Consider the following 102,669-nt stretch of genomic DNA (forward strand, 5'->3'; position numbering starts at 1 on the left):
TGTACTTCATGTACTAGAAACCAGCCCCTGGAAGTCAACTTGTGATAAGAACCAAGGGGAAGGTTTCTATAGTCGTTGGGTCCAAGACTGAGAAGTATATTACTTTTTGGAGTACTTCCTCTTTCCAGAGTGGGGGGAGGCAGTAAAGCTTTTTAAACTCAGAATGTCCCCTTAGTAGCCACATGAACTTGGCAAACCACATAGCCTCTCAGAGCCAGAGTTATTTCAGAGTACTTACCTTATGGGATATAGTAAGTCGAAAAAGAAGGAAGGAAAAAAAGGAGAGGTACTCACATTTAGAAGCTGGCCTGGCATTCAGAGCTAAGCCATGTTATTCCTCTGTTAGACATAAACAATCCCACGGAATACCAACAGGGTTACTCTGAGACTATGACGCAATGAGATAAAACAAGGCGACTTCATAATTTTGTCTAAGCACAAGCAAAACCAAAGTCACTGTACCCCCCACACAATACCAAACACTCCGTCTCTCAGCCCACATGATTAACTCCTTCTTTAACAATTGCAGCTTTATCCTTCTAGGCTCTCCTCCGCATGAGTACATTTATTGAGATACACAGTCATAAAACTTTCCCCATGTTCTGACAACATCCAACCTAGAGGGAACTCCTGCCTTTTTAGACTCTTCCCCAAATCCACTCAACCAAAGTACAAATCCTATGATATCCTTTGCTGACACCCTTTGCTAAGACACTTCCATTTCCCCATGGTGTGTGTTCTCTCTTGTTCTAACAGCTAATAAACCCAACTTGCTTTGTGACTGGTGTTCTGCTAGTCTTTGACAATGGGTTTATGTGTACAATGGCACACACCAGGTGAGCATTAAGTAAATGTTTCATGTTAGTAACAGTGCAACATTACTAAGGATGACTTCAGCCTGTTTGTCTCTCAAACAGAGTCGATCCTCTCAGGTGCATGAAAGATTTCTCTGCTATGAAGCCATTTTGCAGTTAAAAAAAAAAGTAGACATGGAGGGTACTTTGGAAATCATCTCATGGCTTTCAAACTCTAGTGTGTCTAAAGAATCACCTGTGCTTGTTAAAACTGCAAATTGCTAGGTCATACCCTCTCCCAAGGATTGGCATCATTAGATGTGGAAAAGACTCCGGGAATCTGTATTTCTAACTAGCACTAGATCGTTCTTGGATCAAATTTTTAAAAACGCTAGTCTGGTTTACTCTTTTTTTTCTTCTGGTAAGGAAAACACATTTTAGCCATCACCAGCTAAGGTTTACTTAGCACTTATATGTCATTTTCCTTAAACAAGTAGGCAGAAGAATGCTCTGCTTTGTTCTACAAAGTTTTATATGCACATAATGAGAGAATTAAAGCAGAAATTCCAGCACTTAAGTGATAGTGCTGATTAGACAGGAAAAGAGGTGAAGGGGTCAGAAAATGCAGAGTACTAAACTTTAGTCTTGTTTTTTTTTCCAGATCTTTCTCTCTCTCTCCCGGGGATCCTGGCTTCATTCCTTTAGCGACCTCTCTAATCTCCCCTCCCTGTCACCCTGCCCTGTAGCTGCCTTTCTTGCATTCTCATCATCTTCAGCTGGACTGTCCACAGTCTCCTGACTCTCTCCAGCCTTGCCCTCTTCTACACTGCATTCTGCCAACATGCCAGGGTGATCAGAATCAAAACGCATCAAGTCATGTCACAGCACTGAACTGAATGTTTGCGTCCCCAAATTCATATGTTGAAACCCTAATCCCCACTGTGATGTCTGGAGATGGGGTCTTGAGAGGTAACTGGGTCATAAGGGTGGAGACATCATGACAGGATGAGTGTCCTTAGGCACTTCCTCCCTCAGGGTAAGGGCATTATGAGAAGACAGTCTGCAAACAAGGAAGTTGGCTCACCAGACACTGGATCTACTGGCACCCTCATCTTTGACTTCCCAGCCTCCAGAACTGAGAACTGTGAGAAAGAAATGTTTGTTTAAGTTATCCAGTCCACGGTATTTTTGTTCTAGCAGCCTGAGCTAAGGCAGCTACTCACCTGCTTGAAACCCTTCCCTGACTCCCCTTGCCTCCAGAATCAAGTACTGGCTCCTTAGCCTGGCACACCTGGCCTGAGGAACTCTGTCTCCAGACTTCCCAACAGATCACACTGAGTTACTTGTAGTTTCCCAAAAACACAATGTTATTTCACATTGCTCATTTGCACCCCCCCAGTTTTACTGAGATACCATTGAAATATTGCATCATGTAACATGTATGCAACATACAGATTTGATACAGTTATATATTGTGAGATGATTACCACCTTAGTGTTAGGTGCATCACCTCACATAATTAATATTTTGTGTGTGTGGAAACATTTAAAATCTACTCTTTTAGCAACTTTCAAGTCTATAATACAGTATTGTTAACTATAATCACTACGCTGTACATTAGATGCCCAGAACTTATTCATCTTATAGCTGGAGGTTTATGCTATACTTCTCTTGTTGTTTAATGTTCTAATCCTTCTCACTGAGATGCCAGTTCTACACTTTTCACCCAGGGAGATTTTAGAAGGTTTATTTCAGATATCAATTCCTCTGTAAAAATTTTCTTGAAACTTTCTCTAATCTTCCAGGCTGGATTTAATACTGCCAGCTTGGTTCTATCAGGCATCTTGCTCATACCACTATAATGGTAATTGTCACTTATCTAATTATTTTGTTTAGATATCAGTTTCTTGAAATGAATGAGGGGAGCCCCATCCTGGGCAGGGACTATTTTTTGTAATCCTACTAAATGGCAAAATGAACTGGCACATGAAGGCTACTCAATCAATGCCTGGAGGATATGAATGTTATTCCCTAGTCTGAAATCCATTGTTGTGATAGTCCATGGGACCTATTTTGAATGCTCAGCACCACAGGCATACACACTCACATCAAAGTTCAGTATTTGCAACTTTCAATGTGTAGGATGACACAAGCACTCTGCATTTGATCTATTTAATAGGCCTTTATAACAGGGGAGATGAGTAAGCAAATGAGAGAAAACAGGAATGTTGTGTTGTCCCCAAAGCCTTCTGTTCCTTGGTAATTCTGTCTACTTTTTGTGTTTCCTGAGATGAAAAATTAGTACTACAACAGCAGTGGCCAATTCCAGAGTGTCGCTAGTGTCTGAGGTCCAGCCAGCAGTTGACCTTAATGCCCACCTTCCTGCTTCCTAGTAACAAATGTATAGCATTTGTATCATACGCATGCTTGGTAAAATGAGAAGAGGTCATGTGGTTGGGAGCTACACAGACCAAAGTATCTCAAACAGGGAGATTGGGTAAGACACCAAGGATCAGCATTATGCCATCAGCCTCTGGTTCTCTTTCTCAGCTTGTCTTTGATGACTGTTCAATAGCTGACAAGAAGATGGGTAACCAATGACCCACCTCTTCTTAACTCCTATGATGTCCCATTTGGATTAAATTGGCTTTTGTGTGAAAAGTAGTACATTTCTTCTTGTTTAAGCAATAGGTGGTTGTGATTATCATTTTTGCTTTAACAAACCCACAAGAAAATTTGATCCCCTGAAGTCTCTCAGCCCACATGATTAACAGTGAAGTCTCAGGGGAGGAAATAAGACAGTAGCAACATCAGGACCTAACCCCATGGCAGCAAGGCAGGATAACTAGAGAGGGAAGCCATAACGAGGAGCACCCTTTGAGAGTGTAACTCAATATAGCACTTCTTGGCACTTTTTTACGGAATGACTTCACTTTCTTTGCTTGGTGGGTCTTCTATAAGGTTAGATTGGCCAGAAGACACTATAGGTTCAAAGCAAGAAAAGAGAGAAAAAAGAAGAAAAAAACTTAGAATCTGGTGCTGACTTTGGTAACATGCATACTAAAATTAGAGTGATATAGAGAAGATTAACATGGCCCCTGCAAAAGGATGCCATGAGAATCCTTAAAGCATTCCATATTTAAAAAAAATATTTAAAATCTGGACTTATTATAAACTGGGATATACAGGAAATACTGGTGCATATAGGGTATATAGGCTGACCCTGGGGTTATCTTGAATTGTTTCTTCATCTTCAAGGGGAAAAGGTTAGTGGGATCATGTAGGGTATCCCTTCTCCCCTTCCTCTCTGAAGGCTGCTTTCATCTCAGACCTTTTCAGTTCTTTGAGGTTACATTGTACTTTTGAGAGAGGAGGGAAAGGAGGAAGCATAGGTGAGGACTTAGTTTGGTCGTAATCTCTTTGCCCTGCTTCCCCAGCACCATTACTTCTTTCTGTTGATTGTTTTTAATGGTGGAATTAGAGGAACTATACTGTTCTCTTTGCCTGTCCCCCAGGGATGGAAATACAGTTTTCAAGAAGAGAAAGTTGATCAGTGACATCCAGGGTCTCTAATTTTATGTGTTTTTGGTTCAAGTGTTTCAGGATCATTTCCATGCCTGAAGTCCATGATTTTATGCCCAACAATGTAAAATCCATCACTGCAAGAAGCTTTTAGCTGTCCAATTTATGTGTGATATGTTATTACTGGCAAACAGAACTCTGGCTGATGTCTCCAGGAAGCCAACACTAGTGTTGGGAGTTTAAAGGTTGAAGAACTGGGATTTAGGAATAATTAATATCAGATAATTCAAGAATCTGACATTTTCTAGGGAAAGAACTTTTATAAATAGCCTAACCAAGGGCCCCAGTTTGCCTTGGACTGTCCTGGTTCATGCCTCTTGCCCGGGTGTGATCCTTAATGGCACACACTTTCGCTTTCAAAAATGACTCAGGTTAAACAACAAATTAGATGCTTGTTCTGTTCACAAGCCACTTGAATGGTAGATATGGAGCCCTGGAAAGCATGGGCTGGAAGGAGACTATACAAAATGAAGAGCCATTAGCCATTTTTACAGCTAAGAGTGGAGGAGAGAGGAGCAAGAATGGGAAAGAAGACCACACCACCCAGCAGCTGGTGGGAGCTTACAGACTGTTTAGAACAGGGCTATCTAATATTAAATTTGATTTTATTGTACTGCTGTGATCTAAACTCCTTCCACAACCTCTACAATGAGGCTGGCTGCACACACAAATGCTTTATGTGAGAGATGGTTTAGGAGCTCCAGGAAAAGGAGCTATGTCTCCCACCTAAACCGGTGAGACGCATGGGGTGGGTCATATGGGGGAGGACAAGATGATCCATCCAATAACAAGTTGAGAGGGGAGGGTGACTGGGGAAAGCATAAATAACTCATTTCCTTTCCAGAATTCCATGAGATTTTGAGTACATATGTGTCAGAAAAAGTGGGTACACAAATCTCCCACTCCACATGAGATGACATTTCAGCCATTTCATTAGAATCTCAAAGAATGGGATGCTTTAGATGGATTTTGACCTGAAACCATCAGCTTCATTGTAGAGCTTTATAAGAGACAGACCCAAAGACCATATTTAATTACTGCGGGATGCTACTAAGGATGTTGTTTGCTCTGTACCCTCTTTACTAGGACCCACATGAAAACTGTCTTTTAGGTTTTAGTGCTGGGAATGGTTAGACTAGTCTTGAATAACTAATTTATTTGTCTCATGGACTCTATTAGTCATGGAACTGATCTTGTTTCCCCCCTCTGTCTTGGCTGCTGGATTCGAACCTGGCTTTATCTATAGCCAACAAAGGGCATTAGAACATGAGACTCCTTGAGCTCAAATTTCACTCCTGGAAAATAAACATCCCCAAAGAAAACACACATACAGTCCTGGAAAATAAACATCCCCCAAGGAAACACAATACAGTCAAACCAGCTTCTTCAGAAAATGTCAATTCCTTATTTTCCATTTAGTATTACTTTCCAGGTATGGTCATAATTCTTTACTTCCTACTAAAGTGATAGGAAATTGAGTGTCCCTATGTGCATGTGGTTTTGGTAGAAATCCTGAAATTCTTCTATAAAGCACATACCACAGAGACAGTGAATTCTATTTGGACTGCAAATCTGGAGGAATGAGGTATTGACATGGAATTGGCTGCTGTTAGGAGGATAAGGCATGCTTTCTGCCCCTGGACGCCGCCGAGTAAGCATCGTTAAAGTCTCCCCTCCCACCGCCGTCATGTCTAAGTCAGAGTCTCCCAAAGAGCCCGAGCAGCTGCGGAAGCTCTTCATCGGAGGTTTGAGCTTCGAAACGACCGATGAGAGTCTGAGGAGCCATTTTGAGCAATGGGGGACGCTTACAGACTGTGTGGTAATGAGAGACCCCAACACCAAGCGCTCCAGAGGCTTTGGGTTCGTCACGTAGGCCACCGTGGAGGAGGTGGACGCGGCCATGAACGCTGGGCCGCACAAGGTGGACGGAAGAGTCGTGGAACCAAAGAGGGCTGTCTCCCGAGAGGATTCTCAAAGACCCGGTGCCCACTTAACTGTGAAAAAGATTTTTGTCGGTGGCATTAAAGAAGACACTGAAGAACATCATCTAAGAGATTATTTTGAACAGTATGGGAAAATTGAAGTGATTGAGATCATGACTGACCGAGGCAGTGGCAAAAAGAGAGGTTTTGCTTTTGTGACCTTTGACGACCACGACTCTGTAGACAAGATTGTCATTCAAAAATACCATACTGTGAATGGCCACAACTGTGAAGTAAGGAAAGCCCTATCAAAGCAAGAGATGGCTAGTGCTTCATCCAGCCAAAGAGGCCGAAGTGGTTCTGGAAACTTTGGTGGTGGTCGTGGAGGTGGTTTTGGTGGGAATGACAACTTTGGTCGTGGAGGGAACTTCAGTGGTCGAGGTGGCTTCGGTGGCAGTCGAGGTGGTGGTGGATACGGTGGCAGTGGGGATGGCTATAACGGATTTGGTAACGACGGAAGCAACTTTGGAGGTGGCGGAAGCTATAACGATTTTGGCAATTACAACAATCAATCCTCAAATTTTGGACCCATGAAAGGAGGAAATTTTGGAGGCAGAAGCTCTGGCCCCTATGGTGGTGGAGGCCAATACTTTGCCAAACCACGAAACCAAGGTGGCTATGGCGGTTCCAGCAGCAGCAGCAGCTATGGCAGTGGCAGAAGGTTTTAATTACTGCCAGGAAACAAAGCTTAGCAGGAGAGGAGAGCCAGAGAAGTGACAGGGAAGCTACAGGTTACAACAGATTTGTGAACTCAGCCAAGCACAGTGGTGGCAGGGCCTAGCTGCTACAAAGAAGACATGTTTTAGACAATACTCATGTGTATGGGCAAAAAACTCGAGGACTGTATTTGTGACTAATTGTATAACAGGTTATTTTAGTTTCTGTTCTGTGGAAAGTGTAAAGCATTCCAACAAAGGGTTTTAATGTAGATTTTTTTTTTTGCACCCATGCTGTTGATTGCTAAATGTAATAGTCTGATCATGAAAAAAAAAAAAAAAAAAAAAAAAAAAAAGGAGGATAAGGCATGCAAGAGGTGAGGGTGACTAATTTGCTTTTGAAGCTAAGGGAAGGGGTTAGATGCTGAGAAAGGGTTTAGATGCTGAGATGACTTTTCTTATTTATTAATACTTGGACTACATGGAAAAGATAGTGGAGATAGCCTAGGATAACTTTAGGTGTTACAGTAAATACCCACTTATCATTGTAGCTGCAAAATTATCCTTTTAAGACTAACCATAAATGTTGTTAGCCCAATTAAATTGAGCCTTGAGCCTACATGGTTTAGGCTTTAAAAGAATGCTGGCAATGATATCCTCTATTTTATCCCCCTTAGAAGACAGTATTTCCCATCATAAAAACTCTGTTAATATGTTTGGCTAAGTGCCATTATTGCTTATGAAGGTTTAAGAGACAAAAAGAAAAGCAGGACTCCATAGTGCCAGAAACACAAGCTAAATATTTTATTGGATTCTAAAGGACAAAAGTGGAGAACATAAATACTTTAGTAAAAATCCATCACTCGTCTCAAAGAACCAACTTTGGCATTCATGGCACCCCAGTCAAGGTATCTCCTGTACTCCCCGGGCCTCAGGAGGTATTGCCTTCCCCTGTAACTGGGCATCTCATAGAGGACCCAGCAGCCATCCAGCACATTGAGGGAGTGGATTTCATTGAGATGGAAGCGGTCTTGAAGAGAGAGACAATCATCTGTGATCTCTGACATTTGTCCTCTGAAGTCATCTCGCTCATAGATCCTCATTCTGAAAGTGCCAGAGTGCTGGAGAGGCAGAGAGAAAAGCAAAGGTATGTGAACACAAATGGAGAGAACTTAGGGTTCTAGCTCCTACACCAACCAGGCCCCACCAGCCCAGAAGTTCTTGGAGTCTAGGTTTGCTTCCAAAACAATCCCGTTGTAGTGTTAAAGAGCCTCCCCCCCTCCCCCCATCACCCACCAGGGCATCTAATGACTTATGGGTAATGCTAGGGACAGACTCAGCATCCCTTCAGTGTCATCCACCCAGTCTCTGTCCTTGGCAGCCAAAGGTGTGTCTCAAATAAAATCGATCACGTTAAGGCTTGTTATCAGAGAAGGTCCTTCTCCAAAGAGAAAAGGATAAGTCGTTGGAAAGCAAAGTCCCATTTGATCGAGTACTCTGGTTAGAAAGGAGTCAATATATTTAGCTATTTTCTGTAAGGCCAATGTTTTGGTTTTGTGTACACTGTGGAACATGAGATTATCAAGCTCTTGTGAAAAAGAAGATGACACATTTCCTTTGTCTCTCTTTTTATCACTTCAGCTTACTTCAGATTTCAACTTATCTGACCCTTAAGCTTTCTTTCTGGTCTCTTCTCTAGCTGTCTTCGTTTCCCTCAGCACCAAAAATCATGTCCATTAAGCTCTGTTTGGATGACACTATACCCCATGTCTCCCACACTTCAGCACATTCTTCTAAGAACTGTGCAATTACTCTCTAGGAAAAACTGAATCTCAAACTTTTGCTTCGGAGTTGGCCTTTTCTCTCATTTATACCTCTATGGGAGCGAATAGATACTGACCATGAAATTAGAACCAAAACCAGCAGACAGGGGCCTATCTTCTCCAGGAAGATAATTAAATACAAAAATGAGCCAAAGCAAGCAAGTATATTTTTACCAGTTAAGCAGACCCAGATTAATATATCAAAACTATAAGTTTTGATATATTATTTCTGAATCCCTGTTGCTTGGAATGACAACTTTAGGAAGTTACAACTTAAACACAAGGCATCTTCTGTTTTACCTAGGTCCTGCTTTTTCTCAATCAGTCTTTGGCTTTCTAATGTATTCAATTATATTTAAAATTAAAAAAATCTGAGATCATGTGAGTAAAAAAAAAGCAAGCACCACAGAATTCATGGAGAATGGCTTCCCACCAGGGACATCCTTCTAGAATGGACCACAGAATGTCCCCCATCGGGGACATCCTTCTAGAATGGCTCACTCTCATCCTCTGCTCTCTGGTTGGAATGATTTGGTTGAAGAAGGGTATCTGCTAGTGGCTTTCGTGTCCAAAGAGCCCCAGAGAGCAGGACAGAGCCACGCTCACCTGGGGGATGAGGCGGCAGGAGCGGATGGAGTCGCTGAAGCCCAGCCACTGCTGGTAGTCGGGGTAGTCCCCGCGCCGCACGAAGTACTGGTGGCCCTGGTAGTTGGGGCGCTCGTAGAGCATCCAGCAGCCGCTGTCCACGCGGATGGAGTTGCAGCGGCTGAAGTAGGGCTGCAGGTTGGGGCAGTCGCTGCTGCACTCGTAGCAGCGGCCCTGGAAGCCGCGGTCCTCGTAGAAGGTGATCTGCGGGATTGAGGATGTGGGAGCATGAGGCCACCTGCCCCCCGCGCCCAGGAGGCTGCGCCAGGGCGAACACCGAGCCTGGATGCCCCGCACTTACCTTTCCCATGGTGGAGCGAGGGAGCAGGAGGTGTCGCTGGGTGCGTGTGGGACGAGGGGGAGTGCCGCGGGATATATAGCAGCCCTGACTGCTGCCTCCGCAGGAAATCACACAAAAGGGGCCCATTTCGGTGAGTAAGGGGATTTGCAAGCTCCCCGCTCCTCCTCCCCCTGGTCATTGGGGTTAGCTGAATGGTTTACTCTCATTCTTTCTGGTAGGTTCGGGTTGTTCTGATTCACTAAAGCTGTTGTTGCCACCAAAATGAAAAGAGTCTTTACTCTTTTAGTTGAGCAAAAGGATGAGCGAAATTCTATCCCCCGTGCTTTTATTTTGTCGCCTACTCTGCTTCATTGACTCCTCAAAGGCAATTAAACTAAGTAATGGATTCTGCTGTTTGTTTGTTTGTTTGTTTGAACTTTTATTGAAAAGCAGAATTTAAATAATAAAGGATCTTCGGGAAGAGGGAATCAAGTGAAAAAATCTGTGGAAGTGCTTTAAAAAGCGGAAAGCTTCGTTCAAATTCAAGATCCTGTGGCCATCACGGCTGTTGTTTTGGGGTCTCTCTTGAGTAAAATTGATACTTGACTGGAGATTTGTAGGCTCCTGGAGGCTGGGAATTCTCTTTTATTCCTTTCTGCTTCTGGGCCTAGAGCAGAGGGTTGGCCCTAAATGCTTGGCTTTGATCAGAAAGAAGGCAGATAGTTAAGGCCTGCCTCCCCTTCCTCACAACTCCCTGAGAGCCCAAGTTCTTCTTTCTGCTGGTGGCTGCCCAGAGTACTGCTTGCTCTTTTTGTTCCTGTCCTCTTTCCATGTCCTAAGATCTTTCTCTCCTCATCACCATTACAGACTCTTGCTCACTTGATAAGGGTGTGAGTTAGTGTGAAGAGTAATGTAGAAACCCTTGAAATACCAATGGCCTACTTTCTCACACCTTTGAGATGCTGGAGAGCACCCAAGCCAGATTGACAGAGCCTCTTGATCATACGAACTTCACTTCACAGGTGTGGTATGTGGACTCTTGAGGTCCCTGAGACACTTTCAAGAGGTTCATCAGGTCAGAACGTTTTCATAACAATACCAAGATGTTATTGACCCTTTCACTGTTATTCTTTTACAGGTGTATGGTGGAGGTTTTCTAGAGGCTATATGACACTAATCTGTAAAAATGTAAAACAATTCCGATCTTTTTGTTATTTGTTTTTGATTTGGAAAATATAGTTATTATTCATAAGAATATGTTATTTTTGTTAATGTGTAATAGATTTACCATCTAAGGCCTTGAGTCAGAGGCCTGTACTCTCAGACTTCTCAGTTGTGTAGCCAGCTTCCAATGTTAGACCATCAGGGACCTGGACTGGGTCAGGTAGGGGGGTGAGTGGTGCTTTCAGGATTTGCACGACTGTTCGGTGGAGGAATAAGCAATTGCAAGTGACACTAACTGTGACCACCTACCTTACCTGTCCTATGCCTTGCTTTCACAGTGCTTCCTCTAAAGTTATTTTTCTTCCCAGGACTTATAAACACCATGAAATTGTTGAATAGGCACCATTTGTGGAGAACACATTCAAGGATCAACACCTACACACATACACATGCACTTCTGCAGTTTCCATTACTATTTGTGTAATCTTGGGAAAATCACCTAACTTCCCTAGGCTTTGGTTTCCCCATTTATAAAATAGGAATGGTGATGAAAATCAAATGCAATAATGAACTCAAAAATACATGATAAACTATAAATACCAGTGGTTAAAATATCATATCATTCATATTTTAATAAATGCTAAGGATGATAATATTAATAGAATTCTTGGTACATCAAACAAAAATAAATATGAATGTGTTTCTGTGTTTCAGCATCACAGTGTCTACATTTTTTGCTTATTTTATGGAGACCAAATGTGATCAGTGGATAATATCAGTGGATAAAATGTGAAATGGTTTGGAATTTAGCAACAATCTTGTTTGGTAATTTTGATTTCAACAATCAAATGATGACTACCATTTGAGTGTGATCCTGAAGCAAGGTGCCATGGAGAGGAATAACATAGATAAGGGCAGTAGAGTCAGAGCAGATAGAGTCCTTGAAGTTCACCCACTGCTGGTGGCAGATGCCACAGCCCAGAGCAGCACGCAGCTCTTGTTGTCCACTTGCATGTGCCAAGTTGCCACAGCTAAAGCAGGACTGCAGGTTGGAGTGGCCACTGCTTCTTGCATAGGAGGTAATCTGCAATGGAACACGTTTACAGTAAGGGAAATCTCCCCAAGATCACATTACCATGAGTTCATTGACAAAATCCTGTTCTACACCCTCCCCCACTGGTGGACTGCAGATGCAGCAGCCAGGGTCATCATCAGCCATAACAGAGGCTCAGGTATATGTGCTTACATGCGTATGTGTGAACATTTCTGATCCATCAGGCAATTTAGGCCTGATTTGGCTAATAGTAGAATTTTGCCTTTTTTCTCATTTCTATATCACTAGTGCAGTCTTTTTAATGTGTTTGACTTTTATTCTTCATTACATTAAAGCTGTTAAAGTGCTTTGGAGGTCTTTGAAGCTGTGTGGAAGAGGAAAGTTGATATATAAAGGACAAGTCAGAAGAAGTATCCTTGCTCTAATTATTTGACTAAACTTTTTAATCTTTAAGTAGAGAAATAATAAGAATAGACACAATTCACGCTAAAAACTATGGGGACATTTGCATTAAATCACAGCAGGCTGGGAGGGCCAATGAGGGAGGATTTGGTCGCATTCTGCCTTCTAAGTTTAAGATGTCTGTGAGGATCTGGGCCTAGGGAAGGGAGCCATTCCTTGATACTGGAGCACCTTCCCTTCTCCGAAGTTTACCAAATCCTGGTTCAGTCTCAGCAGCCTACATCCCTCTTCTAGGACAGCTCCTCTTCAGACCAGCTTTACTTGGCTCTCTCTTCTCTGAGCACCTACCTCCACTTCATCACCACCCAACTTAGCACAGCAGCTCTGTCTTTCTCATATAATTTCTTCTTTTCCTGCTTTCTTCTTTTCCTTGTTTTCAGCAAGGTTATGAGTTCAAGAATAGGACCATGTCACACCTCTTTATCCCCCATCATGATTTATTATTAATTAGTTAGATGGATAAAGAGAGCCCCACAAACATGAAGAGCATGAAAAAATAATAATTCTAATTCTATTTTGGAAAATGATGACTCTCCCACGTGAAGTCACCCATGTGGATGTTCAGAGACATAGAAGCCTCTTTCTCCCACTCACTCAGCTACCACTTTCTCTGATTCCAATGCCCTCTGCTTCTGCCTGTCCTGGGTTACCTGGGAGGACTTGAAGGGAGGTAAAAATGGCCCAGAACCCCAGGCTGGTGTGGGCTGACAACAACAAGGCCCTCCAAGAGCACCACCAGGGCTATGCTATTAAAGTCTTAGAACTTCCCTCCAGCAGCTGAGGGAGAGAGACAGGGGAGTGGGCCTGAGAAAGAGAATGAAAATGAAAGAAAAAGTAGTAAGCAATATTTTGTGAAGGAAAATAATAAAGAATATTCTTAGCTATTTCCTTGTAATTTTTTTCTTATACTTTTTTAAAAAAAGATTTATCTATCATCTGTCTATCTATCATCTATCTATCTGAGAGAGTTGGAGTGGGGCAGATGGAGAGGGAGAGAAGCAGACTTCCCGCTGAGTGTGGAGCCCACTGTGTGTGGGTGTGGGGGGGCTTGTACTTTAGAAGGTGGATGGATCAATAGAATGAGTCTTTGGATCCCGGATGACGTAAGACATGCTTTGTTATGTCTCTTTGTATTACCAGCCAGTAGCCCATTCGATTTATGTGGGAGGTTAAGGGATTGAAGCCAATGCATCTCTTATCAGAAATATTTGAATACTGAGTTTAACTGTAAAGTTATGTATTAGTTGTTTGTTTTTTTTAATAACTGCAAAACTCCCTTTTGGAAGAACTGGTCTTATTTAAATCAAAACAAAAAGTTAGAAAGCTGTTTAGGGTCCCCTAGGAGCTCGTGGTCAAATGAACCTGTAGATCAAAATATTTGAATGGATCTACTATAACCCCTGCTTTCTCCTAAAAACAAAATCATTTATTTAGGAGCCATTATAGTCGCGTGAGGCTGTTAGGAGCCTGAGTGGAAAGAGTTCATTACCCTTCTCCCCTCCCCCACACAAATGTTTTTGTTTACAAATTGGCTTTTCCGGACTCTCTGGTAACCACTCCCAAGTGAAATCTCTTGAGTTCATCAGCACATCATTGACTTGACTCTACTGAAGGAAGCCATGTCTACTTTTATTTAAGCAGTTAGGACTGAAACTGCAGCAAATCTTACAGTACTCATTTGGCTCATGATGATGAAAATAATAATAGGTAATAGGAAGTAGCTTACTGTATAAAGAGTGTCTGGTATGTTCCAGACATTGTATGAGGAATCTTGTACAAAGTACATCATGTAGCCAACACAGCACAATTATTATGGGAACTTCCCCAAATATTTGTGAAATCTAGAGCAACAGCATAAATAGAGCCTTCTCTATCTCTCCCCTCTTCTCTTTTCACTCCCTCACATGTCCACACTCTATCCACATGCTCTTTGCCCCCCTTCCCTTCCACAAACAGCTGCTTTTGACTACCAGTGTTTTTGGGAGGATAGACCTGGTAAAGACTCTCTTTTAGGTCTTGGAATCAAGGGTCTAGATAGAGGGAATTCTGGAGTTTTAGGTAAAAGGAGTGTGGTCTAGAAGTGTGAGCTTGTTCCCAGGGTTCCACAGATTCTTGTCCTGTGGGGAAGATTGCAGCTAAAGGAGGCTAGAATAAGACCCTCTGAAGCACCCAGTTCAGGCCAAGATCCCTGACAGACCAAGTCTAATTATAGTACTGGTCACTATGGAGAAACAAATCCAAAAAGGTAGACATAGCTAGTAAGTGAAGGAACTGGGATTTGAACTCAGGTGTGTCAGCCTCCAAGGCCTAAACTAATTGCTTCTACATATAACAATGGCTTATCTTAGATGTTCCTTTCTAGGTGTGCCTATCTTATATCTTTCCTAAATTGCATGCTTCTCAATGTCATACTTTTAATTTACAAAAGGCATCGCATCCAACTAGCTTGCAGTGTCCCTACCAACCCTGAGAATCTTTGTCTTTAACAGGAGTTCTGGTAAATTGAAGTGGACTCTTCAATTGACTGTTGCTGCCAAGCTCAAGAAATCAGCATTAACTGACTATAACAGGCTCTGTAATCCCTTATTCACTTATTTGGACTTCTTATTCACTTCTAAGACAGTGGTAATGAGTGACTGTCAAAGGGACATTAAAGAAATTCACCTTTCTTTGACTTAAAGAAATTTTCTAGAAAACAGCTAATTTATCCTGACCCTTTTTCCTTATAAAGTCCATATATACAGCCCAATTAGACACAACGAATAGAGTGATGACTACTACTTACCGAGCTTCTGCTTTATGCTAGCCTCTTTATAGGAGGGAGCTCATTTATTCCTCATAAGATCATACAAGTGGGAAAACTGAAGCTCAGGGAGGATAAGTAACTTGCTCAAGATCAGCCAGCCATGGGTGGTCAAACCAGGACCAAGTCTATAGAGCTCGAAGCCTGCATTGGTAGCCACTGAGATACTCCACTTCGAAACCTGATAAAGTCCTAAAGTATCAGAGCCGGAACGAAATGTGGAGCTCATCTTATCCAGACCCTTCATTTTATAGAGAGGGAAAGTTTTGGGGTACTGAGCTTCGTGCCATCAAATGCTGTTTTCTAAGCCTCTAAGTTCACCAGATTAAAACAAAACCAAATCCTAAATTAACAAAGTTATTTTCGGAGAGACATGTCACCTGGTTTTTCATTTTTTTGTAAAAACAGAGATCATACATCTTTAGTCACCCAACCAGAGGACAACACATGATGATTTAGCTAGGCCAGCAACAAAACCTCAACTCTTCTATGTATTTGGAATTGATAAGAGCCACAACATTTTGATAATATGTGTATCTTTATATTTATAATTTATCTTTGTAAATTCCTTTACAAGAAGGAATTTTATTTTAAAAGAATCTTCACTACTTAAGGTTCTGTACAGAACATTATTTTTTAAACACTTTTTTTTCTTTCTTTTTAAGTAATCCTGATACCCAACATGGGGCTTGAACTCACAACCCTGAGATCAAGAGTCACAAGCTCTATGGACTGAGCCAGCCAGGCACCCCAGAGCATTAGTTTTTAAAAGATCTTTGTTGATATATATTCACATATCATACAGTTGATCCATTTAAAGTATACACTTAATGGTTTTAGTATGTTTATAGATACGTACAACCATTCCTACGGTCAATTTTAGAACATGCTCATCAATGCAATGAGAAATCCTGTACTTGTAAATTGCATTCCCTTATCCACCATCCTCCGAGCCCTAAGCAACCACTAATCTACTTACTATCTTTGTAGATTTACCTACTCTGGGTATTTTATATAAATGGAAGCTTATAACATATATGCTTTTGTGACTGGTTTCTTTCACTTTGCATAATGTTTTCAAGGTTCATCCATGTTTTAGAATGTATCAGTATTTCATTCCTTTTAATGGCCAAATACTAATGGAATGCTAATGGAATTCCATAATATGGATATATCACATTTTATTTATTTATTTTATTTTTTTATATCACATTTTATTGATCCAATTATCCATCGATAAACTGGGTTGTTTTCACTGTTTAGCCGTTGTGATTGGTGCTGCTATAAATGCTATGTATAAGTTTGTGTTTGAACACTCCTTTCAATTCTTTTGAAGGTATACCTAGAAGTAGAATTGCTGAGTCATATGATAACTCTGTGTTTCACTAAGGAACTGCCAAACTATTTTCCATAGCAGCTGCACCATTTTACATTTCTACCAGCAACTTATGTGAGTTCTAATCTCTTTACATCCTTACCAATATTTGTTATTTTCTGGGGATTTCCCTCCCTAAAACTATTATAACTATCCTAGTGGGTATTAAGTGGTATCTCATTGTGGTTTCAATTTGGATTTCCCTAAGGACTAATGATGTTGAACATCTTTTCATTTGTTTATTGACCATTTGTATATCTTCTTCAGAAAGATACATATTCAAGTCTTTTGCCCATCTTTTAATTGTGTTTTCTTTGTGTTATTGAGTGGTAAGAGTTGATATATATCTCCAGAATATATATGTGTGTATATATATGTGTGTGTGTGTGTGTGTGTGTGTGTGTGTGTGTATATATATATATATATTCAACATATATATTCTGGATACTCAATTCTTACCAGATAAACGGTTTATAAATATTTCTTCCCATTCTGTAGACTGTCTTTTCACTTTCTTTTTAAGAAAATTATTATTTTTTTGTTTTCTCCCAAGATTTCAATTCAAGTTAGTTAACATATAGCATAGTATTGATTTTAGGAGTAGAATTTAGTGATTCATCACTTAGATATAACACCCAGTGCTCACATCAAGGGCCCTTCTTAATGCTTATCATCCATTTAGCGCATCCCCTCACTCTCCTCCCATCCGGCAACCCTCAGTTTGTTCTCTATAGTTAAGAGTTTCTTATGGTTTGCCGCTCTCTCTGTTTTAACTTATTTTATTTTTCCTTCCCTCCCCTTATGTTCATGTTTTGTTTCCTAAATTCCACACATCAGTGAAATCATGTGGTATTTGTCTTTCCCTGACTTATTTTGCTTAGCATAATACACTTTTGCTCCATCTATATCATTGCTAATGGCAGATTTCACTCTTTTTGATGGCTGAGTAATAGTCCATTGTATATATACATACCATATCTTCTTTATCCATTTATTGGTTGATGGAAATTTGAGCTTTTTCCATAATTTGGCTATTGTTAATAATGATACTATAAACTTTGGGGTGCATATGCCCCTTCAAATCAGTATTTTTGTATCCTTTGGATAAATATTTAGTAGTGCACTTGCTGGATCATAGGGTAGTTTGACTTTTAATTTTTGAGGAACCTCCATACTGTTTTCTAGAATGGCTGCACCAGTTTGCATTCCCACCAATAGTATAAAAGAGTTCCCCCTCCTCTGCAAGTTCGCCAACATCTGTAGTTTTCTGAGTTGTTGATTTTTAGCCATTCTGATAGGTGAGGTGGTATCTTATTGTGGTTTTGATTTGTATTTCCCTGATGAGAGATGTTGAGCATTTTTTCATGTGTTAGTCATTAGTATGTCTTCTTTAGGGAAATGTCTGTTCACATTTTCTGTCCATTTTTTTTTCTGCCCATTTCTTAACTGGATTATTTATTTTTGGGTGTTGAGTTTGATAAGTTCTTTATGGTTTTGAATATTAACCCTTAACCAGATATGTCATTTGCAAATATCTTCTCTCATTCTGTAGGTTGTCTTTAAGTTTTGTTGATTGTTTCCTTTGCTATGCAGAAGCTTTTTATCTCAGGAAGTCCCAACAGTTCATTTTTGCTTTTGTTTCCCTTGCCTCCAGAGACATGTCTATTAAGAAGTTGCTATATTCACTTTCTCGATAGTGTCCTTTGATGCCTAAGAGGTTTTAATTTTGACTAAGCCTGATTTACTTTGTTGTTCTTGTTTATGCTTTTGGTATCATATTTAAAATGTCATTGCCTAATAAAAGATTATAAAGATGTATGCTTGTGTTTCTTCCAAGTTTTACAGCTCGAGTTTTTACATTTAAGTCTTTGAGTTTTTGGAGTTAGCTTTTACATATGGTGTGAAATAGGGAGCTAACTTCCTCCTTTTGCATGCAGTTGTCTAATAGTTTCAGCACCATTTGTTAAAAAGCTATTCTTTCCCCCCGTTAAATCATCTTCACATCCTTGTCAAAAATCAGACACATGGTTAATTTCTGGATTCTCCAGTCTATTTCATTCATCTCCATGTCTACCCAATGCCAGTACCTCACAGTCTTGATTACTGTTGTTTTGTGAGAAGTTCTAAAATTGAGAAGTACTCCTACTTTGTTCTTCTTTCTCAAGATTGTTTTGGCTATTCTGGGTCCCATGCAATTCTATGTGAATTTTAAAATCAGTTTGATAAAGAAGTTAACTGGGAGAGGGCACTATTTTTGCTTATATAAATTTGAAAAGAGAATTAGCATTCTGGGAGAACAGAATACTACAGAATCCACTTGACTTTCCACTTTAATACTTCACTCTGTGTAATTGAGTCTTTTTTAAAAAATTAAATTCAATTAATTAACATATAGAGTATTATTAGTTTCAGAGGCAGAGTTCAGTGATTCATCAGACTTATATAATACCCAGTGCTCGTTACATCACATAGGTAATTGAGTCTTAGAAATAGAAATTCATACTGGAATCCAAAATTAAGCTGACTGTATTGTACTCTTGATTTTGAGCAAACACTGGGGACATGAATTTTCTACATTTACATTTGTGTAATAATTTAAAAATAACAAAATGTGTTCACAATCTTTCCCTGTCTTTTCATCATAATCATCCTGGGATTTAGTGAAGCAGGAATCTCTCATCCACGTCTAGTCTTCAATAAAGTGATTTAGACACAGAAAGAATAAAAAATGACTTGCTTAAGGAGATAAACCAGTAAGTAGGGTAACCAAGCATCCTGGTTTACCTGAGACTGAGGGGTTTTCCAGGATGTAAGATTTGTGATGCTAAAACTGGAAAAGTCTCTAAAAAACTAGTCTGAGTTGGTCACATTACCAGTAACTAGTAGAATTAGGATAACAACCCAGGCCTTTAACACTTACTTTAACACTTCTCTTCCCAGCTGAACTCATTAAGCATGCTTGACCTTCTCTACCTTGGGAATTCTGCCTAAAAGCCCTCTCTTCACTCAGCTTTTCTTGACTAATCTGAAATTCCAGCTGCCCTAACCTTTCCAGCAAGCCCTTGTCTTTGGTATGCCAGCCTCAACTTGTTCTATGTTTTTTTTACTTTATGTGGGTCTAAGAGTTTTTTCTTCCATTTGTCTTTCCTCTCTTTCTCAGACTGCGAGTTGTAGAAGAAGACATGGTGCTTCTCCCTCCTTCTCATGAGTGGGGGCTTCATAAATCCTGTTGCCTGACCAACGGGAAGTAAGTAGACATTCCAAACACCTGACCTTCAGGGTCAGGTATGTTGCCAAGGATCACCATTTATTAGAGTTCAGTGATTATGTAAGATAAATAAGAGTCACTTGGTGCCAGAAACACAATTTGCATATTTATTGCATTTTGATGTGGATCATAACAAGAAACACATAACCTAGTACAAATCGATGACCCGTCTCAGAGAGCCCACTCGGGCATCCATGGCTCCCCAGTCGTGGTAGCGCCTGTAGTCCCCCGGCCTCAGCAGGTACTGGCGCCCCCGGTAGTTGGGCATCTCGTAGAGGACCCAGCAGCCCTCCAGCACATGCAGGGAGTGGAGCTCATTGAGCCGGAAGCGATCGTGGATGCAGGAGCAGTCCTCAGTGAGCTCAGAAACAAGGCCCCCGTAGTCATCTCTCTCGTACAGCCTTATCCTGTGAGAGCTGGTCTGCTGGGACCATAAACAAAAGAAGAAAAATCAATCATGTGCATCTCTGATCTCAGTAAAAGTGAGTCAGCCTGCATCTTCATGCAGCATAGTTTTCAAACCATCCTGCCGGATACAGGTCCTCTCCTCACATTGTTGGTCTGACAAATTAGGAAGAATATCAAAACTGACTTGATCTTGTGGAAGAATCAAACATTGAAATAAAGGGAACAAAAGGGATTCCTTCGTAGGAAACCATTGGTTACAATCATATTTAGTCTGTAAGAGAGGATTTTAACTCTTTTCCATTATGGCTGCATATAACTGAGTTATATGCATATAACAGGCTTGTTTCTAACTCACTCTTCACACGTAATTTACAATTCGTATTTACTCTGAGTCCACATCTGACATTTTGCCAAGTAACTGGAACCATTTGAGATTCTTGCCTCAAAGAAATTCCTATTTTATTCGTGTGTCTTTTTGGGTCTGCAAATTTCTCTAGCCTACTTTTGGTTTCACTTCTTGAATCTGCTTGTCACACCACGTAATTTGGTGTCACCAGCAAGCAGAAACACAAACTCGACGTGTTTAAAAAACATTAAGCAGCACTTTGATGGGGACCACATCCCATGAAATCCTAATTAACGATCTGTCTCTGACCCTCATAAGAGACTAGTTGATAATGACTCCCGGGAAACAGGGAGCCCCTTAGGAGCTGAGACATATTGTTCTAGTTTCTAGATCCTTCTGTCATAGAGACTGTATGGAAAACAATCACTAATACAGTCAGAACACATCATGCCTATGTTCTCCCGTAGTCTCTTCAGTCTTCCTATCATTAAAAAATAATGACCTGGATAGGCTTTTATTTATTTATTTTTTCCTTTTCTGAACATGGTGATTTTTATTTAGAGAGCAGGGATCAGCTAGGTGCTACCAAATTTAACTTTAGAGGCTGTGTTGTAATTTCTTATGCCTAAGAACAATCTTGTCCTAAGTAGGAAAAAAAAAAAAAAAGGTCACAGTGAGTCATAAGCCTGTTCACAATTTTTTTTTTTTTTTTTTTTTTAGATGCTCCAGAGTCAGGCAGTGCTATCCTTACTGTGAACACTCATCCCGAGTGGAAACAAAGGGACTCTTAGGAAAAGGAATTTATGGCCACGGATCAGTGATGCTTTCACATCGGGCTGGTGGAAGCAAGACTCACGTAGGGGATGGCCTGGCAGGAGCGGACGGCGTCGCTGAGGCCCAGCCACTGCTGGTAGTCGGGGTAGTCCCCGCGCCGCAGGAAGTACTGGTGGCCCTGGTAGTTGGGGCGCTCGTAGAGCATCCAGCAGCCGCTGTCCACGCGGATGGAGTTGCAGCGGCTGAAGTAGGGCTGCAGGTTGGGGCAGTCGCTGCTGCACTCGTAGCAGCGGCCCTGGAAGCCCCGGTCCTCGTAGAAGGTGATCTACGGTGGGAAACAAGGGGGGGTGGCCAGAAGTCAGCAGGGAAGCACCCCCAAACACAGTAGACACTCCGCTGACGTGGCCTGGCACCTCGGGGGGCTCACCTTCCCCATGGTTGTTGGCCTCGGATGATCAGCGCCCAGTGTGATGGGGACAAGTGGGGCAGCCGGTATATGTAGCAGGAGGGCTGCTGCGTTGGCAAGAACAACACAAAAGGGGCCTGGGGGTAGTGCGTGAGGGGATTTCTATGTTCTCTCTCTTTTTTTTCATTTGGGATCATGGGGCAGGGGGCTCTCATTCTCTCTGGCATTTTAGAGTTCTCCTCACTAGCTCCAGTGAAAGGAATTGAGGTCAGCAGAGCCATTATGACCTTGGAGACAAAGGGCGCACTTCTCATCCTATGCAGCTCTCTAGAAATACATTACATGCCCAGCATTTTGTGTGTTTGCCTATGGAAACTGCTGAGATGGGGTTGGTGGTTCCATCTGGGGTGACTCGTGACAATCCTATGAGTTCCAGAAGGACTTGAAGGGGTAAAGGTGACCAGAAAAATCCTCTGATTGAAAGGCAATTACAATTTCTAAATTACTTCCTTGATATGATATGGTTTTGATAAGAGTATTTTGCATATGTTTATGTAGGGGGAAAATATTAGAATGGTGTATGTATATACCAAAACATCAGTGATGGTTATCAATAAATGGTAAGCTTATAGATTCTGGTTTTATGTTTTTATTTCTCCTTTTTGCTGTTTTTGATTGCCTTAATTTTTACCATAAATATATGTGACACTCATGAAAAGAAAAATAAACTCCATTTGTAAACGTGTAACTCTTTGAGTTGCTGGGGGAAAGCAGCAAATTTTGAAAATAAGTATAATTTGTTCTGAGATTAAATGCTTCTCCTTGGACTAAAAATAAAGAGATTTCCCAAGGCTCTGTGAGACGCTCTGAGAGCAGGAAAACGTACAGGATCCTTCCATTCCTCTCTCTCCCACCATTTTCTAGGGTTGCTTTTCTTCTCAAAACTAGCAGCAACTTTGCCTGAGTTTTCCCTTTCTGGAGCATCACTGTTTCAAGTAACTTCCTAAGTAGCCTTTTCCGTTGCTGCCACCCTACTGATTTAGAAGCACTCCTCAGCTATGCAGGGGTGCGGGAGGCCTTCAGTCCCTAGCATCTTGGTCATCTGTGGGTGTGCAGAAAGACGGAGTCAAACACCTTTGTGGTTTGTGACCCATGGAGGGCTCTGAAAAGGTATCCAACCGCAGCTGGCTCTGAGTGTCCACAATATGATTTGTGAAGGTCCTTGGGCAGCAAGTAAAGCAGACATGCAGGTGTCAAGAGGACAGACAGCAGTGGCCACAAAGAAAAAAATGTTCCCTCCCAACTGGCAGAGCTAGACAAAAGGAAATCGGGCAAAGCTCTAGCACACTAGATGGAGTACCCAGGGATCACAAGTCACTGATGCATCCTCTGCCTCTCTCCTAGTGCTGCAGGCCTACTGGTAAACCTCAGTTACAACCATAAATGAACCCATGTGGAAAAGGCAGCATCGGTCTCCCCAACCACAGCACCACATCGGGATGCCATTTCCAAGAAAAGCCAACAAACCAAACACTTGTTTTTGCACATGTTCAAGACAACTGTTCTGCAGAAAGGTGGCACATCAAACCCTTAAGAGTCACATTCATTGGGTCAAATTGTTACCACGTGTATTTATAAGCCAAACCACATGCCTACTCAGCATTTTGGAAAGTGTGGAAAGACTAGAACATTTTCTTTTTCCTAGTAGTTATGATATTTACTGAAAGAAAACCCACACTCATTTTTCCTTTAATGCTTTATTGAAATGATTTTAAATGTTTTCACGTGAGAACCTTGTAAGGACAATGAATGACAGGTTTATTTTATTTCAGATCGAAACTTGGGGAAACTGCCTCCTACTCCTCCACTCTGCAATATTCAGTGCTAAACATTTGTGAAATGTGCTGCAAAGCCAGTCTGCTCTGACATAGAAATACTACATATTCTCAAAATTCTCCAACCTGCGGTATTCCAGTTACAAGGAAGTAGCATAAGATATACGCTTTTTAAAAAACCACAATATAGCCATACAATAAGATTCTAAGAGGAGAAAGCCCAACATCCACAGTAACACTTCAATAAAATTTGCACCAAAAGCTAACTATAAAGAAAAACGTGCTGGCAAGAATTGCAGTGTTAGGATGATGTTTCTTTTCCTCTCCCAGAGACTTTATTATGAACTTCCAGGTGCAATTCCAAGTCTCTAAGTGACCTGCAAGATTTAAAAAAAAGATTTTGGTGCACAGACATTAGCTTCAATCTACAGGAAGTTAAGTTCAAATATCAAATACTAAGTTACTGACAAAGAGGTATTAAAATACATGAGGGGGGGCAGCCCCGGTGGCTCTGCGGTTTAGTGCCGCCTTCAGCCCAGGGCCTGATCCTAGAGACCCAGGATCGAGTCCCACGTCAGGCTCCCTACATGGGGCCTGCTTCTCCCTCTGCCTGTGTCTCTGTGCCCCTCTCTCTGTCTCTCATGAATAAATAAATAAGACCTTTAAAAAATAAAATAAAATAAAATACATGTAGGTACAAAGGAACTTCCACGGAATTGTTCTGAGAGGTTTGGAAATGGTTATATTTCTCAACTAAATACAGTATATGATCCCACACTGAATCCTGTACAGAAAGAAAAAAAATGTTTAGAAAAGGACATTTTGGGTCAATTGTCAAAATTGGTATATAGATGGTACATCAGGTAAAAGTATCAATATTAGATTTTATGAAGTTGATCATTATACTCAGGTTATTGGAGGAATGACTTTACTCTCAGGAAACACACTGAAGTATATAGGGGTATAGCAATACGGTGGTTATCACTCAGATGGGTCAGAAAAAAATTTGTATCTATTTACAGGGAGAAAGAGAGAACAAAAAGAGAGATGGAAGCAGGAAGAATACTGATGCTAATAGAGCAAAATGCTAGCATTTGGTGAGTCTGAGTAAAAGGTATATGAGGGCTCTTTGTGCTATTCTTACAATGTTCTCCTAAGCTCAAAATTATTTCCAAATAGAAACATAAATAATAAAAGCTACACTTCTTTTAACTAACCTTACCCAAAGCAAATAATTTCCTTTTGCCCCTGGGCAGTTGTGTATTGGGCTTATATCGTATTATTTTAAAATGTTATATATTGCTTTGAATTTAAACTTGAGTTGCCCTCCCTCCATTGCTGATGGAGCGGTGTTGACGTCTCCAGCTATGATAGTGGAGCTAGGGATTTCTCTTTGAGGCTCTATCCATTCTTACCTCATGTAGTTTGATGCACTGTTGTCCGGAGCACACGTGTTAAAGATTGTATATCTTTTCAGAGAATTGACCCCTTTATCATTACGTAATGCCTTTCTATATGCCTGATAATTTTCCTTACTTTGAAGTCAGCTCTGTCAGAAATTAGTATAGCTTTTTCTTGCTGTTGATTAGTGCTGGCATGATTTATTTTGTCCATTTACCTTTAATCTATATATGTCTTTATATTTGAAGTGGGTGTCTTGTAGATAGCATATAATCAGGTCTTGTTTTTTTTATTCACTCTAACAATTTTTCTTTTCTTCTTCATAATTTCATGATGACATTTTTCATACAGAAAAGATGAAATATTTAAACAATGAAGATACAATATGCCCACCACCTGGATTCTGTAGTTAACAGTTTGGATTTCTTTTTCTCTGCTTACATTTGCCCATCTGCTCCTGCATGCTGTCTACTTTATCCATTAGAGCTCTTAGCATATGAAATCATATTTGTTTCAAATTCCTGGTCTGAGAGTGCCAACATTCCTGCCATACCCAATGTAATGCTTGCTCTGTCTCTTTAAATTATGTGTTATGCATTTTAGTATACCTTGTAGTTCTTTGTTGATAGCGAGGCATGAGGTTCTGGGTAAAAGGAACGCCCTAAATAGGTCTTTAGTGACGTGGTTGAGGGGGTTGTGGGAGGAAGGGAGGATTTCTAGAGTCCTAGGATTAGATCTGTCTTTGGTGAACCTGTGCCTCTGGACTTTGAACCTCATAAGTTGTTTCTCAGTTTCCTCTCCTCCAGCTGGGACAGGATGAGAGCTGACTGGAGTGGGTATTTCCCTTCTTCTAGGTCAGTCAGGCTCTGATAAAACATCAACAGGTTAGGTTGTAGTTAACTAGTTGCTCTCTTGTATTTAAGAATGATTCTCCACTCCCCACTCCCCACTCCTACCACCGCTGTTCCCCAATATTTGCTTTGAGAACCCAGCAGAGCTCCTGCAGGTAAATCTCACAAAATTGTAGGTACCCTGCTATGACTGGGTACCCCTGGGGTTTTAATTTTTTTAATTTTTAATTTTATTTTTTTATGATAGTCACAGAGAGAGAGAGAGAGAGAGGCAGAGACACAGGCAGAGGGAGAAGCAGGCTCCATGTACCGGGAGCCTGACGTGGGATTCGATCCCAGGTCTCCAGGATCGCGCCCTGGGCCAAAGGCAGGCGCCAAACCGCTGTGCCACCCAGGGATCCCCTTCCCTGGGGTTTTTAACTCTGAGTTGTCTGCCCTGAGGTTCCTGTGATTTGCCAGTTGCAGTAAAGGTTTCCTACTCCAGCACTGTATCTGCGGCAGCTTCCACGTGTGAGCCTTTGCTCTGGTAAGCCCTAACTCCCTATATTCGCCCGTGGTCTCTCCAACCTTGGGGGCAGAGATTAGTTTGCCCTCTGACCTTCTCTGTCCTACAGATCCAAGAGGAGTTGTTGATTTCTTAGCCAGTTCAGCTTTTTACTTGTTAGGACGAGTAGCAGTTTGTAAATTCCTTGCTCATGGAACCAGAAACCAGAATCCCTCAAAGTGCCCCCTCTCTGTGTCTTGTTCTGATCCACAGTGTTATGACTGTCAGGAGCGGTAGGAACAAGAGCATTTGTATTATTGCTAGCCATGGTCTTGGCTGTTCCACATATGTTAACTCATTTAGCCCTTGTAACAATCTTCTGAGATAGGTTCTGTTATAATCCTTTCTTTAGAGATGAGACATGGAAGCACAGAGAGATTCACTTAACGAATCATGCCAGTTATTAAATGAGAGAACCAAGAGTCGACTCTGGGCTGTGTGACTCCAGAGTCCACACTCTTAATCACTATGGTTATCTGTTTTCTCGCTCTTTGGTTACATCCTGTCCATTCCAAATCCATTTCCTGGTAATGTGCTCAATATCGCCACTTTCCTAGGATATGGTGTTGCTCATATTCATTTAGACTAATAAGTGGGTTACTAATATCAATACAGTATAAAAGAAATCTTTAGAATGATTATCCAAAATACCTGGATTGTTTAAAAAATTTCTCCCTTTCTTTTACTTTATGAAGCAATTCTGTGGCTAGAAATAAATAGAAAATTCTGAATGAGGCATTGTTTTATCTTGAGGTAGAAAAAGTTGTTCACCAGCTAAAAGACATGATATAATATCCATAAAACATATGGATAAAGAAAAGACTAAGAAGCTGAAATATATAAAATGAAACACTTCAAGTAATAAACTGTGAAAATATGTTTTCCACATATTTCTAACAGGATTTGTTTATTTATTTTAGAGAGAGAGAGCAAGCGAGTGTGTGCAAGTGAGGGGAGGCCAGAGGGAGGGAATCTTCAAGCAGACTCCGTGCTGAGCATGGAGCTCCATCTCCTAACCTATGAGATCATGACCTGAGGCGAAAGCAAGAGGTGGATGTTTAACTGACTGGGCCACCCAGGCACCCCTTTCCATATGTTTAATAAAAATATTTCTTTCATTAATTTCTAACCAGTCAGACACACGTATATGCATTGATATGTACAACAAATATTTAAATATTACAAGAAATAGTAACAATGGTTATTTCTGAGGAATGGGACAGGGGTATGGGGAAGGGGGAATTCTTTTGTTTTTCCATTTGTATTTTCTGTATTGTTTGAAATTTTTACTATAATCATGTATTACTATCACAAAGTTTAAGCTAATTTTAAAAGTACACTACTCAGAAGTTGGAAAAGATGCCCAAAGTACACAGATGAAAAAGAATGAACAAAGATCATGGATGTGTTTTCCGCTGTTTGATTTTCAAGAAGAGGATGATATGGAAAGGATTCATCTCAAGATCCAGTCCTACTGCAAAATGGGCATTTATTCTTTGGACACTCCTGGGTTTAAGGCATTAGTTAGCCTGTAGAAATGGCTGGTCCCTAGATATGAACCACTGTCAGTAAAGACAGAGCATAGTGGTTGAGAGCACTCAGGAGTACGTAGTTATTGTCAATTCACTAATCAACGATAATTACTGAATAGTCCTGCTTACAAAACACTTTATATACATGTGGGAAATAGGAAATAAAAGGTCTGCTTCCATCAAGAAGCCAGCAATCTTCAATGGTTATGGAAGAAAATATACAGGAAATGAAATTATTTTCAAAACACCGTATCAATAAGTCATCTTGAGGGAGAGATTTTTAGCACATAGGATACATAGGAGTCTCAGGGGGTCTAAGAACTCCTGTTTCAGAGATCTGGTTTCTTCATAATTAAGTTTCAAGTCTCCGTATCAGTGTGTGTGTGTGTGTGTGTGTGTGTGTGTGTGTGTTTGCCTGTGTGTTATTTCTGGAGTTCCTTTTTCCCCCTGTTGTTTTGTTTTACTTTCTAAAACTTGCTATCTCCAAAATCGTATTAAAACAACAACAACACTTCATCTTACTTCAAACAGTTCTTCAGTAACACAGGTATGATTCTAGAAAAGCTATGCCTTCAAATATCATTATAGCAAATATTTTTAAAAGAAAACTCAGGATAGTCAAGATTTTCCAATAGTGAGGTTGTCATGTTACTAGAATAACACTTATTAATACCCTGATGTGACCAAAGAATTCAGGCAGTTCCTAAAGCATTTGCTATGATAAGGTTACATTTCTCACTGGTCGATAGCTTGCCTCTAAAACCTGAGTGCATCCTGGGCCCTCCGTGGTCCAGTCTATTCAGAGATTCACATTAAAACAATGCCCAGTACAGCAACCAAACTACATAATAAACATTTTAATTTTCACTCGTGTTTCTTGGAGCAAGCCCAATTGATAACCCAGTGGACCAAGTTTCAAGATTCCCTTTTCCCTTTCCTACCTTACAAACTTGTAGCTGGCCCACACCCTCTTGTTCAGCAAAGTCCTAAAATATCCCAGACAGCCAGCTGTACCACTTTTCTGATTCTCTGCCCTCTTAGCTTTTATTATGTTGAGTAACTTGGTCTTATGATGTTTTTAAAATTTCCTTTTCACTTTGCACATTAGAGAGCCCAGGACTGGAAGGGTAAAGAGGTCTCCTGCCTTTCTCCTTATCTCCAGCCTTGTGCATCTCTGACCTTTCTCCAAATTCTGCAGCATAAATGTCCCAGGAACCAGATGGGCAGGGCAGGAGCAGCAGAAATGCAAAGCAGGCAAAGACAAAATCTCATTACTGAGAGAGGGACCAAGAAGAGAAACCTTTAGGACAGAGACATTAATATAAATGTCCTCGACACACTTACTTGAATCAAAGAATAATAGCTGATTAACTTGTGAATAGTATTTCTCAAGTGCTAAAAGATAATAATGGTTAGTATTTGTTTGGGGTTGACTCTGTACCATGCACTAATCTAATCACTTAAAATGCATAATCCAAGTTATTTATCCCAACAACCTGGAGAGTAGATACCCTTATTTTTCCTACCTTGTAGAGGAGGAAACTAAGGCATAGAGAGGTTATGTAGCCTCCCCGAAGTCACACAGCTAGTAAGTGGTGGCTTTATTTAGACTCAGACCCACAGCATCTAACTCCGAAGGCTAGACTTTTACAATATAAGTAAAGTACGCCCCAAAACTTGTTATGAGTTTGGTCCAATTTACATTTTTAGACCTACTTTGTTCTTTGGCTGGGTGTCCAAAGATACATTTTTTGATGATTTCCACGCTGTGGCATTTGCTTCGCTGCTGGTGGTAGTTTTATTTGTCACTCCCCTTCTTAACTTGACACCTAGAGACACATGTGGTTAACCGAATCCACATAAAAAATTTTAAAATAAGTGAGTCCACCCACAGTTTTAGATTCTTCCTTTCTAGAGTGCTTTGCTCCCATCACTAAAGAATCTGAGAAATAAGACTTTCCTGATTTCTATAATGAAGGGAAATTAAGTCATGGATCCCTCTGACTTGTTTTTTCTTTATTCAACTGGACAGAGAAGTCTTATTACCATAATGACTTTGGTCTTGCTTTGTGGGTTTATTTCTTAGTTTTACTTAAATTTCCATAAGCAGGTGCAATTAAAGAGGCTTACTCTGTTTGCGGGCGTATTCTGCTGCTTTGGGTGCTGTTAACATGGCGAAGGGATGCAAGGAGAGGCGGAAAGGTGAGGCTCGGGGAACCTGAAAGGAAAACAGTCCTATTTTTATTTTCTAATTTAAAAAAATATTGTATTTATTTATTCATGAGAAACACAGAGACATAGGCAGAGGGAGAAGTAGGCTCCCCGCAGGGAGCTGATGCTGGACTCGATCCGAGGACCCCAAGATCACTCCCTGAGCCAAAGGCAGATGCTCAACCACAGAGCCACCCAGGCGTCCCAGCAGTCCTGTTTTTAAAAGCTGCGCACACTTTGTGCTGTTAGCACCTGCTAGTTTTAGCACCTGGTCTCTAGAACCAGCCCATGGTCGTCGGACAGCACCAACCATCCGTGGGTGACTCCTGTTTCGCATGGCACACCTGTTCATATACTGCCCTTTGCTCCCACTCCCGGTCGCCTTTGCCCAGGATGCCCTTTCACACACTGATGCTCTTCACATTGTTGCCTTTGACCTGGGATAACCATTTGCGCCTTTTCTGCCTAGAGACTCCTACTTTCCCTTAGAGATGTAGCACATATCACCTTTTCTGAGATACTTGCTCCTTGCTTCCCCACCCCCACTCTCCTATGCTGGCACCCTGCACCCCACCTTATCTCAAGGCAGAATTGCTGACTCTACTTGTCTGGGAGCTCAAAGCATGTGCTCATGTAGGACAATCCCAGTGTGGGGTAGTTAGTTATAACCCACTGTCTGCTGCAATACACTGGAAACTTCTACAAGGTTAGAACTGTCTCTTCATTCATTCCTTCCTTTGACAAGTTTTCAGTGAGCACCTACTATGGGCCAGGCCCTGTGTCAGGAGCTATGGTTACTAAGAAAGACAAGGCTCCTGCCCTTCTGGAGCTGAGGAGGTAGGTGCAAACGATAGACGATTAAACATCCAGGGTAATCATACGTTGTGATAAGTTTAATATATAAAACAAGATGATGTGCTAGCAAGTGACTGGACAGCCACCACTTCAGACAGATGGTCAGAGAAAGCCTCTAGAAAGAAGCAGTGCTTCAGCTGAGATTTCCAGAATGATCGACCACCAGCTAGGGGAAGAACAGGAGAGGAGTGCTCCAGGCAAAAGGAACAAGAAAGTATTCTTAGAATAACCTGCATTTCCAGACACAGAAAGGAAGCCAGTGTGGCTACAGTATAGTGAGAAAGGGGAAATTATAGATGGGGCTGAGGAAGGAGGCAGGAGCCAGATCATCTGGGTCCTTGTTGGCCATGGTAAGCCATTGAAATATTTTTAAGCTGTAGTGTGACAAGGTCTGATATAGGTTTTAAAAAGATAAAAAAAAAATAAAAATAAAAAAAATTAAAAAGATGACTCTGGCTGCTGTGTGGAGAATGGGTTGGATTGTGGAAGCAGGGAGCCCAGTTAGCTAATTTGACTTTTTCTCTCCAGTTCCCTAGGGAGTGCCTAGCACGTAGTATACCCTCAAGTATCATTGACCAGTAGAACAACTACCATTCTAGTCCAGCAATAGTGGTTAAAAGCATGGACTTCAGTCAAACAGGCTGTATGAAAGTGCACAAGGTGTGTGACCTTGGGCATGTCACCTAATTCCTCTGTGCGTGTTTCTTCATATGATAATAATAATCATGGCAATGACCTTATAGGGTTGTGGTAGGAAATAAAAATTTAGTATATGTAAAGTGCTTAGAATAGTGCTTGGCACATAGTACAATATATTGACTTTTAAATTAATGATAATAATAATTATTATTATTTATATGTGTCATCACCATCTCCCTCCCTGACTCATCTCTCTATTGTGTAGCATAATCCATGGCAACAACTTGGCCACCATTTTCCTTACAAGATCCTGCCTGGAAACAGCTAATCAAAGAATTAATTAAAAAAACAACTCATTAGAGCCAGGAGGCCTGAAATAATTAATATCCTTCTGCAAGATCAATAATTTTCTGCTTTCTCACTGAGGTTCAGGCTTTATATTTATAGAACTTATTTCTAAGGAGCAAGATATGGTTATACAATTCTCTTTATGTATACATTTCAACAAATATGCTGTTTCATCAATAGGACACCCTTACATGATGTATACCAAAAGACAAGAACGATATCCATTTTTAAATAATAAAATACCAATTTTTAGATTACGAGGTGGGTAGAAAATTTTCCACCCTATCATCCAAATTGATAATGATCAAGTTCCCGCATAATTGGTATTCCTTCAAAATAAATAGAAATCTGTATTTCCACAATTTGAGTTTAAGATAATTGTGTGGTTTATATATAGGTGGGATGTTTTTGTTTTAAAGAAAGATACTATAGCTATGTATTATTTTGCAATTTTCAAGAAGAATGACTGACCAGAGAGCCAGGAAAAGCCTGTGTCCCTGACAACCCTGCGGAACTGTGCTACCGGCCCTGGTCTGCCCACCTCTGGCTCCTTCACGTGAGAAGTAGATGTGTTTTCATGATTACTATAGGTTTCTGGTTGTATTTTACAGAAAACATGAGTTAAACAATAAATGAGGTTATGTTCTCTTTGTTGACCGAGTAGTTTATAGCTATCTGGGCGGGGGCCCTTCTAAATTTGATCTCAGCTTTCTATTTAAATGCCAAAAGTATTTATAGAGGGGAGCGCCTGGGTGGCTCAGTGGTTGAGCGTCTGCCTTTGGATCAGGTCATGATCCTGAGGTCCTGGGATCAAGTCCTGCATCAGGTTCCCTGCAGGGAGCCTGCTTCTCCCTCTGCCTATGTCTCTACATCTTTTTGTGTCTTTCATGAATAAATAAAATCTTAAAAATATATGTATATAGAGTTTATTTCCTATCTACATTGTAAAGAAATTAACATAAGCATAAAGGATGGTCTCCCACTTCAAGAAGTAGATAATCTATTCAGAAACATGGCCCTAATATGCAGAATTTGAGGAAAGGAGGCTTTGTATTAGTTTGGGGGCAATTATGGCTATGGGAGCAGCCCTTCAGAATAATGTATACGAAGTCCAAGAAAAAGAGAACTGGCTTACATGTCGTTCTCCATGCATTTGAAGATTCAAGACTGATGCTTTTCATGCTCTAGTTCCTTATCCACTGGGGAAGATAGAACCTGATAATTTTAAATGTCACTTCCAACTCAGATATTCATAAGTCCCGATAATCTGATGGCTCATGAAAGCAGTTCCTACAGCTTCTTGTGTAGTTCATATGAGAAATTATTTTCAAAGTAAGATGAAATTCAAGTCCTAAACCTAGAGTTGATCCTACAATCTTTTTTTTTTTACTTTAAAGCTATTTACTAAGGTCATCGTTGTATCAGTATAGAAGTATTATTACAATTATTTCTTGATTCATATTCTTTTGAGGTGCCAAATTGTGTCCAAAGCACATTTAACAAAAATTTCTTCTAACTGGAAGTGGGAAGAGAGAGAGAGGAAGATGGAGGTTTGTCATATAGGAATGTGCACAAGAAAGGCCCTGGATACATCAAGGGATGAAGAGTATAGATTTTTTAAAATTTGAGACAGAGAGAGCGAATGAGTATGAGCGGGGTGGGTAGCAGAGGGAGAGGGAGAATCAGGCTCTCTGCTGAGCAGACAGCCAGATGCAAGGCTCAATCCCAGGACCTGGGATCATGACCTGAACCTAAAGCAGACACCTAACCAACTGAGCCACCCAGGCGCCCCAAGGGATGCAGAGTATAGACAGTAATCTTCATCTGCCTTTCAGCCTTGAGGACTAATTTACTAAAATGTCATTTGGTTTCACTGAGACAGAAGGTGCAGAATTTCTGATTCTAAATGTCAAAACAATTGAACGTATGCTCACGACAATCATATTTCTCCAAAGTAAAATTAGGGCACATCGTCTGGAAAGACAGTTGTACTGTCCAAGATGCTTTTCAAATGTGGTTGGGATCATGCAACATCATATTTTCTAAATGTTTTAATGTTTGTGAAGAGAAAGGGCAAATTTCAAATAGGAAGAGTACTGGAAAATCTAGGACTTGACTGATTATATTTCTAAAAATTGAGGCTCTGTGTAAATTAAAAGAAAGAAAGAAAAATGACCCAACCAAAAAAAAAAAAAATGGACGGAAGATTTTTAGCAGGCACTTCACAGAAGAAGAACATAGAAATAGTTATTCATTGGTAATCAGAGGAATATGAATTTAAACCACTTAACAGCCACTTAACAGACTGACAAACTTAAAAAGCCTGAAAATAGCAAGTTTTGGTGGCAACCAGATAACCTCACTGCAGGTAGAAGTGTACATTGGTACGACCATCTCATAAAACAGTTTGGCTTTATGGAGAGCTGGAGATGCACATACCGATGAGGTGACGGGGTCACACCTAGACATAGGCCATACAGAAATCCTGTTACTGTACACAAAGAGAGATGTAAGAGAAATCATCCAAATGTCTAAAATAGAAGAATATGTAAATAAATTGTGGCTACTCCTACAGCGGAATATTATGGGCAGTAAACAGTGTGTAATATCAGAGATGAATTTCTGCAACATAATGTTGAATGAAAAAAGAAAGCCATAGAATAAAACATCTGCTTCACTTGTAAAGACTGCTTTTTATATTACTTCTATCAAGTTCAAAGAACATGCAAAACTAAACAGTATGTTGATGAGACATGCATATGTGGTAAAATTAGAAAGAAAGATAAGAAAATGGTAAACACTTGATTCTATATAGTGGAAACAGAGTAACACGAAGGGTAGGGCCTGGAGAGGATGCAAGGGGAGCTCCCAAACTCTTGATACCGTTCCATTTCATCCACTTGGTGGATTTGTTGTTTGATTGGCTTTTAAACTTATATTGTAAGTATTCATTTGGACATAATGGATATTGAAAGCATGGTTTTCCACCTCTCATCATAAAGACCTGCCAATATCGAACTTTTGTGTAAACCCAATGGATCCTTCTTCTTATCACGAAAATGCTTTTTCATTTCTGGGTCAGCATCTTTCAAGAAGAGAAAACACTCGGCAGATTATTGTGGTAAGTGCCTGGAGGCTAGGGCTGCAGAAGGATGTGAGGGGAAGACGAGCCTGCTGCAGGGAGGCCAGGCTGCTGTCAGTGGACTTCTGTGGATGAGAGGCAGGAGTGTGGGCGGGTTTGGAAATAATAACACTAATGTTGAAGGTCCCCCACCCCATACCAGCATCATGCACCTGATGTGTATGGCCTCCCTGAAATGCTCAGAAGGACCTAGCATACTTTGGTAAGTGTAATCATGCATATTTACATGTGGGGAAATAGGGAATCAGGGAAGTTAAATAACTTCTCCAACGCCACACAGCTAGCAAGTGGCAGAGCTGGAACTGGACACCAGTCTGTTTGCCCCTGAAGAGCGTGCTTTGGACGTGAGGTGGAGTTAAATAATGGTTGGTCAGACTTTGGGGTGTGGCTGCAGGAAGAGAGAGGGTAAGTAGAGGTTCTGGTGTTCTCTAGTCACCTCTCCTTGTCTTTCTCTTCTCTTTGTTTGTCTTTCCTTCTTCTTTCTCTGACAAATGGAACTGAAGAATATTTTTATTGCCTGCTTGCTTTGTTGAAAGCAGATTTATGCTTCTTTTTCTTCAGTTTAAAATTGAGCAGGCTATTTTATATTTATCTGAAGCTGGTTGTTAGTAACAGTCATTTGTGTGAGACCCTTAGTTGATTTTTTTTCCCCTATAGGTCCAACATCCTCAGCAGAAAAATGGCTCCCTGTCATCAAATAAGAGCTCCCTATCAGCAGTAGAACTTGAGGATAATAGACTTGGTGAACACTGAGCCCATGATGCCTTTCAGTCACCAGGTGGCAGCAAATACTCCTGAAGAAAGCCATTAAGCCAATGCACAGCCCATATAAAATTGTGCAGCCAATTTTAGTGGTAAGAACTTCTACATAATCTGATTAGTATTCTACAGGGCTTTACGCTCTTGCTTGGACAGGATCTTAGCTGTTGCTTAGGAGATATTTTATCCAGAGGAATCAAAGTTTATTCATATACATGCAGCAATTAGAGAAGAATCTTTGTTAATAACTTCTTTTGAACAACCCCATCTCCCAGTTAAAACAATTTTTTGAAATTATGTTAAACCTCGAAAGACTGTTTTAAAATAGCTCTTACAATTTAATATTCGAAATGCTACATTTCCATTGAGAGGTTCTATCAATTTCTGATTTAAGATGTGAAGGAGGTCCCAGAGTTGAGCTGATATATAGCCACAATAGAGAGGCCTGGGCTGGTATTCTTGAGGTAGAGGGGAGCCTGTGAGGTCCACAAAGGTAGATGAGCCTTGCATTCTCGTATTTGTAGCTCGAATGGTATCATACTCTTTGTGATCATTTGGTGTCTAAAATAGGCAAAGTTTATATTATGTTGATAATATATATGATGCTTGATGAACTATTTAATTATGTAGAGCAGTGGTTCTCAACCAGCTGTGATTTTGCTTCTTAAGGGACATTTGGCAAAGTGGAGAGACATTTTTGGTTGTCACATTGGGGGGAAGCTATTGGCATCTAAAGGGCCAGCAATGCTGCTAAATATCCCACAATGGACAGGACAGCCCCCAGCTCCACCCCTACACAAACAACAAAGAATTATCGGAAATGAAGTGTTGAAAAACCTTGATTTATAGAAATATAGAATAGATCATATACCCAAATCCCAAGTACCAGAACCTTAACTATAGCTATTGTGTTGAGGTTACCATGTGCCAACCACTAAGGGCTCTACTGGTACTAATTCATGTCATTTCCCACAGCAGTCCCTTTTTCTGGTTCCAATTTTTTTTTAAGATTTTATTTATTTATTCACGAGAGGCACACACACACAGAGAGGCAGAGACACAGGCAGAGGGAGAAGCAGGCCCCATGCAAGAAGCCCAATGCAGGACCCAATCCCGGGACTCCAGGATCACACCCTGGGCCAACAAAGGCAGGCGCCAAACCACTGAGCACCCAGGGATCCTCTGGTTCCAATTTTTATGATGAAATCGAGGGTGATGGAACTTAGAAGGATTCTTCTGCTTGCAGTTGGCTCTAACCCAGGCAATCTGGCTTCAGAATCCTCATACTGAACCCCTACCCAAGCTGCCTTCCAGTTACAAACCTATAAATGAGCTGAGAGTCATATCCTATAACAATATACAAATGCAGGTGTTTGAAGGAATGCCCCTTCCATGTTAGTATTTTCTATGGCCTTTTTGAGCTGGTCATTATGTATTCTATGTACTCATCTGGGCTTTTTAGTTTGAGTCACTGACTGTGAGAACAAGACTGTGCATAACCAAACAGGGAATGTGCTGAATAAAATCTATTTACTGAATAAGTGAAAGACAGGATGGATAGGCAGCAATTGGCCTGCCCACCTCTAAATAGCATGGCTTCCTATTCCAGCCCTTTAAAATGAAGCTAGCTAGTTGCTTACAAAGGCCAGAGTTACTTGGACACCTGTGTTTGCAAACTTTCTTGATTGATAACCGAACCAAGACTGGAAGGGTTCATAGGGCCATCCCCTCCAGGATGTGATTTTCCATATTTGCCCTTTGACCATGTGAGTCAAGGTCAACCAGTCAGTGCATGATGCCTGCCCTAGCCATCCCCAGGCACCAGAAGATGTGGAAAAATACAATGGCTGAGCCCTAGGGGGCTGGGCTGGATAGTTATGTGTATATGTTAGGAGGGTTGGGGAAAGGGGCAGCCTTCCAGAGGGCAGCCTGGAAGGGGGAAAACTGCAGAAAAAAACAGCAGAAATGAAGCACTATGATTTGCTTGGCTCTTTAAGGAACCAAAAGAGCTGGGATATCTTTAAAAGCACAGAATAGCTTGGTCTCTGAGGAGTACTGGACCTGGGGTAGCTTATATGTCAACCAAGGTAGAATGTCAGCTCCAACATAAGATACAAGACCTACGAGAAAAGTAATCTTGTCTGACTTGTTCACCATCAAATCCTTTGCACCTATAACTATATTGAATGAATGAATGAATGAATGAATGAGGTTTAAACTAGGGTGATCAGAAGAAAGGTGCTGATGTCCTCTGTGACCAAGGGGCTTTGAGCTTCAGGACTAGAGCCAGCTGACATATGGATTAAAAGTGACTAGGCACTCGGATTCAAAGTTTCAACACTTTTTAGTAAATGCTTGACTCTTCAGCTGGACCTGGTGGGCTCTTGATTTTATGAGACCCCACTGTTTGCTGTATGGTCTACAGGTAAAAGAACAAGAGAGGCAGGCATTTCTGTGGCCATAGCCCTGCCTCTGCCCTGGCCTTCCTGCCAAGTTGTGGTGGGAATCAAAAGTGACAGTGTGAGCAGAAGGTTGGGTTATTAGGGTATGGACTCTCTGTTTCCTCTCTGCCTCCCTCCCACTGCACACCCCTCCAGCTCTATCCCCTTTTCCCTTTTCTAGAGGTATCTAAAGTCAAATAGATCACTAGTTCACCTCTAAATACTATCTTATATTTAATGTTTACTAAATGTTCATATGTCTGTAAGTAGCAAAAACTGAACTGGCTATAAGTTTAATTCAGAATATTAAAAAATTTTTTTAGATCAGTATACGAAAACTCAAAGAAGGAAAGGGATCTAGGGCTCCGTAGAAGTGGTGTCAGAAGTGGTGTCACTGGACTTCTGATAGTTGTTGCTTCTACTGTTGTAATGTAAAGGACTCTCATGGGAAGGAGAAGAGTGGTGGCAGCAAACTACAGAATTTATCAGGAGATAGAACCTTGCAGAGCTTGTCCTAGTTCTAAATGTCCTGGTACATCGTGCAAGAGGAGCACTTGGACTTGCCAAACCTATATTACAAAATGTGGAAGTGAGAAATTCTGCTCACCAGAAACAGAGGCAGAATCTAGACTCTAAGCCTGGTGCTCTATTTGCTGCCTCTACTCAGCCTTGTGCAAAATACGTTTGTGATTACGAACAGCCCTCACATAAGCAAATCATTTTACAAAGATTTATTATCCAACTAAGATATAGCTACATCTGGTTTTGTACATTTTGATGAAAAAAAAAACCCTGTTGTTTCATGCAGTTGAAAATATTAAAAACACATTATAAATATATAAAATAAATTCTCTCTAAAAATCTCTTTTATTAGATAGTTTCAGATCACTCCTACCTTAGTAGCCCCAGAATTGGTAGAAGAATCAGCTCCGTATATTTTAAAGACTTCCTCAATTGGGATACTGTTCTGTTAAAAAAACAACAGCACCAATAAATGCATTATCATATCATGGCTTTTCTTATATTACAAAGCAAAGAAATCATAGCTCTGGTGTGTCTAGTATCATGCTTGGATACCATGGGCACTAAACAAATAACTTCTGAATAAATGGATAAATCAGAATCTCAGTATTATTATGTATGTCTTTCATTCTTGTGTGTTTGTTTTTGCCTCTTTTTTTTTTCTTTAAGATTTTATTTATTTATTTATGAGAGACACAGAAAGAGGTAGACACAGGCAGAGGGGGAAGCAGGCTCCATGCGGGGAACCCAATGCAGGACTTGATCCTGGGACTCCAGGATCACGCCCTGGGCTAAAGGCAGATGCTCAACTGCTGAGCCACCCAGGCATCCCTCAAGGACTTTTCAATATCTTTAAAACTGAAACATTTAATATTAGTAAATCCTAAGCATTTAGAAAGATCAGTTGAAAAATAAAATAAATATGCATTAATATCAAAATGCACATAATAAATATGAAATCTCCATATATGCAAATAGTGTTCTTTTTCCTTACCATTAAGATTCCAGCATAAGATGATAAAATCATTGCTTCTCTTTCTTTCTGGTTTGGATATACAGGTCTGTCATGAAATGGCATTTTCCTAAGGGAGATAATGAATAAATAACAATAGAAGGCTTATTTTTTTCTTTTTGACACCTAGTAAGCTTATAATAATAATCCATAATTAATCTCCAATGGCCATGTGTTATGCACTTATTTACAAAATTGAGGTGGTTAATCTGCCATCAGTATAGTACACACTTTGAATTTGCAATTTTGCAACAATGGTGATGAATTTGCCTTCCATGTTTTCACCACTGCCAAACACTGGCCACTATGGTGGACAATTATGGTTTTGCCAATCTGTATCCTCTTCCCCTTCTGTGGCAGAACTCTCCCCTTCTTGCTGGGGTAACTGCGTCACCCACTGTAAGCCTATCTGCTTCTAGGAAGCCAAGGACACCCCTAGATTCCAAGGGTAGAAAACACACTGTGGACTAAGCTAGTCAGAGTATTCCAATCCCCCACCCTCCATCTCTGGACAAATCAGGGGCTGAGGCATGATTGAGACACAATTCTGTGATATTTTTCTTAAACCTATTTTCCTGCGGACTGAATATTGTGACAAAATGGACTGAATGAAGAATAACGTTCACCGTTGAGTGGCTTAGTCTGTTAAGGATCAGACTCTCGATTTCAGCTCAGGTCATGATCTCAGGCTCCTGTGATCGAGTCCTGAGATGGAGCCCTGCCTTGGGCTCTGTGTTGAGTGTGGAGCTTGCTTGGGATTCTCTCCCTCTCGCTCCCTCTGCTCCTCCCCACCACTCAGGCTCTCTTTTTCTCTCTCAGAAAAAAAAGAAAGAAGGAAGGAAGGAAGGAAGGAAGGAAGGAAGGAAGGAAGGAAGGAAGGAAAAAGAAAGAAAGAAAGAAAGAAAGAAAGAAAGAAAGAAAGAAAGAAAGAAAAAGAAAGAAAGAGAAAAGAAGGAAGGAAAGAAGGAAAGAAGAAGAATGTCTACCCAGAGGAAAGAGTCCAGAAGTAAATCTTGATGACATAATTTGAGTTTTAAATTAATCCATGCCTAATGTAGACTCCTGGACTTTTCAAATAGAGTCAATAAATTCCTACTCTCCTCCCCTTTTGAGGGGGAGTACTTAAGTCTGTTCAAGCTAGATTTTCTGTTTATTACAACTAAACCTTAATTGATATAGCTATCCGGGACAAGGTATGTGTTCTAAGGCAATGGAACAGAAAAAATAACTGGCCTCTTGAGTAAGCTATTAAGTCCTGGCCTCATTAGTTCCTTATTCTTACCAACTGAGTGAGTCTGCCTGGCACACATGGAAATGCCAATAATCCTGAAGGATTCAAACAGCTGTAGTTCAAATAGCTCAGCTCAGGTATATGTCTAGTTAAATGCTTAAGAGATTGTGTTTGATAGTCCTTAGAAAACAACCATAGCCCTTACCCATAGAATTGACCATTTTTAAAAAAGATTTGTTTATTTGAGAGAGAGAGTGAGAGAGAGAACACAGAGAGAGAGGGAAAGGGAGAGGGAGAGGGAGAGGGAGAGGGAGAGGGAGAGGGAGAGGGAGAGGGAGAGGGAGAGGGAGAGGGAGAGGGAGAGGGAGAGGGAGACTTCCTGCTGAGCGGGGAGCCCAACTTAGGGTTGGATCCCAAGATTCTGAGATCATGAACTAAGCCAACGGCAGATGTTTAACTGACTGAGCCACTCAGGTGCCCCAAGAATTGACCATTTTAAAAATCACAGCACATGCATTATAAAGCACAGTTATATTTCTAAGATACAACATTATGTGTGAGAAAGATCGTCTGACAGAAATCAGTCAGCAGAGATACAAAATATGTAAACATGCATATGTTGACAACTATGGGGTCTCTTTAGGTATCTAGCAGGCAAGGGATACTCACCCTGCAGCATTTTCGAACAGAGTGCCTCGTGGTGGAAGATGCCAGAGAGAAGCTTTCTCTATCACTACTCATAGTCATACATTTAAAAAAAAAAAAAGAAGGAAAAAAAGAAACTATTTCAACTCACACTTTCTCCCACTCCAGCCAAGTTAAGTCTTCTGAGTGATCCAGCCATTGCAAAGCAACATTGATGGCCAAGTCATAGTGTGCCTGGAAGCGGGAAGCACAGACAGCAAAGGGATGGGCTTAGACATTGGCTGGAGCACCCCCTGGGCCCAATGACTATGGCATTGCTAAGCCTATTCTACTATTTTATGATGTCCACAAGGGGCAGGGGGACCATCTACTATGTCCAGTAACCTGAAGCTCAGACAGAGATCTGAGATTTATTTAGAGATCTTCAGTGATCACATTTACTTCTCACTAGGGCCATTTTTAAATTTTTGATTCATGGTGACAGGAAAAGAAAGGTTAAATTCTTGGAAGGAAACTAGGAATCAGGGAATCTAGGTTCAAATCTAGATATTGCCAACAACTCACAATATATCCTTGAGTAAGCCACTGATGTCCTCAGAGCTTCAGTACCCCCAAGTTTTAAAATAGTAAAAGGAGAAGGTGGGGGAAGAGGGCCACAGAGAACGGTTTTGAATTCTGTGAGCAGAACATCAGAAATGTGCTCTCAGGAAGATCTTGGGAGGCTTCCAAGAGGAGGCCCTGGTGGATCTTGGGCTTGAAGGATGAGAAATTCTCTAGGTGGAGAAGGACATCCTGGGTGGCAGGGCCAGTATGAACAAAGGACTGGAGGTAGACCCGATAAGAGTCTTGTATACAGTAAAAGTTGAGGACCAATTCGAATGTTCACTTCTATCCTATTGATCATGTTTCTGGTAATATCTAAGCATATTCACCTTGTCCCTATCAAAATATTCCTTCTCTCCTCTCTATCCCCACCTCCGGAAAAGGGAAGGTTGGTTTTTGTCTTGGCGGTATTAGATGGGTTTTAAGGTTCTAACATTGTCTAAATAATGTACAGTTGACCCTTGAACGCCCAGGGGTTAGAAGCACCAATGCCTGCAGTCTCAAATCCTCTATAACTTTTGACTCCCCCCAAACTTAACTACTAATAGTCTGCTGTTCACTGGAAGACTTGCTGATAGCATACACAGTTAACACATATTTTATATATTACATATATATACTATATATATTATAGATTACATTCTTATAATAAAGTAAGCTAGAAAAAAGAAAATGTTATTAAGAAAATCGTAAGAGAAAAAATATTTACAGTACTGTAGTATATTTATAAAAAAAAAAAAAGATTCCGTGTATAAGTGGACCCATGTTGTTCATGTTGTTCGAGGGTCAACTGTACTTATTTCTTTCATCAACTAAGCCAAACTAGAAAACACAACAACAACAAAAAACAAAAACAAAAAAAAGAACAATGATCAGTGGTTGAAACCTAATCCAAATGTTGGTGCTTGGACCAGCAGCCTTGGCATCTCCAGTTGCTTATCACAAATGCAAATTCCCAGCCCCACCCAAACCTCCCAAATAAAAAGGGCCTTGCATTAAGATCTCATTAAAGCTGGAGAAGCACTTATTTAATCGATTTATTTTCTCCATTGAACATGTGCATAGAGAAGTACTTTTAGAACGCCAAGGCTGAACTGCTTATTCAGCTCCAGGGAAGTCAGGCAGGGAGTGGAGAGGGGTGAGGGGTGGGGTGGGGGGAAGGGTGGGGGGAGGGGCAGGGAAGGGGAGGAGCAGAGAGAGAGCCTTTTTTCCTTCTTAGTGCAAGAGGAGGAAACAGGTAAGCATAAAAAAGCTGAGGGTTGACTAATTTATTTGAATTAGATCTTTACATAATTTCTTAATTTCTGTGAAGGGAAGTTTCATACACATCAGGAATCTGAGTTCCAGCATAAATAATGATGAAGGATTTTAGGATTATTCAATCCTTTGGTTTTCTCCATGAATGTAAATGGTAAAAAACAAAACATTATTATATTCGAGAACTACATACTTCATTTTGTCAAAAAGTTTTCACCATCATGTATATAACATTTAACCTTGCACTCATTTGCTTTTTTGTCTTTCAAGGAGAGAAAAAGCAAAAGTCCCATGACTTTTACGTTCTCATTCTTTTTGCTTTCTGTGTAATGAGTTGAAAAGACCATGTGGAGGGACCTAGGATGAGAAGAGGAGGAAGAGGACATTTGGGGAGCATCACGATTAGCCTTGTTCACGATCTACATTAGATCCTTGTTCTGTCCCCTGAACACAAATAACACAAATGTGACTTGCATTGGCATGCCTTTCTTTACCATATCATCTAGAAAGGTGAGTTGCCTTCTTCCTTTTGGGTCAAATTCATTTTCCCGAAGTCTGATGCCAATATAATCTCCCCTTAAAAGCAAGAGAGCAGCATTGAGCCATTGGGAATGAGAGGGGAGCTCTGTCTGCAGAAGAACATTCTTCCCAACCCTCCCTCCTCCACCAAAAGACAAAGCCACTGGTGGCTTTGGTAGCTCAACTAATACTCATTTTTATTTAAGTAGCAATTCTGCAATGATATAGATTTAAAGCTTCTAACCACTGTGAACTTCAATCACATTTATCTAAAAATAAAACTCATGTAGTTGGAACAGAATTGATGGGAAAGTGGAGAGGGGCCTGACAACTTCCCACACGCAGAGGAGATCTTACGAAACCAAAAGGATGGAGACCTGCTGTTTAAAACAAAGATTCCCTTGCTGCCTGCGTTAAACTCAGAACGTCCAAAGTTGAAAAGTTCCAGCCCTGTGATATTCTGTATGGATGTATTCCCTTGCCCTAAGGCCTTCTTCCCTATTAGAAGGCAAAGGAGGAATTATGCATAAAACCCAGGAATTCCTGTGGGAACCTTTCCCAGCTGCCCTGGGAGAAGAGAAAGGGGGCTACCCCCCAGGGGAAGTCAGGAGAAAGGAAGGATAAAGGGTTCTGGGTCCCCAGGGTCCATCTGTAGATCCACACTTGGACATGAAGTCAGTTCCATTTTCAAGGTCCGTACGTGCACTTGCGGCAAGTTCCTGCCAGGGCAGTGGGGGCCGGGAGGGGTAAGTTTGTGTCTGGTTTCCAAAAGTTTTCTGAGTCTATTAAGCTAAAATTAATAAAAAATTCTCAAGTTTTGCTCTCTAATTCCAAGGTACTCTATCTAGAGTAGCCTAAATCTTATTCTTTGGATATAAAATTAAATCAGTTTTGAAATTCCAGTTCTACATGGAGAATTGACATTTCTGATAACAATTTTTTTTTTACTATGTTGGCCTCCAAGCACATACATGTAAGTAAATATGTATAAAGTCATACATATTTTCTTCCAATATTTTTTAAGGACTTGTTAAAAAACAATTACTACAATAGGCGGGAGAAAGGACATCTGATGAAGACTGTGAGGTCTTTGATAAAAAGGATGTTATTGTCATACCTATAATGTATATGAACTAGAATGGCCTTTTCCCCCCTTTTGATGTGGTCTGTGTTTTTCACCAACCTCTTAATAAAGTCATAGAAAAGCTACCGGGGGAGAAAAGCTACCGGGGGAGAAAAATTTTTTTCCAGGGGAAAGCTTGACTTTTTTTTTTTTTTTTTTTAAGTTCAGATGTCAAGAAAAAGGAGATGAATTATTTAGTCAATAAGACTGACAATAATAGAGGCAGAAGCTGCAATTAAAATGCCGGACCCTTGGGTACATATTGCAGAAATCTCTTCTATATCTTTCACCAGCAGGGCCCTTTTAAAGGTGCATCCTGAGCGGTACAGGCAATCTGGGCTGGGGGCTCAGCTGTTGGGCTCTAGAATGGGGGTGCCTCTGACACACATGATCCTGGCAGAAACGTCCTCTCAGGAGAGTCTGCATCCTCCTTTGCACCACATGTGAGGCCTCTCAGGCAGGAGGCAGAGACTAGCTCATCTGGCTTTCTGCTTTACTGCAGGAATAGATTCTTCCTCAGATTTTTAACGCCCTCCCCCCACCCCACCTGCCAATATCCAGACCACCTATGACCTGCAACCCACCAGAAGCCTAGTGTAATAAACAAAAGTTTATTCTCAATCATACTTACAGGAGCTTTTTCATTTCCTTCTTTAGGAGCTTTCTTTCCATGATTCAAAGCTTGTCCAGCTGGGCAGGTAGCTGTAGCTTACACTGTACCTGATATCCTTGGGGAAGACCCAGCCTCTCTGAGCCTACAGGCTACAGCAGCAAATCAGAGAGAATTGGAATTGGGATGCTATCACTCCAAATACCAGTCATGGAGTCCTAGGCTCTGGAAGGGATCCGGGAGTGTGCAGAGCTTAGACCTCTTATCCAGCAAGTTCCAGGTCAGAATTAAACTGGCTGGGGATGAGGAATGGGAGGGCAGTGCATTCATTGTACCTTGAGTTTGTCTGATAACCTTTTATTTTTTCCAAGTTTCCCAATATTCATCACTTACTTATCCTTGCAATAAGCTAGCAAGTAAAACAGCCCTGGCTCAGGTAATAGTAGATGAGATTATTTGCAAAGAAGCATCAAAAGTGTTGTGATCTGAATCTGTGGGTTCTGTGCACATTCAACATAGTGACTCTCAGTGAATCCACCTTGGTACAATGGCTCATAATGGAATTTTCTATAGAATCCATTACGGCTTTCTATGGCCAAGGGTCCTGGAAAGAACATATCACCATGGCAAATATGAAGCCATAGCCTCAGTTCTTACCCCCACACTGAGCCAGAAATTCAAGTTTAGATAAGGAGGTCAAAAAGGGTTTGAAGTCACAGAAATGCGGTGCCCAGAGAGAGGTAGAAGCAGGATATCAACTATGTCTGCGATGTTTTATTCTTAAACAAGATCAAGCAAATTGTGATGGTTCATTTTTATGTGTCAACTTGGTTAGACCGCTGCGCCAAAATATTTGGTCAAAAATTGTGCTAGGTGTTTCTGAGAAGGTGTTTTTTGGATGAGATTAGCATTTAAATCAGTGAACTTTGAGTAGAGCAGATTACTGTCCGTTATGTGAGTGGCCTTCATTCAATCAGTTGAAGGCTTGAATAGAAGAAAGATCGACTTTTCCCAAGGACCAAGGAATTCTGCTGGAGAACCCTCTCATGGGTCTCCAGCCTGCCAGCCTACTACCCCTTCAGATTTTGGACCGGCCAAGCCACTACAGTCACGTGAGCCAATTCTTTAAATCTCTCTCTGTTCATTTATACACATATATACATATATTTTCGGTTTCTCTGGAGAACCCTGACTAATAGACAAATGTATATTTTAAAAAGTTAACATTTGTTGAATCTGGGAAGATAAATTCACAGATGTTCATTATCTTAACTTCTGTACTTTTGAAATTGTGCATGTGTTTTTAAATCATTACTTTAAGTATGGTTGGAATAAATAGAACTTTGGAAACTTTTGGGAAAAAATTGCAGTCTATATTTGATTCAGCTCACCAACAAGAAGCAGAGAGAAAATAGGATATCATTAATTTAAATGAATTCTTCACCAGACCAATTTAATTATTTTGGACTATTCTTGCTGCCACTGCATCTGCTTCTGTCTTGGACGAGATGTGGAAAAGATGAAGACGAAAGGTGGGGGGCAAAGTCTGAGCATTCCATAGGGAATGAATGAACTCCATAGATAGTAATATAGTTCTCTACGGGAGAGTCAATTGGGAGAGAATACTGCAAGCCAGAGAGGGGACCTTGTGGCCTAGAAGGAAAAGCACTGAGCCGGTGAGGCCAGATGCCGGGATGTGGTGTCCACTCCACCACTGATTGGTGTGGTGGTGGCCAAGCCTCTTGACTCTTCTGCACCCCAGTTTCGGGTCTTATCTAAAAAATGATGAACCTGGCTGACGTCGCCAAGAACACCTTTTGCCCTAGCACTTGAAACTTGATAAAGGCTAGCACTTGTACTTCACTGAGTCAGAAGAGCACTTATTGGTAGAACATTTGCTTTATCTCAATTCCTTGACAAGGGGGTGGGTGGGCTCCCTTAGCTTTGATACCTTTTGAAAAGCAAAAGACGTAGCATTGGCTTTAACCCATTCTTGTTTGTAATTCTGAGCCAACTCTTTGATTTTCAGACTTACAGATTATAAAATATACGTCTCTTGGATGCTGTGACAGCTTCCTCTTAGACTGCCCTCCCCAACCGCCATTCAATGTGGCATAATATACAAAGGTTAAAATCTTAAAAGTATGAGCATGTCCCAACCCCAGGAGGTCCAAAGACCCAGTAAGCCTATCAGTTAGCTGTGTCACCTTGGATAAGTGAATCTGTCTCTCTGTGTTTTTGTGTCTCCTCTTCTGTAAAACAATCAGTGGAATGAGTCGAGGTGTCCCTTCTAGCTGTAGAGTTCGTGACTTACATGCTTTGAGGAGCTGGGCCTGGTTGAAAGGGGGCCGTTTGCATAGACTACGTAGTTTCAATTTGAATTCAGCCACTCTTCTGTCTATAGAGCTTTCACAAAAAAACAAGACTCTGGCTGGAAATACACACAAAAGAGTTAATAGAAAGAGGTCAGCTGTCTCAGGCATTAGCTGTTTCATAGAAATGAACCCCACAGAAGTCTCAGCTTTACTCTGTAAGAACATCATGCCCTGAATATCTGCACGCTCCATGCAGATCCCCTCTGCACCCCTACATCTATGATACAAAACTCTCAGATTGTGTTCTATTAGGTGTCCAGCCCTTAACAAATTCCCCTTTCAGAATCTCTCACCAACCAGAGACCGATTCCGGTGCTTTTGTCCTCTCCCTGCTTCTGGAGGTGTGTGCCGGAGCACCGAACATCATGGGCTTGGGCTGGTGCTCACAGACATCAGGAAAACACATGCTTCTTTTTTGGTTGCTAGGAAACAGTGACTGAATGAAAATCATTTGTTTTTACCCAGCCTCCTACCCTCTGCCAGCCTGCAGGGGAAAGAATGTCATATTTAGGACCGGGTTGTGATCCTGACCTGGAGTTCACGTATCTTTTTACCTGAGTAGGCTTTGGTTTCCCCCCTAAATGATTAATTGGAAAGCTGAGAGGATGCAAGAAGTCCTCCCCCAGGGTTTTTTATAGCACTTGGCTGCAGATTCAGGAGTCATCTGACTGAGCAGGGATTGCTGGAGAAGCCGGGGAACCTGTGGCCCCTCTCACACTTAGTGTGCCCTGGAAGCACTTTGGATGATTCCACCTACAGACACAGAGTGGTGGGAGTCCTGAAGGACCACTGCCTGGTACAAGGGATCATCACCGGGACGCTTGAGTGACTCAGCACTTGAGCATCTACCTTCAGCCCAGGGCGTGATCCTGGAGTTACAGGATCAAGTCCCACATCGGGCTCCCAGTATGAAGCCTGCTTTTCCCTCTGCCTGTGACTCTGCCTCTCATTAATAAATAAATAAAAGTAAAAAAAAAAAAATCACCATTTCCCCCCTGCTTAAGTGTCTTCGTACTCATACACTTGCCTCCTCATCCTGAGTACTTCCCTGCTTACAGCCGGCTCACGGTTCCCCACTCTCTTAGAGACCAGAGCTCGCTGTGGCCTGTACGTGCATCTCCTCCACACCTGTGGGCAGAGCAGAGTTTATTCTGGTCCATGTGCACCTGGGTGTCAGTATCACTTCCACTCCTCTCCACTGACCAAGGCTCTTGGTTACCTGGTATCTCAAGTGTTCGAGGAGTGACAGTAAAAACTCTAGATTTGGATTTTTATAGCCTGGTTGTTCACTCCACGTTGAATTGATAGGATACCCAGATGTTTCCAGGCTTTGTGACCTTAAAATTTATATCATTTGAATTTGATGCAGTTTAAAAAAAAATGCAAGAATGTGAATACAAAATTAAATGTTTTTTAGAACCATTAATCACAAAGAGCTGACAAATGCCACCTATCAAAAGCATAAAAACAAATCATGGTATTATCTTTATTATTAACTGAAACAACCTAAAATTATATTCTCTTCCATAATTTTTGATGACTTCTTAAAATGACAAAGATTTTGTGATATTACTTTCTATGGAGAGACTAGAAAGATAATTCAGTCTTTCCTCTAGTGTGGTTGTTAACAATTATTTTTATTACGAATGAAATATTAGAATAAACTAAACATTGTTTTTCAGCTTACTGGCTCCCTGTTAGTGATGCCTACTTTATAGTGTCACCACAATTTCCTGCTCCCCAAGATGCTCCTTGCCCAAGGGCAACCCAGGAGAACTTTAGCCTTGACCTTGCTCAGCCTGTTCACCTTTGCCTCCCTTCCCTGTCTCCCTCCCACCCCAGCTGAAATGCTACAGCTGATCCAACTCAGCCAAGACATTAACTCCAGTGTTCTCCTCCCCAGCTCCAATCCCTGGAGACCCAGAGAGAGTTCAGGTCCTAAATGGACCAATGGAGGCTGCTGGATGTAATGCCAACAGTGTACCTGCCCTGCCCCAATGCCAGGGCAGCCACCCGGGCATGGAGGGTGATGCCTAGGCTGCCTCTTCCTTCTTCTCCCAGTGAGAACACATCTAGCTTTTGAAGAACCCAAGAAAGTGATGACCCCTTTACCTTGGCTGCTTTGGCTTTGGGAGAAACCTACCGCTTCTTATACTTCCTATTGCCAAGATGTTAAATCAAAACAAAACAATACAACATCCAAAAGCACTTTTATACCACAGCTAGAAATTGTCAGTTCTCACAGCATATCCTGGAGGCAGATATGCAAATAATATCCTTGTTTTATACATAAGGAAGCCAAGGGAAGAAAAGGAGGTAATTTGCCAGAGAAAAAAATCCACTTTATCAGGTCTGACTCCCCAGACAATGCATCTTTGCCAGACTTCTTTTTTTTTTCTTAGTAGGCACCATGCCCAACATGGAGCCCAATATAAGGCCTGAACCTACAATCCCGAGATCAAGACCTGAGCTGAGATTAAGAGTTGGACGTTCAACTGACTGAGTTACCCCCCTTTACAAGACTTTCAGATGTATTCTTTAAAGTTAATAAGATGTTTATAATATTCAAGATATCTGTATATAACATACTGACTTGACACTGCAGAACATTTCCACAGAGTGTAGATATGAATTTTTCATCTTCATCAAAACTTATGTTTAAATTACTGAAAAGTAACACTACTACATAGTAAGACAATGAGGTGACAACTGTGTGATTTTGGTTAAGTTACTCAATTTCTGCACTTTATTTCCCTTTTCTGTAAAGTGTAATGAAAATCTATATCAAAAAAAATCTATCTCATAAGCTTCCAAACATTAGATATGACATTTATATATATATATATATCTTTGGCCTGGAGCATCATAGTCTTTTACAGGATAGTTGTTATTACCAGTACAGTTTTTGCATCTTATTCAATTGTATTTATTCATCCTTCCTTCTTTAAAAGTGTTATCTGTGGGTTTATATTGAATCTCTTTATTTCTATGGTAAGTTTCTTAAATGTAAACAGTATGTTTTCTATCTTTGCGTTCTTAAACAAGATGCATAATTATGCATTGCAGGTATCATGCATTCACTAAAAATTATCTGACATGGGGAGATTTTTTTATGTGCTAAATGTAATGTGGACTCTGAACACATTTAGCAGATCAAATCTCTGCTCTCATTTGTAGGCATGCTCTTGCCCTTAATGGTTGAACAATGGGGGGAAGATGGTGTTGGCAGGGGTTGACCAGATGGCAGTGTTTTTAGCATTTGCATTTGGTAGGGGGAAAAGCCTTTGTGTGTATATAAATAGTATATGGTAAGCCAGCCTATGTGAGCACAGAACTTTTATATGAAAAAAAGAGATGAGATTTAGTAATCTTCCCTGTGAACATAAGAGACTGACTTTATTCACCTTAGGATTTAGACATGTCTGAGCATATCTGGGCAAGTCAGGAAGATCATGGGTTACAGAGTTGTACCAAGATTCCGTTTGCATCAGTGGTTCTCAAAATCAGCTGTACTTTAGAATCACCAAGGAGCTTTTAAAACTCCCCAGATCAATTAACTCAGAATCTCTGTGGGTAAGGACTCAGGCATCCATATTCTTCAAATTTCTCCAGGGATTCCAGAGGCTGACATGTGAAGTTGGAGGAATAGTCAAGGTAATTCTCTGTTATTGCAGTTATACTAACTTTTAGTTTGAGGGAAAGTAATCTCCACTTCCCCAGAGAGGCATGAGGCAGAGATGGACCACTTTTCCCCTTGGGCCAAGGTCACACTAAATATGATGCCCAGCACTATGACAGTCAACTTATTACCAGTCTGAAGCTACCAAGTGGATGAAGGCGGAGCCAAAGAACTTCAATTATATGTTTTTATTTCTTAAAGTTCTTATTTTTAAAATGATTCTTATTTTTAAAGCCAGCTATAGTTAGAGATTAAGAGTAATTTTAGCAGAAGACATCCTAAGTGATATACTTTCCTAAATCCAGCCCCTAATGCTAGGATCCTCAATGGAAGGGACTGCACTGGAAGAGTGAATGAAAATAATAAGCATATATGTGTATATGCATATACATGTATATATGTATATATATGTATATATATATGCTTAGATTTAGATTTTATTTATTTATTCATGAAAGACACACACACACACAGAGGCAGAGACAGGCAGAGGGAGAAGCAGGCTCCCCATAGGGAGCCTGATGTGGGACTGAGTCCCAGGACTCCAGGATCACGTCCTGAGCCAAAAGCAGATGCTCAACCACTGAGCCACCCGGGCGTCCCAAAAAGCATATTTCCTCTGTGATCACCATGGGACATTGGGAGCACCGGTTGACATCAGCGATGATACCATAAGCTTCTACCACAATGGGAGCAATATCAGCAGCCATGACGGCAAAACTCGGAGGTGGCCTTAATTTCAGACATCAGCGCTTGGCCATTAGACATCAGTAGCTTTGATGCAGATGTTTGTAGGGATGGAACTTTTCTTCTATCCTTTTAAGTTACATGCCTGAGGCCTGTGATTTAAACTGACAGGCAGATAAACAGGAGAAAAGGCATAGCAATGTTTATTGATGTTAATATCGTTACGTGCATGGAGGCTTCACAGGAAAGTGAAAACTCAGAATGATTAGGCTCAGGGCCTTATTTTCAACAAAGAGCAATAAATTGTGAAGAAGTGACCAAAGGAAAGCATGTTTGGGCTTCCAGGGATAATAAATTGTGGGAAAGTGAGTAGGAAATATAGAGGGGAAAATAATTGTGAATAATGATTATTTAGTAAGGTTTATTTGTGTAGATGCATCTTGGTGTTATCTCTGAGAAGAAGGACACCTTCAAAAGAGAAATTTATGCCCTGCTTTTAGGCAGATGGAGGGGAGTGAGTTCTTCCTGTATCTGATTTATTTCAATTGCCTTCAAATCAAAATAACCCTTATGCTAAAGTGGTAGGTTTTGGGGGTGCTATATTCTGATTCCTTTCACCTTAACAGCCACTTTTGAGCATAGCAGTGATATTCTTTGGTGGGCACCAGCTGCCATCTTTCCTTGGGGCAGTGCTACCATTTTAGATTTAGCAACAAAGGACATTATGTAGGACATTTGTATGTAACAGAAACAATCTTTACTAACTTTATTTTTTTTTAATTTTTATTTATTTATGATAGTCACAGAGAGAGAGAGAGAAAGAGAGAGGCAGAGACATAGGCAGAGGGAGAAGCAGGCTCCATGCACCAAGAGCCCGACGTGGGATTCGATCCCGGGTCTCCAGGATCGCGCCCTGGGCCAAAGGCAGGCGCTAAACCACTGCGCCACCCAGGGATCCCTCTTTACTAACTTTAAACACATATCTTATTTTTTATATCATCATGGATCCATATCTTTTTCTCCTATCTCAGCTTGTGAACATCATATTTATTATATTACATTATAATTCAAATATTTTTGGTATTAAATTTCAACATTTAAAATATACTCCTCTTTTTAAAAACCTATTTTGACATTTTTCTTATTATACTGCAAGCCTCCAAAGATGTTCTACTCTGTGACTGCCCTCATGAAGGATATGAAACCCATTAGGACAAGGACCCTGCCTTCAAGAAACAGTGAAGAAGTGATAGGTAATATTGTCATCTTAATTTGTTTCCAAGCCATGTTTTGGAAGCATGGTAGGGGTTGAGCTTATTAAGAGCTCCTATTTCTCAACAAACTTAAGGAGACAAATTATTCTGAAATACTGCTTTTGCAATAGTCTTTCTTTTCTTTTCTTTTTTTTTTTTTCAGTCTTTCTTAAAACAACAAACAACTTAGAAATTAATCTACTAATCTGGTAAGAAGGAATAGATGATCATGCTTTCTTATCTAAGAACACGTTTTACTTTAAAAATAAAAGTAGAATCCTACTTTCATGAACTTGGTGTAAGCATTGGGGGGAAAAAAGTCAATCCATTATGGTAAACTGAACCATTTCCCACCTTCCTTAGATATTTGTAACATTAAACAAGAGGATTTGTACAACTTCCCCCAAATAAAATCAGAAAATAATACAGAAGCTGCTTCTATCAAAGAGCACATCTCACCTCGTCCTCTCTTCTGTCCCTTGATCCTTATATTTCCGCAGTAGTTGGGCATCACTGATCTCGTGCATAGTTGGAGACAGAGCCCTGCAAATGGAGCACACTTCCTTCATTGACTCCATGGAAGTTAATGAAATTCATCTCAGAGTCATGGAGTCAGAGAGAAGACCTTTTGATTTTCTTTCTTACCTCAGACCCCCAGTTACCTGCCAGTTCCCTCTCTCCTTCCTGCTCAGGACCTCATTTTTAACTGTCAGGAGATTTCAGAAATGTGGTAGGACTTCTGGGGTGGACTTGGTTTTTAAACATAACCCGGGTTTCCTCAGCCCCATCAGGCTGGGGCAGAGATTGTAATAGACCTTCAGTTGTAATAATGAACAGTGTTAATAGACTGGATCTTTACCAGAGTTGAGGAAACCCCAGTTTCTCACAAATCCATCCCCCAAAGCTCAGAAAGTCCCATGGGGTTCTCCTGGCACTCTGTGGAGTTCTATTCAGCCACTTCTGTAGTCGGTCTCCTGCTTCTCCAGTCACTGCCAACATTTTAACCTTCACCTCCCTCAATCTGTGTGGCTTGAGACTCAAGTCACTCTCAGCTTCTTAGGATTGAATCATAATGTCAACTGCCTTCTGTGGGTCAGACTCATCCTGCAGTCGCTTCTCTCAGGCATGGAGAAACCACCCCACACATGCGAGGGTTCATTCTTCTTCACGGCTTATCATGCATTACTGTCTGATACTCCTGGTGACTCAGACTGTGATGATTTTGATTTTGTTGGTTAATTGGTGTTTTCAATAGTCTTCTGTAAGACTTTGTTATAAATTCCTGTGTTTGAGAGCAATCTGAGAACCCCCTGGGATTATATGTGTATACACTTACAAATGACCCCTCTCCTTCTTTTAGATGGTTCTGCAGAATCCTTGAACTGAGCTTGAGTATTTTTTCTTGGTCCATCATATGAATTCCTGCTGTGAATGTCTTGTATTCATGAAACAATTAGATCCCAGGATCCTGGGCAAATATGCTCAGGAAATCCTAGGTTTGTGTGAATTCGCCACAAGTACATAATTTAGATGGTGTCTCTGAGATCCTGTTTTTATAAAGAAGGTCTATATAGGGAGGTAAATAAAACTTGAGGAGGATAGTCAAAGTGGTTAACTCAATTATTTTTTAAAAACTTTTTATTTAAATTCAATTTGGTTAACATATAGTGTATTATTAGTTTCAGGGGTAGAATTTAGTGATTCATCAGTTGCATATAACACCCCATGCTCATTCCATCATGTCCCATCACCCAGTTACCCTGTCCCTCCACCTACCTCCCCTGCAACAGCCCTGTTTGTTCCCTAGAGGTGAGAGTCTTTTATGGTTTGACTTCCTCTCTGCTTTTACCTTATCTTATTTTCCTTCCCTTCTCCTATGTTCATTTGTTTTGTTTTTTAAATTCCACATATGAGTGAAATCATACGGTATTTATCTTTCTCTGATTGATTTATTTCACTTAGCATAATACCCTCTAGTTCCATACACATTGTTGCAAATGGCAAGATTTCATTCTTTATGATGGATGAGTAATATTCCATATATATATATGTATGTGTGTGTACATATATATATGTGTGTGTATATATATATGTATATATATACATAACATATCTTTATCCATTCATTTGTGATAGACATTTGGGCTCCTCCCATATTTTGGCTATTATGGACACTGGGGCACATGTGCTATAAATATTGGGGTACATGTGCCCCTTCGAATCAGTATTTTTTTATCCTTTGGATAAATACCTAGTAGTACAATTAGGGTACTCTATTGTAGCTCTATTTTTAACTTCTTTTTAAAAAATTTTTATTTATTTATGATAGTTACACACACAGAGAGAGAGAGAGAGAGAGGGGCGCAGAGACATAGGCAGAGGGAGAAGCAGGCTCCATGCAGCGGGAGCCCGACGTGGGATTCGATCCTGGGTCTCGAGGATCGCGCCCTGGGCCAAAGGCAGGCGCTAAACCACTGCACCACCCAGGGATCTCTATTTTTAACTTCTTAAGGAAACTCCATGCTGTTTTCCAGAGTGGTTGCACCAGTTAACTTAATTATGCTTACATTTCTTTTTAAAAGCAGTTAGTTAAAATGATTCAAGCAATGCTCAAATACACTCTTGCTAAAAGCTCTAATGGTATCGAGGAATACTGAGTCACATGTTACAGGCTCCCTCCATTTCCCCAGCAGTTTTTTTCTCTAGTTGTAAGCTCTCTGAACATTTCAGTATGTGTCACTGAGGACATTATCCTGTCTTTACATACATAGGTAAGTATAGAAATAGTGGCGGCATTTGTTTCTTTTAGCGCAATGGGATTATAGTGATATTCTATGTAGTTTCCCTAACCCCTTAAACACCCCTTAGAAAGCTCTCCTTACTGGGATGCATAAATCTACCTCATTACTTTTAATTGCTGTGGGTGTCCCATAATTTTACATCATAATATATTCAACTGTTCCTTTAAAAAGAGACATTTAGGTTGTTTCTAATTGCTTGCTACAGTAAGCAATTCTGCAGCAGCATTTTTACCTAAATAAAAATATATTTAAATTTGTGAATTCATGTGTCCTTAAGATAGATTGTTTGCAGTGGATTTGCCGAATCCAGGGATAAGTACATTTTAATATTGACAGAAATCATTAGAATGGCTATCTCCATTTCCCCTTCCTCTGACACCGAATGTAGAGTCTGACTATCAGATGATTCTTTGGGTGCACTTGGAAGATCACCAGGATTTTGCCTGAACAGCCAAGCAGCGATTTTGGCAAATATTTCAGAGTACTTTGGACTCTTGGGCTATTGAAAGCAGTCTTTCAACTTCTCAGTTGCAGATTCTGATCCAGAAGAAGAAACAAGCTTTGTGCACTTGTGGTTTCTGAGGGAAGCATTTCCTTTCATGCCTGTGAGGTTTCTTTCATAATGATTCTTTGATTAATAATACTTGCAAGGCATGCTTGCTAGCCTCAGCAGTAGTCTGTGTTCTGCCCATAGTGTGGTTACAGCAGTTAGTAGGTCAGGTGTAAATCTGACCTGGACTGTTAGGGGGAAAAGCCTTTCCCTCCTCGTTAAAGATGCAGGCAGGGGAAACTGAAGCCTTTTTTTTTTTTTTTTTTTTATCTTAAAAAATCATTCCCTTTAGCTTTCCCAGAACCTAGGTAGGAGGAGAGACCTGACCTGGACTGTTAGGGGGAAAAGCCTTTCCCTCCTCATTAAAATGCAAGCAGGGGAAACTGAAGCCATTTTTTTTATCTTAAAAAAATCATTCCCTTTAGCTTTCCCAGAACCTAGGTAGGAGGAGAGACCTGACCAACTCCTAGTTTACCTCCAGTGAGTAGTGTCCTTACTGTTGTATGTTTGAGGAATAAGCTGCTATTCTGCGACTGCTAAGTCCCTCTAAGTCTGCTGTCCTCTCTTGTCCCTGGAATAACCCCACTCTCAACTCCGCAAGACCTGCCATCTTTCCTGAGTTGGGGAATTAAAATGTCATAGTCTTTATGACATTCGATGGCACTTTATAAAAATGCATTTTCCATAGTGGGGAAAAAGCTGTAGAAAATGAACTTGCAAAGTGGAGTGGTAATGAGGAAGGAGGATGGGTATAAAAATATGTGGAGTTTAGAGACATATTAGACTCAGAAGTAGGAGGGGGAGGCAGCAGACATAACAACAGTTTAACTGAATTATCCAGAGCATTTGTCGAGCACTTGCTAGTTGTAGTATATGCTTATTTCTAAACCCCATGACAACCCTATGAAGGCATGCCATTTCCTCATTTTAAGATGTGACACTGAAGCTCCAAGCGGCTATATGACATGCCCAGAGCTTCATGACTAATAAGTAATTGTGCAAGATTCAACCTACATTTGTCTTATTTCAAAATCCTGGTGGGTCTCACCATAATTCAGTTTGCACCAGTTTATTGTGATAAACAACAAATACCTTTTTTTAGTATAACTCACATATTCCATCTGGGTGTACTTTACTAAAAAATTATTCAGCATTTATCCGAAATTCAAATTTAACTGGGCAGCCTGTATTTTCAGGGGCTAAATCTGGCAACCCTAGGCTCCCTAACCTATTAAGAGCCAAGAGCAAGGGTGAGGGATAGGAAGGGATGGAAATCTCTCTTCCTTCTCTCCATTTTTCCTTCCCTCCCCTTTCTCTGTCCTCCTCATATTTCTTCCCCTATTTTCTTCAAGATCACATGACCCATACCTCATGATATTTTGCCTTCCCTCTGGAGTTTGATTATAGTTTCTAGAAAGAATGTGGCTGTTTTCACTGACTTGTGTCTTAAGTCAGCTGGCCGAGTGAGGACTATACTGAAGCCTCTCTCACTTCCATTCTGCCGTCTCTGTTTTAGATAACGTAGAAGAGATGTCCCTTAGGATTAAAGTTGTCACAGGTTAGCTTGATACAAAAACTATTCCGAAGAGAAGATATCCAAGAAACAGGGATAATTATGCCCAACCATGATTAGATCTAGAATTTGTGCTTTCCAGCATCGTAAATCAACCAATCTCTACAGCCATGTGACAAGCACTGTTTGTGGCTCTGCAGGATTCAGACATAACATCTATCTTTGAAAAGAGAATCAAGGCACTAAGAGAGAAACATATGGAAATGGTGCTTTTACAAAGCGTGATGACATCAGTGGGTACCCAGCTGTATGCCACTGGCACCCCATCAAGACTGGGACATTTTAAATTGGTGGCTCTGGGTGTACAGAAGTGGTGATGTCAGGCTCATGTGGTCAAGCCAGGAGTGTATACAAATGTCAAACAAAGTTGTTAATGAAGCTTTTGTGTTTAGCTCTGACCTCAGCATTAAAGAAAACTTTGTGATTACCTGGCCAGGTTTGCTTCTGGCTGGTCTGAGCCTGGTAGCAGCCAAGACTCAGGAGGGTGCAGGAACTCTGTGTCTACTCTCTGTACTTTAGGGGTGATTGGGAGTGTTGGCCGCAGCTCCTTCCAACTGGTTGTCCTACCACCCTGCCAGGACTTCGGGCCAAACTTAGAAAACCTGTGAAACCTGAAGATGGTCTTGGGCATCATCTTTCTCTGGTGTCACACCTCTTTTCTGTGACCCAGAGTAGCTGTAACATCTCTATTTCTTGCCTTCCAGGCAATGAGCTGAGCGTGAGCTTGTCATAGAGGGCAATGGCATTTTTCCATTTATAGGGAACTTCTGGAAGCCTCAGCATCCTGTCAATGCACAGGGAGGCTTCATTATGGTAGCATTTTGGATACCATGATACTATGATTGGCAACCTTCATGTCATCCTTAAGGGTAGAACTCAGAGTCACTTCTGCTGATACTAAACAGTACAATCTAGGCCCTCGTGCCTGGAATGTAACTGTGTTTTCCACAAAGATGTGTTTTATATTCATCTCAGTATTCCTGCTGAAGTTAGCAATAAACCTTCCACTGATATAAATGATATTAGAGTCTGGAATAACATCAGCTTAGATGTGCTTCAAGAATTCCAAAAGGGGTTAGAAGAAATTCAGCATTCTGGTTTGGAAATGTGCCGTCATACAGCTCTGAGTTTACCTCTTTATTCTGGGGGGTCTGTACCTCTCTGTTGCCTGAAAAACTATCAGTAGAGACTATCTTTTCTGAGTTGATACATGTGGACTGCTAAATGCTCTTTGGCATATGAGGCTATTGTTGAAACGACATGAAAAATGATTTGCCAGTCTTGTGGCAATTGATTAATAATAGCAAGGTATTTGGAGTGTTCTGTTTTTACTATCTTTTTTTTCTTTTTTAAAACAAATTGTAGGGATCCCTGGGTGGCCCAGCGGTTTGGCGCCTGCCTTTGGCCCAGGGCGCGATCCTGGAGACCCGGGATCGAATCCCACGTCGGGCTCCCGGTGCATGGAGCCTGCTTCTCCCTCTGCCTGTGTTTCTGCCTCTCTCTCTATCTCTCTGTGACTATCATAAATAAATACAAAAAAAAAATTTTAAAACAAATTGTATTTATCAATTTTAGAGAGAAAAAGCGAGCAGGAGGAGAGGCAGAGGGAAAAGGAGAGGCAGAGGATCTCAAACAGATTGCACGCTGAGCACAGAGCCTGACACGGAGCTTGATTCCACGACCCTGAGATCACAACTTGAGCTGAAACCAAGAGTCGGATGCTTAACTGACCGGGCCACGTAGGCGCCCCTGTTTTTAGAATCTTATTTTCTAATTATAGAATTAATGCACATTTGTTGGAACATTATAGAGATTTCAGAAAAGTATATCAAAGAAAACTTTCTGCTCTTTAAAACCTTCTTTCTTTGGAAGGATAAGGACATTGTCTGAATGTCTTCTATGCCTGTATATTCAACCTACTAATGTTACAGAACAGATAAAGCACAAAATGAAATATGTAAGAACCAGAAAGATAAAGAGTTTTATTATTTTTTTAATGGGGTAAGTTTTTTTTTTTTTTTTAATGGGGTAAGTTTTGACCAACAAAATGCTTTTATTTTATCATTTAATTAGGGGAAAATACATTTGACCCTTGACATCTCTGAAAAGATGAAGTTTATATCTTAAGATTGGCAATGAGATAACTTTAATTCCTAATCTCCAAAAAGGATTATTTTCTTCAAAATAAAAACCTCAACACTGGTAACAAATAACCTCAGCCCAGATCAATCTTTATCCTTTGAGGGCACCTGCATGGCTCAGTTAGTTAAGTATCTGACTCTTGATTTCAGCTTAGGTCATGATCTCAGAGTCGTGAGATCACGCCCTGCTTTGAGCTCTGCACTGGGCCTAGAGCCTGCTTAAGATTCTCTTTCTCTGCCTCTCTCTGCCCCCTCCCTATGCCCTCTCTCCCTCTTAAAAAAAAAACAAAAAACAAAAAAACTATCCTTTGGAGGTGAGAGTTTAGGAAATGAAGTTGGGAGTAAATTCTGAATAATTTTCCAAATTATTATTCTGGAAATGCCAGCAAGGCTTATCAGCAGGCTCCAAAGGAAGTTCTACAAGAATTTGCCTACATATGTGTGATGTTATGGCCCTGTCTGAATATTATGGCATTATCTCAAAGGGAACTCTTTAAGTAAACTCATTGAGATATATTCTTTTGGATATTTTTGTTTTTAATTACATGGCCTAAATTTTAGCTTAAAGCTGGTTTATTCTATTTTTAATTTTTTTTTTCTGTTTAAAACATGCCGGAAATGTTCGTAGTAAATGCCAAATTCTTTTACATATTGCAGTTGGCTTCTTGGCTTTCTTCATGAATCTGTTGAAGCTTCCCAGAGGACCTGATCTGACACAACCACCATACTCACTCCCTTCCTCGTTTTTATCAAAGACTACGGCAATGGGTTTTTCATACTTGATTCCCCTGCTAGAATATGTGCTTCATGAGAAGGGAACCCTATCCGTCTTGTTTCTTGCTGTTTCTCTAGAGCTTGGCACAGAATAAGTTCTTAAAAGATCCTGTTGAAATAATAGATGACAAAATGAATGAATCTCTATTCTTGTACTAGCACCTCATTGTTGATTGATTATTTTATAACTGTTAATGCTATTACTTCTTTATTCTCTTACCAAATTTTCTTGAGTGTTCTTGCAAGTTTTTCTTCCCAACAGACTTTAATTGCTTTTCCAAATTTTCTCCCCAATCCCATTTGGCTTTTGATTGAAAAATGCATCCCACTTTTAAATTTGTGAATCCCTGGCACATTTATAATATTGACTTACCATGTGCAAATATGCTACATCTTTCCATTTATTAAAAAATCTTCTGGGATGCCTGGGTGGCTCAGCAGTTGAGCACCTGCCTTTGGCTCAGGGTGTAATCCTGGTCCCAGAATTGAGTCCCACATCGGGCTCCTTGCATGGAGCCCGCTTCTCCCTCTGCCTGTGTCTCTGCTTCTCTTTGTGTGTCTCTCATGAATAAATATATAAAATAAAATCTTTAAAAAAATAAAAAATCTTTTATGTCCCGTGCCTAAAAAAAAATGAATTCCCACTTTTAATTGTAAAATTATAGGCACACAAATTACTTACAGTAATTTTAATGCATAAGAAATTAATAAATTTAGGATTGGAAATCTGGAATGATAGGGTCCTAGTTCCAAATGTACCACAGATTGCGTGGCTTCTGGATGTGGTCAAAGGATAACAAGAGTTCAAACTACCTAGTCCATTATCAGGGGCTGGGCTGGAGGGATGGCATGGGTGGAGGAGGACGTGCCTGCCGTGGTTGCATAAGCTTTAGGTAATCATTATTTTCTTCAAGAAGAGGTGAAATATTACCTACTTGTCTACAATGCCTCTTCTACAATTTTAAAATCTGAGAAGTTCTGAAAGCTGAAAGGGTTTTTAATAATCTAATCTGAACTGACATGAGGCTATAGTTTTTATTTTTTTTAAGATTTTATTTATTTATCCATGAGAGACACACAGAGAGAGGCAGACACAGGCAGAGGGAGAAGCAGGCTCCATGCAGGGAGCCCGATGTGGGACTTGATCCAGGCACTGTGGGATCATGCCCTGAGCCAAAGGCAGGTGCTCAACCTCTAAGCCACCCAAGCATCCCAAGGCTATAGTTTTTAATCTGTCCCATAATAAGAAGCTTCAATGTTTGGTTGTAAAAATATTGTGTTTGAGTATGGGGAACTGTTCTGGAGCTTTCTGCAGGTGGTTTGTAATATGCAGAATATACCCCTTGTGACATTTCTAACACCTGAAATCTGGCTCAAGGTTCTAATAAAGGATTCAGAACCTTTAGGTTACTAGATTGCCATATCTCAAATCTTTAGGCTAGTTTTTTTTTAAACCACAATTTCTGGGGATGGCTGCTGCGTGGTTGTAAAATGAAAGGTTTTATTGAAAAAATATTCTTGGACACGGGCTTTGGTAAGTAAATGAACTAAGTAATTTTCCAGACATGAGCTCTAAGATTTGATTGCTGAATGCATAAATCACCCTTTCTGTATAATAATAAATACCATCCCAGTCCATTCATTGCTTATTTATAATTTTTTATAGACTTGATGCTAATTCTAAGGGCATGTACTATTGGGCAATGCTCTGAAAGTGGAGTTCTATAAAGAAGATCATTCAGAAAGATGACAGGGATGACAAACACTCTGCTGTAAACCTCTCCACCACAGGGTTTAGATTGAATGAACTCACTATTGTAGCCACTGGTTCATAGTAGTATACACATTAGTCTGAAAAAAATGTAAAGAACTTAGTGAAAGGAATTTTTCTCTAGTTTTTCTATTCAGGTTTCCATTTCTTAAGTTTCTAGTTACACATTCCCTAGTTTATTATTTGCTTGGTTAAATCCAACTTTTCTTCTACCATTTAAAAAGAAATATTTTATTTAGGGGCACCTGGGTGGCTCAGTTAGTTAAGCCTCAGCCTTCAGCTCAGGTCATGATTCCCGGGTTCTGAGATTGAGTCCCATGTCAGGCTCCCTGCTCAGTGGAAAGCCTGCTTTTGCCTCTCCCTCTGCCCCTTCCTACACTCGTGCTCTCTTTCTCTCAAATAAATAAAATCTGAAAACTTAAAAATCAAGATTTTTTTTTTGAGGGCGAGAGAAGCTCACACAAATGGGGTAGGATCAGAGGGAGAGAGAATCCTCAAATAGACTCTCTGCTGAGCATGGAGACCCAATATGGGGCTCAATCTCAGGGCCCTGAGATCATGACCTGAGCCAAAACCAAGAGTCAGATGCCTAACTGAACCACCCAGGTGGCCCTCTGTTACCATTTGAACAGGGCCTAGTCTCATTCCTGACAGGGTTCCAACTTAGAGTGAAGAGTTGGTAAGTTCTGCAGATCGTTTGTTTTTTAAATATTTTATTTATTTAAGAGAGAGAGAGAGAGAGAGAGAGAGAGAGGGTGAGGAGGGTGAGGAGCAGCACAGGGTGAGGAGCAGAAGGAGAAGCAGACTCCCTACTGAGCAGAGAGCCCGATGCAGGAGTCAATCCTGGGACCATGGACCATGACCTGAACCAAAGGGCAGAAGCCCAACTGACTGAACCACCCAGGTGCCCCATGCAGACTGCTTTTAAGAGTACTTTTTATTTGTCTTTGGAGAAATGGATGCAGCAAGTGGTCAACACAAGCTCTGGAATAACAGAGACTGGAATTTTCATCTTAGGCTCACGCTTTAACCCTAGAGGGCGGGTAGATAGAGCTCAACTTAGCAGGGCCAGGGCAAAGATTGTGCCCTGCTCTAGATCCCACCTCATGCACCAAGAGGGTTGTAGTGGGTTGGGTTGTGGTCCCCCAAAAGAAGTCAAAGTCCTAACTTCTGGTATTCATGAATGTGTGACCTTGTTTGGCAAAAGGATCTTTGCAGATAGCATTAAGTCAAGGATCTCGAGATGGGATAATGCTAGATTAACTGGGTGTGCCCTAGATTCAGTGACAAGTATTCTTTTAAGAAGAGAGAAAGACATAGACAGGGAAGAGAAACATAACAAAGTATTTCTTAACAAAAAAAATGGGGGTGAAGATTAGAGCAATGATTGCTCAGTTAGTCTGAGCAATAATTGCTCAAGTTAGGTCTACAAGCCATGGAAAGCCAAGGATTGTTGGCAAGTATCAGAAGATAAGAGGGAGGTAGGGAATGGATTCTCCTTCAGACCCTCCAGAGGAAACCAGTCTTGCTGACAGTTGGATTTTAGACTTCTGGCTTTCCCAACTATGAGAATAAATTCTCTTGTTTTAAGCCACCAAGTTTGTGGTAATTTGTTGCTGTAGCACTAGAAAATTAATACAGGTGCTTTTCCTAAGACATTTCAGGGGACAGAGAGACCATTTCCTAAAATTGTACAAAAGTCTCTATAGAGCGAACAGTGGCCCTGAGTCCCATTGTGTGATCCCTGCTCACTACTAGGGTCCCTGCCTGCCATTATCTTTCTTCACCCCCATTCCCTTGGCTAAGTCCTATTTGCCAAAACTTAAACTTCAAAATTCAGCTCAGGGAACTCACTGGGAAGTGTTCCCTGAGAGCCATTTCCCTACCCCTCATTAGGTTATGCTTCCCCCTGAGGCCTCCAGGTCATGTCTGCTGATATTTATGATATTATGTTGTGTTCTCCACTTACTTGGCTTGCTTCTCCTGCAGCCTACAAGCTTCCCATGGACAGTGTGAATGCTCTTGGACCTCTAGCAACTGGCAAAGCTCTTGTCTCATGATAGGCAATGTTTATGGAACCAGTGGAAAAAAGGTTGAGTGACAAGGCTACCAGGATTGTGAGCTGAGCTTTGGTGAATGCAACTTCAGTGTGTGGTATTCCCCAACCCCACCCCCCAACTAACAAATTCTCCAATTCTCAGCAGACACTGACCAGGTGTCCCACAAATTTAACTCAAGTCCAATCCTATCTACCTGGAAATAGTATTAGATCTTGTAGGTTAAAGACTTAGTGTCACCAGATTGCTCCTACTCCAGATGTCAGTCACAAGTCCAGTTGTTCATTACCCGTGCTTCTCACCAACTGGTTGTAAACCTATGACCCCACCCCACCCCCGAATTCAATTAATTTGCTGGTGTAGCTCACAGAACTCGGGAAAATTGTTTTTTTTGTTTGTTTGTTTGTTTTTACTACATTACCTGTTTAAGAGATACAACTCAGGAACAGTCAGATGCAAGAGATGCATAGAGTAGGTTATGTGGGGAAGGCCAGGGAGCTTCCATGACTTCTCTGAGAGCACCATTCTCCCTAAATCTCCACATGTTCACTAATTCAGAAGCTCCCACACCATAAATTTTGGGGGTTTTCATGGAGGCTTTATCAAGTAGGCATGACCAACCATTAACTCAATTTGTAGCCCCTCTCCAGAGAGTGCCGAATGGAGCTGAAAGTTCCAAGCAGTTGATCACAGCTTGGTGTTTCTGGAGACCAGTCCCATACAGGAGCTCAACCAAAGTTGCCTCATTAGAACAAAAGACACTCCTATCATCCTGGAAATTCCAGAGAATTTAGGAGCTCTGTGTCAGGATTCAGGATCAAAGACCAGAATTAGAATAAAAGACACTCCTCGTGTTCTTTTCACTTATGAAATTACAAGTGTTTTAGGAGCTCTGTGCCAGGAACTAGGGGGCAGAGACCAAGACATATGTTTTCTATTATTTCAGAGCAACAGAGTCTAAACCATGAGATGCATCTGCCCAGTGGAAGGGCTTTTTCCAATTCACTATGGAAGGTGACTAAAGGCTAGAGATGGCTCCATGGAGGATCAAGTTATTTGGGGTAGTAGCAATGCTGTTGTTCTGGGATTTTTTTTTTCCTGTTAGTAAAGCATCCTAGATAATCCACCTAGCAAAGATAGGGCCCTTTAGGAAATCTATAGAATAAAAGTGTGGTTCTAACTTCAGTGAATATGAAGATTTTCCTGAGTAGTAAACACGGAGTATTTCTAGTAAACAGAAAGCTAGGTGGTCAGAAGTTCCGTAGAATGAAAAAGGAGTAAGATCTGTCTTTTTACCTCCAGGGTACTCAACTAAATGTTTCTTACCAGCAGTTTTCCCCAGTGAACATGTAGGATTCTGGTTTTGCCAACCTTTCCTATTTATCTCCAAATTCTATAAATTAAATAAAATTAATGTTGTATATTCTAAGAAATATTTATAGCCAATTAACTTTGCAATGATTTCATTCCCATTGTTGTGGAAAGAACACACAGGTTCTCACCCTAAAAATAGGGACTCTAGAGTCATACTATCTGGGTTTGAATTCCACCTTTGCCATTTTACCGTCTGTGGTGGGTTATATTTTCCCAGGTGGCCACAACAGTTCTCCTGTCCTTCATACTCTTTCTTGGAAGGGAGTATCAACACTACTCTCATCAATGTGGGGAGGGGGTGGATTTTTACTCTTGAATCTGGACAGGACTGTAATTACTGTAGAAGTGAAACAATGTGGCTTCCAAGACCGGGTCTTAACAGGCACACTGGGACTATTACTCAGCAATAAAAGGAACACACTATTGATGCATTCACAATTGGATGGATCCAAAGGGCATTAGGTGTAGTGAAAAAGCCAATCTCAAGAGGTAACATACTATATAATTTGATTTATGTAGCATTCTTAAGATGACAAAACTATAGAGATGGAGAACCATTGACTGTGGTGAAACAGAATAAATTTATAACCTAATTAATAGCATCAGGCAAATGTCAATTTTCTAGTTATGATCTTGGTCTACAGGTATAGAACCTCACTATTAGGGGAAGCTGAGTAAAGGGTTCATCTATAACTATATTTGCAACTTCCTATTAAGTCTATAATGAACTGAAAAAAAACATTTTAAAGGCAATTCAGCTTTTACCTGTCCTCTAGGGATGCTTGTTTTTAGAGTCCAGCTAGGATGCATTGGGGGGAAGTCCAGGCCACGTGGGAAGGTCATGTGTGGGCCGCTTGATGACAGCCCCATCTCGGATCCTAGCCAAAAGACACATGAGTGAGGAAACGCGACAGGAAACAAGACTCCAGCCACAGCCACCATCTGACTGCAACTGCATGGGTGACCCCAAGCGAGACTCTAAAGCGAGAACTGCCTCGCTGAGTGCAGTTGACCTCTGGAACCGTGAAGGGTAACAATAAAGTAATTAATGTGGTTATAAGCCACTAAGTTTTCAGATAATTCAGTCTGCAACAAAAGATGAACAGAGGGGCACCTGGGTGGCTCAGTGGGTTAAGCATCTACCTTCGGCTCAGGTCATGATCTTGGGGTCCTGGAATCGAATCCTCTGTCAGGCTCCCTGCTCAGAGGGGAGCCTGCCCCTCCCTCTCCCTCTGCTGTTCCCCCTGCTTGTGCTCACTCTCTCTCAAATGAATAAATAAAATCTTTAAAAAAAAAAGATGAACAGAGTACCATCAGTGTGATCCAGGCACCTGTGTGTCTCAGTTTCTTTATCTATGAAATGAAATAAATAGTAGTACCTGCATCACAGGGCTCCTGCAAACAGGAAACAAGTAATCAAGTAAAGGATCTAGGCCAGTGTTTATATGAGATTGATAAATATTAGCTACAGGTATTATCACTGTCGATCCAAGTTATAAGAAAAGGACAAGCAAGATATGGAATAGCCCATTTAGCCTGGGCCAGTTCCAGAATGACACTAAATGACTTCTCCTATCTTATCCCCAGAGATTGAGAGTGAACCACTGGAACTTGGCAATAGAGTGACTTCTATCTTGAGACATCCTTAGATGACCTCTATCCTCTGGTTTGCCTGTGGGATAAATGGACATTCTAAATATAAATGATGGTTTTATTAAGTTATCCCCTCCCCCCTCAGCCCAGAGGGAGTAGCCTTTTTTCTTCTATATGGGTACCAAGATTTAGAGCTAAAATGTTTGTGGGTGCTAACCTGCTCCTTGCAGTCAAGGAATGTTCTTTTATGAGAAATGTCTATTGCCTGAACAACACTTGCGTTATTTGGTAATAAACAGCATTAACAAAAGCCTTACTTCTCTTTGTTTCCAATTTGAGCACAGAGTGTGCTAAATCAAATTATCTTTAAGGCCCCCTTTTCACTGTATCATTTATTTTAAAAGAATGACAATTCCCAACCTACCCTTGTCTCCTGACTACACTGTTCCTGCCAGTGAGTGTCCTGATGGGTCAGGCCAGCAGACAATCTTAGAGAGAAGAGTCCACAGAAAGGGAGGCAGAATTGGTTACAGGGAGCCTGGGGTCCTGAGACCATCCCCAGGGAATCTGAATTCCCTCCAAGGGCTAATGCCTCCTCAGAAACCAAGGAGGGGCCATTTCACCCAAGGTGCTGACTGCAGCTGCCTGGCAGGGCCGGGATATCCTGCTGCAGCAAAGCCCTCAGGAAACATCTGGAAAAGCTCATCAAACTTCAGGCTTTGGAAAATGCCAAATCATTAACCCCTAGGTTCCAATTCTTGCCCCTGACCTGTATGGTTTTTTGGAGGTTGCCTTGGCATCTGGATTCACTATGGCTAACTCAGTCCTGCCAACCTCATCAATAAAACTTAATCCCTAGACAGAAATGAGAGATGAAATTGATGTGTGGGACTGAGGGGATTTAGGGGGGATGTGGAGGGTGATACTGGGGAAAGCAGAGGTCGAGACAGACAGACACACACAGATGATAGGACAGTTTCCTGCATCAGTGCGAACTCTGTTTATCCGAGTTATCACAAATCAACATTCAACTATAACCTGAGTTTGCCACACTTCCCACAGTAGCTGTCAGTGTTGGTAGCGTATTTCCAGATGGATCTCTGATGAATGACTATTATCATTAAGGTTTTCACATCCGAAGTGGCTTTAAAAGCAAATGTGCATTGTATCCAGGAGATGGGAAAATATCATAGAGTTGCCTGAAAATGAGGACAAATATCCCAGCACCTGCGTCTCTCCTTGCCCCATCCCTGGGGGAGCTTCTTAGAGGAGCTCTTGGTTTAGCTGATTGAGAGGGTCTCTGGGTCCAGAAGTGGGAGTGACAAAGGAGGCTGAAAACAGGCTGGAAAGCAGACCTCAGAGAAAGTCTCCCACAAACAAAAACTGCTGGTGGCAGCAAGGGGAAATACAGTAAATAATACCCTTTAAGTTGTATACTTGCAATTCATCATCATCATCTTCTTCTTCTTTTCAAAACGGATGCTATCCGCCAACCAAAATCTGGTGTAACTTTATCTCGTGGCTTTTTCCTCAACCCTTTCCACAGTTTTCACATTTTCCCATTTATCACAATCAGCAGAGCAGCTTGTGAACCTGGAGAGTCCTGGAGCCCTGCCTTCAGGGCCTGATTCAGCAGGTGGAGGCCAGGAACGTGCGTTTGCATGTCCCTCTGGGGGCCTCCAACTGCACGCTCTCTCCTCCTGGTGCGTCCCATCTGGGCTGCCTTGGGTTCAAAGGTTAAGAAGCATTTTATCTAGAGGCACCGAGAAAACGGGAGTTGGCCTTCTACTCTGCCGCTTGCTAGTGGGCCTCAGCCACCTCCAGAGAGACGGCGGTGGGAAGGAATTGGAAACGCGCATAAGAGCAGCCCGAGTGGCTCAGCGGTCTAGCGTGGCCTTCGGCCCAGGGCCTGATCCTGGAGACCCTGGGTCGAGTCCCACGTCAGGCTCCCTGCATGGAGCCTGCTTCTCCCTCTGCCTGTGTCTCTGCCTCTCTCTCTCTCTCTCTCTCTCTCATGAATATATTAAATCTTTAAGAAAAGAAAAAGAAAATGCACGTAAGAGACAACACGCACGGATGTGAGTTCCCCCAACCTTCCCACCAGCTGCAAGCTGAAGCCCTACTCCACTGCTGCTGCAAGGAATCGTGTTCTAGGGCCAAACAACCGCTGAATGCCAACTGTTGAAACATGGTCTATTTGCAAGCTGGAAAGTTGAACCTGGGACTGAGTTAACATCATTTATGGAGCACCACGTGACCAGAAACAACCTACTCCCCAAGGCCAAGGGACTCTGCATTGCTGAGAGTGCTGCATTGAGCTGGGCCTGGACACCACCTTTCCAGAACTCCAGGGGCCTTGTGGTATTTCCTCTTATGCCGACCGTGGGTCCCCCTCTCCCCATCTCAGAACTCTGCGGGGATTCACTCATCCCTTTTCTTTGTATTTCTTGCCCAGTCCACCCTACCCCACTCCCCTCAAAATAGTAACTGATTTATTTTCCATAACGTTAGCACATATGCTTAAGACGTAAACATGCCAGTTGACATCTGCAGCAAGGATATCTCTGGTGTCTTCTATGTTTCCTTCAAGCCCAGCTAGTATCCTTATGACTACCGTTTTGAATTCTTGTTCAGATGTATTGCTTGTATCTGTTTTAGTAAATCCCTGGATGTGATTTTTTTTTCTTGATCTTTCTTTGGAGAAAATTCCTTCATCTTGTTATTTTGTCTAGGGTTCTGTCTTTTGCATGTTATGAAAGCTTATTATGTTCCCTGCTCCTGAGAGTAATGCTATATCAATAAGGGGTAATATATCAAAAAAAAAAAAAAAAAAGTTCAGAAGTGCCTGCTCCTTTTGTATTTGAATAAATGACAAAACCAGGTCCTCCATGAGCCATTGATGTAATTATTGAAATAAATGATTTATATATATGTACACATGTATATTTAAAGAGTTTATTTATTCATGAGAGACACAGAAAGAGACAGAGACATAGGCAGAGGGAGAAGTGGGCTCCCCGTGGGCAGCCTGATGCAGGATTCGATCCCAGGACCCCAGGATCATGACCTAAACCAAAGGCAGATGCTCAACCACTGAGCCACTCAGGTGCCCTAGTGATTTATATTTTTGTTATAAAAGTTGCCTGTATAATTTATATATATGGGCCCTAAATGCCCATCCGGGATTATAGATAATCTTGCCAGGCCTCTGTCTCACTGAGTAGTAGATAAATGGCATACAATGAAGCTTCAAGGGGCCGGCTCCAAGTCTAACTCCCCACAGTGTGCCCAGGCCTAGGCCAATGCCCAGCACACAGTGGACCCTCAAATCATTTTTGCTGAATGAATACATAGGTTTACAGTTTCAGTGGGAGCTGAAGTTCTCTTAGAGCTTTATTCAGATGTTCATGTGATGCCCTTTACTTTGTTTCTGCATTGATGAGTCTAGCGCCTGTGTTCCAGGTGGTTCCTACTGAGAGATGGCAGAGAATGTCAGTTGAGAAGATGGGAATCTTGTAAGCTTCATACAAATGAGTAAGACACTTAATTAAAAATCTGAGTCTGCCTTTTAAAGTATGATTATCAAGAGTTGCCAGTGATTATTTTTTGGTTTTCGTTTACCCTTGATCTCTAACATCGACCTGTGTGCCTACCCCTTTCCATAGGAGTTAGCTTTTCCCCAGACTTTCTTTGCCCCCCCCCCCCGCCCCCATCTGTCTTTCAGATTATTCCTTCTCTGTCCTTCATGGATTCTTCTTCTGGCTTCCTAAATGTGACCAATCAGCAACCATCTATTGTTCTGAATTTGAACTTTTTTCCTAGAGTGTTTCTGTTTGCAAAACATCAACTATTATCCACACATCTGACCCTCATTTCAATCCTTCATCCTCAAATGCTGCTTGAGATCTCCAGGTGGGTGTTCTGCGTATCTCAAATTCATTGTCCATAACTGAACTTACCTTTGGCTGGAACCAGCAATCTTCTTGAGACCTCTCTCTCTCTCTCCCTCTCTCCCCCTGCTTCTCTCTTTTTAAATCCCCCCGATTTTATTTATTTGACAGAGAGATTGAGAGAGAGAGAGAGAGCACAAACAGGCAGAGCTGTAGGCAGATGGAGACGGAGAAGCAGACTCCCCATTAAGCCAGGAGCAGGATGCCTGCAGGACCCTGAGCCCAAGCAGATGCTTAACCAACGGAGCCATCCAGGCACCCCAAGACTTCTCTTTTTTGATGGTGGTCCCTTAAGTGAGCCACTCATCCAGATTCAGAAAAACAACTTTAAAAAAACCTTATTTTCTTATTTATTTGAAAGAGCAAGAAACTTAGATGATATATTAACGTGTAATAAATTAATTAGTTGTTAACACAGCTCTTTAGATATTGGTAGAAATCCAAACTTTCTATACAGTAGATTATTTTTTAAGTGTTGGGATACCAGTAAGATGCTAGATGTTTCCTGGGGATATATTCATTGACAGGTTTTTAGGCTGAATAGATTCTGGTAGTAAAAAAAGGAGTTCAAGGATTTCAACCTCAGAAATCATTCCAGTTGAAGGTCATTCTTACATTCAACTGTTCTCAGGTGTGTCTGGGCTATTTTTTTTTTTTTTTTGCTATTTTCTTTTTAAAAATATTTTATTTATTTATTCATTCATGAGAGACACAGAGAGGCAGAGACACAGGCAGAGGGAGAAGCAGGCTCCATGCGGGGAGCCCGATGCGGGACTCGATCCTGGGACTCCAGGATCACACCCTGGACCGAAGGCAGGCACTTAACCACTGAGCCACCAGGGATCCCCTATTCTTATTTTTTTTTTTAAGATTTTATTTATTTGAGAGAGAGAGAGAGAGAGAGAGAGAGAGGGAGAGAACAAGCAGGGGGAGCAGCAGAGGGAGAGGGAAAAGCAGGGTCTTTGCTGAGCAGGGAGCTGGATGCAGGGCTCCATCCCAGGACTCTGGGATCATGACCTGAACCAAAGGCAGAGGCTTAACCTACTGAGCCGCCCAGGAGCCCCTGGGCTATTTTTTTCCTTCAGCACTTAGAGTATATCATTCAATTGCCTTCTGGACTCCATGGTTACTGATGAGAAATTAACTATTAATTGTATTGAAGGGACACCTGGGTGGCTCAGCGGTTGAGCATCTGCCTTCTGCTCAGGGTGTGATCCCAGGATCGGGGATCGAGTCCCACATCGGGCTTCCTGCAAGGAGCCTGCTTCTCCCTCTGCCCGTGTCTCTGCACCCCACCCCCCCGTGTCTCTCATGAATACATAAATAAAATCTTTTAAAAAATTGTATTGAAGATCCCTTATACATGAAAATTAGCTTCTCTCTCGCTATTTTCAAGATTTTCTCCTTGTCATTGACTTTTGATAGATTCTTCTTAATGGGCTATGGTGATGTCTATTACTGGGCCAATTACCTCACAGTTATGGCAGTGTCTTTATATTTTTATTTTTAATTTTTTAAAAGAAGATTTATTTATTTATTTGAAAGTGCACACATGCCAGCAAGCAGGGGGAGAGGCACACTCCCCACCAAGTAGAGCCCACAGCACGGCTCAATCTCAGGACCCTGGCATCATGACTTGAGCTGAATTCAAGAGTCAGAAGCTCAACTGACAGAGCCACCCAGGTGCCCTGACTGTATATTTTCAAGCTGTGACTTAGAACCATATGAAATTTGTATCAGAAAAAAACACACGGTATTAGCTACATAAAAGATAACCCACTGACTTGATCCCTACTACACTAAATATAGGCAAAATTGTTAGTGGCCTGCTATACCTTCAAGGTGACTGACACATTCTATAATTAAAATAACCATCTGCATCTATTTCAAGTGGAAAGGCTCATGAATTATTGACGCTGAGAAGGTATCCCATGCATGTCTTTGTTTCTTATGGAAGCACTGAAAGTATTCCAAAATACTGAGAATCCAAATGGGTTAATATCTCATGTACAATGCAAGTAATAAGATTCAAACACCACGTCTGTTTCAAAATCACTAGTAAGTCCATTGCTGGAGACTTTGAGAAAGATAGGAGCTCTAATCACTTCCCAAAGTTCGAGAATTAGATTAGAAATTGGAGAATTTCGGGGGATCCCCGGGTGGCTCAGTGGTTTGGCGCCTGCCTTTGGCCCAGGGAGCGATCCTGGAGTCCCGGGATTGAGTCCCACATCGGGCTCCCCGCATGGAGCCTGCTTCTCCCTCTGCCTGTCTCTGCCTCTCTCTGTGTCTGTCATAAATAAATAAATACATCTTAAAAAAAAAAAAAAAAGAAATTGGAGAATTTCTAGTATGCCTAGAAAAATTCCATCCTTTATGAGTCTCAAATCTCTTCCTGTGCTTAGCTGGGAGTTTATGAAGCAGTTACATCAGGTGTGATACTTTTCCAGAAACTGAGGAAGTAAAACAAATATTACTGAATCAGGTGGGTTAGTCACAACTGTGCTAAAGGGCAAGGATCACAGCACTCATAGTACAGATGAAGATGTTTTTCCTGCCATAGCCTCAGGAGATTTGGAAAATATATTCATGGAAAATGAGACCCAAGTTAACTCCAAATAAATTCTTTTTTTTTTTTTTAAAGATTTTATTTATTTATCCATGAGAGACACACAGAGAGAGAGAGGCAGAGACACAGAGGGAGAAGCAAGCTCCATGCCGGGAGCCCGACATGGGACTCGATCCTGGGTCTCCAGGATCACAACCTGGGCCAAAGGCAGATGCTTAACCGCTGAGCCACCCAGGCATCCCAACTCCAAATAAATTCTTAAACTTTTCCCATTATAATAGTAAAAACTCTTACTAAAACACTGTAACAAAGCCAGTGACTCAAAGCCCAAGCTGGTTGGCTCTTAGAACAATATTGAGTACATGGTACAGCCTGAACTGAAGAGAAGTACCCCCATCTAGAGGTTGTGGGTCTTACCAGACACTGGTATCCCAAGAGTGTCAGGATCAGAGGACATAATCAAATCTATGTGTTGGGTGAATTGTGTTCAAAGATATAAGAAAAAGAAAAAACCTCATATAAAGAATTTGATCCAGGTGCCAGGACCAGATTAAAAACTTTGGCTGAGATCCAAATTGTAGATCTTTATGGAATAGTACAAGGGTGTAGTAATTAGGTTGCAGCAATGTGTAGGCTGCCTCAAACAATATAAATAGGAACATGATTTACAAACTAAGGTCATTGAATAATTCTAGCAAATGGAGTAACTGCAACCAGAAAACATGGAAAATTTAGATGAAAGAGATGAAAGTAGCTTTGGAGTATTAGAACCAAAATTCAGAGTCAAAGCTAAATTTTTAATTTTGATCATATAATTTAAACATTTCAAAGTTTACTTGGGAAATTCAGAGTAAAACCCTGTAAGAAATGCCTGAAAATCTCTTGCTAGGAAGAAAAGTAGAAATTTGAACCAGTGATTTCAAAGTAGGAAAATGTGATTCCGTTAGAAAATGTCTCAGAGCTTAGTCTCTGAATATATAAATAGTGCAACAGGCAAAACAAAGCAACCAACCAGGAAGAGTAATTCTTATGCAGAAATCAAATGAGCGCTTTACACCAAAGTACTCCTAAAAAGACAGTGTCATGGATTCATCAAAGTGAGATGAGGAAGTCCACCAAAGGACCCTCAAGCATTTCTACTCATAATTCTTAGTGTACAGTCCAGTTGAAATTACTGGGGTAGAACATCTTAGAGAAACACTTTGCAGCTTATGTTCGAAAATGTTTGAGGCAATGTTACTGGAATGTGTCACTCTATCAAAGGCAAACCAGAAAGCTTAGCAGGGTCAGCCAACACCGGAGAGAAAGTTTGTGATTTGTTTCCGGAGAATGTGGCTCCGTGTAATTAGTCCACTGGATTCAGAACAAGTTTCCTATTATATTTGTTGGAAATAAAGTTGATAGAGCAGACGACAAAAAACAAATGGGTAGTTTAATAAGTTATGAGAAGGCATTCTTGTAATTATCACCCATGTCAAGAAATAGAACACTGGTTGGGGTGCCTGGGAGGTTCAGTTGGTGGAGTGTCTGACTCTTGACTTCAGCTCAGAACATGATCTCAGGGTCATGAGATCAAGCCCCTGACAGGGTCCACACTGGGATTCTCTCTCTCCCCCTCTCCCCTCTATCACTTCAGTGGTATTTCTGCCCGAAATGTGTAACTTGAATCTAATCATAAAGGAACATCAGATAAACACAAATTGAGGGATATGCTACAAAATAACTGGCTTGTACTCTTCAAAAATGTCAAGGTCTAGAGAGACAAAGAAAGACTTAGAAACTGTTTCAGGAACAAAGAGGCTTGAGCAATACTACAGCAGAGTACAATGTATGATCCCGGATTGGACATTGGAGGGAAATCTGTAAAGATGATGGGAGCAGTTGCTGAAACTTGAATAGGAACTGTATTATATTATATCAATGTTAAATTTCCTGCCTTTGATAATTGTATTGTGGTTATATAAGAGAATGTCCTTGTTCTTAGGAAATACAGACTGGATTATTTAAGGGTGAAGGGGCATAAGGTCTTCAAATTCTTCTGAAATGGTTCAGGAAAAAAGTGTGTGTGTGGATGTGTGTGGGGGGGGTGGAGGGAGGAAGACAAGAGAAAGAGACAGAATAACAAATGGTGCAAAAGTAGAAAATTGGCAAAAGGTTATAAGGCTTTCTCACAAATTTTTAATTAATTTTTCTGTAAGTCTGAAATAATACCAAAGTTAAAAGTTACAATGTTGTTTGCAAAGTTCACCTCTTTGAATCTGAGATACCATCCAGAGTTGCTCAAATTTCTTGTTCCAGAGGAATTAGCAGTTTGGATGCTGCATTCTCCTTAATATTAAGAATAGGACCTTGAAATAAAATTTCTAATAGTAGAGAGGTTTAAAAAAAGTACAAAATTTTTCAGTAGTTATATCAATACTCAAAGTCTTAATTTTTAAAAAAGATTTCATTTGATAGAGAGAGAAAGAGAGAGAGAGAGAGCACAAGCAGGGGGAGCAGCAGAAGGAGAGGGAGAAGCAGGGAGCCCGAAATAGGGCTTCTTCCCTGGACCTTGAGGTCATGACCTGAGTTGAAGGCAGATGCATTCCTCTTAATATTTTTATATGTTTCCTCTCTTACCTCCTTAATAGGAACAGACAGGACCCTGGATGGGGAAGAAATTTTTATGATAGAAATATTTGAATGAGGATGGGAAATCACTTGTTGGGAGTGTCTTAGGACTGTATGTATCTGGAAAAAATACAAGACTCTAATTGTGAAGATTTGTTATTAAGTATTTTCAGTTAAAAATTCTACTTAAGGGATCCCTGGGTGGCTCAGAGGTTTAGCGCCTGCCTTCCGCCGGGGGTGTGATCCTGGAGTCCCGGGATCGAGTCCCACATCGGGCTCCCGGCATGGAGCCTGCTTTTCCCTCTGCCTGTGTCTCTGCCTCTCTCTCTGTGTCTCTCATGAATAAACAAACAAAATCTTTAAAAAAAAAAATTCTACTTAGGAAATAGTACTTGCAACTGAGAGAATTTCGAAATGTGGGACTCCTGTCTTCTCTGTCCGTGGATCCTGCTGCCTTCAGTGTTTTGCAAAGCAGGAGTCATTTTCCAGGTCAACAATTCTGATCCTGATGCTGTTACAAAATAAACCATTAGCCTCTACACGTATTGGTCAGCATTCTGTTCATTTACTAAGTATTTTAGAACATTAACCGGTTCTTGGCCAAATACTGATCCTGATAGACATTGGGGTAGCTTTGCAGCCATTAACACTCATCTGATCAACTCCGAGGATGTTTGTAAGTGCTCGAGGGACTAGTCAAAAGGTCATCCAATCCAATGGGGTGACTTTGTTCCACACAATGCTTTCTTCATCCAAACCTGCACATGTGCATGTCTAGTAGAAAGAGTCCTAGCTCAGCTACGAGGATTCCTGGCTTCCAGGCTAAAATGGGCACTGAGGTACTGTATATATCTCATCAAAGTGCCTCTCAAGGCCTCGGCTTCCTTCCCCATAGTACGTGGCTACTGCTGGGATGCTGACCAACTTTTCAAGAGTGAGCTGGATATGTGGGAAACCTCTATGACGTTGCTTTTCCCACATCCCCTGGGACCCACCAATCCCCATCTGTTCTCATCTTTTCAGGGATCCACCCCGCTCCCTCCATCCCCAGTGCCACTGTCCCTGTTCAGATCTTCATCATTTCCCACCCGAAGTATCACAGTACCTTGAAAACTGGTCTTCTCTCCTGGATCCTGCCCATCACCCCCTTTTCTACTACTATCCATTCTTCATAAAAGCTGTGCTATTTTTTTAAAGGAAAATATGACCATGTCCCTCCCTTCTTAAGTCTTCATTGGCTTCCTGTAAACTTACATGATCATACTTACACTCCTTAGCAAATGCCTATGCTTGATTCCCTAATATTCTTCTAGTAATCTCTTTTGTTCTGTCGTTGGTCTTCTTTCCCTTTCACTGTAGGCTCCACATCTTCCTGTTTACTTATCCATTTTCCTCACAGTAAACTCCTTCAGGGCAGAGACCACTTAAAATTGAATTCCTGTGGCCAGGACCTAGCATGGTGCCTGGCACCTAAAGCATACTCACAAATAAAACCCAAGACTAGTCATTAGCACTTAATTTTAATAACAATTAATAGTTTAGATGAAGAATAGACTAGAATAGTGTTTAAAATCAACTTCTGAAAAAATCACATTTGTATAAGGGAAATAAAACGGGCCAGCAGAAGTCCAAAAAAAGGTGCAGCTTGGGTTATTGCACTTGGATGAAATATGCTGCTCAGGGTAGCATAATACTCAGGCCACACAAGGCCAGGAAGAGGAGACAAACAGAGGCCAGACCCTCGGGTCGTCTTTATTCTGGATTCCAAAGTCTCCAGTTGCCTCAGAAATATTTAGCATTTTCAAAACAATCAAGAAGACCTCTTTACAAAAGTGACTGCGGTGTCTCCAGTGGGTATTAGTAACACCTACGCTCTTCATTCCAGACGATGGGCAAGTTTGCAAGTTCACCGTACAGCTCTACTGCACGAAATGGGACATCTCTTACACCAAAACCACATAGCGCCCCAGGCCCTGGAACGATGAAGGGAGTGAATGTGTACTTCACATCTATTTCAGGGAACAACACTGTGCCTACAGTTTACCCTTTCAAGGACTCTTCATTTTGGTCATTTGCATTGGAACATAAGAAAAAGGGACAATGAGTATACAACGAGCATGAAAGTAATTCCTAGGCTACTAGTAGAAAATAAAATAAAATTTAAAAAAGTTCCCTGCCACGTTCACGAGGGTGGCATAAGTGTACGCTACGTAAGAAAAAAGGCTGTAAACTTATAGAAAAGATAAACTCTGGCTTCTAAACAAATTACAAAATTGATTTTACCTTTCCCCTTGAGTGTTATACAGGAAAATGTAAACCAGTGGACCTAGTTACCAAAAACACGTATCCTCCTAAGCTGAGGGATGGCCTTACAGTTTGGCCTGAGCTAGTTTTATATTCAAGTTTTCTCCAAGTTTATCCATGAACTCAAATGTATTCAAGTAGTCAGAACGTTGCACACTAATAAAGGAAGAAAAAGAAAAGAGAGATTAGTTTGTTTCTGATCTGGTAGCGGGCAGAGGGAAAATTCTAGGAGTGCTACATAGGTAGCATTTTACTTAGGTCTAGAAGAAAACTAGTATTAACGAAGTATGACTATATGGCTGATGACTGTGCTCAAGGCTCAAGGGGCTGACACAGGCTACAGGCAGCCTGCATTAGCAGCTCGGCCACATGCACCTTCACAGAATGTCCCTTGCCCTGAGTCTTTGAGGACAAAACTATCACAGAGCTCCCATTCAGACTGAACTCAACCCACTTCTTATTCCTCATTCTTAAAAATAACAAAACCTATTCAGGGGTACGGCCATGCTCCCATCAACATTCCTACAAATTGTCACATGTCCTTAAAAAAGTTTTAATGCTCTTTTATTTTATCATGGTCTTTCTTAAAAAAAAAAAAAAAAAAAAGAAGATAGTCTGGCTAATGTAATCCGGCTGACAAGTGCCTATTCAAATAGACCACAAAGGTAGTGTACCGATAAGAACATTTCAAACACTGTATTCTTGCCAGAAATTTAAGATAAGAAAGATGTAGCGATTGAGTATATCCTCATCACTGAGAGGACGCATGCTTAGGACATGGGATTAATGTTAAACTTTAGTAGGGTTTCTTGAGGTGAGTCATAGTGACCAGCTGTGAGGGAGAAGTCTCTGACTGGCAGTCAGTCCAACTGGGCTACATGCTACCATGTTCTCAGAAAAATCCTGGGCAATAAACGGGCCTCAAATATCTGACTGTTGGTTATAAATAATTACAGAAGGGACTAAGACCTAGTGGGCACGTAAAACTTGTGCAGTTACTCTTCTTACTCATAAATTGAAGAAAATAAAGGGGAAGAATACAATACCCTTGGAGGTCCCTCTGTTTCAAATGTCTATAATTTACTTGTTAAATTAAACAGAACCTTGTCACCCAATGATTTTCAACTAGATCAGAGGTCAGCAAACTACAGTGTGGCCCATGGACTCCATCCAGGGTACAGTTTAATTGGAACACGGCCACATCCACCAGCTTCTGTATCATCTGTGACTGTGCTCCTTCCACAGTGGCAAAGTTCAATAGCTGAGGAGTTTGAAAAGGCTGTATGTTCCATAAAGTCTGAACTGCTTATTGTCCACAATCAGTAGTATCTGTTGACCCCTGAACTAGGCAATAAATAACAAATAATTCATGTACTTCCAAAAAGCACTGCTGTTTTGAGCCCAGTAAAGGTAAGTGGTGATTTGACTACAGAGCTCAGGGCATCTTATACTTACTTGGGCAAACCTTTAATACAAGCAGCCAAGTCCTTGGTCATGAAGCCAGCCTCAATGGTCTCAACACAGACTTCTTCCAAAGCCTTTGCAAAGAAGCTGAGCTCTTTGTTGTTATCAAGCTTAGCTCTGTGGGCTAACCCTCTGGTCCAGGCAAAAATGGAAGCTGAAAGAGCAAAACCAAACCAAAACCCAAAAGCCAACACTTAGATCATACCAAGAGGGATTCCCAAATGTTTCAGTTGCCAAAAACAGAACAATTTTTTTTTTGTTTGCTTGGGTGATTGATTCCATTAGGTGCTATCCACATGGGCTATAGTTTTCTAAGAACTGGGAATATTTTATTGAATAGAAACCTAAAAAATAAATCTGTCTTGCTGTCGAGCAGAGGTCTTGGGTTTTGTTAGAGCCTTACGAAAGCACATTTTCATGGTGTGCTCGTAGTACTTGAAGCTTGAGGGCATTTACTAATTTGGAATAGGTCACAATCACCTCTCTCTTGTCTATGGTGGCCTCCCTGCCTCTTCCCAAGCTGTAATCTCTTTATAAAGTGTTGTCCTTAGGGGCAGCCCGGGGGCTTAGCGGTTTAGCGCCACGTTCAGTCCAGGGTGTGATCCTGGAGACTGGGGATCAGAGTCCCACGTGGCGCTCCCTGCATGGAGCCTGCTTCTCCCTCTGCCTGTGTCTCTGCCTCTCTTTCTCTCTGTGTCTCTCATGAATGAATAAATAAAATCTTAAAAAAAAAAAAAAAAGTGTTGTCCTTAAAATTCAGTTAGAAGAATCTATCTGTGTGGCTTTTAGATTCTTAGCCACCTGTGGCATTTCACTGCACCAGAGGAAAAGGAAAATGCTCAGTGACAACATTCTTCTCTATAGCGTACATTCTGCTACAAAATGGAAAAGCATATATTGTGTATATTTCAAGTACATTGAAACGGCTCTTAGTAGAACAGATCTGCTGTTTGGTGAGGATTTTAGACACAAAGCGTTGGGCAGCCAAAGGAATATGTCTGATTTCCTTTGGAGATCTCCACTCTCTGGTTGGAAATCAGCGTAGCAATAAACACTATCTTACCAATGGGATTGGTGGACGTCTCCTGGCCTTTCTGATACATGCGGTAGTGACGTGTTACAGTCCCATGGGCAGCCTCTGCTTCTACTGTCTTGCCGTCTGGACAAACCAGCACGCTGGTCATCATGCCAAGAGAGCCGTAACCTTTAAGAGGCAGAATGTGAAGCATCAGGTACGACTGCACGAAGAACATTGGGTCTCTCAGAGATGAAAGAGGTCTCAGGAAACGAAATAAATATACGCATGTGTAGTCATCATCAATGATTCTGCCTCTCAGGAAGCAGGGTCCCTGCTCTGGACCTCAGGATCAAAGCCACCTCTGGAAAGGCTACGCTTCTTCCTCCTGCATATATTCACAAATATATGCACATTCATCTGATTCATAGGGTTGTTGTAAGAATTAGATGAATAGACGTATATTTGTGAATATTTGTGAAAAGAATATATATTCATCTTCCTTTGAATAGTACCTGCCATGAGTAAGAGCTCAGTATGTTACTGCTATCCATATGTGCAGCCAGATGCTGTGATATGGGAAAATAAAAAGATTAATGACACTTGTGTCCTGCCATCAGGCTGCTCAGACTCACTGGGACTGGAAAGAAAAGGCAGGTTGAAAACAGGATTGGATGACCCAAGTACATCCCTCTTGCCCTTACTCCCTGTAACAGCCCCAACAAAACAGTCCTATTTTGTGACTCCCTATCCAGAGAATTACATTACCACTTTTTAAGTCTAGACAATTGGTTTTCCTTCTTTTATTCACTCTTTTACACTTGAATTCAAAGAATATTTTTCTCTGTTTTTAGCTACCTTCCAATAGCACCTGTGGAGTTAATAATGCAAATTTGTCACAAACTGCAATGTTTGTCAGTTTTGGTTTTTGGTTTGAGAGTAGGTAAATAAACAATGCTTTTTAAAAAACTCATTGTTAGAAACTTCTGCATGGGATTAAGTAGGCTCCTTTCATTTTTTAATATAAATTTATTTTTTATTGGTGTTCAATTTGCCAACATATAGAATAACACCCAGTGCTCATCCCATCAAATGCCCCCGTCAGTGCCCATCACCCAGTCACCCCCAACCCCGCCCACCTCCCCTTCCACCCCCCCCTAGTTCATTTCCCAGAGTTAGGAGTCTCTCATGTTCTGTCTCCCTTTCTGATATTTCCCACTCATTTTTTCTCCTTTCCCCTTTATTCCCTAGTAGGCTCCTTTCATATCACTGTGTTGGTCTGGGGCTTTCGTAGACTCAAATGTTTACTGGTTGGAGAAGTTCAGGACCATATCCACAGTGAGTTTGTCTATCTTTAATATTAGGATACTAGTTGGTATCACCAACAAAACTGAGGACGTAAGTGGTGTGAGTCCAAAGTAGTTCATACCCTAGGAAAGAACAGACACCAGGACAGCTCTGCTGCCTTTTGACTGTTGAGCTGCACTGAGGTCACATTTATCTACAAGCTCTGCCCAGACACAGAGCATTGGTCCCAGGTATCTTATCAGTGCACTACTGGATACTGCACTTCAGAAGTCCTATTCCAAAGTCCTTTGAACTTCCATATCTTGACATTTACATTTGAAATATCCCTCCAGACACTCCCTTAGTTGCTATGAGGACATTTAGAAACAGTGGGACGATTTGGGTCCCTTTCTAAGAAATCTGCTCACAAGGAAGTTTCCTTTGTCCACCATGGAAGCATCCACAAGGCATCACTCCTTCCTCTACTGAATGCAGCACGAAGGAAGGATCATGAGCGCTTGCAGACACAGGGTGGTAAAGAGAACTGTCTAACTCTCGCATCTGACATAAACTTGGGTTGATTTACTGCTTTTCAAACTGGTAGAAGGTGCTTAACTTTTCCAAAGAGAAAAGAAAAAGTAGTACTTTCTGGGGAAAGGCAAAGAGAATTAAAAGTAACAGGAACATTTACCAAGTTTACATTGCTGCCATGGGTAATTAAAATCAGAGGGCAGTTTGGTGCCCGAGAAATCAGAGCAGCGAGAGTTTCTGTTGATCTGGCCCTTACCTCTGACATAAAGTGGAATTTCTGTGAACAGCCCCGGGCTTCTTTGCATAGGCTGAGAAGATGGAACTGGATAGCTTGTAGTGTTTACATTTCATGATTTAACAAAGGGCTGCAACCACACCTCCTCCCAAACTAGAAGGCTATTGTGGCCTGACCTTCGTGTCACAGGCTGAGCTCCACCTCTTCTTGCTCCCATAGCTCCTCACCTTGGGCCACGGAGTCCGACTGCACGTCACCATCATAGTTTTTACAGGCCCAGATGAACCCTCCCTCGGATTTCATAGCTTGGGCCACCATGTCATCAATGAGCCTATGCTCATACCAGATGTTCTGGGCTTCGAATTGGGATTTATACTGCCTACGAAGCAAGGGAGAAAAGGGAATTAAAAAAGAAATTGTTGGGCAGCCCGGTGGCTCGTGGTTTAGCACCACCTTCGGCCTAGGATGTGATCCTGGAGACCTGGGATCGAGTCCTGCATCAGGCTCCCTGCGTGGAGCCTGCTTCTCCCTCTGCCTGTGTCTCTGCCTCTCTCTCTCTCTCTCTCTCTGTGTGTGTCTCATGGATAAATAAATAAAATCTTAAAAAAAAAAAAAAAAGAAATTGTTAGGTATAGCACCTGCTTCTCCAAAGAGAGTGGGGGTGGGGCCAGAAGCAGCATTTTTTTTAGTGGAAGCAGCAGAGATTTGAGAATCTAATAGGCCTAAGGTCAAATCCTGTCCACTTGCTACCTGCTAAACGCCAATTTCCCCACCAGAGAGTGATTTCACATCCTTCACAGAGATGTAAGAATAAGGGAGAGAATAGAGTGTCCCCAGCACTATTTTTAGTTTTCAGTACACTGCTGCTCAGATTCAGTACACTACGGGGTACACTCAGGATGTCCTGAGGCACAGCTTACTTTAAGAATCTAATAACGAGGGTGTCTAGGGTGACTTAGTTGGTTGAGCACCTGACTTCGGCTCAGGTCATGATCTCAGGGTCCTGGGATCGAGCCCCACCTTGGGCTCCCCATTCAGCAGGGTGTCTGCTTATCCCTACCTCCCTGACTTGTGCTCTGTTTCTCTCTCAAATAAATAAATAAAAATCTTAGAAGAAGAAAAAAAAGAATGTAATAATGGATGAAAAAGACTATTCTTCCACTCTATATCTTTCAGGAAAGTAGGACAGCTCCTGGGGTTGGTATGGATGGGTAGCAGGAAGAAGAATTAAGGTGTCTTAGGAAACATACCTAAAATCCAAGCCCTGGCCTCCACACTTTCCTAAAAGGGAGTTTTGCCACCTTAAAAGTTAACACATGCTCTCATGTTGACCCTGAAGTTCTTATAGACAAGTTCAAATGATTCCACTAAAGCAGAGTTTTAAATCACAACAATGGGCTTCAAAAAGAATGGAAATGTGCCCAATTCAGAAAGTCATATGCTTGAAAAATTAGAATTTTTAAATTTTTTTTTGAGAGAGAGAGAGAGCGAGAGAGAGAGCGCAAGTGTTAATGGTAGCGGTGTGTGTGTGTGTGTGTGGGGGGGGGGGATAGAGAGAATCTTAAGTAGGCTCCATTCCAGCATGGAGCTCAACATGCCCAATGTGGGGCCCAAACTCATGACCCTGAGATCATGTCCTGAGCTGAAATCAAGAGTTGGGTACTTAACCAACTGACCCACCCAGGTACCCCTCTTTTTAATTTTTTAAAGAATTTTATTTTTAAATAATCTCTATACGTAACATGAGGCTCAAACTCACAACCCTGATATCAACAGTCCCATGCTCCACCAACTCAGCTAGCCAGGCGTTCCCTGGCCAAATCAGAACTTTCTATCAGTTACAGGGCACCTTCATTCAAACAGTATAAACAATTTTGGCTCTTAATAAAAATAAATGTGGGACGCTTATTTGAAAACATTTTCCTTGGGATCCCTGGGTGGCGCAGCGGTTTGGCGCCTGCCTTTGGCCCAGGGCGTGATCCTGGAGACCTGGGATCGAATCCCACGTCGGGCTCCCGGTGCATGGAGCCTGCTTCTCCCTCTGCCTGTGTCTCTGCCTCTCTCTCTCTCTCTGTGACTATCATAAATAAATAAAAATTTTAAAAAAATTAAAAAAAAAAAGAAAACATTTTCCTTCTAAAAGCAACTCAAGATTGGTTTGTTTCACATCTGTTAAATTTTAGCTATGCCCTTAACTTTATGGGATAGTGATGGTTTTCATTCAATTTGTCCCAGAATCAAAGGGATAAGGATGCAAATAAGTCCTGGCTTATTTCAGAAAAAAGACAAAGGAAAAAAAAAGAACTGTACTTACTTGTCATATATTTCCTGAAAGATGTCCTTAAAACGTCCATCATATTTTTTCAGAATAGTGTTTTTGGTGCTCAGATACAAAGGCCAACTCTTAGACAGAGCCATCTGGAAAGAACTGTGTGCAAAATCTTCGATCGACTTATCTTGATTGTACATCCCCATGGCCACACCACCACCCTCTGTGGGGCAGGGGGGGGGGGAACACCGATAACAGGAAAAACAAAGGTAAATGGGGTAGAGTTGTAACAAGTCCAAATTCACCCACCACCACCTAAGCACCCAAGCATGTCTGAACCTAGACTTCAAAAAGTCCTACCCAGGCTTCAAATAGGAATATTCCAGGAGTTGCTGAGGCACGTGATTGGAAGAAAGTCAATTCTAGATAAGGACATATAAGGACATTCTAACTTGTTTTGAAAGGGCAACAGAAGTGAGAAAAACATGGTCCTCAAGATCCAGAAGATACCAAAATACTAAAAACTACTGATCTATGTACCAGAAATACACTCGAGAAACTGTGAATCATTTTCATGCTTTCACACTTAAGATTTCACGTGTTTTAATCTCTACGTTTGTGCTCTGTCCTTAGCCATTGAGAAAAATCTGGATTTCAAATATTGAATGAGAATTCTCATAATTTCCTGGAGGATACTGAAGGTTCATACCTCGTTGGCAGAAATAATTATGCTACATGTAATCACTAGTGTTTCACGGCTCTAGGTGAACTCTGTAATTACTGAAAGATAGAACTTGAATCTTTGCCACTGCCCAGGGCCAACGTAGGCTTGAAATGTGCAAGGCCAAAACCCGCTGAACTAGATTCCATTAAAATGATACTATTTGGAGGAGGCGAAGAGTACAAAGGCTAGGTGAGCTTTGAGTTTCTGTTTGCGTGAGAGCTTTTAACAACTTCACTAGTGGAGAAAGGTGGTTTTCTGTTCTTTCAACCTTTAGGTGGCATTTGCCACAAATGGACCTTTGAAGCAGCAGGATGGTAGGGAAGAAAAAGCAAAAAGCAAACATTTACTTTCACAGAATAAATACTCAGGGCAAGAAGAAAATTTCAGCAACTATATAACGCAACCTTTTTCAAATAAAAATCCTAGTAGAGCAAAGGGCAGATTACATGACAGGTGATACAGGATTAGCAATGTTTAATTTCTATAATTCATTCATAACAGATTCCTGCCAACCTTCCCTCCACGTTTCAAGAGAAGGGCAAAACTATGTACCATCTTTGCCCACATGCATTTCCAATGAAGTGGCTAGTTCCCTTTGTGTCTTTCTTTATTGTACCCCATGGGAAGGCATGGAAGCCAATTCCTTCTTTATGCTAGTTTTTGGGCCCTGTAGAGATGTTGTAGATTCCAGATTGTATTTCTGGCAGCCACATAACTATTAAAAAGCAGTACTAATAGTGTCTAAATGACCTGTAAAAAATGAAAAGATGTAGCTCATGATGAACTTACCTTCAAAGTTATGTACCAGGTAGGTCATTTTTTCAGATCCATCACTGGGCGTGTAGGTTATCTCTACTTTACCAGGCCCGGGAACAACAAAATCAGTTGCTCTGTACTGTGTAGGGGGGAGAAATATATAAAGAGAAAAAAAAACTATCCTTCCAAGAATTATAATAGAAAAAAAAAATCCTAGAATATAGCACTGTCAGATAGCTAAACAAACAGGGCAGTGTGCCTCAGCCTTCATTTATCTTAGAGATGGGAAAAAAAGGTCCAGAGACTTCCCAAAGTAAGTTAATCCTGGTATAGACTGAAGATCAGATTTACTGGATGCCTCTCATGTAAAGGGAGAACCAGTAAGGAGTGGAGGAGGACACTAAGCATTTCCTTCTAGGAAGCTTATAGCCTAACAAAGACAAACCAAGTGAGAAGCCACTCAAGTGCTTTCAAATCACAGTCAAAGGGGGGCTAAGATAAGAAATGTAGTAGGATGACACAGGAAAAGAAATGACCGAGACCTGGAGGTCAAGGAAGACTTTCCACAGGGGGATGATAATACACTAGCTACAGCGTCGATGGAGACCAGAGAGCAAATGCCTTGTCCTCACTGCACGAGACACTAAGTGACCAGCTTGAATGATCTCATCTCATTTGACTCTTACATCAATCCTACAATGGAAGAACTGTGATAGAGTGGAAAGAACACATCTAGGGTCAAAAGACTTGGGATCCGGTCCTTAGACCTTTAGGGTTCAGTCTCTTCACCATTATTATCACTACTAACTCCAGCCCAGGATTTGTCCAAAAGCAGCAGTGACTGTGGAAGCGGCTGGGACAGGCTGTTGCCCCTCAGGGAAAGAACTGCACGAGGACAGCCGTCTTGCTCATGGGAGTAAGCTATGCTGGGGGCATGCACATGAGGCATCCGTAATGTTTAAGTGCACTGTACCCTCTTCAATGACCTAACTTAGAATATTTTCACAATCAGGTACCAACACTTGCTGGCCATGCCTATCTATTTATGTTTGTAAAGAGTAATACTGATGACAGCCAGGAAAAGAGCCCTCAGGTAACTGTGAAGATTAAATATCCTTTCTACACAGCACATTTGTGTCATATAAAGTCACTGTGGGTGGTAACTCATTCCCATTTCTCAAGAGGAAGACGTTGTGAGGCACCAAAGCATCACAGATGCTTTGCAGAGGTTTATGCACATTTGAACGATTCAGGCTGAATCAACCTGAGGTTGGGAATTTTCAATTTGGATTTAGAGAATGACCATTCTTCCAAGTGACCGATGCCAAAATAATTCAAAGAAAGGGGGGTGGGTGGGTGCAGGATGAAAAAGACAGCATGAACTCCTAAGAACTGAAGAGTGGTCTTCCCCAAAGAACCAGCCACCTGTGAATATCAGAGTTAATTCTGTTGTGATCGGCATGTACTTTGTACGGCTGCAATCTTTAAAATTTCCTGAGACTTGTTTTATATCCCAGCATATGGTCAACCTGGAGATTGTTTTGTACACACTTGAAAAAAAATCTGTGTAGCTGTTGGGTGGAGTGGATTCTATGAGATCAGTTAGGTCAAGGTGGCTGACAGAGTTGTTGAAATCTTCTATACACTTAACTTTCTCTAAGTGTTTTAATCAATTTTTTGAGAGGATACTAAAATTCCCAATTATTATTTAAAAAAAAAAAAAAAAAAAGAATGGTCTTTCCAGGGGGCACTTGGGTGACTGAGTTGGTTGGGCATCTGCCTTCAGCTTGGGTCATGATCCCAGGATCATGGGATCGAGCCCTGCATCGGGGTGCCTGCTTCTCTCTCTCCCTCTGCACGCCCTCTGCTTGTGCTATCAAATAAATAAATAAGATCTTAAAAAAAAAAATGTTCTTCCTGGGATTAGTGAGTTTGTAGTGCTTTTGTCCACATTCTTACTCCTGCGCCTCTGGAAGGTTTGGCCAGGATGAAGGGATAGTCTGAACCACAGAGTAGAACAAAGTGAATGATCCTCAAGGACTGACCCAGTGACCCCTCCCCAGGAACAGAGTGGTCTGCTTTGGCCACACTGTTTTTGAGGACAGCTACATCAAAGCCTCTGGATTTCAACATTAGAGATTCTTGTTTCTAAGGCTCTTTCAAGACCTAAGCTGCTTTTTATGAAAGTCTGAAACCTCCGTTTCAATACGGATTTTGTTTAGTTGGCAGTTTTTCTGTTTAATTTGGCAATAAGCTTACTGGTACAAAAGTACAGAAACTTCCTTTTTTTTTTTTCCAAGTAGGAAAGGAATATATAAAAGAGAATACTTTCACAACTACTAAATCAGTTTTTCCTTTTATGCATAAAGTGATCACATTCAATATAATCTTAGACGGTTCTCAACCCTACCTACACACTGGAATCACTTGGGAGTTTTAAAATGTCTGAACCCCATGAAATTCAGGTTCAGCTGGTATAGGGTAGCACTCATTCACTGGAATTAAAACAAACAAAAACCAAAAAAAAACTCCATAAAGGGATCTGATTGTATAGCTAGGATGAAGAACTACTAATTTGGTTGAACTATGGGAGATTATACAAAAATGTAAATATCATATGGTTTAACTTTTTTTTTTTTTTTTAAGATTTTATTTATTTATTCATGAGAAACAGCAAGAGAGGCAGAGACACAGGCAGAAGGAGAAGTAGGCTCCTCAAGGGAAGCTGGATGTGCTACTTGATCCCAGGACTCTAGGACCACACCCTAAGCCAAAGGCAGACACTCAACCGCTGAGCCACCCAGGTGTCCCTAGTTTAATTAAAAAAAAAGGGGGTGCGGGATGCCTGGGTGGCTCAGTCAGTTAAGTGTCTGACTCTTGATCTCAGCTCAGGTCTGGATCTCAGGGTCATGAGTTCAAGCCCCACATTGGGCTCCATGACCAGCGTGGAGCCCACTTAAAAAAATAAAAAAAACATATCTGAAAAAAGTAATTTGTGTTGAGACAGGTACTTCTCTGTAGGTATATTTATTCCTACCTAAATATACAAATAGACACATAAACATTTCTTGATTTTGCACCTCACTTAAAGGGAGTAGTCACCAAAAGAATAACACATACAGATCAGAACTGCTGGGCAACCAAGGACATGAAAAAAGAATATGGAAAATCAAATGATGCCAACACGACTTACTTGATCCCCATAAGCATGACGACCTATGATGATGGGTTTTACCCATCCGCTCACAAGCCGGGGGATGTTTTTGCAGATAATAGCTTCCCTGAAGACAGTGCCACCCAGAATATTTCGGATGGTGCCATTTGGTGATTTCCACATTTGTTTCAACTTGAACTCCTCAACCCTCTTTTCATCGGGGGTGATGGTAGCACACTTGACACCAACGTTGTACTTCTTTATAGCTTCTGCAGCATCCTTGGTGACCTGGTCATTGGTGGCATCACGATTTTCTATGCCTAAATCATAGCTGGGAGGGAAAGGTCATTAAGTGTTAACTCTCCAGACAAACTGATGAGTGACCAAGGCTGTCACCAGTCTCTGCATGGTGATGGCGCACAACGCCTACCCCGAAGAAAAGAAAGGCTCAAAACATACCTAAATCTGCCAACTTTTAGGATCAGAGCATCTCAGACACAGAAGATGGCTGCCAACCAAAAAAGGACTAGGAGAGGCTAGATTGTGGGCCGCACCCATCCCGGGTGTGGGAAGCTGTCTAGAAGGAAACTGAATGGAAATCATTGTGCTCTGCCCCTTTGTGTGCTCTTCACCATAAAGATGCAATAATAGCTCGAGCAACCGTTTTTGCAGACTTCCTTCCATAAAATTACCATAAAAGCGTAAGCCTAAGTACCTTATTTTCCCTTAGTAAATACTGTGCTTTAAAAATAAAGGGGTTAGAAGGTTTAAAGGATTGTTTGTATTCTGGCAGTAAAGTGGTAGGAGCTATAAATGCAAGTCAGTGCCCAAAATGCTACTGACTTCATTAGTCAGAAGATGAACCTTCCCCTAATTCTTAGGCAAGTCTCTTTGTTTTGGAAATCAGCCTGCAGTGTACTGGGTAAGTAATGGAATCCAGTGATGGAGTTAGAGTAATATACACCAATGCCCACACTGCAGGTTATTCAGAACTGGAAGGAAAGGGGGTTGATTGGCCACAGAGCATAGAAAATGACTAAAGCTTTATCTCAAGTATCTCTGTTGGAAAACAGGAGAGACCAAATAGTAATTAACAATTCATTTTGTCCTCCAAGACTTTTAAAAACGTTTTTGATTTTCAGCTTTCAAAACTTGCTAACCCACAAAGTGCCTAGAATTCTCTTTTCAGTTCCTTTTAGTTTTTGCGTTTTCCTTGCCTTCGCTATCCTAACTCATGATGCCGACGCAAAGGTAGCAATCTTAATGTATTTCCAAATAAAAATCATTCCAAGCTGCTTTGACCTTAGATAATTCACAGACATCTAACGAATCCACTGACTCTCTTATCTTCTGGCACAGGAAATGCTGAATATTACAAATGTCTAATCCTAACTCAAACAAGGACTGTGGTCAGCACTTTCCATGTTTGTAGGAATCATTTCTTCTCAGAAGCTACCAGTAATTAGTGGAATGTTTGCTTCTCTTCTTTTTTTTTTTTTTTTTTAATCTATGATAGTCACAGAGAGAGAGAGAGAGGCAGAGACATAGGCAGAGGGAGAAGCAGGCTCCATGCACCGGGAGCCCGACGTGGGATTCGATCCCGGGTCTCCAGGATCGCGCCCTGGGCCAAAGGCAGGCGCTAAACCGCTGCGCCACCCAGGGATCCCTGCTTCTCTTCTTAATGTTTCTAACAGAAGAGAATGAATAAGTGGCCTGGGCTACTATCTAGCCCGTGGAAAACAAAACAAACACATCACTCTCCACCCTTCCCCTCAGAAAGAACCAGTTATGTAATAATAATAATAATAATAATAATAATAATAACAATAGCAATAGCCATTTTGGAACAACTTAAAACTTGTCTGAGCCTCCAAAAATGTTTTATTCTGTAGCTAGCGATGCTTTTCCTTCTAGGCATAATGACTGTCCTTTAAAACTCCTTATACCTCAAAGGCTAACGAGGAAAAATTCTGTCTCTACCAAGTGCAGGTGTACAAAGAGCACGAGCAAGTTTAGGAAAATCACAGGGAACAAAGGAGGTGATCTCACAGAGACTTCTGTATCTAACTCCAAACACTTTAAAGACAGAGCAAAGGCTCAAATCCTTAGAACACCAAAGGTGTCAGGGATTGTCGATGGAAAACTGGGGGTTGTGTAAGACAATTTCAAGGGTTCTTTCTGTGCTCTAGTTATGTGAGAAGGGCAAAAGGTTGGGAATGAACGGGGCGGGCGGAGGGGGGACAAGGTCCACTGACTAGTGAAGTAGAGTGACATAAGAGAGGTGGGTAGAAAGGATATAACTGTGGTAACTACATTTACTCTACTATTCAACAGAGACTGCACCTCTATGACTTTCCCTTCCACAAATAATTCCTTGCACTGCTCTGAACCACCTGAGTTATAAAAAGAAAACGGTCACAGGAAATAGGCTTAGAAAGAGCAGAGAATCATGTGGTTCCCAACACAATTCTTTTCTTTGGAACAACAGTAAGTCCAGTCTTTCTAGCAGTGTGTTAAAATTAAAATAGGAAGTTTGGGGCACCTGAGTGGTTCAGCCCATTAAACATCTGACTTTTGGTTTTGGCTCAGGTTCTGATCTCAGAGATCATGAGATGGAGCACTGCATCAGGCTCTGTGCTAAGCGGGGAGCCTGCTTGAGACTCTCTCTGCCCCTCCCACCTGCGTTCTCTCTCTTTAAAATAAATAAATCCTTAAAAAAATGAATAAGCGGGACACTTGGGTGGCTCAGTGGTTGAGCATCTGCCTTTGGCTCAGGGCGTGATCCTGGAGTCCCAGGATCGAGTCCCACATCAGGCTCCCTGCATGGAGCCTGGCTTCTCCCTCTGCCTGTCTCTGCCTCTCTCTCAGGGTCTGTCATGAATAAATAAATAAAAATTTTAAAAATAAATAAGTAAATAAATAAGAAAATAAAGTTAAATGAGAAGGTTCATGTACTTATCTTTAGGCATCCCTCCCTCAGAAACTTTATTCATAAGATACAGCGATAGCTATGCAAACAGCAAGTTATACCCTGAAATCACTTCGATTAGGCTTTCTGACTTTACACTTTGGAAGACTAAATCATTTACCTGTGCAGGTCCAGTTCCACGTAGGGAAAAATGAGTTTTTCTTTAATCAACTCCCAAATGATTCGTGTCATTTCATCTCCTTGCATCTCTACCACAGAACCACCACGGATTTTTTGTGACATTTTGACTTCAAGAAACCTTTAATAAGAACAAAAGGTAAGACACAGGTCTTCTCATTTATTTCATTACAGTGTGAAAACAAAATACAAACAATTTGGTGACTACTAAATACTCCCTTCACCACAGCACTATTGCATAAAAAGCTAGTGACGATATATTTACTACTAGAATTGAGCACGTTCTCTGTGTAAAGCGTGTGTGGCTTTTGAGGCTGCTCTCACAACCCTGTATGATGGAAATTATTTTCCCATTTTACTTTGACAGAAGGAAAATAGCTTTCCCAAGGCCCGGCTCCCTAGATCGTGGGGGGAACCTGACCCTGTAACATGTTCTTAATAATGTTATATCATTATTCTGACTGTTGGTTCATCTTACACAATGAGAGGATTTCTGCAATGTCATGTTTATTTGAACCCTTCTATCCAGCCCCTCATTTTACAGTATCCTCAAGATCAGCAGAAATGATGGGTGCTAGTATTTCTCCTCTTTTAAGAGGCTGTTTTGGTTGAAAATAAAGAACACCAAAGCTATGCTTGGGCAATTCAACAAGTTCCTATACACCATGTTTAAAGAAACATGAAGTCTAAAAGCAAAAGACAAAGAATTTCTCATGGGATTATGTTTTCTTAGAGACAATAATGCAATAATGGATATTGGGGATATCAAAAGTGATTTTTTAATTTAGAAAACTCTATATAGAAGGGCTACTACTGCCCAAGAGCCAAGCATGTCTCTGTCCGATTCCTCAGTATCCCAATGCCTGGACTGTTCTTGGGCAGAGGTAAGCCTGCCAGTAGGTGGGACAAAGAAATGGAATTATTTCAGGAAGGCATGAATTCCTGGGATATGAAAGTAGCAAATACAAATTAATCTGATTTCCAGAAAGGGGTGGGGTGCACCCTCTGGAAGAAGCAAAACTATGAGGTTTCAGGGAAGAACACATCCCATGTGTGTTCCCTGAGGAGTAGAAGAGGCCCTGAGCCCAAAGAAGGTATCTGCTCCCTTCATGATGCTGTAATGGAAATGTTTTCCCTGGGAGAACATAAAACTACAAATTGCTTTTATTCCCTTGATTATGGCTGAGGACTGGAAAAGTCTGGAGAATGGACTCAAAACAATTCTTAGGTAAGAGGCCTATAAACAGTATCACTTGACAAGCTGAGCTACAGAAATTTGATCTTTAAATAATAAAAATGTACTGGGGGGCACCTGGCCAGCTTAGTAGGTAGAAAGTGTGACTCTTGATCTTGGGGTCGTGAGTTCAAGCTCCACACTGGGTATAGAGATTACTCAGAAAAAAATATTTTAAAAAATAACCAAAATGCACTCATTAGAAGACTGTGAACCTCAGTTCCTTGTGACCAGGCAGGACATATTCCTAATCCTCAGGCCCATTTTCACTTCCCAAATTTGTAATTATAGAATCCTGCTTATTACTGTTTAAGAGGTTCCCTATAAACCATTACTGGGGAACCATTTGGAATTCAACTACTCTAGTTGAAGTGAACAAACTGGTGAACAAACTGGTTAATTATTTCTGACGTATAATTTCAAGTATAATTTATAGCAGAGCTTTAAGTATATGATTCAGTCATGCTGAGACCCACTGTTACTTCTGTCCTTGTATTTAAAACAAAACAAAACACAAAAAGAGGTAGCAAACTGATCTTGGTTTTGATATAACATTTCCACGGTTACATTCCTATGACATCATACAAGAGTTATGACTTGGCTATTTTTCCTTGATGGCAAATACAATATGGCATCCTTGAATATGTCCTGCCTTGTCACAAGGAATTGAGGTTTACAGTCCACTAATGAGTACATTTTTGTTCTTTTTTTTTTTAAATTTATTTTTTTAAGTAATCTCTATACCCAAAGTGGGGCTCAAACTCACAACCCCGAGATCAAGAGTCCTCCCTCCCCCAGTACATTTTTGTTATTTAAAGATCAAATTATTGGGATCCCTGGGTGGCGCAGCGGTTTGGCGCCTGCCTTTGGCCCAGGGCGCGATCCTGGAGACCCGGGATCGAGTCCCACATCGGGCTCCCAGTGCATGGAGCCTGCTTCTCCCTCTGCCTGTGTCTCTGCCTCTCTCTCTCTCTGTGACTATCATAAATAAATAAAAATTTAAAAAAAAAATTAAAAAAAAAAAGATCAAATTACTTCAGTTCAACTTGTCAAGGGAAACTGTTTATACCTAATAATAGCATTTTAAAACTTATTTCCTTCCCAGTTGAGGCAAACATTTTCTGCAGTAATTTTTCTATATCTCATAATGCACGACTGAAACATTTCAGGACTTCCTCACATTATCCATTAAAACTTTAGCACCTTTTAGCTCAAAAAAGTTTTTTTTTTGTTTTTTTTTGTAGACTCTTGCTTACCACAACATAGGGCATTATTTATTTCTTTTAGATTTAAATTCCACAGGGGTGGCTTCAGCCCCCCCCCCCCCCCAGATTCACTCCTCTAAGCCTTGCTCCTCAGGTTCTCCCTCTGCACCCAAACTCCGACTTCAGAAGGACTTTTCCAACAAGGCAGCTCATTTAGTCTGAAAGCAGCTGAATTCCAATCTCCTGACACACTTGTGTCATTCCAGAAAATAAACCTGGACTAATACAGAGTCGTTTAAGAAGAAAGAGTTGCTCTACCTTCTTAATTTTCTTTTCATCAACCCCCCAAGTTTTAGCCACATTTTTTTTTTCTTTTTAAGCGGAGTTCATGAACTGCAATAATTTCTAGGCTAAAAACCGTCTCCTGTAGGGAAAGAGCTATATTGAGAGAAACAAGGAAGCAGTTGCAATTTATTGTTGTAAATATCCCTGACTCATTCCCTCGCAGCGCCTCCGCCTGCCTCAAGACCTCCGAGGCCCATTACGCGCAGAACTGCAGCATCAAAAAAAAAAAAAAAAGTTCAGAACGGGGAGACACGGCTAATTCTCACCTTTACAACTTCTAATCGCCCCAACTCCTTTCAGCCTTTGCAGACTCAGCTGACTGCAGTTTACTTCCTAAAACAAAACAAAGCAAAAAGGAGAATAGAAAGACAAGGTTTGCAACATGCTTGTCAGGATTTAGCTCTTAATGCCAGCCAGACGGCCGGGTTTATCTGGTTTAAAGTTCAGCGCTGAGCGCACCCAGAGGACCGAAGGGCAGTTTTAGGGGCGCAGGGTCCTTCGAAATCAAGGTGAAAGGAGCACAGGTATCTCGGCCTCGCACCCACGCGAGGGTGCGTCAGTGGGCGCGTCCCGGGGTCTCGTCCGTTCGCTGGTCTCGGGGTTTGCACGCCCTTAGCTGCCGCGGTGAGCAGCGGGCTCTGGGCCTGCACGTCCCCGCAGCCGTTGTGCAAGTGGCTGCTGCACGCCAGCGGGCTCCGCTAGCTTCTCCAGGCCCCCACGCCCGCCCGCCCCTTCGCCCTGCGGCGCCAGAACCTTTCCCTGGGGGCCTGGAGCCCCGCGGGGGGGGAGGCTCGCCCAGAACCGAGGATCCAGGCGGGGGCGGTGTCTCCTCCACCCCCTCCCGCCCCCTCCACGCCCCCAAGAGGACGCCTCCACCCGCCGCGCCGCCGCTTCCAGCCACCTGAGTTCGCTGCACACGCCCAAGTCCATGGCTTCCCCTTTCTTTGCACCCAACTCCCCACTGCCGCACGTTTCCCAGCTAAACCCAACACTTAGTCTTCCACGCTTCCTTGCATCCTCCCACCACTCGATTTTCCTTTCTGCAGGCAGACCCGGGGTTCTGCAGCAGCAACTTTCCGCCGCCCGATCGCACCCTCCGGTGCCCTGGGGTCGGCCTGGTCCACATCCAGGCATCTAGCACCCTCTTCCTCCCGTCTCTTCCCCACGCCCAACCTGGATTCCCCCCCCCCCCTTCCTTTCGAGCAGGGCCTGCTGCTAAATTCCGCCCTTCCTACCCAAGATATGAGCTTTCTCCCTTTTTCCCCCCATTCCAGCCGCGGGCGGGCTCAGAGCCTCGCGGCAAAAGCCGGGGGCTGGGGGCTGCCCCTCGAAGCCTGCGGTTACCTGCAGGGGAAGGTGGGCGGCCGAGGGGCTGGGAGCGCCACCGCCAGCCACACGCTGAAGCTCACAGGCGTCTACACTGGCGGTCCCAGCTGGGCACCAGCTGTTAAGGCTGCTGACGCCGCCTCCGCACCAGCCCCGGAGCCTGCCGGCAGGGCCGGGCTCTGGCACCGCCACGCTTTTGTCCCCTCCCAGGCCCGCCCCCTCAGCCCACCTCCCGGAGCCCCGCCCCCTCCACGCGGCCAATCGCCGCGCGCCGCCCGCACGGGTGGGCGGGGCCAAGGGCGGGGCCCGAGCCTGGGGGCCGAATCCGCGGCCCCTTCGCGTCCGCTCTCGCCGTAGGGTGGGGGAGGGGCTGCAGCGCCCCCTGGACTGGGCCGCGGCTCCCTGCAGCGGAGGCACGGGAATGCCACCTGCGGACCCGGGACCCGGGGCAAGCCTGCTTGCCAAGGCAATTTCCAACACCAACGATGAAGTCTTCAGGACTTCTGTACCTGTGATTCTAATTACTACTAAGTACAAACTGTAAAGAAACCCAATTGCCATTTGCATTAGAAGATAAAGACAAGAGATTATTGTCTGGATTCCGGTGAAGCCGGAACAAGGATGTGAAGCCTTACGAAAACAATGGAATAAAAAAAAATAAATTCTGTCCCCTGCAGGGAAATTATTTTTTGTGCATTCCTTACTCTTGAAAACATGGAGGAGGGGTATTTTATTTTGGGGGGAGAAGGCTATGTTAGGCAGTGATTTGTAGCGAGTGTAATGCTTGTGTATTGCTGTCCAGGATTCAAAGTTCCAAATTTATTTTTAAAATTTTCCTCTAGCGTCGGAATATTACCAATTACTCTTGGAAGATAAACCGCTAGGACCGGCACTGCACATGGTGCATTTTGGACACTAGAGGGCGCGAGTATGTTTCCCAAGAGAAAAGTAAGAAAATACATAGCATCGCACTTGTTGATTTTTTTATTTGTAATTTTAATTTTATTTTTTAAAAGATTTTATTTATTTATTCATGAGAGACACACAGAGAGAGGCAGAGACACAAGCAGGCTCCATGCAGGGAGCCCGACGTGGGACTGGATCCCAGGACTCCAGGATCCCTGGCCTCCGCTGAAGGAGGCACTAAACAGGCCAACGGGGCTGCCTGATTTTTTTTTTTTTTTTAAGATTTTGTTTTTAAGTAATCTATCCACCCAAGGTGGGGCTCAAACTCACTGCCCTGAGATCAAGAGTTGTATGCTCTACTACTGAGCCAGCCAGGTGCCCAGCACTTGTTGATTTTTTTTTAGGTGGATTAATGGAAAGTAGCAGTCACCTCCATTTATTCCTGTGGAAATGATTATAGAGATGTGTAAGCTTGTATTTCATCTAGAATATGAGACCCAAAGTCATCTAAGATTGTAAGATTGTAAATTTACTCCATTTCATGACAGATTCACATTATCACCCTTTGCCTACTACAAAAGTATGATCATCTTAGTTTCAGAAAAGATTTAGGACAGCCTTGAGGGTACACACAATATAGCATAAAACATTGAGCATATGTGAGTAAAAGAGAGAATAAATATAGGAAATTATACAGAACCAAGGTGAATTTAATCACAAAATGGATTCCATCAAATCCTAAACACTGCTGGAGATGGGCTGCAAATTTGGTTCTGAGCCAATATGGGAGGCAAGGTAACACAAAATCTCAGCATTCGTGAAAGTGTTTCCTAAGCTAGTAATGTAGGAACTCCTTTTACATTGAAAATATTTTTTTTGTAGATCCCTAGAATTGACTTATATATATATATTTTTATTTATGATAGTCACAGAGAGAGAGAGAGAGAGGCAGAGACATAGACAGAGGCAGAGCCTGCATAGCAGGCTCCATGCACTAGGAGCCCGACGTGGGATTCCATCCCGCGTCTCCAGGATCGCGCCCTGGGCCAAAGGCGCTAAACCGCTGCGCCACCCAGGGATCCCTAGAATTGACTTATAATATACATGTATGCATAAAACTAGATACATGCTCCTTATGCTATTACCTTTTACACAACTAAAAAAATAACGAAATTTTATAGACAAAATGACGAGAAACAAAACTATAAAATAATACATCACCCATTAACAACATTAACTAGATATAACAAATACTATTTGGCTGAAGTTGTTATGGATTTAAATGTGACTATGGAGTTCATTGCTTATATTCTTGTTCTTTTTTTTTTTTTTTAAGATTTTATTTATTTATTCATGATAGAGAGAGAGGCAGAAACACAGGCAGAGGGAGAAGCAGGCTCCATGCAGGGAGCCCGACGTGGGACTCGATCCTGGGACTCCAGGATCACGCCCTGGGCCAAAGGCAGGCGCTAAACTGCTGAGCCACCCAGGGATCCCCTATATTCTTGGTCTTTTGAATTTAGCTTGGCTATTCTGGGTGTCACAGAAAGATTCATTTAGCACACCATCTTTCTTCATTTGGTTGATATTGTATGCCTTGACATTATTTGTTTTTCATTTGGGCAATAGAAAATCTGAATATTTTAATATTAGCTAGTACTATTTACCATTGTAAACATAAACAGAAACATGGGCTATAAAATTTCTGTCAGTATTTGGTTATAAGATGCTCATCTAGATAATAGGGGATTCTCATAAATACATTAAGGCATTTGTGTTTTCAGTTTGATGATCTAAAGAAATGAAGTAGAATGAACAGTTACTCTACCTTGTGGAAATTCACTTTGTTGGAATTTATTGGCCGTGAAGATTATGGGAGAAAGAACAGTGCAGGTGATTTCTGGGCTTCAGGTCTGGGTGACTGGGTGCCCTTCCACAAAGAAGGGCTATAGACAGAGTCACAGGTTTGATGGCCAAGATAATGAGTTAAGTGTAAGGTTTGTTAAATTTGAGATGCCTGTGGGACAGCAAGATAGAGATGTTAAGGAGGCAGTTAGCCACATGTATCTGCAGTTCAGGAGGGGTGTCTGAGCTAAAGAGAGAAATCGGAGAATCTTTAGCATTGTTATGGGCTAAATTGTGTGTCCTTCTTTTCCTCGAATTCATATGTTGCAGCTCTAACCCTGCCATACCTCCGAATGTGACTGTGTTTGGAGACGGGACCTTTAAAGAGGTAATTAAGATTAAGTGAAGTCATATTCGTGGGCACTAATCCAATCTGATTGGTGTCTTTATCAGAGGAGGAAATTTAGACACACAGGATGTGTGTGCACAGAGGGATGCATATGTGAAGAGGCTGCAAGAGCGTGGCCATTTATTTGCAAACTGAGGACAGGCCTCAGAAGGTAGTTACCCTGAAGTCACCTTGGTCTTAGACTTCCCAGCCTATGCCTCCAGAATTGTGACAAATAAATTTCTGTGGTTTAGGCCATCCAGGCAGTGGCATTTGTTAGAGCAGCCCTAACAAACTAATATAAGCATGTATAATAGTGGAAGCCATGGAATTTATGAGGTCATAAGCTAGAAGAAAAGTCTTCCTCAGTGAGAACTCCATGGAATACTTAACATCTTTAACAGCCAGGTAGAGGAAAACTAGTCCTAAAAAGAGAATGGTAAGGATTGTCTGGGAGGTAGTAGAAAAATCAGCGCAGACTGATGGGAACCAAAGAGAAAGTTTCCAAAATGGAGGGGTTACTGCAGAGAAGGCAAGGAAGACAAAGTCTGAAAATAATGTTGGCAAGTCAGAGGACCTCACACAAATGCAGCTTGAGAAAAATAATTCTATTAGGATGATTCTGAAAGAAGTCATACTATAGGGGATTGAAGTTTGAATGGGAGGGTTGTGGGGGGGAATGCCTGGGTGGCTCAGCAGTTGAGCATCTGCCTTTGGCTCAGGGTGTAATCCTGAAGTCCCAGGATGGAGTCCCACATTGGGCTCCCTGCATGGAGCCTGCTTGCTTCTTCCTCTGCCCGTGTCTCTCTCTGTCTCTCACGAGTAAATAAATAAGATCTTAAAAAAAAAAAAAAAAAAGATAGTGGGAGGGGGGAAGAGAACAAAATTCTTGCAAGAAGACTGACCATGAAATGACAAA

The 102,669-nt window shown here is 41.5% G+C and overlaps 3 protein-coding genes, 1 non-coding gene and 1 pseudogene across 22 annotated transcripts; 2 read left to right on the plus strand and 3 right to left on the minus strand.

Annotated features, from left to right (window-relative positions):
* Nucleotides 1–3,830: 3,830 nt before the first annotated feature.
* Nucleotides 3,831–3,937, plus strand: LOC121480857. Its single transcript, XR_005985121.1, has one exon. It is a non-coding gene; the product is annotated as a U6 spliceosomal RNA (small nuclear RNA).
* Nucleotides 3,938–6,063: 2,126 nt separating this feature from the next.
* Nucleotides 6,064–7,026, plus strand: LOC121480756 (annotated as a pseudogene).
* An 833-nt stretch (nucleotides 7,027–7,859) lies between these two features.
* Nucleotides 7,860–9,792, minus strand: LOC121480735 (gamma-crystallin B). Of its 2 annotated transcripts, none has more exons than XM_041737594.1 (3): nucleotides 9,784–9,792; nucleotides 9,444–9,686; nucleotides 7,860–8,135 (listed from the first exon to the last, which is right to left on the minus strand). In XM_041737594.1, exons 1-3 carry the CDS (start codon nucleotides 9,790–9,792, stop codon nucleotides 7,860–7,862), a joined length of 528 nt encoding a protein of 175 aa, XP_041593528.1. The 2 variants fall into 2 exon arrangements, with proteins under 2 accessions (XP_041593528.1, XP_041593527.1); XM_041737593.1 differs by having other exon boundaries at nucleotides 9,438–9,686.
* A 10,233-nt stretch (nucleotides 9,793–20,025) lies between these two features.
* LOC121480574 (gamma-crystallin A) lies at nucleotides 20,026–79,010 on the minus strand. 17 transcript variants are annotated; one of them, XM_041737196.1, is made up of 12 exons: nucleotides 67,703–67,804; nucleotides 54,356–54,439; nucleotides 48,575–48,699; nucleotides 48,217–48,333; nucleotides 44,145–44,226; nucleotides 41,942–42,024; nucleotides 39,897–39,984; nucleotides 39,276–39,347; nucleotides 30,116–30,203; nucleotides 29,702–29,814; nucleotides 21,499–21,741; nucleotides 20,026–20,309 (listed from the first exon to the last, which is right to left on the minus strand). In XM_041737196.1, the coding sequence occupies exons 4-12, from the start codon at nucleotides 48,258–48,260 to the stop codon at nucleotides 20,037–20,039; spliced, it is 1,086 nt and encodes a 361-aa protein (XP_041593130.1). In that variant the 5' UTR covers nucleotides 48,261–48,333; nucleotides 48,575–48,699; nucleotides 54,356–54,439; nucleotides 67,703–67,804; the 3' UTR covers nucleotides 20,026–20,036. The 17 variants fall into 17 exon arrangements, with proteins under 17 accessions (XP_041593130.1, XP_041593129.1, XP_041593127.1 ...); XM_041737195.1 differs by lacking the exon at nucleotides 67,703–67,804 and adding an exon at nucleotides 54,542–54,680; XM_041737193.1 differs by lacking the exon at nucleotides 67,703–67,804 and having other exon boundaries at nucleotides 48,571–48,699; nucleotides 54,356–54,648.
* A 147-nt stretch (nucleotides 79,011–79,157) lies between these two features.
* Nucleotides 79,158–98,786, minus strand: IDH1 (isocitrate dehydrogenase (NADP(+)) 1). 2 transcript variants are annotated; one of them, XM_041737191.1, is made up of 10 exons: nucleotides 98,630–98,786; nucleotides 97,552–97,618; nucleotides 94,485–94,622; nucleotides 91,435–91,726; nucleotides 88,275–88,380; nucleotides 86,807–86,984; nucleotides 84,720–84,871; nucleotides 82,488–82,628; nucleotides 81,416–81,578; nucleotides 79,158–80,116 (listed from the first exon to the last, which is right to left on the minus strand). In XM_041737191.1, exons 3-10 carry the CDS (start codon nucleotides 94,604–94,606, stop codon nucleotides 80,026–80,028), a joined length of 1,245 nt encoding a protein of 414 aa, XP_041593125.1. In that variant the 5' UTR covers nucleotides 94,607–94,622; nucleotides 97,552–97,618; nucleotides 98,630–98,786; the 3' UTR covers nucleotides 79,158–80,025. The 2 variants fall into 2 exon arrangements, with proteins under 2 accessions (XP_041593125.1, XP_041593126.1); XM_041737192.1 differs by lacking the exon at nucleotides 98,630–98,786 and adding an exon at nucleotides 97,745–97,940.
* Nucleotides 98,787–102,669: the final 3,883 nt, after the last annotated feature.

Source organism: Vulpes lagopus, chromosome 22 (assembly GCF_018345385.1).
Source record: "Vulpes lagopus strain Blue_001 chromosome 22, ASM1834538v1, whole genome shotgun sequence".
NCBI lineage: Eukaryota > Metazoa > Chordata > Mammalia > Carnivora > Canidae > Vulpes > Vulpes lagopus.

What these genes read in the sequence shown, in the direction of transcription:
- LOC121480735 (XM_041737593.1), bottom strand. An exon ending in GCCTCATCCCCCAGGTGAGC is followed by an intron (nt 8,136 to 9,437) that starts GTGGCTCTGTCC and finishes CTGCCTCTCCAG; the next exon opens with CACTCTGGCACTTTCAGAAT.
- IDH1 (XM_041737191.1), bottom strand. Translation starts at nt 94,606, where the DNA reads ATGTCACAAAAAATCCGTGGTGGTTCTGTGGTAGAGATGCAAGGAGAT. An exon ending in GTCGGACTCCGTGGCCCAAG is followed by an intron (nt 82,629 to 84,719) that starts GTGAGGAGCTAT and finishes TGCCTCTTAAAG; the next exon opens with GTTACGGCTCTCTTGGCATG. An exon ending in TGTATTAAAGGTTTGCCCAA is followed by an intron (nt 80,117 to 81,415) that starts GTAAGTATAAGA and finishes TTCCTTTATTAG; the next exon opens with TGTGCAACGTTCTGACTACT.
- LOC121480574 (XM_041737196.1), bottom strand. Translation starts at nt 48,260, where the DNA reads ATGCAAACGGCCCCCTTTCAACCAGGCCCAGCTCCTCAAAGCAT. An exon ending in TGGCTGGAGTGGGAGAAAGT is followed by an intron (nt 39,985 to 41,941) that starts GTGAGTTGAAAT and finishes TATCTCCCTTAG; the next exon opens with GAAAATGCCATTTCATGACA. An exon ending in ACACCCAGCCAAAGAACAAA is followed by an intron (nt 21,742 to 29,701) that starts GTAGGTCTAAAA and finishes TTCCCACCGTAG; the next exon opens with ATCACCTTCTACGAGGACCG.